Consider the following 123,901-nt stretch of genomic DNA (forward strand, 5'->3'; position numbering starts at 1 on the left):
TCAATAGTTCATTCTGTTTTATCACTGTTGTTTTTATTGCATTAATTATTAGCCTATTATCTTAGGCTCGATCACTGACGATTTTCTTCAGCATCTCAAACTCTAATGGATTTATCCTTATTTGGATACATATGTAGGCCAATGACCTGATGTCAATAAGTTATCAAATTGCTGTTGAGTGAAAGCTTAATGAACTCATCTGGAATAATTAATCTCTGATTGCTTCACATTAAAATGCATTAATGAATATGCTCATTAACTCTGTTACTGTACAAAGCCACTTCATTTGAGGACATCATGATATGAGCTAATATAAAGAACTGCAAATACTGATTGGCGACTGAGATGAAATGTAACTCACAAAAAAATATTTACAAATAAGTATTAAGTCTAGTTTATAATAATGACCTGCTGGTCATGAAAGACAATGTTGACCTACGCTTTTAGGGAAGATTCCAGACAGTATTTAGATATTTTATTTGACATCTTTTGTTTAGATTGAGGTAAAATAGGACAATAATATAGTACAAGCATATTTAAATCTGTAATGTTTTCATGTTAAACCGACGGAATTGAACTACAACACATGCCATACTCTGTATTATTTCTTAAAAACTGTTTTTATACATTTTAAGGGTTAGATTATACAAAAAACATCTTACTGTAACAACTGCACTATAAGTGATGTTACATTTGTCGGTTTTCTGTATTTATCTTTGCAATAGGAATTCAGGATTTAACCTGAAATTCAAGAAGTCAACATGGCCAGTGATTATGCATGCATGCCGTAGTAAGCAATTGAAAACAACGATCAGCCATAACCATTACACCTTTGCTGTACATTTTTATTGTAGATCAGTTTTTATTAGAAATATAATTCATCCATTTGCATATGACACATGCAACGTTGGCAAGGAGAAGAAAATCAGCTGAGCAGTTAAAGCAGACATAGGTGAGATAGACCTGGCTCTTCAAGCTTGCTTGTTCCCTGATCTGGGTAGAATTATGATCCATCATCGAGGTCCAGGTGTGCTGAACATGACGTCTATTTCTCAGGGGAGAAATGTTAGCATCTGCTGAGTGCCTGCTGATCTTGTGTTGCAGCTGCACTGTTCCAGGAACAGTGATGGTGTTGCAGCTGGCCACACGATCCTGGGTCAGTGCTACTCTTTTATCAGACACTTGTTGGAAGTGAGGTTAATTAGTTGAGGAATAACAGTCCCTTCCCATACAGCCCCTACCTGAGACGGCATGCCTGTTGGGTTTGTATGGTTCAGCAACGCCTATTTAGTGTATATTAATTCTTGTGAATGCACAAACCCAAGGAACATAAGCATTGTAATTTTAAGTATAATTTTTTTAAACACTGTTTTTCTAACTACAGCATTAATAAACAAACTCCTCAAATCTCAACGTTTATTTATTTCTCCCCACAAATCTTTGTAAATGGCACTTGGTAAGATATCATTTGACATTTAGTGGTGTGACTAATTTACCGATACTACGTGTTTCAGATAAAGAGCCCCATAGATGTGCTCTCAGTTGAACATGTACTACAAGAGATTACATACAAGACTATGTCACAAGCGGCTGCAGGTCGCAAAGAATGAATGCTGGCTTACATGTGCCTGAGGCCTTATCTCGTTCTCAACCATTTGGAGAGTCCTGATAAAGAGCACCTTGGGATCCCCTATTATGAATGTCCCAGCAGCCATCTCATTGGTTTTCACAGTGATGAGCGCACTGTGATGTGTTCAACGCAATGAACGCATGAAAGGTTTTGTTATTTTATCATCTTGTTTTTATTTTAATTCTATGCGTAATGATTATATGGAATGCAACATTTTTATTGTTCATGATAGTGCATTTTTATCTCCCATGTTTAACGTAATACACTAAAAAATGGCTAGTAAATTTAAGAGCAGTTTGTAAAGTTGCCTCGTTGATTATTTCAGATCTTAAACAATTTGTGAGTGTGTGTGTTTAAAATCATTAACTACTGTAATGTTAATGAAAATAACCTTATTGTGTTACTGAAATAAATGATGTTTACAGTCCGGTAAGCCCTCTTTCTTTGCCAACATAATTTAATATTCAGGTGCTACAGTCTATGGCCACTGCCTCATACACAATGCACCATTTATAATGTAGAGTTTACTTGGGGCCAGATTAATTTTTTTGTGTTGTGAGCACAGAAGCTGAATTAATCACATTAGTGGTTTTCAACCTAACTAAATAAGCAAATGAATCTTTTAGGTAATGATTGTTAAATGTTATCTTAGGTGAGATGTAGGTGATGGAGGTTTGGGTTTGAGGTTAGTGTGTGGTCTCCTGAATATACATAATGTTCTCCAGGAGCTGATGTTTTTGGGGCACCTTGTGTGGTATAACACACTCTGGTGTTTATAATCTTCTGTAATCTTGTCTAATGATGTTCTCATAATCTGTCAAAGCCTCTAGTTGCAGTGGCTTACAAACAAATGGGGATTCACAATCAGATGGTGGTAAACAAATAAGATAAGCGCATTTTAATCTGATGGTTATACAGTTTTTGGTGGAAAAAATAGGTTTCGTTGTGTTTGACTTAATATTATAAAATGACTTCATATTTTAGATTTTCTTATTTTTCAAATAAAAAAGACAACAGGTAGATTTATTAAACAAGATGATTTACATTTGCTATAAAAGGTGGACTGATGCCAGCATGTTTAACACTTGTGGTATATGTGTATTTGTCTGCTGGGAGTGTGTGTGTGGGGAAAGTAATGACAAAATGAGCACCTTCAATAGATGGCTCAGGCTATGAATAAACTGCCCTCATCGGCCAAGTCCTGAGATCTGCATTTTATTAGCCAAGCTAAAATAACCTGATAACACATAGCATAGTGCAGCAATAATAACCTCCTCAATCATATTTTAAAAGTCACGTCAAGCCAGGCCAGTAATTCATCTCTATGCAAATACATCAATGTCAGCCCATTAGTATATTGCTAAAGAGGTTTTTTATTAAAATGCATTCTTGCCTTGTCCTTTTTTTCCTTTTTTTATCTCACTCCCAATAAAACATGAGCCCTATTGCCCAAGAATTATAGCAACTATTAGAGTAACATATGGACAGCATGCACTCTGAAAATAAAAACCAACAGATAAAGTAGCAGGGTCATAGTAGGGTACAAACACTTAGGAAAATGGCAGTGGAGTAATAGATTTCTCCCTGGCTGGCTGAGGAGACCCGGAGTGCTAGTGAAATCAAAGCCTTATTATACATGCATTTGGGCTGTATTGTGTGGCAGGATGCGTAGCTCTCACTCACCGGAAAGAAAAGTTATGGCCGACACAAAGAGGAGCAGTGCGATGAATTAAAAAGACAATAAAAAGGTGATAAAGTGCACCCTGAATGTATTAAATCTTTTAATGAAATTAAAGTAGTGAAGAAGCTTTGTCACGTCTCTTATCGTTCGCTTTAGTGACATTGAACGGGAGAGAAAGGGAATTATGGGTATAGGATGCAGCTGATTGTGTGGCCTCTGCTATTGGAGGACTCAGAGTCAAGTGTTACCCAGCTCCAAAGATATGATCAACCACAGATATACATGAAACAATAATCAACATTTGAATCAAATAAATTCTGTATTTGGTATACCAATTATTTGAACCATCTGTGAATAAAGTAAAGACATTAGAAAATGATCAGTCTATGCACAAGTTTCCTATTTTAAAACAGGAAAATAAACATGAGTTATAGATTTGATAAAAAATAATACCCTTTTTGAATGCAAAAAATGCAATTTAAATGCATAACCAGATGCAATTATACCCAACAAGTGGAGAAATGATCGCTCTTAAGAAAACATAAAATAGTTATTATAGTTTAATTTTCATGTGATCTTTTATGAGGAATATGAACATTATAGATGGGACAATTCTGAAAGCATCGTCCCTGACTATGGAGATCAAGCACTAAAAATAAGAAATGCTTTAAAAATGTTAAAGAGATATCTTACATGGGTATTTAAACCACCAAATGTTGACATCTTTGCTATCAGTGAAAACCTTTGGTTAAAACTAAAAGCTCATTTATACATGGTAAGGTTGACATATATCCTTTAATTTTGTTAAACCTTTTTCTTTAATCTTTTTATTAAACTTTTTGATTGAAAAAAAACTATAATCTGTTGTTGAGATAATAAGAAGTCAGTATTCACAACTGCTTCTTTACATAACGATGATTTGCTGCAGTAAACTTTATAAAAAATATATGTATATACATATACATTGTATACATATACTGTATATATATATATATATATATATATATAATGATTTGTAATTTGAGCAGGAAATGCCAATTTGACTTTATGTAGTTAAAGGAAAAGTTCATTTCCAAATCTAAATTGTGTTATTTATTACTCACCCACATGAAGTTCAACATGTTCTATGACTCCTGGCATCTTCGGAACACAAATAAAGATATTTTAGGGGACAACTCCTGGCCTCCTCATAAACATCATCAGCCATTTATACTCCCAAAGGGTTGTTATAGTTGTTATTTGGGACAGGATTTTATAGTTCTGTATTTTTATAGGTTTTGTAGTTCTGTATTTCATATGTTGATATGCCACCCGAGCCTTATACAATAGATACCTATGTTTGTAATGCAACAGCTTCTGTATATTTATTTATTTGTATACACAATCCTTAATGTGCATATTATGTGTTCTTAATGTGCATGCAGTATATGTTTTCATTTAATATTACAGAAGATGTGTTGTTCAGCTTTATAGAGCCCAGAGACAACTAGATATAAATCTACAACAAAACATGACTTATTACCTTAAGTAAGGAAATGCACTGCTTTTGTCATGAATCTTCTCGATAGGCATGGCAGAGAACCCAAGTGCAGGCAGAGGCAAGGCGGATGAAGACTTGACAAATATATTTATTAACAATAAACACTAAACTAAACAAACAAGCAAAACAAAACCCACGATGGGGGAAAACAATACAGGGATAAATATACTTTGACAAAAACAAGGACACTGACTTACTAAACTAAAACTAAGAAAACAAGCACTTGGAACAGAACACTAAACTAACACTCACTTTGACACGGGAAACAGGAACAAGGTAAGATCAACGGTATACAGGAACAGAGCACAAGTACAAGCACAAGCAATGAACCGCACAAGACAATGAAACAAGAGGACTCTTAAAGGGAGACAATGACAGGATAATTAGTAGGGGACAGGTGAAACAGATGAAACACTAAGGGGAAGCTAATGACACGAAATGGCGGGAAACACAGACGAGACTCGGGGAGAGTATGGAAGCCCAAAAGGTCCAAAATCTCTCTCCCCACATGAAACAGGGAATTCTGTTTTGGTTCTGCCTCAAGACCAAGAATTAGCCAGACAAGATAGGCAGAACCGTGACAGCTTTAAAGGAGCCTGTCTTTTGCTGTTTTTGAGGCTTTGATTATGTCTTTTGGATTTTTAACAATGGATGTTCATGTTTCTAATAAAAAAACGCTTTATATTTCACATATTTCAAGTCTTTTGTTCACCGCTGTCCCGCTTATAACAAAACAGGGTTCTTCCGGTCTTTATAAAGTCCCTCCTTCCAAAACGCTCTAATTGGTGACGCTGATCAGGACAGTCGTGATTGGTTCCCCGCTTAGAGTGTGTGTGTGTGTGTGTTTGTGTGTAGATGTCCCACTCATACCATATCAGAGAGCTTCCGCTTCTCAGGCTGTTGATTGGTCGGCCCCCCTCTCAGTGCACGTGTATTCATAACTTTGGCTTTGAGCAATAACTAGTAACAATGGCGTCAACTTCACTTTATCAGTTAAACACATGCGGATCGATCGAAGTGTAACTGAGGTCTATTAGTGCATGTGCAAACGTCCATCTTTGTTAGAGATCGCACATTTGTTTCCTACTATGGCAATGGAAATGACACTGGACCGACAGGCGTCACACCGGTTATATTAATTAACACTAATAACAGAAGCTTTAGTTTTCCCTTTTCATATTGGACCCAAGTTGGATCAATGCGGGCTTTACCGAAGACTAGGAGGAGGTGAAAGATGCTAGAAAGACAAACGGGACACGCGACTTCCAGGTTGTCTGTCAGAATGCCGGCATCTGCCCCCACCGAATGCATATTCGTCGAAGTGCTCTCTTAAAGGCGGACCAGACTGACAAGACAGAGGAGAAAATGTCGATTAAAGTCGTTATTTTGGTTTGCTTTTCACAAAAAAATTATGTTGTCGCGTCAAAAAAAAATCAGTTGAGCCACCATGAGCAGATGTACCAATTTAACGATGTCTTTGGTACTTTTCTGGACCTTGACAACAACTATAACCATGATGTATAAGAGGAGGCCTGGAAATGCTCGGATGTCACGTGATAATATATTTATTTGTGTTCCAAAAACCCCTGGAGGTGTTAAAACAATTTGGAACTTTTAAAACAAAAGAGGAACTTTTCCTTCAAAGTACCCTGCAATTTCATGTTTCAATCTGAGATGGCGACATAGAGGCGGAAGTTGCAAATTTTAAGGTCATTTATTTTTTACTTTTTCATCTGAAATTTATTTTGACCATTTTTTATGCTCCAGGGATAAAACTTACCAATATTTATACAAAAAATGTTTTGTGAACCATGTAGAGCATAGTCAGTGCGGTACATTCACCTCCCCGTTGGCTGTGTTGTGTTTGGCTTGATTTTGTGTTTCAGGCCCTGATTACCCGCTTATAAGTTTAATGCTAGCGGGCCCAGTGGATCCTGTCATGCCTACATGAACAGTGGATTTTTCTCCTTTATGGTGTCATTAATTTAACGTGGATCATTAGCTCTCATACAAACCCATGTTTTGACAAATGTAAGCAGTGAATTATGTACATAATGTACCGCGCCCGCCCATGAATGTATCACATGATAAACAGGAACTGCCCTGGCATATTACCCAAATGTGTTTCAGGGGGTGTCTCTCTCCATTACAGAGACAGCTCACTCAATAGCCGTGTGTCTGACACATGCGACCATTCACAAGCTTTTCATTGTGACCGCTGATGCGTCCTGGCTTACAGCATTAAATATTGGGTCTGATGAAAAATGATGAAAAAGTGAACATGGAAATTATATTATCCTCAGCTCTGGGTGGTATTCTCCTGCGCTGTGCATGAGTTTGAAATATGGAATTTTAAACTAACTCGAATTTCAGCGCTGAGCTTGGGCTTATCTTTCTGTCATTTCCTTGGAGAATGTTTGTCATATATTTGCTAGCGACTCAAAATGAAATAAACTTCATCACATTATAATGCTTACAAACACGCAGAAAAGGTAGCACGGGGTTCCTTACAGTAATAAACAGACATCATATTGAGAAAATGTTCCGAGTCTACTGTATATTAAAAATAGATTGATGCGAAGAATCCAAACGTATATACCCCCAAGCAACAACACCTTTGGGCGTAATTCAAATTCTGAAGAACTGAACGATTGACAATTCCGAGTTAATTGAAATTGCAAGAAAACCTTCACAGACAAAGCAAATGAAACCTGTTTAGCCCAATTGTTTAACTGTGTATTTGCTGAAGGAGACTATCATCCAGACTTTGTCTTTCTCCCTCTGCCTATTGAATTCAGATGATTCATGTATATGTTTCTGAGTTTTATTGCTAGGGTGAGAGCTTAAGTGAGAGACCAGAGCATGAACTCTTCGCAGCCTCTCGCTGACCGGCGCTAATATCTAAAATGCTTCTTATGACCTACTTATGAAGTCAATCTTTGAGAATCTATTGATCTGAATGCCAAATTCAAGGATGCAAAGGGACGGAGGACCATGGGTAAAGAAGAACTTAAGTGCATTGCTCTGACCTCTTGGCTCTCATCTCTGATTCACCACAGAGCATCAGACGCTTCTCTCTGTCAAAAGTCGGAGGTCAAATGTTCCACGAGGGGTCATTTGCCATCAGCATGGTCAGAGCTTAATTTAATATTTGGACAATGGAGTATGTACATAAGAGAATAAAATCCTTTTCTACTGAAGATTTTTAGACAAGGGTCCTGCTAATGGTATAGAGTCGGGACTTTACTACCAAAGTTGTTTTGGTATATATTTAATCAATGTTTGCGGCTCATAACATCCTTAGGTCATAGCCAGATATATTTCCATAATGTCAATAATGACGAGACCTCAAGTTCAGCAGGCTATGAACCCATTTCTGCCTCTTTATTTTTCATAGACGTATTTATCACTATTGCTGTCACAATGAGGACATTAAAAGCAGTAGGTCAATGAAAATTAAATAAGATTAAATTCTATTCAGATTAGATCAATAGTAAATTTTATGGTGGCTTCGTGTTCTGTGTGGTCAGTAACATCCTCACAGAAGTGTTTAGGACCAGTGTTACCAGTGCACCTTGTCTGTTGTTTCCAACAAAGAACAAAATATCAAAACAGCGATGAAATCTATGAATTTTGTAGACAATGTAAAACATGCTTGACCATGTTAAAGCAATAAAACCAAACAGGCCATTGCTACCATTTAATCCCCAGAGGTTAATGGCTCAAATGTTTTACTTCCCATTAATTTTGAGGTGTTTCTCATCTCATTTTTATAAAACTTCATTTTGTTTGATTTTACAGGCATCTCTTTAGCACACATTGATGCCCCAAGCTGTTAAACTCTAAAGAGCTTCAATAAAACACCTCTGTCAGTGGCCTGCCAATAAAAAATGAAAACCCATTTAACTCTAAGGATGTACAACTCTGGTCTGTGGCCAGTCAATAAAATAAACACAAACCATGGGCTATTGTTGAAACAGATATTGTTGGTTTGCAATGGAAATTGTAAGGTCAAACAGACAATTCTAACAAAATGAAAATAATTATCATATATGCACACATATTGTTTGGACTGGGTTATATTTAGTGTTCTTTATATATAAAACCAAACTAGATAATCATGTTTGTTTTTATAGCTTTCCTATGGCTCAGTGGTTAGAGCATGGCGTTACACCAAAGTCATGGGTTCGATCCCAGGGATTGCACATACTTAGAAATAAATGTATAGTCTAATGCAATGTAAGTCGCTTTTAATAAAAGTGTCTGCCAAATGCATAAATGTAATGTAGATTACACAGTTACATTTTAAATATTTTAAATTGCATAAAGTTAAATAAACAGGTGCACCAAATGGTAAACATTTATATTCACCATGGGAAATAACCTGTATATAAGCAAATAACAAGAGGTTGGATATCTGTATACTGAATTGGTTATCTAAATGCGAGAATGACAAAATGTTGGTTAAAAGACTTCTATATCAAAGACAATAATAAGACGTTCTTTTCATGGAAGAGGGCAAAATGTCAAGTCTCCCAGGCTTTGGACATGATCATCACACCGGCTGCAATAATGAAGCCAGGATCTCCTACCTCTGAGTGTGTGAGGAGAATGTGGATGAGGCATCAGAGTCATTGTTTACACTTGGAACCATTCCATCTGAAATGAGGCCTATTACGTTGTTCTCAAACACCCATCAGCAGTAGCACGGTGACCAAGGGTCAAAAGTTTAGACTCAAAAGGCTGTGTTTGTGCTTCTGAGTAAGCACAAGATATATATTATATATGAAAGTCTGTTTCTGTTGTCCCCATCCACAAATGTACGGTACAAAGGCAGACATCTGGGGATATTTCACCCAAAAAACTAAATTCTCTCATCATTTATTCCCCCTCATGTGATTTAAAACCTGTACACTGTGTCTTTTGTGAAGTACACAACAAATGTCTTCAATGGGGGCCAGTGCTGTTTACTAACCAAACAGTTTTGGGGAACTATTCCTTTAACACATAATTCTATTTTGCCAATGCAAATTATATAAGGCTTCTGAGTTGTGTTATATCATAAGGATTTCTCATTCAACAACATAACTCAATACTAAACCATTATAGTAGGTTGTAGTGTTAATAAAACTAACAATGATGTTGCGATCTGTTTCCCAAAACAACTTTGCCGGAAATTAAATAGTTTTCTAAAGCTATAATCTTAAAATGCTGATTGTCCACATTTACATTTTTCATATGATGTGCCATAATTTACTCACTTATACATGTTAGGTCAAGAAGCTGTTTAAAATTATTGAATTTAATTATGGGTTAAAATTACATCTTGGAACCGATTTTTAAATCTTTTTTATAATTAGTTTTATTTTATTTGAATATATACAACTTATCTTGCACATAGTCCCAGGTTCCCACAGGTTGCCCGATACAGTGCACTTGCACAGACATAGATTAAAATAGAAATACAAATAGAAACTTGCATGGAATAAAAAATATTAAAAGCACTCCTCGTTCAGTTGCTTATTTTGCTCAAGAGAATATATTATTTAAATATGCTTGTCATACTAAAAGGAAACCATGTTTCTAACCACAGGTGAAAAGCTGTATTTCCAATCTTGTATTTCCAATCAACTTTATTTGATTTACTTGTGCCTTTGGGAAACACCAAATCTTTGAGCTATATTTTTGAAATGATGATTATGATTGCCAAATGCACTTTTAAGAAACGCACCCCTGATGTTTGCCACTCCGGGTACGGTAGATTCTTCCCATTCTCTGTATAAAGAACAGTGGATTCCTAGGCAGTTTCTTTATGACCTCACAGTAGCAGTGTCTCCCCAGTGAAACAGCACTATTGAGCGAGGCAAGGAAGGGGCGCCTCTTCTGCTTCTTGCCAGATAGGGGTGACATAACTAAAGAGGCATTAACAGCCAATTGTGACATCCCTAAACAAACGGTAGGGCCTTGGCGAGCATGGGAAAATAGCATTACAGCCCGTGAGCAAATCGACAGAAGGGGAAAAAACACAGTTTGAGCCTTGTTTTGCTCACCCTATCTGCAGCCAATTGACAACTTTCTATCATGTATACTAACTTTCCCAGGCAGGATTAGGTACATAAAAGAACATTTTCTGGTGAGCACGGCCATAAATCAAGCTCTCCTGGGCCCTGCCTCTCTCTCACCTCTCACTTGTAGACAACACAAGTTGTGTCTGTTCTCAAGCAAGGCCAGGTCTTGTAGGACAACTGTGAGAGTAAATATTAACATTCTCTGGACCGCAGCACAAACATATTTGAAAAACCAGACTTTGTTTGTCAGTCAGAGCTGGTTCATAAATCATGATTTGAGTTGGTTGGTAAGTTATTAATTTATTTACTCTTCTAGATTTAGACTTGGCTGAGAAACCACATGAAAGTCTGAAGTGCAACTGAGAGATTTGTTTTGAGTACCCCGTATCAAAACCTCTATTGAAATACAACTACTGTGTCAACACCAAAAAAAGATTAAAATGACATCAAGTTATGGGCTTTAATCCTATTTTTTCATTAAACAAAAAAAATCAGGCTCGAACAGTCTTCATTTAAAGGACAATAAAGTGACTCCCTTTTTTGAAAAACAGTTTAAATGATTAAAAACAGATTTACACAAACAGTGTTGCAAAGAAAGCTTAACTATGCTTTCTGAGGAGGATCAGTAACTTAAGAAAGAGTTTTTCCACAGATCCCATGCTCTAAAGGCGCTGTCACACAGATAATTCCCTCAGCTTCTTTGTTCATTACGCTTTGCTCTGGTTTCCTGCTGCTCTTGTGTGTGTGCTGTGGAGAGCGACTCAATGGGGCCTCTTTGTAATCCTCTAAAACGGAAAATTTACAATTTGTAGCAATTTGTCTCACAGCACCCCAGCAACCTTCATCCACTTCCCACCCAAGTAGCTATTAAACATGCCCATAGGGAAAAATAGATAATAATCACAATAACGGAAACAATTTATTTAATAAAATGGGAATTTTAAAATATTAAATTAAAATATTTTTTGATAAAAATAGTGATCAGAATGATAATTAAAAATGTCATGGTGATAAATAACACAGTCCTGAAAATCATCAGTTAGTCAAATGCGTGTTTCCAAAAGGCACATGCTTTATTTTCCGGGAAACAGGTGAAACTGCTTTTTTAATTTACTTCTTTCATGCCACTTAACTTTATCGCTTTCAAAGTCATTTTAGCAACTGAAATAATTTCAGCTTGGAGATCCGTACTGATGTGTTTAAAGATTGAAGGTCAGCAAAATGCCAATGCCTGCAGTATTAAGCAAACTTGTTCCTTTGGAGTCCCAAATTTGAGTTTCAAAATAAAATTGTAATCTGAAAATAATCATAATATTTTAGAATAAAAAACAAGTAGACACAAACCACAAAATGTAAAGTTAAGGTTTATTGTTCTTTTATTGCCTTATTAGACTATTTGTGACAATGATTTATCTATTGTTTGTTTTTTGTATAAATCTTATGCTTATTATTGTATTTGCATATTTGCATTTAAAATGTAAAATATAAAAAAGTATTTCACTAGTGTTATCATTTTACACCCACTATTTTTATACTATTACACCCACTATTTATATACTGTACATACGATTATGCATGCTTCGTAAGATGGTATAGCCTAACATGCCATGATTTCAATGTACTCATAATAAATCACCAGAATGATCTTTTACAACCCCATCCTTGCAGGTTCTTACTATTTGCCTCCCAAAATTATGCATTATCCAATAATATATATATCAACATCTTTAATTATATTTTTTTTACTGGACTGTGGACAAAGTTCTGTACAGTGCAGTCTCTCACCCTCAACAATGCAATTGCTTGTTGTCTGCAGTTTCCTTAAGAGGCAGAGTATAGCAGGTCTATAAAGTCTGGTGACCTCAAAGTCTCACCAATTTACAGCCAATGACTTAAAGTGTGTCCAATCTAATTCTTAGATATTTATGGAGTGGAAAGTGCAGCCCTGCTCTCAAAGTGAATTGACATTTTTCTTCTCCCCACATGCTGCTAACCTGAATCAAATCATACAAGCTAAAAACTATTAACAGTTTTTACAGGTAATTACAGAGAAAATAATACAGTCAATCTTTATATTGTATTGTGGCATACTTATTCTGTATTATCTTTGTGACTGTTTTAAGGCAGATTAATTACGAAATAGTTTGTTGAAAACAACCACCCATAAATCGCAAAAGTGAAACATGGAAATACTCCTGTGATGATTTCAAATCTTTGAAGCAAATGTTCGCACTTTTAAAAAATTAGCTTCGAAAACTATTCAACAGCAAAAGTCCAGCTGTTCAAATGGGAAAAAAGTGTATAATCAGTATGGGTTAAACTGTTCTTGGGCAAATAAGTAACTGATGTATTTCATAAGGTGTATTTTTTTTCAAGCTAAATCTACACCTCACCTCATTAGCAGCTCAGCTGAATGATGCCATCCACTCATTTCAGTAATGAAGCATTAAAAAAGGACTTTCAATGATTTTTGGTCAAGCTGCCTGGCAAAATGTACTGTTAAAGTGTGTTATAGTACTCTGAGATGAAACCATCTTGGAAAATCAATATAGACAATGGCTAAGAAAGGTGTCAGCATTTATTAATATGGATCTTTTTGACATAAACTTTAAATATCCTAATATGGAACTTCCAAGTAATGTTCCATCATTATAAAACCGTTTACTGATAAATGGAAAGTGTGATTAAATGTTTTGCATGATGCATTCAACATTTCAAAAACCTTTTATATTGTGTGCTTTTTTATTGCATATTAACACTCGTGTTTTTCATTTCAAGCCTCTGTTAAGGTGTGTAATGTAATTGGATTTATTTTTGAATCTGTGCATCAGTTCCTCAAAGCATTTATTTTGCAAGCCAGTAAAATCCTTGGCACCGTGTCAATTGTCTTTTTCAATTCACACACAGCCACTGGCAGACATTCTCACAAAATAATTTGTTTCACCACCAGTAATTTTGTTTTGATTATTTCTACTTGGCTGTGATAATGTTTGGCATTTTGATATTTAAATGTCTATGTAATTGTTCCAGCCATCGCATTTGGGATACGCCCCACCATCAAATCTCACTTTCTTGTTTTTTTCACAAACCACGCGAGCAAACAATCCAATCTCTTAACCGAATGAAAACCTTTTCCTCGGTTTGATTGCAACTGCACACACACACTCACAAAGAAGACAAAACACTTCTATCTCAATTTATTTATATATTCCCTCTAAAGTGAGGCGAGTTGTTAAAAAATGGTTTTATATTAATTTCATGGATTATTTGCTCATTAGGTATTAATCATAGTGCCCCATCTGGATGGGACTGCCGTGACTACAGGAGAAACAGCTATTCTGATCTCAATTAGATTATGCCTCTCTTCTTAGCCTGCCCATAAATCATTCTCCCAAAGTGAAATTAACAGTTACTCGAGCGCATTAATAATCTGCGTCAGGCATAGGAGAAATTCAGCAACTGGAACCACCCGTCCCAGCCAATGGTGAAAACATCATTTTGTTTATGAAATATAAACATTCCACGGTGGGGTTCCTCCGCAGATTCCTCCCCCCTCCGTGTGTGACAGGGAAAAATGATGGTGTGGTGTGTGCCAGATGAGCAGTCACCCAGACACAGTGTGTAAAGCCATACAGCTTGATCTTACTCCAGATGGGTTCGTGGTGGTTTTCTACTACGCTGGCTTTACTGCAAACATATACTCTACATATAATCTTAGATTGGTTTTTGATACGATAGAAGAAAATGCATGAAGAAGCATGTCGCTGTTAAATGGGGTTGATTATTTTTTAGGCCTTTTTGTTCATGCACAATATAGGGTTGCTTTTTCTTCTGCAGATGTGACTCACATGCAGTTAAAGTGCAAAATTATGTGAATGATCTTGTGTTTTTATGGCCAAACTTTTTATGATCATAGCGGTCAGAGTGTCATTATTATCAGGGTCAGTGTATAACATTTTACCAGGATATAGATCCATTAAAGAAATCCCAAATTAACATAATATTGATATGCAGCTAAATGGATGGGGATCACTTATGTTGCATGATACACGTGCTGGGTGCTGAAAGATGTCATACAAATTTTAGCCTCCTCCGAGGCTGTAAGCGATAGCCCAGCAGGACTGTTATGGCACCTCGGGCAGCAGATATTGAGATATGTCGAGCAATTGTGATGATTACCTGAGTGAAAGCACAGGCAATGAGTGATATATGAAGACCACTTAAAGCCTTTGTGTCTTGTACATTGCATCTTTGAGAGATTAGAAGTGTGACATTAAAATGGAAATCACTTCACTCGGGCATGACAAGGGACACTGCGTGACCCTCGACATCCCAGGGAGATGGGCAGCTCACAGAATGATCCTTCTGGGAGAGAGGAAGTCATGTAGCGCTCCACGGGGACAGGGCAAATGGAAGGGGATAGGGAGGTGAGAAGAAAAGATTTTCTTGAGGGGTATGATCGAACAAATCAGTAGTTCATCCTTCTGTTTCCTGAAAACAGAATGTAGATCATTTTATAATGATTTTAATATTTTATGTTCAGCGATATTGAGACTATTATGCCAACAGCATGCAATATTGTTTGTTAAAAATGTTATGCTTTTCACAGTATGGCTATAATTCAGTTTTTTTATTTATGTATTAATTTAAGAATTCATAATTTAGTCTGTATGCAATAAAATGCCAGAGATATCAAATGAGTATTGTTTGTCTGGTCATGTGACCTCAACATTGGCTTTTGTTAATAGTTTTGACCACGTCTTCACATTTTATTCAAGAGAGAACAAGATACACATAATACACAGATGTAGCCTAACTAATAACGTTGTAACTTTAAAAGTATTTAGTAATATCAGGTCCAGAAATTATTTCGTGAGTTGAGATGTGAAAAATCCTAAATCCGAGTTGTCTAGAAAGCATTATGCTGCCTTCACGTGCTCTCGGAAATTCGACAATCAGTTACGTCTGGATTTTGTATTTAGCAACATTAAAACACTAATGTTACTAATGATTTAATGGCATTAAAACATTGCAAATAGGCCTATCTGCTAACATGAAAAGAGCACCGTTTCATATATTATTTCCGGCTTGAGGTGGGAATTATCGAATTTCCGAGAGCAGATGAAGGCATCAAGTCAGGTGTTTCCGGAAGAGACGAAACATTAGCGGTTTAGCGCGAGAAGTTCGGGCTTTTGTTGCAAGGAGGTAAGTTTGCAAGTTTTTAACTTATATAATGTCAGTAGGCCTCTTTGTTGGTATTAGTGACCGGATATCTGAATCTGAGTACCATTAATGGCTTTTATTGGACTTCTGAATTACATACCAAACGTAAATATGGGAGGAGCTTATTCGTCAATCAAACTATATATTTTACACGTTTTGGGTTGGAACCGCAGGTGTTTGGCGTTTGTTTAATTTAACTTCATTGACATTTTCCGGCATGTCTCCGTCTAATATGAACCAATATATTATATTTTTTAAATTCTAAATAAACTCTCCTTCAAATAATGTTTTGAGGCACGAGCTTCGTAACGCACGCACGCACGCACGCACGCAAGCCACGCCAAAACCTTTTCCAGTTTATATTCCAGATATTGATCACTGCCATAATGTAATAATTAATTTCAGCAGCTGACAGGAATGAATCTCCTTTCATTTCACCAGAACCAGAAATATATGTATGTTTGCAATTTTAATAAATCAAATATCATGAGGAGACTTGGACAGCATGATATCACCAAGCTCATCTAGCTTCATATGAAAAACATTCATTTTAACTCTGCAGCAAATGAGATGGGTCCCTCTTGACACCATGCCGGTCTCTTTATCCCAAAGCCATGACTTCTTACACTGTTCTGGGAGCTAAACTGTGCCCAATACTAATTTCAGTTTGAAGAATGAATGAGGAACAAGTGTATTGTCAGAAGTATATCAGATGTCGTAGTGGCCATAAAAGAGACAGGCAGAGAGAGAGAGATGTGAAGCATATATACAGGGCGGAGGAAATACAGAAAATGAAGAAATAGGTCTGGGGCAAAGAAATTCCCTGAGCTGCTCTGATATCTCTTACATCTGTCAAAGTGAGCGGCACGTGGCGGCACGCCTGGTTCTCACCAACGACCCGACACCACTATCTATAATTAATTACATCATTTACATTAGACTATTGACTAAATAAATACATAAATCACGGGGCCCCGAGTCAATAGATGCAGACATATTTAATCATGTTCTAAATAATGATCACTGTTCCCATAATGCAATAATTATTTTCAGCAGCTGACTGGAATTAATCTTCTGTCACTATGCCATCCGAGAGACAGAAAGAGAGCGAGAGGCCATGAGCGATGATAAATACTGCCTCATTTGCGAGGCTGTTGTTTGAATGACAGCAATGACCAAGCGGAGGCTGAAAATCCTGGCTTGTCTCTTTATGTGGAGTGACAGGTGAAAAGCCCCTGTCTAAAAATGCACTGGATATTCGCTGTTTTGTTTATCAGCTGCCGAGTGCCGAATGAAAGAGGTGTAACATGTATTGCCTGTCCCTCCACCTTTTCATCTGCTGTTTAAATGGGCCAGGGGATTGGAGAGTGAAGTTTATTCCACCCATTCTCCCCGACAGTGGAACCATTTATAGCAGCGCATGGAGGAGACAGCGCTTTGAGTCACTGGAGACACTACTTCAAATCAGGTCTTGAGATGGCTGCCTGTTTAGGTCACATTTAGCAATTTTGTTGCTACTTGAAAGGCTGCACTTGTCTGTTGCCTCTTTATTTTAAAGACCCTTGAAAGTAAGAGTTTTGTGGAACTGAATTTGTGTAGGATAGTTTTGATATTAACTTTATTATAAATAATACACTTTTGGGACAATTTGCCAATTTTTCCCTCTTCAAGTAATGGAACTAAAATATTAGTGACTCATCCTGCACTGTTTGGATTTTTGTCCAATCGGATGACTAGGCTCTCACAAGACTTATTTATGATATTGGACCATTCATATTTTCACGTTTGATTAAAATATACATAACTGGTTATTTTTGGGGGTCTTTAAAAGATTTTGCGAGGCAAAACATTTATTGGTCTGGACGTTTGTGGTTTTACTGAACATTCGCTTTCCGTTTTATGTTTGTGAGGTCATGCTAGCAGAATATAAATTGCAGGAAATGGAGATTTATGTCGCTTCACAACTCTCTTTGTTGGAGTAAAAATAAAGCCTATTAAATGAGACATTTTTTTCTTGACAGGACCAAAGCTCCTGGGAATCCCATTTCCAAACAATCAGATGGTCAGGTGATGTTCTCCTGGCCTAAAATTCATTAGGGTCAAAGGTTAATGACTTTGTGTTTACCACCTAACCTGTTCTTTGATAAAGTGATCCTGTGTCCTCCAGGGTTTTTCCAACATTATAATGACATCCAGTGTAGCAACAGGATGCATGGAATGTGGTGTTGCACAAGGTTTTTTACAGACAGCGAGCAACCAAGTTGGATGGTGAGAACCACCAATATTTATTCATGATAAAGAGACGGCATTGGTGTGTTGGCACAGGCTACTTCATTTACATGCTGTTATAGACTGTTTGCCCCTGCCTGGGCACTCTGTCCATCACCAAATAGATGAACTTGTCTCTTTTGTTTCCTTCCCTTGTCATCTGGCTTTTGTTCAGCGGCAATGCCTTAGACTTTGTGTTGTACCTTATTTATTTAGCAGAAGCTAACATTTAATACCCTTATTTTTATGTATTCTACATTGTTTATATACAGTATAAGATATTATTTTATTTTATCAAACGATTAATGGTTATGATGATATCACACTTAACCAATTTAGATTCTTAGACCATGTAAGTAATACTTCTATATATTTAATTATAATAATAACAAGATTTGCCTTTCTTGAAGGAAATACCAGTGCAAATGTTTAAGGTAAGATTAGATTTAATGCCTTGGTTTTGTATATTGTGGGGTAATCTACACAAAGTTTGTTTCTAATTGTCGAGAGCAGATTTTTTCTTCTTTCATTTCTGTTCCTTGTGAGTTATGTGGGAACTGGCCATTCCTCGCCACCTGGGTAATATATGTGTGGTGTGTGTGTGATGTGTGTGTATATGTTGTGGCCTGAGGGTCTAATATCCAGCACTCAATCACTGGTGTTAAGAGGGAGGAGGGTTAGAGATAAGGCCAGCAGAGACTCATACCTCCACGCTCCAAACGTATCGACCAGGAGATTCTTAAACGACAGCAACTGCAGTGCCTCTCACAGCAAGATGTTTGGTATCAGCTCCTCGCCCACAATACTCATTCATCAAAAATCATCCATTAGCCAACTAAAGCGCTCAGACATTTTTGAGAGCAGTTTGTTTCTTCCTCATACTTTGGTTATTACATGGAGCCGTTTTTAAATTGATCATGGAGTTCTTTTACCTACCTAGGTAAATATGGTTAAAAACAACCTGATTGCGAGTAACACCTGCGACAGTTAACACAGGAAATAACATGGACACAAAGCATCTCAGTAAATCTTTTGATAATCTAAACATAAGCCTGCCCAGTTTTGCGACGCTTTAACATGCGCATCGGTGATGAAGTACGTTTTACTTACACCTCGAACACGTGGTTCGCGTTTTCGGCTTAAATTTATTGCCATTTAAACATGACAAAAAGGCCGTAAAGGTGGTCATTACAATAATCCATCATGCCTAGAACTGCTGCTATCCAGCCGTGCTAAATTCAATCTAGCAAGGGTCAACACATCGCTTTTTTTCTTTTCCACATGGCTGAGTGCTGGCTTTTCTAAACTGTCATCAGTTTACCTTTGTCAACAAAAGGGCACGAAGGCAAATTAAAAACAGAGAGTAGAGAAAACAACCTGGATTAAACATTAGCTGCTTTGAATACCTTTGGTTTTAGTCTCAACTGGGTGAAATTTGCTAAAAACCACGTTGAAAATTTGGGGTTTAAAATCTCTACGTTTCAGGATGTTGGAACATTGTAAAGAAACTATCCTATAAATAATTAATAAATATTTAAATGTACGCACATGCCAATTCAGATATTCAGAAATTCAATCTAACATTTAAAATTTTGCATTTTTATTCAATTTATGCCAATAATATAATTGAAAAAAAATTATATAAAAATGCAATTTCACACAAATATATTAATTAAAAGTTTATTTTTTAGCCGGGTAATTTTACAAACTGTACAAACAAACAAAAAAATCCTTCAGCCAGTGCATTGTCATTTAAGCACAAGCACTGAGCAAATTGCATCCAAATCTTTTCAGAGCTGATGTTGATATGGATTACGCATTCTGATATATAGTGATTTCTGCTTGCCTCAAATGTCCCCAAAGCCTAATCAACCCACAGGAGGAGTAAATCAGTAGATCTCAACCCTTTGCCTCATTGATCACCCTCCTTGTGAAGCCCACCCAGTTCTCCGTTTTGCTGTCAATGTAGATCCTCACGCTATGCCACGAGAGAAGGCAGCCCGTGAACAGGCTCTTATTTTGTATGTTTGTACTGAACAAGTATTGATCTTTGTGCAATGGCTTGACACAAGCAGGCCATGCTGCACAGTTGATCTCGAGCATAACCATGCTATATCTAATTCTGGTCTAGTCTTTCTACAGACTCTCTGTCTCTCTCTTTTTCACAAATTGCATGATTTTCCTTTACCTCTGGTTTCATGCAATCCGAATGGACTTTCTGCTTTATTCTGGTTTTTGTCATGGTCAACCTGTGCAGATCTGTTTGCAGTGGTGGTGGGGAAAATAGACAAATGATTTAAGAATCTATGACTGAGCTCAACACTGAGAGGTCACTGTTTGAAAATATGCAAAAATAATGAAGTTCTTATTTATTTGAACATTGTCATACAAGCAATGTTGACATATGTCTAATTATCTTGCCTATGTGTCAGCCAAATAATGATCAGTTCAATAAAGAATCCATAGAACAATCCAATGAAAACCATTGAAACCACTAACTTTAGATGTGCTAAAATAAATGAACAAGAAGTAAAAAGACTGTGTTCTGTTTGGCTTAAACAGAGATGTGTGGCTTGGCTGTGATCAAACATTGTATAGAAGAAAGAGCTCAAACCAGAGAGAAAGCACTGTTGACTCACAGCTGTTTAAATACATCAGTGTCGTTTCTCATTTAGTTACACTATGTCTAAACGTTCACCCAGTGCTGTCAAGAACTGAGATCATAATCGCAAGACTTTCTGTCATATTTAATGAGCAAATTCATATACAGTACATTTTATTTAAAAATGATTAGCAGTCATTACAGATAGAGATGCACCAATATATCGGCCAATAATCTATATATCCTGTCAATCAAAATAAATTTGTGCTCTGAAAACATCACTAGTTTGATGTTCAATTGTCATTAAATTAATTAATAACATTCAGAAAGTTAAGAAATATGAATTTAAATTCAGAATTGGTATCAGCAGATATCACCCTGAATTATTAGGCATCTGTAAAGAAATTTAGTTTTGGTGCATCTCTAATTGCTGCTGTCAGTGGAGGAGGCAAGTCATATCAAAGCCTCAACAGACCAAAATGAATGATAATTATTAATATTATGTTTCATTTATTTTATTATATAGATTTTTTTTTTATTAACATTACCAGCATTTACCATTACATTCAATATTTTGTCACAGTTTTTTTAAACCTTTTTTGAATGTGTGGACAAAATTGATTAGGTCATTATTCTTTATAGTCTCGCATTACTAATAGTTCTAACATGCTGAGGTAATGTTGTTGGTTTGAACGGGCACATATCCATCAGCATGGCAGCGGTGAGATCTTCCCCGATGTGCTTTGCATGTCAGACCAGATGCAGAGGTGCTGTGAGTAAACTCAATTTAATGTGCTCCCTAGTATTTGAAATACATAAATATGTCAAGTAAAGGGCCCTTAATAGACCTGTTTGGACCAGCGATTGCAGCAGTATTGTTTCCTACTGATTAGGACAAAAACATACCCCAAGGACCTCCCATTCCTCTGCCATTTAATCAGCATTAGCTTCCTTTTGCTTTCCGTTTAATCTGCTTTCAGCCCAGGTACTTTGAATAAATCAATAGGAATACATGATTGTCTAATGATTTTCGGAGGCCATCCCTTCGACCACTGCCGCATGATTTAGAATGACTAATTCCACTTTTTAACATTGATCCCGGCCCACGGAGGACATGTATCCTTGCTGAAGAGGGATCCGAGGGGGTTGGAGCTCTGTGATCACATTGAAATAAAGGAAGAAATGTAATTGTATAGTTAATCTGGACTAGATGGGCATGGAAAGAAATCTGTTACGTTACATTATTTATTGTTGCCCTCTTGAAACCATTTTTCAGAACAGCATTACAATTAAAGAGCCTTTTTACCTGCAGTGATTCAATCCTTTCAATGCTGAGAACGTCAATTGATGATTTCACTTAAGTGTGTAATTTTGCTCCTCTGCTTGTTAAAGCAAACAGAAGCGTGTCTCTTGTTGATGGACACCATAATCAGAAGGGAAGCTGATTAATTACAGAGAATCCTCATCCTAGAGGTGTCTCATTAGCTTTCTGCTGCCCTTTAAGAGCAGTCAGCCTCCAAAATCTTTTCTCCTAATGGAAGTGTTAAAATCTGCTCTTTGCATTTCTATAACAAATTTGTTTATTATCTTGACAATGGCAAGAAATACTTTGATAAACACTTACGCTTAAAATTGCTTTATGTTTGGGATGAAACAACATTTTAATTTTGGCTGATATCTGATCATTATTTACGATGGAAGGCAATATATGATATACTGGCTGATAAACAGTCTCTCGAAGGCAAAAAGTGGACAAGCTTTTATTTTAAAACAGTGACTACCAAAAACAACGTAACATTTAGTTATCTTTTTTTCTGAGCATCATCTACCACACTAGTTAAAGATTCTTTCACTTTTAAACTTTTCTGGTATAATGTTGATTTAATAACAAATCATAGATGTGCAGTAGGTGTTCCACTGCAACCCAGAAAATTGTTCTCAATAGACACAAGTGTATTGTCTCAAGTCAGAAATCATTCAACCAGAAATATATCGGCCTGATGTTTTATCATTAAAAATATGATAAAAATAAACACGAGTCACATGACTGTTTATTTGTGTTCATATAAACTTGATTAAGCTTACACTATCTGGCTATACGTATATACTGCACTGCTATCTTATAGATAAACTATAAAAATTCATGACCTGACTCTCTGGAGTGTGTCTGTGATTATTTGGATGATTGTCGCTTCCGCAACAAGAAGAATTTAGTTAGTAGGTTTTTATTCAGTTGTTCGTTATATGTATTCTAACGCTTTTCAAACACCAAATTTGTTATAATCCAGATGGGACTATTAAAAAAGGCATTTACTCAATTTGCGCAGCTGAGATTTATTATAAAAACTCAACAGTTAGAAATAGATTGTATGTGCTACTGCTATATTCAGATTTGTGCAAGAACAACACATTTCTGTGAATACACTCAAATACTAATTAAACAATTAAAGCATCAAATCAAATTAATGTAAGGAACAAATAAAACAGGAAAACCATTTCATTGTCTTTTGGCATATCTTCCACAACCCTTTCAACCCAGTAGATCCTTGTGTAATCCGTCTCTTTGCATTTCCTAAATGGCTAAAGAGCAAACTAGTTAAAAGTCACTTCCACTGACCCAGCCCCCATCACCCCAAGCATGGCTTCTCCCTTTTCAACAACACTACAGTTGTTTACCAAGAGGCTAAACAAAGTAAGTCACCGATGTCAGATTATGGGAAATAATTGTGGTCAAATTAAAGGCAGGAGTCAGTATACAAAGGGCAGCCCACTGCAAGCCAAATATGGCCAGCATCCAGTTTTTCTCTGAACCAGTGACAGTTTGTTTTTTTAAGTGTTAGTGGTTTTGTGCCGCTGTCTATACGTACAAACCATGAACTTCACGGTAGACATAATGCTTTAGCAGCTTTGGACAGGGATAGACTCGGATTGTCCTGAACAAAAACAGCTATGAATCTTAAATTGCAATGAAATGAAATGCCTTTCTTGGCCATTGGTTTTTAATCAAAATTACCTTGTAATTGGTGTGTTTGATGAGATTAGCTGGAATAAAATCAACCCTCATTCCCTTACTTAACAGGATTAAGCAGAATGAAAAGCATCTTGGGAAAAGGGTTGGTTCTAAAGACCCGGGATGAAATATGGACGAAAATGCAATTTTAAGTGAACAAGTAAATTATCAAAAAAAAGGAAACTTGTTGGGAATGCAAATCATCCTCTATCTCATTTCATGCTAATAAAATAATAGCAAAGCATTTCAATGTATTCTTGTCTTGTTACAGGCAGGCTAAGAGCTTCTAAATCCCGACCATTTACCAAATTAAACTAATTTTAAGTGCTTCCAAAAGGCACATCTGTAGGCTGACGTGGGTCCAAGCCTTTGAGAGCGGGCTTTCGCTCGGCATTCTACATCCCATTGATCCCTGAATAGTCATGCCTGTCAGGCATCCATATCAACCATTATCATTCTAATTTTACTGCCTTTCTTGGTCCCTAATCTAATTTGCAATGATGCCTGAGTATTTCGCAAGGCCACAGCACTTTCTTCAGAATTTCAACAAGGGCATTAAAGCCCCTCAATTTACATTAATGAAGTGCACATTTAATTAAGGAGGAAAAGAAGGGGAATGGAGGGTTCTTGAAGATCAGCAGTGACTTGAGTATGATCGGGTTTGCAGGAGAGGAGGACGAGTTTCCTCTTTGGTGGACCACCGAAAAACTTTTGTCAAACAGACATCGCTGTTAAAACACTGGTTTCACTATTGGAAGTCATGTGTTGCCATAAAAATAGTATTTGTGCAATATATTATTAAACCTTTGACATTTATTTTTATTTTTCATGTCTGATCATAACATTTTCAATTTTATCTCTAATAAGAAACTCGCAATACTTATTATTTACTTTGTATGTAGAAATACAGCAGACTAATACAAGTGTATTAGGGTCATTTTCAATATAGCAAATATGTTATTGTTAAACAAACTTCTTTATCAGTAATGTTTAGAATTGTCTTGTGATGATACGTCTCAAAAACTTTGTCTACTTGTATTGTCTTCTTTAGAAAGTTTGGAAGAGCATTAATGCAAAGGATGCCAACAACAACCTTTCCTCCGTCTCTTTCTCAAGCACAGATATATCTGACTGGGTCTCTGTCCTTTTCACTGTCTGTGTTTGGAGGTTTAGCAGGAATAGGGGAGGTTGGCCAACAGTGGTGACCCAGGCCAGTCCGAAAGGAGAAGGCCAGATTCTGTTTGGGTGGCACAGACAAAACATGTTTTCAGAGGGAGTCTCGGTCGCTGTGGAGTGACAGCAAGAGGGGGCGGAGTGGGTCCCAGTGAAACAATCCCTCTACTTTAATGTGAAAAGGCAAAGTTATAAATTCATCTATTTGCTCTTTTCTGACCCTGCCTTTCACCAAATCCCCTGCTGGGATGGCTGAGTCAGACACAATACATTAGCCTGTCACAATATTGAGAAAAATTGAATCCAGGAAGAAAGACCACCAGATGCTTCATTGTCTTTGCAGTTTCCACATAATTAGCTGGGAAGAAAAGTAAGCGGTCTGGTTGCAGTGCGGTCTGAATGAACTTGAGGACGGCTACACAGCCCGTTGTATGATCCATTCTGTCCGGCCGGGCAACAGAGCCTCCCATTTCACCCAGTTCCTTTTCCTTCCTCTCCTCCTCCTGTTCTGCAGGCTTGTCCCTTCCCTCAACATGGCAGCGCAAAGTTTAACTGTGCGTGACAGATGGCCGTGAAATTGGTTAACACACAGCACACCAGGCTGTCTTAAGACAATTCAGCTGGCCCACACTGACAAGCGGTGTAGCTGAACAGATTAGGAGAATCAATCCGTTAACACCTCATGGCATTAAGTTGGGCTCGCCACTCAAGGAACGCTCCTCGGGCAGTTTGTAAAAGTGCTTCATTTGTCATTATTTAAAATCCAATGCGGGGTACAATCAAAGAGGCATTAGACTGGGTTGATGGTGCATAAGTACCTTTTCATATGCCACAGAAAAGTCACTTAATTTTCACTATGAGCAGCGGAATATAGTGTAACTGTAAACGATACATAATTAACCAGTTGCAAATGTAAGGTTAATAACTAGAGATGTGGTGATGTACATCGTAGTTCACCCAAAAATATAATTTGCTCACCTTCATATTGTTTCAAACCTGTTTTTTAGATAATTTTACTATGCTAAACTCTTGTTAGAATGTTGTGGTCATCTTTACTCTCCTTTCTTTGAGTTTGGACAGTAATTTTACTTTTTACAAAGACATGGGTGGATACATGAGGACAGGATTTACATTTTGGGGCGAACTATTCCTAGTAGGATTAAATCTTGGAAGTAAATTACCCTTAAGCATGGCACTACACCCAGGTTAGCCCCTCCTAATAAGGGTATTAAATTGCTGCTGTCCCACTGAAAATATTTTGTATTATTTGTTTTTACTGTAAATCATTATTAGGAGGCTCCCTTCTTGGTGGTCACTGGGTTTTGCAAATAACTTACAAAAAAACTCATTTTTTTAAAGGGCTTGACAGCTTTGACAAAACATTTGATTTATATTATAAGTCAAAACGACAACAGAGGTTTCAAGGGTTAAAGGTTTTACCCACAATTATTCAAATACATCTAATGTGTTGCGTGTATAAGTTTCAGACCACATAACAAAATTTCTTTAGGTTTACTACAAAATAACTGCAGTAGTCATCTGAACTACTTTGCTATGCTTAGAACGCAAAACAAGAACATTTTCCACCACCATCCACATCCATTATTCCAAACTATCCTAATACCAACAAATCTCGCTCACTCAATCTTTGATGTACTGTGTGCTTCCTTTGTTGCTCTTTTGCAATTCATTTGAAATTAAACTCTTGTTTCCCCTATAAGCTTCAACAGCCCTAGATCCTTTACAAAAGCAAAAAGCAGGAAGGCCAAGGAAGTTAAGAGAAAAAGGGCCACCTTCAGTCTATGTGTGCACGAATCGTAGAGATCCATTAAATCTATTTCACCAGCTTTCCTGGTACTCCATACATAAGCACCCAGGCTAAATTCCCCCCATAGTGATTCAGTGAAAGGGAGCATGGATGAATAGCGCACTTTATTGGAGCATGCCATGAGTGGTCAAACAGCAGTGGCAGGCCCATTCTTCGGCCCTTCAGCCCATTATTAAAAAGGGCTTTATGGAGGCTTGTAAAAGTGTTCTCTCCTCAGGGGGCCTGCATAATAAAAGTTGAAGTCAAATTAAAGCACCGCGAAGCAAAGGACTGTGGGTGGGCTCCAAGAAGCGCGGCGATGGTCCATTCCCACCACTAGTGGCACGACCCCGGTCGGGCACTTTTATGCGGCTGACAGCTTCATGATAGACGCGAACACAGAATCGTACATGGCATGAAATTGGCCACAAAAGCTGACTGATCGGATGAACAATTCCCAAGCAGGATGTGATCACAGAATAGCCTGGAGCACAGTCTGCTTTACCTGGAGAAGGATGCATTTAGGAATCGTATGAGGTTGAGAGAGGGAGGAAAAGAAAGAAAGGCAAAAGGAGAAAGAGAATGGCAAATGAGATGGTGATGAGAGCGGCCAGAGGCGGGGCCTATCTGTCGGAGGGATGGTTTTTAAACAGGGTGCAAATGCCTGGTTTTGTAGCAAAGTCAATGAATAAATCAAGGCTTGGTAACAGTACAGCCATAATGGCTTGTGGAGGTTTTGAATATGTTAAAAAGGCCTTTCAGGGGAGAATGTAGGACTGGTCCTTTGCAGCTGTAACACTTTACAGACAATGACCACTCAACAGATGGGAGTCTTAGTGAAAAAAGAGCTCAGTGTTCCTTAGCTAAGGAGAATTCCGCCCCCAAATCCCCTCAACCATCCCACCGATTTGCCTGTCTGCCCCTGCAGGTGTCCTGTGGCACAATAACAATGCAGTAAAATGAGAAAGTTGGTTTTCTTGGTATGAAGAATTTTTTTTTATTTCTGCCAAAAAAGAAGACACGGTACAAAGGGAATAAAAATTTGTTGGGTCATTAACTTGTAAACAGGCTACATGATTGTTGTTGACGGTATTTAAAAATGTTTTTAAAGAAACATTTCTATCATAAATTTCTTGACCTCAAGTTGTTCCAAGCCTGTATAAGTTTCTTTGTTCTGTCAAACACAAAGTAATATATATCATTTTGTCTTCAACAGAACCACATAAAATTTCCTACAATGGTATGTCCCAGAAACCTCAGTTGCTAACATTCTATATTTATTTTGTGTTCATCCATACAAAGAAATTTATACTGTACATGCTGGGAACAACTTTAGGGTGGGATTGAACAACCTCAGATTTTATTTAAGTCGACTATTATAGTCGATGATGTTATTAGTAGATAAAGAGGTAGGGAATGTTTTGCAACAAGAGTTGATGGAAGTGGGCAGTAAGACACTTTGTGTGGAGGCTGCGGGAGAATGGCGGGACTCCCACAAAATTGTCTCTAAATATATAGTATCTAAAAACTAATAAACGGTTGTTCATCTTTTGCACAAGAGCAACAACAACTAACTAAAATAAAACCATTTTAAAGCGCTAGGCCGGTGGTGGCGGAGCTATGCAGTTAAAGAGCAGCAGGTGGATCTCTACAGCAGCCTAACCTTACTTCAGATCAGAAGCCTGTATATAGAGCAAATTAACAGATGTTGTGTAGCAAATGTGTAGAGTTTGTTTGTGAAGGCCTATGACTTTAGAACAACGTCAATACATTTATTAGCCTAATGCAGCAGGTTGCAAGGTTTTGCAGCGTCAGAACAAATTGTGAATGTTGCGGACGAAAACGGGTCACGTTGTGAATGATGCTTCCGGAAGCAGGACAAGATAACACATATTATTGCCGGGAGTGTGACAGAATCCCACTGAAGCGAGTGGGAATGACATTCGTCCAGTTAGCCTCTTCTTAAAGGTACAGTGTCATAATTACATGACCCGCGACTAGTCGACATCAAGCTTTAAATGTCGCGTCAGAGTATTAGTGTCGACTAGATTGTGCAACCCCTTATTCAAGACAGAATATTTATTTTTGGGTGAACTATCCCTTTAAGTATACAATCAGTGTAGTCATGTATAGCTCAGCTAGTAGAGCATAGATCTACAAATGAATAATTTTTTTGTAGATTGAATGCAAGTAATATGTGTAGCTGTAGGTTTCTGTAGATATATCAGTCAAATGCAAAATTGTAAATGTAAACACAAATGTCTAATCTACCACAAGATCAGAGTCGAAAAAACATGTGCATGCCATATTTTAAGTGATTTGGTTCAGAGGGATTCTGATAGAATTAAACCTCCTCACTTCCTGCCTATTGAGACTCCCAAAGTGCTTTTCTGACTTGCTTGATGCAGGGATTCTGTGCAGACTATTCATTTAGAAATGACTTTTTCATCTCTCAACATGGAATTATCATTCAGATATGCATAAAATGTGTAAATCTTATAGTCTTGATACCACGTAAAAGCTGATCTCAGGTGTTGAGGGCTTACACTTCAGTAATTTATTTATTGCTCTTCCTGAGGTTGATTTAATTCCCAAAGTTCTCACAAATGTTCCGATACTTTCCGCAATCCATGTTTTAACTGTTTTTTGTCTGAGGAATATTAATGTGTACGGGCACAATTTGCAGCCTTCAAATCCAAACGCCTTATGTATTTCACTTTTATAACTGAGAACCTAATTTGCAATATCATAATCATAACTAATGGATTTAGAACTTGGTCCATCAAGTGCAATTTATGCATCCATCTTGCGCACGTTCTTACCCTCTCTCTCTAGATTGATGAACCCAATCTATCAACCCACTATTCCTCTGCAATTACAGGCGCAGGGAATCTTATAGATTTGAAATTTCTATTTCTTCATAAAAATGGTAAATAACCCTTTCAGCCAGAGAAACCTGCTGTTAATGAATATTTATTTCATCAAAACCTACAGTGTTTTGGTCGGTTATAAAAAGGAAAATTAATATACTGAAATTTGCAAGGTTAAAATACTGTACATTTCTATGGAAAGGTTTTAGTCACACTGGTTGTGACATTTAATCATACATATTCACTAAATATTTTACATATGTGACCCTGGACGACAAAACCAGTCTTAAGGGTCAAAATATTGAGAAAATTGCATTTGAAGTTGTTAATCTGAGGCACTGTAGCAGGCCATCCACTCACAAAAAGAAAGTTTTTATGCATTTACAGTAGGAAATATCTTCATAGAACATGATCTTTAATTAATATCCTAATGATTTTTGTCAAAAAGAAATATCAGTAATTTTCCCCTCACAAAGTGTTTTTGGCGATTCCTAAAAATGTTCCCCTGCTATTTAAGACTGGTTTTGTTGTCCAGGGTCACATATATGATATCAAACAGACTGGTAATAATTTAAGTTTTATTGTAAGAATACATTTGACTAGATTTGACACTAACATTTCTTATAAGAGTGACTCATTTTAGCAAAGTGACTGTAGGTCTCGCCAAATTATTGGGGTGTAGAGGACGTTGAAGTTAATCACTTTGCATTTGGCTGGATGGCATTCTGCCTTAATAACACTGAAATAGGTAATCATATTTTCCACCCCACTTAAATAAGGGAACCACAGCCCAAGGCTGGCATTAGGGTCCTTGTTCTTAGAGGACAAACCTAGTTTAGTTCTGGGGTGTGATTGTCTTTTGGTCTGAATTATTTTTAACCAAATTAGTTTGCATACTTGGGCGCATGGCTTGATATGGAGGCCTTTTTGAATCCCATTAAAACCAACCTCATTACCCCCAAATTCTCGGTGATGACATGCAAAATGGTTGACAGCGTTGAAGGTTTGGTTATTATATGCATTAAACGTGGCTTTTTGATTGCGCTGGCGAATTGGATTAAAGGATCTTGATTCTTAAAGAAAGTGTGGAAATAAGTGGCTTAAGCATATGCAACACTTCCTCATGCTCTGCATGCTTGTGTGCAAGGACATTTGAAAGACAATGAAATGTTATCATTATTTTTGTTTTAAATCATACAATGCAAAGTATATGAAGTATTTTCTTTAAAGAATTTTCTTTTTAAATCCAAGATCCAAGTTGACTATTAGGGAAACGTTTCACTTTAAATCCTTTTTTAATTATCATTTAAAAAGCTAAAATAGTGGATAAAAAGTTGTGTTGATGGAATGAGATTTTTGCATTTAGTAAACAAACTGGTTTAATTGGTATTGCTCCAATAAAAAAAACTAAAATGTCATATGCTGTTAAGTGGTGTGACTGTAAAAACAAACAAAAAAAGTCTAAATAATAATAATAATTTGCATTCTTTAAACTCTCCCAAGTTATTTAGAAAGTTTGACATTCCTTTTTCTTATTAACATTGTCTCATTGCTAGAATTTACTCAATTTTAACCAAAGCATCTAATGCAATAAATGCGCTATTTATCGCCTTCATGAGCCTCACCTACCAAACCTGCGCTAGTTTAAACACCTCGTGTTTAGAAATCTCATCCCTTGCCCTCCTCCAATTTGGTTGAGATTTAGTTATTATCCAATCTCCATACACTTGATTAAAGAGCAGGCCTCCCTGACTGTCACCCTACCCGACGTGACATCTCCCTTCCGGGCCGCCGTGTGACTCGCCGCCCCTATTGCGTCCGTGCGGTGTTTGGATCATGTGACGAGGATTATTAATGACCACCGTCTTTCTGCCACTTGACACAGTGCTCCAGCTGTCAGTGGGCCCGTGGGCCGTATGATTCTGGCGCTGGTGCGGTGCCAGTCCTGGGTCTGACCCATCCGTCACTGTCAGCGGCAGTCGGGTGATGAATGGACCGAGGAGGCATGGCAAGGGAAGAGGCGCGAGATCCATACTCACCCACGTCTCGCTCGTACCTCTGTAAGACGTCCCTGTGCCAGCTGAGGCCTGCATGGCTCTTGCTAACTCAAGCCTGATTAGTTAAACCCGCTGGGTGTTGGGTTTATATTACTAAAACATCTGCATATGAATTTGTGCACATTATTTCTCCATCACAGCTTTTTTCTGTAGGTCACTTAACCAATCAAGAAAGTTTGTGGCGTTGAATATGTTAACTCTTGTCAAACTCTTAGGTTCCTTTTGCTTCTATTGTTTCAAAGAGCATCATGCGTGTTTCTCAAGTCTTGCTGAGGTAACACGAATCATGGGAAACCCAGCATTGATACATATTGTCAAAATAGACACATGGTATACCGTGGTTTAAAAGTCACGGTTTTAAAACCACTAATCTGTTCTGTTAAACCATTCTAAAGGTATGAGCTCTTTTATATGTCTCATCAAAGATGGAAATGCAGGAAGCCATCTGTGCTATTTTTATTTGTGCTTAAATTGTTATCATTTTTATTATTCTTATCTGCATTAAATGTGTTTTTATTTGCATGTTTGCATGTAAATTTAATTACTAGAAAGGGGTGTGCATGTTTACTACTGTTCCACAAAGAACCATTCAGCCAAAGGTTCTTTAAAGAACCATCGCTTTACTATTTTATAACCTTCAGATGTTAAAGATTCTTTATGGAACCAAAAACCATAGAAGAACCTTTCAATCACCTTTTTTAACAGTGTGCATTTAAATACATTTGTTTCAATGCTTTTCTTTGAAATGTGATGTTGATAATAATATTTGTAATATTTGTATACGTACATTTTTTTGAACCATTTAAAATATTTATTTTTTGTAATTTTATATTGAGATTTTGGACCCATACATAATTTTTATAAAGGGAAAACTAAAACCACTGACTCCAATGGCATCTCAAACTCAACCAGTTAACTCAGAACTCATTTCAGATTCATGCCCCCCATCTTTCACACGAAGGACCCCTGCAATTGTAATTGTATTACTAATTATTTGTTTAATTCAGTTATAAGGAGCTAACTGCTTCCTCCCTGACAGCTTTCCTTGCTAAAAGGCGATTCATTCCTGAGATGAAGAAATCGAATTAGGTCCAAACGCTTAAACGAGAAACGCTTTCTGGTGATAATCCTATTTGCCAGCATTAACATCCCAGCTGTGGCTGATGTTTGCCCATTATGACAAAATGTTTGTTCTTGCATTTGTAGTAATAGGAAGTGCACACACACTCCTCTCAAGCGTTTGATTGCATCACCTGCTAGATGACCGGGAAGGGGCAATCCACCCTTAAACATCTGTTCACCCTTGTGTTTCCTTTGCCCTTAAGGACCCCCAAATTCTACAGAATGTCCCTACTCTTCATTCTTCTATATTTCACAAAAGCTTGCTTATTTTAAACCACTAGGATTGTAAACAAAATGTCTTGTTATTCCTCACGGTTAATTGCTGACGATGTATTATTCAATTGGACGTTTTGTTTTGCTGTACTGTGTAAAAATGAATTGCAGGCTCACACATTATGCAGTTTTCATTCACTTATGCTTCACGCATATCAGCCATGAATTCCGGTGTTGGAAAAGCATGTGTTCTACATGTGAACAGCATCCACGTGATTAGCTCAGTGACACAGTATACGATCTTCACACGCTAGTAATAACAGCTTTTAAATGGAAGTCATCCATAAGAAACCAGGGGTCATTGGGGAGGGCCAAGAGAAGGCTCTGATTAATTCAAATTTGTCCGGCGTGGAGGGGCAGATCGGAAAGTTCCCCAGCGTGCCGAACGGGGGCGGGCCAATGTGGTCAGCCGGAACAGGCAGACGCAGCTTCCCCGGGACCCAGACTTCCTCTCCATCACTGTCAATAAGGCAAACGGCGGCCCCTTACATCATTTAATTTACTATTTTAATGATTACATACCTCATTGCCTTGCCATTGTTTCCCTGATTGATTATTAAATTAAGTTTGGATTAATCACAGCAGGTGATATTTAATGTTTTGGGAGAGGGCGGAGAGAAAGGCCCAGGATGGAGAAAATGGCTATACGACACTTCACTGAACAGGAGGTCACCAGAAGATTAATACGCCGTAAGGACAGGGGTTAAAAAATAAATTTCCCTCATGTTCTGGCTCTTTGGTTTTCTCTGCACTCTTCATTTTTCCCCATCTTGGGCCATTGGCCTCCCCACCCCATTCTTTACCTTTTGTTGATTAGTTCGTCCAAGACGTGAAGCGATGGTACGTCGAGGTCAGATGAATTATGACGGCAGCCTTTCAAAGGTGACCCCTAGTGCAGTTTTTGTGATCTACATGTGATGTAGTTTTCTCTCCATACAGCCTCCTGTTGGTGCTGATATGTCAACATCACACTGTATGGGTCAGATGTGATAATGTGACACAGTAGGAACCAATGCTGTTCTGGCTTCAGTGCCAAAAAAAATAATAATGTGTAAAGATACCGTTCACCCAAAAATGAAATTCTTCATTCATCATTTACTCAAATCTTTTAAACCTGTATTCTTCTTTCCTTCTTCTGCAGAACACAAAAGAGGATATTTGAAGAACGTTGGTAACCAAACAACATTTGACACCATTGGCATCCATTGATACAACACAACCACAAAGACATTAAAAAAAGGAGAATGTTGGTAACCGAACAACGACAGTACCTGTTGTTTTCTAATGTACAATCACAAAACCAATGAAAACCAATGGGTACCGCCGTTGTTTGGTTCCCAGCATTTGAAATGACAAGAGGGTGAGTAATTGATGACAGAATTTTCAGTTTTGGATGAACTGTTCCTTTGTTACATGTGAGTTTGATGGTGGTGTGTGTTCTGTTTTTCCACACATATTTTGCTATAGCTATATTATGCATGAATGGCAACAGCATCTTTTTCTCCCCAAATTTTTGCATGTGTGTTTTACAGAACGAACACCAGAATACAGGTTTAGAACAACATAAAGTTGAGTAAATAATGACAGAATATATCGTTTTTTGGATGAACCATTCTTTTAACTATACCTAGAATAAAGTCACCTCATGATGCGATGACATCAAATGCTATCTTCCAATTGTAATGATGCTTCCCATTTAGATGCCTCTACAATGCCATGCCTGATGTCAACAGAGCACCTGTTACCAGCCGAGCAAGGGAAGCCCATCCAAAACAGAACAATGGGAGGAGCGGCACCATCAGGGCCAGAGGTAAATTAAAAGGTTTGCAATGATCCTTTGATGAGACCACATGGCACCCAGCGAACGGCTAAATGGAGCAGTTTCTCCCTTATCAGTGCCTAAATCAGTCTCTTCATGAGGCACAGCGGCCCAGGGCGCACGCGGTAAGTGAGACAATGGCTCTCGAGGTGTTGCTGAGGGATTCCCCTGACTCGTGCCACATATGTCCCCAGCTGCGTCGCTTTCTCATCAACAAAGTCATTTTTGGCGTGCCGCTTATTGTCATTTTACAAGGGAAAGCTTTGAATGTAATTATTCGTCCAAGGTGCTGGTATCATTAACATCGAAATAGGGCATCTGTCAGTGTTATACCCCGCAGCTCTAGTTAAACTTGAGCCTTGCGCTTTTCAATCTACGCGTGGTTCAGTCCATTAATTAACCCGTGCCTCTGGTTGACCCGGGGCTCCCGTTACGCGACGTGACACGCCGCGCTTGTGACACGCACGCCACTCATTAAGTCCTAATTTAACATTCGTTATTGTCTTCCTTCCGTTGTTTACTACATACAAATGTAAACATGATTCTACTAACAGAGAAACTAATGTTTGTTAAAAGAATCACATGAAGCATGCAGATTGCGTGTGCGTGTGCGCAATTCAAATGACAGCACCTACTTGTCAATCAGCAGAATCGACATGAATTTGATTCTAAATGTTTATGTTATGTTTTCCATTACGAGTCTATTTCGTGAAATGGATATCATGAATATTGTATCAGCAGAACAGATGCATTTGTAAATATGGGAATAGAGCCAAAGTAAACAAAGCAACCGCCACAGTGGGAATGTTTGATTGGCTGGGATTGTTGTTGACGGATTGTCTTCGTGACTGACGTGGTTTGCGTTTGACATTCGTTGTTCGGCGGTGAAATATGCTTTTTCAGTTGATTATATGTCCATATAAATAATAGGTGAGGCCAGAATGATCATTAAATCATTACTAGGGTCCAAAATGTTCATTAAATCATTCCTCGGGTCTTTGTTTGTGTCCAGATGAACAATTTTCTGTAGGCCATCTGTTACATGCATCCTATCTATTTTCTCCTCAGACTGCTGAAACTGCTGAACCATGCACAGCTTGGCCCCATCTCCTCATCGCCGTAGAGTCATTACAAATTTAATGTTCTCTAGACCATGCTGCGTTGTTAATAGTTTACTAAACGTACAGTTGTGATTGGCGCAAGATGTGCAGTGTTATCACCGGAGGAAACAGATTCGTGGAGACTGTCTCATCAGTATAAAGAATAATGCAAAAGCAATGTAGAGATCTAAAAAATATCTCGGAAAATTTGTGTTAAAAATGAAATGATTAGGATTGTCCTCACCTGACCGAAGAATGAATGTGGCTCTGAAGTGAGAATGTAAGAAGTAAAATAGTGGATATTCATTTTTCTTTACGTGTGTATAGACCATTTTGGAAGACATAAGACAGCACTGGTCCACAAGCTAACTCCTTCAGTTTTTTAATACACAGATGTTAGAACAAAATACAACAGAGCATTTATATCCAAATCAAAATGTTACAAGAAACTCTTTAAGACTTAATTCTATGTCTACAATAAAAAAGTAAAAAAAAATTGAAACTGAAAGCGCTTCTGGTATATAAGTGGGACACATACAATTTGTATAGATGCTTTCATCGTAAGCATGCACCTGGCCAACTTCCGGTCTGAGTTTAGTTATAATAACAATTTATTTTGTATTTAATTTATATTAATATTTTATTGTATATGTTTTGCATTTAATTACACTAAAACTATTCAACAGTTATTGATTCTGTGGATGTTTACCGGAATTTTAGTTTGGGCCAAAAAACGTTTGTTTATGTTGTTGCCACTGAAACGATCTATTACATTTCTGGTCTATAATAACTTTTCATTGCAACCACATTTTTTTGCAGTATATAACAAGATCTATCGGAATACCTTGTTGGTAATGGTGTCTGTGGTATTACAGGCAGATTAAGGCAAGACTTATGTTACTTTGGCTCACTAGTGAAATGTGCTTACAAGCAAGTAAAAGGTCAAATAAGAAAATGCTATACAATGTTTTTTTCAACGCACCGCAAATAGAGAGACAAATTCCATCCCTGGTTTAATCTCAAAATAATTATTATGCACCTGTGTGTGCATACCTTTGAATGTGGAATAGAAGAGGAGGATATATTTCGGGATTAATTTAGCCGGGGCGGTTCTCCGTCGCACCAAGACAGCAAAAAAGCAGCGTTTACAGAACAGCTGCTTGAGCGATTAGAATATATGTGTGCATTTATATTGCCTCCTTTGGTGTCTCCTAAATTATTCATATCATCCAGATCAATTCAGTCAAAATGTGTTTTGTGACGGAGGTCGTGCATCTAACAGGGGTTTTTCTCTACCTTCATCTCACTGTAATACAGATCCGGCAGATCAGCGGCGAGCGAAGCTGTCTCCAAATGACCTGCGGCTGTGTTGACATATGCGGGTATGCTGCATACTTCTTTGTTTTGCAAACACACAAGGTGACGGCTGTGGAGTAAAGAGAGACCCTAAGTGTTTTCAATAACATTTGATAGACACGAATGAGAGCAGTCAGGCTGTGGATTTATTTGCACAGAGATGATGTCTAATGGGGTGAAACGTTTAAATGGGGTGTAATATGAGGTGACCAGTTTAAACCTGTGAGTGGGTTAAATGTAACGGAGCAAGAATCGTCCCGTTATGTCATTTGAATATACCTTGTAGCATAAATGACCAATTCAATTCAATAAGTGAGAAGAATGCTATAGCTCAGTGGTGAATCTTTCATAGCTTTTATTGAGATGTCAGTGTCAATTTCAATCAGACGTTTATCCTAAAATAAGCAGGCAGAGATGAAAATAGACATGAGACGATTTCATTCTCTAAGAATGTAGAGCTCTAACATCTCAGATATTTTATTGCCGAACAAATCGGAGATGTTAGCTAAAATCTTTTCTAAAACCCTAAACAAGACATGTGAGATTACTGCGGCCAGATTCGCCGAAGAAAAATCTGAGAAGCAGGACACTTAAGCCTCCAATTAAGTCTCCATTTGTTCTCCATGTAATCTCATTGCTGTCTAAACGAAACAAGTGAGATGCTAGAAGGATCTTATTTGTGATTTTTCTTTTCGTGCTTTTAACATTTTTTCAGGAGACGGGTAGTTTATTTGGCTTGAGTATATACTTCTTGCTTGCTTTCTCTAGGGGGAATATTCTCGCTCTCTGGTAGAATTGATTAGGACTTTTAAAAGCAAAGATAGCACACATAAATCCCAGGCAGTGAGCCATAATTCCTTATCTTCATTACAGCATAAATATAGCCGTTGACATTCCACGGTAGATCAAGATGTTTCTGAAGGGGAATAAACTTTGTAGCTGACACTTTGATTTTCACCGTGTGAGAAAATAACTGGGCACTATGAATTTCTGAAGAGGAAATAGATTACATCATTACACTGTTAACGGGTGGGAGGCAAATGTGTTTTCCGACTTGCCAGGTTGCCTTTCGATGTGCGTCATTCACAACGTCCAGCCCTGTGCCCCAGAGCTTAATAGATCTCCCTGAATCTACTCCGGGTGTCACAGTGAGCTTCTGTCATCTCTTTGTCCTCTGCGTTTCTGCTGAATTGATCTCCCTATGGACTGAACCGCTCTCCCCGGACGGCCCCCTCCCCGCTGGACGAATGTCCCTGAGATCTCCAGCAGCGTCTGTAGTCTTCATTACTCCTGACCCCAGTTTGGTCATCAGTCACTTAGTAAAACAAGCCCAGAATTGGTCCTGACTGTGCTCCTTCAGCTCTCTGTGTGATGTGTTTCACATCCAATTATCTGCCCCATGAGCATGACAGACACCTGAAGGGAGAAACTCAGAGTATCAGTCTCACCTGTCCACCGAGTGAGTAGCTCTGTCTCTTTCTCTTTCGTTCCTTCCTGTGGGACCAAAAGCCTTTTCTGGAACAAACACAGGTGGCGTGTTGTCCTTTAAAAGTGTGGGGTGAAATTTATTCAGTTGTGTTTGGTTGTAAGTTACTTTTAAAAATAAATCATTTCCCACTTTTAGTCTTTAAATGTCAACATTTAAAGACTAAAAGTGGAAAATTAATTATTTTTAAAAGCGTGAAAAACCCATTCTTAATGATGTATAATGTGCTGGAGAAAGTTTCATACACTGTGAAAAATAATTCTGTTAGCTTAGTAAATATTCCAAAAATAAACCGCTATATTGTATAATTTTTTTAAATAGTGGGACATAAAAATAAAACAAATCGAATTAACCCATTTAATTTCTCTATAATTCACATATACAATTGAAGTTTATTTAATGGGAAAAAAAAGTATTTAATTGACAAATAATATTTTTAATATACCCTTTATATTTTTGGTGAATTCTAATAGAAATGTTTGAGTTACTCAGATATACTTACTTTTTTTCTTACTTACATTTACTCAATTTAAACAGTACATTTCATTGATTTAACATTTTAATCAATTCAATTTAAGTGTAAATTGTTTTGAAAATCACATTCCATTTTTTATGTCAAGAAAAAGTGAATGACAAAGTTCATATCAGCAAAAAAGTACAGGTCTATTTCACATATTGTTAAAAATGTATTTCAAATTTTCAGTTTCAGATTCCCAGTTCATTAAGTCACCCCAAGACGATTGCCCTTTAAGAGAGGATTTTATCTCGCTCCAAAGAGATGATAAGGACCCCCGCAAGTGATGAATCCACAATTATCGATGGTTTCATATACGCAGTGAACTTCTCCAATCGCCCTACATGGTAATTGTAACAGAAGTCATATGCATAAAATTAATTATACCGAACCATAAGGGCTATAAATCAGTTCACTATCAATTCACTGAAAAATGTTTCAAGCACACATTCTTTACATAGTTCAAGGTAAAACAGGGCGGACTTTTACCCTCCATCAAATGATCTCTAGCAGAGTCCAATCTGTCCGTCCTTTACAAGAGAACTTACAGCTGTGTTTTAATATTTTTGTTCCACTTTCTTTTATGCTTTTTCATATAAAATATTTCATTCTATCCCAGCCTACATGTACGTTTTTGTTTGTTTGAACATCTTAAATTGTGCAACACATAGACGTTGGCACAGCTAATGGGATGAGATTGGGTGGGCCTCTTTGATCAACCAATGATAAACAACTAGGAAACCTGTACATTTGTGAAAAACAAGTCGTATTATATGGTTGATATGGAGGTCCAGATAGGTTATTGGGTTCATTGGGGATTGAAAAAAATCATTTAAGAGTTTCAAGAATGCACAACAAAAAAGTGTAGAATTTTAAATTAAATTAGTGCATCATCGCAATAACAGCATTATGTGTACCTCTCGTTCATTTTCCCTTTAATTTTTATTTGATGTATTTATTTTAATGAGACTTTGCAATACAGTTCATTTCAGGTGCTAGCTGTCTGCAAGTCCAATTACTGGAAAGTCATTTATTCTGCCAGACTAAAAGGAATCTAATTGCCCAAACTGAATGCCTAATGAGCACTTAGGCAATTAATTCCCCAGCTGCTGAAATCTGTATATTATAACCTAATTGAGTCATTTCACTTTAGCACATCCTTTTACAAATCATATCAAAGAGTGTAATTTCACGTGGAGAGGCAGTGGATCATGTTTGTCTGATTTAATGGGACCCAGTAAGAATAGCTCAGCAATTCTTACACTAATAAATATAACGTTGGCATTACATTTAAAATGTACAATTATGATATACAACTAAAGACATGCATATCATCTTTATAATGGTCACATTTTGTCTTAAATGGAGATAATCTTTATCTTTTAGCAAAAACATGTCACATTACAATAATATTTGTTTAAATATGTAAGAGGGGCTATTCTAACCTATTGTGTCGTATCAGCTAACACAAACTTGATAGTTTATAATTGTGAGAGTGTTTGGAATTTTAATGAGGTGCCAGAATGTAAAGCACTTCTATGTATTTCACTGGTTCCACCAAACAAAGTGGATCTCTGTTTTGAAAAGACAACGTATAGCAGAGGAACCCCATATTAAGACTGTTAGTTTCCATTATGAACATATGTATGACTATAGATTTTTCAGCTTTTAATTAAATAAAAAAATGAAATGCACGCGTAAATAATACTTAATAGACTAAAGGAAGATGAAAACCATTTAGAAAAAAAATAATTATGACTTAAAAATATAATGGATTCAATGTACTCCTTCGAATCAAGATTTTTTCGGTTCTTTTTAATGAAAATTTTAATAGGTCCTTAAGCATAATGCCCTGCCAATTTCCCTCTGCAAACAGCAAGGTCCTCTTCAGACATTTATTGCTGGATAAACTTCCAAAGGCTTCCATTATCTTAATGCAGCAATTTCACAGATTATTTAAAATGCTGTCATTTACTGTAGTTTTTCACAATGTTGGGTGGTGGGGTGTGCAGGTCAATAAAACAGCGTCTGATACTGAGTCATATTAGAAATACGTTCAGACATGACTCTTGCGTTAAACTCTATGGATCAGCTGTTTCTGTCTGTGGGTATCTAAGGACGCAGTCCTGGCAAGGAGAGTAATTGATTTCAATTCAAATGGGTTTCCTATGAGGATTTATACGCTGGCTGGTTTTATGAGGGTTCGAAGAAAAGTGAATAATGACCTCTTTTACTATTGCATTTAACATGTATGTTAAAACTGTGATTAATCAAATGTGGCAGCCGTGTAATTTATCATTTAATTTTGTCACATGCTGTGCTAGTTGTGTCAGTGCGAGGCCAGAGAGCAGTAGGGGTAGGTTGTAATTTGTTGTGTCTATTTTAAGGACACAAGGTTGACATGACTAACAATAATAATGTGGTTTCACTAGGATTGCCAGTCACAGTGTGCTCATTTTTACCACAAATATACAGCATCGTATGTTTCGTCCATGCTTGAGGTGTTATAACCCTCGTAAAAGCCTGGTTGGTATATGACCCCTTCACTAATACATAAACATGACCGGGACACGTGTTTGATATGGTCCGGCTACACCACGATACTTTACATTTTCATGGGCAATGAATCAAGAAGGTTTTAAACATTTAGTGACGGCCATTCAGCTCTGTCATGCTCATTAAACCTTATGGCCATAAACCCATCCACACTCATGTGAACACATCCTCTGAAAATATTCATATAAAACGAACTTAATTTAAGAAATAAGCATAATAAGATATTATTTAGACATACAACTAAATAAAGCGTTTTCTAACCAATCTCCAACGCTTGACAGTCATGTCTTCATGGGTGAGGTCTAAAGCGCATGACATCCTCGTATTCGAAAAACAAGAACAGGGCATTATATCACACAATTGAATCCATTATAGCACTCCGAGTTACAAATTATCATTGCTCTCTCTCTCTCTCTTCAGGAGAAATCATTTACAAGCCAATGGGCAAGCAGCGCACTCAATCCACAGCGCAACATTCCTAACTGCGAAAGCACAGAGATGTCACCAGGGAGAATAAAGAGAGAGAGAGTGACCATTGAGCTCAGCCAGGAGTGAGTGAAATGGCCAAAGGCTTACAGGAAACTATACGACGGCAATGAGAAAACAACAATTCGGTCCCATCAACCGAGAGTGAGTTTGTATGGCAAAGAGAGAAAGAAACGGTGCATCTCTTCAAATGTCTGCACTGTAAGGCTAATTTACTTAATGAATGCTCTCCTCTCTTTTGTCTAGGGGACAGCCCCCCGTGCGGCCTCCCTGCTCTCTCGCCTTGTTTGTGGACCACCCAAGAGAGCCACAGTGGCAGGTACAGTGGCATTGTCTGGGGTTCAGAAGTTCATGCTATCTCATAGCTGCTTGACTGGATTCTAGTGCGATCATTGTTGTCTATCTTAGAATAATAAGAGAGGCACTTGTGACCCACTATCAGAAGTATTAACATATTCCATTAAGTCAGCTCATCCTTCCTCCAGTTGAATCAAAATTGACTTCTGAACCTCTGCCAGGGTTTTGGCAAGAGGTGTTTAATTTGGAAGACCCTTACGGTTAAAAGCCATAGCGTGAGCTTCTTTTGAGAGCGGTTTTCTCTTTTCGGTCTGAGGGGAGTGAGTCTGAGTATATTGAAACGTTTGATTTTGCATTTTTCTTCTGTGGAATTGCGGCCACTTAGTCCTTGATGCAGTGTTCTAGTATGAATGTAGACCTTTAAAAGAATAAAAAATCAGTTTGATTAATTGAATGCAATTTGGTTGCACTTTATAATAAGGTTGTATTTGTTAACATTAGGAAATGCATTTGCCAATGTAATTTAATGCACATTTGTTTTATGGCATTTATGTATTTGCGTAAATGTTAGTTAATAAAAATACAAATAAAAAGTTGTTATTGTTTGTTTCTTGTGCATTCATTTTTGTTAATATGTACAACTTTAGATTTTGAAATTGTGTTGGTAAATGTTGAAATTAACATGAATTAAGATTGTTAGTTCATTTGCATTAACTAATCTTAACAAATACAACCTTATTGTAAAGTGTTACCTTTATTTCTTCCAAGAGATCAGAATCAGAAAAGTCTGTTCTTGATACTTTTACTCTTCACATGCAACAGATCGCCACACTGAGAAAATAAAATTGGCACATGCATGCGTCTAATATATAAAGCAGATTGAATGAGATATTAAAAATTCTTTTGGTCAAATTAAGCTTTGCCTGAGTGGACGTCCCTGCGCACCCTGGCTCTTTTCATGGCCACTGTTTAGATACTATAATTTCATGACTGGTTAACATTCATTACCGCAGGATTTCTTTTTCATTGATGGGTAAAGGGGAGGGGGAGGGCAGAGGGGCGGAGAGGAGGGAGAGCTGTTTAATGTGTCCTATTTATTGCACTTGCTTAATTCAGCCTAAGAAATAACACACAGCATCTATGGGCACCAGATGCCTGGATCATTTGTAAGATTGTATCAGTGGACCTGCTGCGCTTCCAGAGCACGAGGATGATGCATGTAGGTTTTCCACATCTGTTCATTGCTGCACGTGTGTGACGACGTATGCTTGGGTCGCTCTCTTTAATTTTATTATGAAATGGGAGAAAATGGATGGATGGAGGGTGTGTCTGTATGAGTGGGCGTGTCACAGTCGGAGGGGTGTAGAGGGGGCTCGGGGACATCTGCTGTTCCTTTGGCGTGGCAGTGAACACAAAGGCCATCAAAGTGACAGAGGTTAAGTCAACCCATGGCATGGCAGCTGCTTACCCTCCCCATACATAACTCCCTTTTGCCCATTCATACAAGCCCTCCCTCAGTAACTCCCTTCATGTCCTCCTGATGGATCGTCCCTAATATCATTAGCCTAAACATTCAACTAATTATACAGAGTCTCATTTTGGTCAGACACTTAAAATCTTATAAGTCACCTTGCGCTTTAATTAATTTATTTTACGGTTTCTGAAACAGGATTTACATACAGTGCCAGCACAGAGATACCAAGTGTGGGGCGAAATAGAAAAATCAATTAAGACTTAAATTGTTTGCCATTTATTTAACGGGGGACAAGCACTGCATGCATGGAAGTTAAATCAATTGAATGGAGCTTTTCAATGGGGAGGGCAAAAAGAATTTAAATGGAGGTTAATAGGCCCCCACAAAATGTGTGTAGAACCGTCTACAACTGCAGGTTGTTTAATGGGGGCCATCGAATGTGGTGTATGTAGTATTCAGAGAAAGTAAATATGAGCTAGTGAAATATTAAGTGCAGACATTCAGTTTTCTTTTCAAAACACCTTCTGTTATTTGTTAGATATTTAAAAAATGCCGTGACACACAATTTTTAGATTGACTGGGTGTCTCTATAGAAAGTGCAGTACATCTGTTATAAGGGTGAGAATATGATCATCCGTTCCTTAACTGTAGTCCAAATGTATTAAAGATAAATGCAGTTCCTAATGCAATATGGTATTTATCATAATAATAATAATAGCCTAATAATAATACAAATAGGACTACTACTTCTGATAATAGATCATTATTATTATACAATTTTATAGAATGGAATTAAGTTAAATGTTCAAAATGAAATATTTGATAAAATAATCTATTTTTTATTTTACTCCTTTATTGCTCTTTTTATTTAGTCAATATCCAATTTTCACAAAAATGAATTTATGTTGTTTTTCAATTTGAAAACTTTCATATTTTTACTGGACTGCCAGATTATTAGCCAACATAAAGGTCCATGTTTGTTTTTAGATAGTCAATAAATATAATTTGAGATGATTTGGCATAGTGGTTTTGTAATGGCATGCTGATTTTGAAAGCTATGCATTTATCTTGACATTAAAGAATATGGAACCAGTACAATCACATCAGTCTTGCTTGTGGCGCCATATATTTTCTGAATTTAAGTCACTTTCAGTTTCTTACACTGCCACCTATAGTTTACAAAAGAAACTACATGAACATGTCATTTAGATGTGCAATGCTTTCACACTTCGCTTCAAAGATATACCACTCTATATGACAGTCAGCACAAGTAAAATGCACTTCTCTGCTAGAATGAATATTCTTTGACGTGAAACTGTCCAAGAAAAAAAATGTGTATTGAAAGATCTGCTCTGAAGTAATTGTAATTAAAGGACTTACATGGTGAGTGAATCAAGCACAAAAATGATAACAATCACAAAATAATTTATCTTTTAAATTGATATGGTTGAATATTTACATTCTTTATAAAAAAAACATTAAAAAAGCATTTTTGTTAAATATTGCTACACTTTTAATTTAATTTCTCAACATAATAACGTTGAGGCTAATAAAACCAAACTCACACTTATATTCTGTTTGTCACATTTATAATTCACTTCTTTTCTGTTTGCCACTGTTGCCTCTTGTAGCAAGTCAAACAGTCTGTTTAAGTATTACATCTGTGTACTGCAGATGAAATGTCATTTCCCATCCTACTTCCATCGTGCTTTTCATTTAAAATGTCATAAGTTTACGTCACGAGACAGCGGACTAAATTGCATGATTTAAGGTTTGATCATGTAAATCAATTGCGCCTGGAAGGGCAGGTCAAGCGATTAGCCAGTGTTGTCTCTGAACAGAGCAATGCAGACTGTCAGACTGTTTCTGTGGGGAGAAGAAGAGTCACTCAAAGGAATTAACATATTGACTGTTTGTTGCATGACATTCTTGTGTTGTGTGGTGAATGTATTTTGAGAACTATAAAATTGGGAAATAATGGGATCTGGCACATCAGGGCTTTTAAAGTTATAATTATTATAGTAACAATAATAATAATAATAATGTATTCATTATTTTATGTTTTGCCAGACTACCTAAGACGCCAAATGTGCCATAAAGAATTAGCTGTGGTTCTGGATAGCACTTTCTCCAGACCTTACATAACAGGTGAGACAATTTCATCAACTCGGACCATTCACAGATATTTGCTGTTCCCACCTAGAAAAGAGATATAACACAAAGACATAGCAGTCATGTAATCTTAGCCAGCGGCTCCTATCCCACACTCCAGAAAAAATCATAAATTTGTTCCGTCTCTGTCTGGTTTTAGTCACACTTGTGGAGCAGTAAGAAATAAATAGTGAAGAATGTCCAATTAGGGCAACAAACACAGACACTTCCCTGTGAGTTTTAGTTCTGAGTGAGAAAATAGATGTCATACTGAGTTTTCAAATAGACTTCCCGAGCCCCTCCAATTGAATACTCACTTTAATGTTAATTTTTGGACTGATGCTCATCACTTAAAAACATAAACATAAAAGCCTCTTATATGTCCTCAGAGAGGTGCAAATGTCAAGAAAGGGTCATCTTTTAATCCCAAAACACAAAACTGAATTAAGGTATAAACATTAAGAATGCAACCTTTTGAACATTTTAAGGAGGATATTTACTGTATGTGACCCGGAGAGAACATTGCAACACAATAACTGTTCAGTGATGTTCATTTTGTATATTTGTTTGTTATTAGTTACATTTTGCTTATACGACCGACACATGATGAGCATGTAAGAGCGTGTTTACTCAGATTGCAGATCATGGACTTTGATGAGTTTGATAATAATTTCTCAGGGGGGGGGGTATTTCTCCGGGAATCATAAAAACACTCAATGGGAGCGTTTTCAAACAGAGGTCAGGCCTGCAACAATATTTTCCCTGCGTGATGATGGCTTTTTCCTGCACGGAGCGGCCATCTGCGAGATGTGATTCCAAAGCTGAGTAAACTTTTCGTAGGGGAGGCTGAAAAAAAACTGAAATCAAAACAAAAGGGCACAATCTCCGTCAGAGTGTGTGTGAATGTACATGTGTGTTTGAGAGAGAGAGCTTACTCTCTTGCCTGTGCTGCAGGAGTGACATGGCATGCTTATCTGCCGAGGCTCATCCGGGGGCTTATCACGGTTAGGCCCGGGCATTTGTTCTGCCGACACCGCCTCTCGTTCCCCCACGCCCTTTCTCATTATTTGCGCTCCTTGACTTTCTAGCCTTTGGTGGGATGAATCCCTATGTGGAGCTTAGCGCATCCCAGGAGGAGTACCGCTCCATGAGGAGACGTGAGAGAGGGACACGTTCTCTCTCCAAACCAGTCTCAGGAGATGGACCACATCTCACCGGCAGTGTCTGATGTGGGTTAAATGCAATTATGGTCACAATTAGTGGAGTGATAATTATTTCATAGAACACATTAGAGCGATGTCATTATCAATGAACCTATCAGTTTGATACTGTTTACAGGGATTTAAGGAATTATTCTTGTATGCAGATTTTCCTGTAAGAGCACAACATTCAGTTTTGATGACAGAATGATTCCTAGGGGAAAAATGTATTGCTCAGATTTTCTAAAATAATCTCAGTTGTGTTTACATAATAATTTATTGATATTTTAGAAGAGATAATAACAGACATGCTTGAAATTGTATTTACTGTATGGAAATTTACTAAATGAGCTATACAGTACTGTTACTGAGTATAAAAAGGATTGAGTTTGTATTGAAATATAAACAAAATAAACATTAACAACATCTCACATCTCAGATTAATTTAAACAGGTGCAGGATTAAAATGAAAGTATAACCATAAACCGAGGAGATATGCAAACTTTTCTATTCCATTTATTGATAGAAGATAAAATAGCAATGTTTCAATCAATGGATATCATCATTTATACAGATTTTTTATTAACCATACAGCTGCGGAAAGAATTAAGAGACCATTTTCGTGTTTTCAAAAGAAAACAAGTTCATATTTACTTTTAACCAATACAACATTTGTACTAATATTTGTACATGTATTGTACAATTGACAAGGTATTGTCATGTTGTCAGTCTTTCACATTGCTGAAGGATGACTTTGCCACTCCTGAGGTTTGATTTTGTTGAAATTCAACAGACACTGGACTGGAATGTCCACAATACATCTAGAAATGCTGATTAAACAAACATTTCGAACAACATTTTTCCTGTGGCTGTCAGTAAGGTCTTTATCATTCTCTGTCAGTATTTTTACATATTGAGACCTTGAAGGTTATTTTCTTCCCCTTTAATCTCATTGCTGTCTAGGATAAACAAGTTCTACCTTGTTTTTGTACACTGTAGAAACAGAAAGGCAAAATAAGAGTGAATATGCAAGTCTGTTATATACTATACGTTTATATACATTACACTGAGGCTACTTCATTGAAATTTTAAGGTCAGAAAATCCCTTCGCTTCCCGTGACATTTCAATTTCAAGTCCATGAAAACTCAACTTATTATCTTCTGTTTCACATGATAACTAAAGTATGCGGTGTGCAGAACCAGCCATGAACTTTCAGTTGTGTTGGTTGTAGACCAACATTCTCCATTATTATAAAAGAGGCCTAAATGACTTGAGGAGGGAGGGAGTTTCTCCAGAGAAATGTGATTTTTCCATAGCGATCCACTGAGATGGAAGATGTGGGTGGATGGCTTGCCAGCAGTTTGACTGTTTGATGTGGGAGGTCTTAACTTCACCCCGCTGGGCCGGACCCCGAGACTTCTCATTAACCGTGTCATCAAAGGCCCCCGGCCCAAGTAATCATAACATTAACGTTGACATTACCACACAGCTACAAGCTTCTTTTGAACGCTCCACAAACATGCCTGAGCCGGCTGAGTCATTCCTCCGCAGCAAGGGAGCTTGTGCTGAAGCAAACTACGCAAGGTTGTAACGCCGCTCTCTCCCTGCGCGCTTCATCACAAATACAAACACAAATCCGTGACTGCGGACGAGCACGTAGCGACGTTTTCAGAAGATCCCTGAAGCTCTCTTTGGACTGTCCTTAATTAAAGCAACAGTCGTTGTGAACGGGCCCTTGGAGAGATCAGCTGTCACGACTGCTGGGACAGCTCTGTGCTCCTCACCTACCCCATTCCCCATCCATTACTCGCTTCTCCTCCACACCTCCTCTGAGCCCCATCACATACGCTCCCATCTTCTGTCTAGAGGTCGATGGGGTTTCTGTGTTCGTACCTTGCTTTTAAGCCATCAGACACCCCCATGGGGCACGTGAGGAAGATATATCTCTGTCACCGTCCCCGGATTCCACCACAGTAATGCAGGGAAGGACTTGAGTGCACCTATCAGTTTAGACCCGCAAAGGCACAAGCGCATCTCACCGTCTCTTTTGGGGGGCTATTACAGGCGGGGCCGATCTTTTCCTGAAGTAGAGAAACCAATTAGAGAGTGTATTTCCCATTAAAGGACACATGCATGACAAAGCCGGCCACGAGGTCACAGGTTTATTATGTCATCACCCCACGCGGGGGCCATTATTATAAATAAGTGTGCGTATAGAGGTCACTCATGGAAATGGGATCTAGATTTTTGCGTGATGTCTGATTATGCCAATGGCCCTCTAAGTGCTTCATTATGATCATTCCTCATAGATTCATATTTAATCCCTGTCCTGGAGTTTGTCCATTTAATGGGAGGCATTAAACGTGACCTGTGAGAGACGAAGAACAAGACGAGGTTACGACAAGCACGGCTCGTGCTGCTCGGAAAGTCTTTACATGTGTTTTCCTCGGTCCCTTAAGACGTCGACTGGAGTTTGATGTGAAAGACAAACCCTTGCTCTCAACAGGCTCGTCATTGTTACTTTGGAAAACGAGGTCCCTACGTGCAACTATCAAACTGCTTTTTAAAAGGTAATTAAACAGCAGGTCTCCTCTGCCAAGGGGGCGATGAGTTTCGCTTCATTAGCATCACTGTGTATATTAACTCTTTGTGCCGTACAATTATGGAATTATGGCCGCTTCTCGAGGAAATGAAGATGTGAGGGGAAGAAAATGGTAATCTACTAACCTTCAACTGCAGCTCAGTTATTTGTTATTAATAGTCAGATTAATGGGTTTTATTTTGAAATAGAACAATAAACTGTGAGGGCCACGGAAAGTGAAGATATATTTGATGATATCATTAGCTGAACAGAGAAATTATCGTCACGATAATGGCTGGTTTAAACTCAAATATACTGTATATGTGACCCTGGATCACAAAACCGCTCTTAAGTAGCAAGGGAACATTTTTAGTAAAAGACAAAAATACATTGTATGGGTCAAAATTATAGATTTTTCTTTTATGCCAAAAATCATTATGAATTTAAGTAAAGATTGTGTTGCTTGATGATATTTTGTAAATTTCCTACCTAAAATATATCAAAACTTTATTTTTGTGAGTGTATGGCCTGCCACAGTGCCCATGATTGACAACATCAAAGGCAATTTTCTCAATATTTAGATTTTTTGCACTCTCAGATTCCTGAGTTTTAAACGGTTGTATCTCAGTCAGATATCGTCCTATTCTAACACCTCGTACATAAATAGAAAGCTTATTTATTCAGTTTTCAGATTATGTAAAAATCGCAATTTTGACTGGTTTGTTGTCCAGGGTCACATATAAGCACTAATCTGGTGATCTGGTGAAGTTATACCAATGTCTCTCATGAGATGCACATGTACAGCAGTTTAAAGTAACCCCAAGCGTGTTGTAATGCATACATATCTCAGCACTTTTTGTCAAAAAGACCAGCATAAATTTCCATACTGGAGAGCTGGTTTATACTGGTCAGATGCTGATATGATTGGTGGACCAGCATTAAAGGAGTAGTTCACCAAAAAATGAAAATTCTGTCATAATTTACTCTGCCTCAAGGTGTTTCAAGCCTGTATACATTTCTTTGTTTCTGTTGAAGACCAAAGAAGATATTTTAAAGAATGTGGGAAAGTACACAGTCGTGAGGCACCATTGACTACCATTTGTCCTTCTAGTCAATATAGTGCCCCAGAACTGTTTCTTTCAAATACATTTTTATTTTGTTCAGCAGAAAAACGAAATGTATACAGGGTTAAAAAACAGGGGGCGGAGTAAATGATGATTTCATTTTTCAAGTTTTCATTTACGGATGAACTATCCCTTTAAGCTTGGGTGACCATGATGGTGTTTTTGACAAAAATCGTTTAGAAACCTTGAATGTCTAAATGAAGTTTCCCAAAACCCCAGGCACAAACATAAAGGGTGACTAGTAATGATTTATGGCAAAAAAAATACAAAATATTGAGATGCAAGGTTTCAGAAGGACAGCATCGAAATGCTCGTCCGTTAGGTAGGTTAGGTAGGGCCCATATGTCTTGTGCTCCACGATGTTCCCTGTATTAGTATGTAGCAAGTGTTAAGGGGAGTGTATGGGCTGACTGACCCCAGCGCTGATCTACATACAGCCTGGAAAGCAAAGCAGCTCCTTCCATCAGCATGCAGTGACAGCCTCCTCTGCTTAATGCACTCCCTCAGTTTATAAATGCCCAAAGTGTGATAAACATTTCTGCTGAGCCAATGCACAGGTTTGGCCTGTACAGATAACCACTAGAAAGGAAGAGGCAGCCATGTTGTCTGTAGAGAGTCAAAGGGCCCAAACAGGACAAAGGCAATGCTTATAGCTGTATCAGCTTGCATGAAGCAAGAAAATTATAATTTTTTGTACAGGACTGCCTATGATAGTGTTTTGAAAAACTGTATTATTTTTACAAAGTGACTGTCTTGATTTTCCTTTAGATATTTTGATATCCAGCTCGGACATAAAATAACAACATTGCTATTTGGAGTGTTTTTGAGTCTGCAAATTTTAATTCATTTTTTATTCATTGTTTTATATCTGAGGCCTCTAACAATATTTTTGCATGAAGGTCATTTGAACCATGTTTTCACATAAAGATATTATTTACAACAATTTTTTTCAGCAATGACATCCCAAACACAACAACATGAGGGCCAGATGATCTTTTTTTCCTGGGGCGTTCTTGTTCAATACTTTGAATGATGGAAACACTTAGAAAGAATACTTAGAATGATGAGATGAGGCAATGGTAGTAAGAAATATGGAGGAATGATGCATTATGGGATATCTACATTGTAATTTCTTGACAGTTGACAGATGAGTCTTCATTTAGGTTAAACCAGTGATGTGGCAGCAGAGCGGCCAGGATGTAAGCTCCCTGGAAACTAAAAGACAGACCAGAGGCGGCTTCATGGCAACTGTGACCTACTTTCTTATTTTTAAACTCCGCTTGATTGATGTTGCTGATGATGTTTTGTGCTACATATGCCCATGTCTCTTGTTATGGGATATGTGGTACTATGTTCCTGCCAAACACATGCAGTGTGTGAGAATATTAGGTTGTGAACCACAAATATATATAAAAAATACAGGTGCGGAAAATGTTAAGAGAGAAATTTTCATTTAATCAGAGTTCCTAGATGTATAAAGGACTGCAAAAGCACTTGTGTTTAATATGTTTGACATTAGTGTGTGTAATAATGATTTTTATCACAGTTGAGGTTTTGTTTTTATGAATTTCAACATGCACTGCACTGGAATGGCCACTATAATTAAATATTTATTCTGCTGGTTAAAGTGTGAACAGATAATTTGAGATATATAATAGTATAAATCCTTGTCCACCACTAAGCATCATGAGATATTATCTTCTTGCAGGACTTGATTTCGAACAAATAAATTAAAAAGGCATAAACTTAGTGTTCTTATTGGACTTTGATATACTTTCTATACATCTTCGTACTTTGGCTGATAAAGTGTTGTGTGTTATGGACGGTTTTAATGTCTGTTTGCTTCCTTTCAAAAGAAACTCTGTCTTGTAAGACCAGAGGTGCTGTAAGATTAATTGAGTCCTGGATTTGTCTCCTTAGTCTGGCTTTCAAAGCCTGTCCTGCTGAGGAAGGATTCCAGATCATCCAAAGCAAAGGGACAATCTCATTAATATATGATAAATAGTAGCCTGTACTGTGATTAATTAGTGTTTGTGACAGCATACGTCTACCAGGCCTTTATGTTTTCTACCAGAATGTAAATTTTTCTCTTCTAAACTCGTGTCCCTTCCCAGCAGCACTTGTGAAAGAGCGCACAATTTTGCATATTCCAGTCTTGTTCCATTTCATTCTTTCCCTGCTTAGAACAGCAGCCCAGGAATTAAATGCCTGGGGCATGATTGATTACTTTTCTGTTTCATTTGCAAGCTGAAAAGTTGTTTTCTTTCTTTTTTGTTTCTTTATTTCTGTCCACCTCTTATTTTTCTTTCTCTTTGGTTTTGTACTTGTTCTTCCTGGCGTTCTTGGGTTCTGGGCTCATTGAAACAGGAATGTCTTGTAGCACTTGCCTTGCAGTAGGATTGATTTGAGTCACTGCAGGACGAAGTTTGTGTGTTTTTCCCACAGGGGCTCTTGTCCTGACTTTGCCCTAGACTCAAGTACAGGTTTGTGTGTGTGTGTTTGTGCTATAGTTTAGGGACAAATTTTCCTTAAGAAGAGAGCTAAATATGACACAACCTTCCTTTGAGCACACCTTGGAATATGTTTAATTGGAAAAAATATCTTTTAAATGATAATTACAATTGTTTTTTGGTATTTGAAGGTCAAGCGTATGAAATTTAGCGGCATCTAGTGGTGAGGTTGCGAATTGCAACCAATGGCTCACTCCATCCCTCCCTTTCAAAGCACAATGGCGTATGACACAGGACCGAGGTGTTGTCACATTTTCAGTTGTTTGCCGAAGGAGATAACGTATGTACGAAATGCACTTTGTAGAGCAATTTGTCCTTTTAGGGGTACGGTAGAAACAACATAGCGAATTCCATGCAAAGGGACCAGCGGTGTATGAGATAGAAATAGCTCGTTCTAAGGTAATAAAAACATTACGCTTCATTATGTAAGACACCTATGAAGACATAGTTATGTTTATTATAGTACATTTCTGTCAATAGAACCTCCCAAAAACATACACACGCAACCTTTAAATGGTTAGAATGTATTTATTATAATAAGCTTTTTATAAAATCACTACAACTGAATGGAACGTGTTTCTGTTGCAAAGTTGTTTAGCAATTGCGTTAGCAGCGCAAAGTTTGTCGAAATGTACAGTATATCTTGAGTGTATTGTTAGTCACTTTGGATAAAAGCATCTGCAGACAGTAATGTCCTAAGAGAATAGATTATGTCCTAGAAGTTAAAAGATATGCGTATTGTTTTGGATGCTACTAATTTGATTGATTCTTTGTGATAAAGCACAGCAACAAACAGGAGAACTACAAAATATTTCATCAGCTTAAAGCGGCCTAAGATCATTACAAAACACACATTTGATACTGCAACAGTAAACTATTTAATGCATTCACTTCAGTGAGCCATTTACCAATGCCATTAAACAGCTCTGTCATTCTGATATGGCACTCTCTCTTTGGACATATGGCCATGAATAGTTACGGTTTTGCATTGCGATCGCACACGCAGATGTGCACGCGGTTTCACAACGCTCGCCACTTTCTCCGATCCAGCATTCTTCATAAAATGACTCTGAACTGCAGTTCTCCGTTGAACAATAAAGACGACGGCATAAATTTGTTTGTTTATAGCTGTACATTGCAAATTAAGACTCGCCATTAATTGAGAACACTGCTTCAAAGTGGCATCTGTTCATTTTATCATGACAAAAGCCTCTCAGTGCAGATCGAAATGTTTTCGGATGAGTTCATGTAGCTATCTATCTGATTTTACTGAGAGTAAAGACACATACTGTCATTAGTTTCCCGTGATAGATCGAATTTATAGTGTCAATTTTGCAAACAGGTTTTTAAATAAATGTGTAATTGGCAAACCAACCATTAAGGTGAACTAGCCCTTTAAGTTCATTTTGATTCTACGTATGTCACTCTTAAATGTTATTCTGTGTTATGTCTTTATCTCTATTTGTTAGCCGGCATGGACAAAGCATCAATATCTATGACTGTAATTTTGCAGACCACTTTTCACTTTTTTCCTCCGCTTTTGTGTTACCTTGATGCACTCAGAGCCTTTGTTCTATCTAGGAACACGCACATCAACTATACGAAAAAGACATATTCATCAGAATATATGGCTTTTAATGTAAAAGCCAATCATCTTTCCTATCGCATTTATTGAGTTTGCAGATCGGGTCGACGCGGGCAGGGATCAGAGGCTAAGAGGATGGCCACCGGGCCGTTTGGCTCCTGCCCGCTTATACAATAAAAAGCCTTTTCTGGGAAATTGTTCAAAAAATGGCAAGACTTTTCATCGTAGCTGCGGCATAATGTATTTTATGGATTATTATTATTGTAGATAATCTCTTTACCTGTAGGGTTGAGGTGCTACACCTGAACCTCTTTATCCAGGGCTGCAGCAAAAACGCTATGGCATGGACACTAATCCCTTAATTCTTTAGGAGGACAGCACTGCTCCCCACATGCCTATGTATGTTTGAGAAAAGAAGATTGGGAAGAGCTCCATTATGTTTCAATGCCTCAGTAAACTCATAATTTGTTGCTTATAAATAGTTAGTAAACTTTCCTGTCGCTCAGGGTTTAATGTATTGCGCTAGCAAGGCCAATGTCATGGGTTCGAGCCCAGGAATTGCACATACTTTAAAAAAAATTGTATACAATGCAATATAAGTTGCTTTGGGAAAAAAGCATCTGCTAAATGCATAAATGTAGTAAGGTAGTTGTTAGGTTTAGGTATTGGGTATAGGGAAATGGAATATGGTCATGTTGAAAAAGTGCTTTATAAGAACTAATAAACAGCCAATATGCTAATAATAGGCATGCTAATAAGCAACTAGTTAATAGTGAGGATTGAGAAGTCTTACCGGTGGTTCTATAGAGCTTGTTAATCGGCATCACACCGCGTTGAATGTTGCGCAATCTTGGGAAGATGCCACCATAACTTTGGTGGGTCGGTCTTGCTGTGTTAAAAACTGCAATAGGATTAAACGGAGTCGTTCAGTAAAACCCAAGGTTCTTTAGCTTTCAAATTTCTCCATATATCAAACAAAACAATTAACGCTATATATCAACACAAAAATACCAGTGGAGAATTATCCTCCCAAGATAGCGGCGCCACTGCAACATGCAACATAGGAGGTGACAACTTCACATTCTCTATTGACAGAAATGCAATATAAAATACATAACTATGTCTTCAGAGGTGTTTATTACCTTACAATGAGCTATTTCTATCTATATACACTGCGTGCAGTGCCAATCCTAGATGACAAGTCCTGTGACAGCCACCGTATTGCTTTGAAAGGGAAGGAGGGAAAGAGCCATTGGTTGCACTTCGCAACCTCACCGCTAGATGCCGCTTAAATTCAACACAAGACCTTTTAATAGAAATGTATATCTCTGCATCAGTGCAACAATTGCACAACATTATGCAACATATTTATTTATATCTTGGTTTATCAACTTGTCAAGCTCTGACAAAGTTGTGTGATTCCTTATATTTTTTATTATAAGACATGAGAGACAGAAATTGTATTTTCTCATTATATCTCCCAAATAGAGCCAAGTAGAAATTATAACAATTTCTTAAAATGATGATATACGACAAACAATTAGTCAGATTTATATTTATGAATATGTCTAACATGCTGCCTAGCCTCTCCTTTTGTGTTTTACAGGAGAATGATTCATATGAATCTTAAACAACATAAAGACGAGTGACTAATGGCACAATTTCTTATATTCCAATTTATATTTTCATTCTTATCCCTGATCCGCAGTTAAATGCAGTCATTTTACTTGTTTTCCCCTCATACCCAAAATAACACTAAAAAACTTTTTTGATCTGTTTCTTTTGGAAACAAAATGAGCATGCAGTCTGGATTCTTAATAACATGCTTGACATCGAAGCTGCGTAAAACCAGCGAAAATTAAAACTCTTCCGTCACTTGCTCGCTTTTATTAGGAATCCAAAGATTGCTTTGTTCTCCGGCTGACATCATATTCAAGGCTTGGTTTATTTTTGCGTGGAATGGGGTTGTACACAACAGTCCATGCAAATCAAAAGCCTTGATTTATGCACCTTTCTAGTGGCGGCTGGAACATTAAATTTAATTTTGCTGTAGCAGTCGGGTTCCACCTTGCGCAGACTTGACACGGTGAACTGGGCTCGCTGGAGCACAGGAATTCATTACTTCTTCCACAATATGCGAAAGGCACATTTGAATGAAACATTTGTCTCTTGTCAGAACAGTGTAGGATCTACTCTCTCTATACAGATATATTAAAAATAGGAGGGGAGGAATGCGACGCACTCGACCGTTACAGAGCTAGAAGCTGCATGGCCTTGGCACATTAGAAAAGGGCCTGTAGGTTGCGGGCTGGGAAACAATCCATTTCTAACCCTGATATTCCATCACTGTTTTGGAAAAATAGCAGAAAAGAAAAGTAATGAGATTTGTTTTTCTCTCTTACTCATATAGTTTTGCATTTTACAGACGTAAAGCACCTTGCAATACAACTATCACAATTCAACTAGACACTGGGACGCAGTATTTTTTTTATGAACACCAAAGTACATATGACGGTTATTCTTTTTTTATTAAATATTTGCTACATTTTATCAACTTTGGGTCCTACTGGCAAGTTAATTAAATTTTGTATGATGAATTTGTTGTTTAGTCATATAGTAGAGTTGCCTATAAGCCATGCTCTCATTAACTGACTAGGTTGAAACGTAGCAAAGATTAAAGAAATCTGTACCCAGACGACCCACCGTTGATGTGAAACCAGTGATGTTGATTACATGACCAGTGTGGTATGGCAGGGTGCCACCCTTTGATAAAGTGAATCTTTCATGTATGCACAGTGATGGCTGTTGACTTCAAGGGCACGCTGAATATTTCAATTGACTGCCCACCCTCCACCAACCTTGCCGATTGTTTCTTTTGACCCTGAGCGGTAACAAAGACCCTTGAAAACCCAGAACTGTTGGTAATTTAGATTTTGTCCAGAGTTGACTGCTTTTGATTTTTTAAACAGCTGAAATATGCTTGTCTTGCTTAATCGTAGAATGTGTGAGACATTTTTTTATAAGTACTAAATTAGGTTTTAAGCATTTGTCATCTGCATTGATTGCTTACGATATTGACAACGATTGTCTGAACTTTTTTCAAATGATCTACTTTGGAAAAGTTGCAGACCTAATTGTCTTGTACTGGATGTTATGCCGAGATCAGCATTGAACGTTCCATGCGACGAAACTTCCCAAAAAGCAATATCGTCAGATTTTTGACATGGATAATCCTTTAGCATTTAGATTCATTCGGGATCATTGCAACAAGTCTATCTTCTCCTTCCTGCTTGCTGTGGCAATCCGATGATTCTGGATCCCCTGGGCCCTTTCAGAGCCAAAGTGAACAGCCAACGTAGGGATGCAAATGACTTTCCAAGGTCCTTGTGATTGCTCATTAACTTTCAGCAGGCATAAGTCCTTACTTTATTATTGACTGCACAGAATACACAATACACTGACCTCTGCCACGCGCAACTAAATCTCTGGCTGCCAATCCATTGCACTGATTTCTGCAACCTACCAGAAAACTGCAGCCAGCAGTTTAGTCACCTTTAGTGTTAACGTGGCTGCCTCCCAGGCTCTTCAAGAAAATCTCTGCACACTTTGATCGGTTTGGCAAAGTGTGACTTTCCTAATCTGATTGGATGACTTTACAGTTATAGAATTTTTACTGCTGTCCGTTGCATCAAATCAGTAATCAAATATAAGGCGAATTTAGATTTTCTGAAAGCTTATCGCAATGTGAAAGAGCATCTTTAAAATAATTGTTGTTATTTATTGTAAATAATATAAATGGAGCAATTTTTTTTAAACGAGTTGTAGTACTGGAACGAAATGAACCGTGCAAGAATGCAAAATAGGTGATGACGCCGCAGAGTGATGACGTACATCTGCGTAAATCTCAGCTGGCTAAGCCACTTCCGATCTCATAGGGCTGAGATAATCTGTCACCAAGCAATAAGAATATGTTTTATAAAAAAAGTTCACATTTCAAGGAACTGACAGCACTACTGCTGAGCATTGTTGACTGCTTCTGTGATCAAGCCTCAAGTAAGTGCAAAAGTTAATTTAGTTTAATTTTATTTTATTTGTGGATGTAGCTTGAAACCTTCCCTCTTTTTGGTTATTGATGTATAACATAGTTTTTTATAGTTTGACTCACACGTTGACCGTAATCCGAGGTGCATCTTGAGTGAAAAACGTCATTGTTACCTATGGACACTACCAGCGCCTATAACTGAGCTGGGTGAGACAAAACGTCAAATCCATCTTGCAGTCTATTTGGCGTGCTATTTTTTTCTTAGCTGTTTTGAGATCAGAGAATCATGGGAAATGTAGTCTGGTCGCAAGTCCAACCAGCTGAACGAGTTCTTTCAGACTTTTCTTAATTAACAGTACACAACATGCATACAAGCCACAATACATTGTCAGCCTTTAAAGTAATAGTTAGTATTATTAACAAGTTTCTTTTACCATGATTAAAATTTAAAACTTGTCTCTTTAAGTTCATGAGTTGGAATTTGGCCACACCAACAGGATCTTAAATTACAATTTTAATGGAATTGATAAGATGAAGTAACAAAATTGATATTGAACTGGAATAAAAAGTTATGATGACTCTTTACAATAAGGTTGTATTTGTTGACATTAGTTGATGCATTAGCTAATATGAACTAACGACGAACAATACTTCTTAATCTTCTTTTATGTTAATTTCAACATCAATTCAGTTTTTTAAATTTAAATGTTGAATATCGTCGCTGTCCGTCTGAAACAATGTCCAAATTTAATGTTTTTTAGGAAGTGGAAAAACGCAATACTTTTTTAATTATAACATACTGTGTTATCGAAGTAAATTTTGCAACACAAACTATGGATGAGTAATAATAATGATTTATAGAAAAAAACATGAAATGACATCAGCGATATATTAACAAGTTAATGCACAATGAACTAACAATGAATAATTGTGTTGATTTTAATATTTACAACGATTTATACAAGCGTTGACAAATACAACCTTTCCGTAAAGTGTTAGCAAACATATTTTTTTTTACATTAAAAGCCATTTCTCTTTCTTGAATTTCAATTAATTTTAATGCTGCTTGCTGTTTGATAATTCGGTTCAAGTTCAGTTTTAAAGGCATTCACTGATCCAGTCATAATTGGCTATTAGCCCTGATCATAATAAACCAAAGTAAACAGCATATCCTTCTAATCCTAAATGTGCTACCATTAGACCAACAGGATAAATTCTTAAAATTCTCACTCTGTTTGGCCACCTCTAGCTTCTACCTCAAATATTTACTGAAGCCAGAGGGAACTTCTGCAAGGCATTATAAATCTCCTGGCTCGGCAGGGTTGTGGATCTCTCCGAGCGCAGCGCTTATGCAGATTAGAGGTGGTGAATCAACATATTAAAAGCGCCTGACATTTGTCCTGATATATTGAATCGTTAGCACGACAGAATCACTTAAGCTGGATCTACTAACATCAAGTTTCCTCTGGTTATTGACCTCTGCACAGCAGCCCTGACAAGTGGAGCTGCAGCAAAGTTCATTAATAATGTGAAATAAATCAATTGTGCAGGATATAAAGGAATCCCTGTAGCAGGGTCATTTTGTCCCATCGTTTGAACATGTGTATCGGTGCGGTATAATATCTTACCGCTTGCTTTAAAGATTCAATGTGCACGGTATTCGCTATGACATTTATGGGGCATGGAGAGGGTTGGAACATGGGGTGCACATCACGTTTGGTGCTTCCAACTCAAAAATGTTTGTAGTCCTCTTATCCTATTTTTAAAGACAAGAGCGATTCTATTTGTAGTCAAAATTTGTATTTTCTTGAAAAATGAACCAAATGTGAGTTTTATTTACTAGAATTGATGTACAAACAGGACTGAGAACAGCTCCCGGTCCATCAGACAGGTCATTCTTTGAGTATTGCCGTACATTTAGAAATGGCCTAAAGTGAGTAACTTTTAAGGGAGTTAGTGGAAAACATCTGTGAAATGAATAGATTCTGAAGATAATGTTTTGTGTTTGCTCGGAATTACTGGCATTTGCCCACAGAAATGGCTTTCTCGGGGACGGGCTGTGATCAAACACTATGGCAAAATGAAGACGAATATGCCACGTCTGCCTGGCTAGCAGCCAGAAAGCAGCCAAAACCTCTGTTCATTCATCCGTCATTTTGCAAGTGCATCACAGGATAATTACGGTAATGATTGTTGAGGTGGACCATCAGAATGAATGGGCCTGTTATATGAATTGTAGCACCACTCAAATAATCTAGGAATCCAAACAGCGCAGTAAACATTAAAATGCCATTTTTACTACGCTAGTTGAGATGGATATGATATTATCCTGCATTACGCAAATGTAATATTTAATGAATAATGGCAAAATTGTTGTGCTTGAAAAAGTCTATTGTCCTTTTGCTAAAAGACTATTGAGAAAAAATTCTAATAGGCAGAATGAGACACTTTGTTACAAAGAAAGCAATACCATGATTTATTGTGTTGAATCATTTGTCCGTTTTCATTTTTTTATATTTTCTTGCAGGAGCAAAATGCATCCATTATTCAAAAACACTAAATGCACCGTAAACATTTATTTAGCATTTTAGTGCATTGCAAAATTGACTTTCTACTTTTTATGGTCTTGTCATTTTTATACATATTTATAATTCAAAAAAAGGCATTTAAAGAGACAGATCGCTTTGTAATCTATTACCGGTTTCCCTTTCGGTCCAATTAGCGTATTTTGACACAGCAAAAGTGGCACACTCGTTTTTGCAGCTTGTCTGTCTCCTAGTTTCATTTCTTCATCATTCTTCACTCCATCGATTCCTTTTCTTCATCAAGTGCCTGCAGGCAGTGTGAGCTCTCCTGGCAGCAGGCAGGCCGGCAGCAGACGGAAATGCAGTGTCAGCTAGTCGAGGCGTCCTTCACCACTCCCTGTCACTAAGGGAATGAAGGACGAAGCCGCTGACAGAAAAAGAACATGGGGGAAAAAAGGAAAGGAACACTTAATTTGTCATTCCAACTTGAAAACAGAGCAGGAACAGTAGCCGATCCCCCTTTAGTCAGAGAATGAGATTAGCACTTAGATGAGATTAGGATAAAATCAGATTTTACAGTGATTAAAAAAACACTTGTGATTATGTGGAAAACAGGAATAGATAATGTGTATAGCAGAACTAGATTTTACATTTTAAAGGTTTAAAAATTCTTGAAAATATTAGGTGTTAGTTTGAAGATTGACTGTACCTGTCGTTTTTATTTTGTTTTGCTAAACAGAACATCTTAGAATTCTTTAAATACTAAAGAGATTTTGCTGAAGTTTGTTGGACTATTTCTAAACCTGAAATAAATTGTAGTGCTAATTTACTTTTATATTTTCATGGAAAGAAAAACACCAATGACCAAAGGTAACTTTTTTATTGTTTCTTTAAATGATATCTGCCGCTGGTGATGTAGTTTATGTGTCTAAATTTACTACCTATATCTTTTTTTGTATTATTTCAGGATCTTTAAGCAAAGAGTTTTCACTACAATTTTAATAATGATTATTTTTTTCAGTGATTGTATTGTTCCAGAAAAGGAAGGCAGTATACCAGCTATCTCTGCACATCGCAGACTCAGCCGTTTGAGAAACTTCGTCCATTTTGTCCCGATTGACAAGAGATCAACATATTTTGTTGCATCTAAGGGAATTTATTTAATGATAGAGAACTCACTATCATTGTTTTCATGACTTTGGCAACTTCCTTATTTTAAAAGTGCAAACAATGGAGTTAAGATTGAACATCTCTATTTTACTGATGACCGACCTGTTCACCTTGAAATTATATTATCACCGTTGTTGTTTTATACATGGCTTTCTTTCTAACAATTGACAATAGTACATAATTCTGATTACACCTGAGTTAAAGCTGACGGAGTAAATTGTTGTTTTAAGGGTTCAGATGGCAAGCAATACTGCCAAGCTGGCAGCAGCGTGTCATCCCAACAACTCACAGAGACAAAGAGATTTTGATAGCTCTATTTTGGGGGCTAAAGGGCTCATGGTGTTCCTTCAAGAGAGATTTTGTATCATTCTGAACATTTTCACACACAAGAGACTTGATAAAGAAATCCTATTCATAGAAGACTAGTAAAATAGTAAAGTAGTAGAGATAAGAGAATTCTTGATTAAAACAAACAGGGAGTTAATTTCTAATATACTGACCAGGGGAGAAAATGTTATTATAACAGTATGTTTATAATTGATCTAATCCATTTAATGAATGCATTTGTAAACATAAGCAAATATCGCCCAGCTATTATCCCCTCTCCTCTGACAACACAATTTTTGTGTTGTTGTCTAGTCAAAGCTCTTGTGGTTTTCCCATTGCATCTGAGCACAGAAAAGCAGCATTAATTCATCCTGATTATTGCTGCAGGGGTGGTCATTGTGTTGGATTGAATGGTAGCATTTACGGTCAATTTAGCAGCGTCCTTATCAGTGGGCATGGGCCTCATTTGTAAAGGCCTAATTAGCTGTGAAATACATGACAAGTCAATTGTGGTAAAGGAGGACACAGAATAAAGCAGTGACCAGGCTCCATGTCTGCTTGGAGAGATACACTTTAAGTGCCGTTGCCAAACGTAGCTGATGTACCATCGACATCACAATGTAGTGAGATAAAATGTGATCGGTCGGAGTCACTTTGACCTGTAAACACATTTTTTTGTTTTATGAGAGGAAAGTCTTAGCTTTCTAATGATATTTTTATCTTTATACCACAAACCGTCACCAGGCTATAACCATTAAAACGCTTTTAGTGCATATACACAGAATGTGTTTTCATGCAGCACACAATGCAGGAATAGACTTAACTGTTTTTTTCCCCAAATCACCCTTAAACAAGAAATATTTTCTAAGCAAAAATTAGAGTACGTTAAACATCTTGTTTTGAGTTGTTTCAAAACAAATAAGCTAAATTCAATCTGAACACTTCGAAAACATGGCAAATAGTTTTTGCGTTTTCGTGTTTCTGGACACTTTTCTTTCCATAGACGCTGCAGCGAGCGATCTGCAGGCTTCAGAAGGCCTCTGTTTACTCAAGCAGGTGTTATGAAATGCTCTGTGCTCAGCCAGACATCTGTTTGCTATTTAAAACTCCAGGACTCTATCAACCATTTATGTACATAAATGACATGGAAATACAAACATTCAGATTTCACCTTGAACTGCAGCTATTTTGAGCATAACGACTCGATTGCTGTTTATAGCGGCTCGCAAAAGAATGCGGTTTCGGGGCCAGCAGAATAGAGCTGAAATATGAAAATACAGAAAACTAGTGTTAAATAAACAACACAGTCACATGGGAAATCGTAACATTGTCACGAAATGTAATTTATTGATTCGTAGACACAAATTTCCCCTTTTTTTCGTGTCAGTCAGCAAGACTTTCAATCTAACATATTTTAATACGCTGTACTTTCATATGAATCCTATGAGTGAGTTTTATTATGATTTAACTTTGCCCCGTGACGTTTTGGCCGGGTTAAGGTGGGCCAGCTCTTAAAATAGGGTACGGAAAGGTGTAGGTTAGACACCTCCTTAAATATGAACAACTTCCTTTAATATCAGGTTATGAATATATAAATGTATATACACATGTGTATTGGAAGCCGTGCCGGGGGATACGCAAAAAGGGAGAAATTCATGTGCATTAACACGAATCAGTAGATTCTAAATTTGGTACCTATGCCATGAACTGCCTTGGATTGTAAATTAAAAGGCAGCTTTTAACATTACATATTAGGTTTGTAGTTGAAGGATCAGCTGGGATAAACAGTATTCTTTTATGTCTGGAAAGCAGCATATGAATCTCACTCTGCTGAATCAGGAATAATTTTGATATCTTTAACTGTTGCTTTTGTAAGGCCCACACGGTGTCCTTGGCAATAAAGTGCGGATAGCTGTATCTCTCATCAGTTTTGGTGGCAAACTGAAATTTATGAGGCATCTGATCCATCTTTCTGGCTTGCCCATCTGCCCACTATAAGCTATTGGCAACAATTCCACAATGGCACAGATTGCAAATGTACCACAGAACAAGACTTTTTTGCCATTAATAAGTTTTTAGCATTTATCTGTCAACAGGCCTGTCTCACTGTTAAGGCACAGTTCGTTTTTGTGAAGTAAATCATTTTAAAACGATTTGTCAAAAATACTATTATTTCTTGTGTGTAAAGAAGAGAAAAAAGCTCTGGTCAATAACTTTTCTAACTTTCCCTTTTCAAAATAGCACCACCGACAATCCTCTTTAAAAGCTAAACTGTCTTCGAATGCAGAGTTCCATTCCTGAGAACTGAAAATCATTGTTGATTTGCTGCTATTTTGACAGAATCAAAGTGTCTGAGACAAAAAGACATTTACTCTCATCAAAGAGCAGCAAGGCAAACATGACTAACTCTTTGGACACTCTGAAGGAAAGAGAAACAGGGAGCGGGCTTGAATATCTAGCCGGCCGGGCCCCAAGCGGTGGACGTCCTGCCGGGTCCCCTGTTTTCTTTCTATACAACTGGCACTGCAGCGCATCCCTGAGCAAAGGCGGCCTGACCCCGGCTCACTGTGCGGGGTTTATTTGAGCTGCGTCGTGTGCGGCATGCAGGAATCTAACATGGCCACCCTTGCTCTCGCCTTGCCCTGAGACGTTCTGTTTGAAGCCCGATGTGGGCTTCTTGCGTTGTGTGCGAGTCTACTGAGTGTTTGTTTGACGTTTGACGTGTTTGTGCGCTTGTAATGTAAATGGAGGTCGTGAGGAGTTTGACTTTGCGAAACATAAAGGCGATTGTTTGGTTAATATAAGATAAGAGAGAACTTTGTGATAGTGTTTACAAAGGCGAACTTTCATTTTATGATTTGACAACAATACTTTTCCCACAAAGCTATGGCACATTATACTGTACCTTACTAGGCCTTACTGTTTATCTGTCTAAGATTTGTTGTGTACCAACTACACTATAAAAATATTTCATCTATTCTACCTAAAAAATATTTTTTATGTTAAATAAAATTGCCTTTACAAGGTCTTTTAATTTAAATGATATAAAACGGGAAAATCTGGTTGCATTTTCTAAAACAAAAAAATCTTAAATCAACTTAATTTTAAAATTATAAATTGTTTTAATTATAACATTTAAAATGATTAGTTAAATTAGTTAAATTTAAATATGTACTTATAAAATATTACTGTAGTTAATATGACTTTTAATTATGAGTAGTTCACTTTAAAATCTCTTTTGACTTTCCACAATTGTATAAAAATGACTGTGGAAAGTCAATGGGGACAAATTTTGAAGTGAACTACTCCTTTAAAACCATTAAAGTGACTTTAAAAGCCAATTTAAATTTAAATAAAAAAAATCTGCCTTAAATGTCGAAGCTAAATGTTTTTACAGTTAAATTTATCATTTCCATGACAAATGCTGGAAATGTCATGCGATGCCATACAATTACAAAATTTCATACACTAGGTAGCAATCCATTATTATATGAGTAGAAGATTTTATGCCGCTTAAGTGAATTTTGCATGGTTGAATGCATTATTAAATTGCATTATTAAAATAGTGATTTGCAAATAATAAGTGTTGTAAATAAAGTGCAATCTATAAGTACATTTCACTCTACACCTTACATCAGTACGTGCATTCCCTGATACTTTGAACCCATGACCTTGGTCTTGCAAACACCAATCCTAACCAGTTAAGATGCATCATACATTATGCCAGTGTCAAGTATGTTCCTTTACCACACGCTGGATTTCATAGGTCAGAGGGCTGTTATCATGGTCTACTTTGTGTAATTAAGCCTAAATGAAAAGTACGGCCCGTGGCAGCATCCTGAATCATCCTCCGAGGAATGTGGCAGCTGTTCAAAGTTGTGTTATGGAAATGCTCAATATTTAATACATCGATTAGCATTAACAGCTCAGGCAGAACTGTCTCAATAGTTCCATTATTATTTGATATCTCTCTGCAGAGCAATGAGAAGTGGCATAATGAAAGCTGGATCTCTATTTCAACCTTGAAGGGGTTGGGCGTCCTGCCAGTAATGAAGATGTATTAAACCTTAATGTAACTTAATGTAGCAGGTGTCTTATATATAATGTACAGTAGCTCTTTCTAAAGCATTATATTCGTCCCTACTACCTTAAAAGCCACTAAATCTTGTGGGCTAAGTTCGTCTGGCTATGATTCTCCTTCATTTAATCGATAGAAAAATTGTTAACACACGTTAACTGGGATCCATTAGTCTCCCCTTGGACAATAAATGTGCCAATGCAGCCCAGTGGGGAGTGCAAACTGCCCGGTGCACTCAGGTTAATGGCGAAAGTTGAACAAGTGACCACTTAATCTGCAAGGACGTCATATTCAGCAGCGGTGTTTTACGGCCTGATGACCAATCTTGAGAAATCGTGCCAGTCATTGCTTTCTAAAGAGACGCTGATGCTGTCATTCTTCTACTGCCAGGGCTCATCAGAGGGTCCAGCCAAGATTATAAAGTTACTGTAAAAAGTGAACAGTGTTTGTTGGAAAGCTTAAACTATTTGAGTCTATTTTTCTTCAGTCTTTTGCTTTCCGAAATGTAAATCTGAATTGTACACTTTTTCAACTCAACTGCATAGAAATTCCCGACTTACTCCGATTTCACACTTTGACCCAACATAAAATTTCTCTTTAAGGTCAAACGTTCTCTGACGTCACGACGCACGGTCTTATCCTGGGTGTGAATTTTTCTGATCAGCGGCCACCTTGTATTTCTCATCGGGCTAGGACGGAAGATTGGTTGGAAGTTGAAATGAAGTTACAAATTGAAGTTGAACCAAATGTTCATTTTTTACAGTGAAGGATTCGAAATTAGAATGTCCCAAGTGTGCTGAAATGAGCATCCTCAAAGTACCCGTTTCCGTGTACTATTTCTGTGCATGTTTTGAGCAACCATGTATAATAATTCATTTTAAAAGATAAAAAGAGTGGAGTGCACAAGGCTCTGTTGCTGAAATTGTGTTTTGAGCAGAACGTGTTCTCCAAAGTCTTAAACTGAAGAACTGTGTAAATGTACACATCACTTTTCACTGTCTGCGGCTTGACAGAGATGAGCGGCTGTGATACATTATTTCAATACTCTTCCTCATCTGAGGGTGACCTCCGGGCCACAAATAACACCTGTTTGTGACAACATCTTTCCAAGCTCTTCCTGTTGTTCTCTCAAGTATTTCATTTTTGCAATCCTTATCCCCGTAATATTTCAAATGGTTATCTTTGACACTCCATACATTTAAATGTATTAATATTCCCCCCCCCTACCTTTCTTAGCCAGTTCGGTTGAACTTTGTGTGAGGGTATTCACGTAATTGAATCTGGTGAACCTGTTTTGGTCTCTCACTTTCTGTTGAAGGCACTTAGCAGCCTAATTATTATCGGGATGAGTCAGCTCCAGCCAGCATTGCAGAAATCCATCGAGAATATTGTTTCATATCCAGAGAAGGGGTGCAAACGCCTTCCATTGGCATCCGGCTGTGTGAAAATTTGATCAATGAGTATTTATGTGACAAAGGGGTAATTAAGTGGTGTCGTACTGCCAAACCTGATGTGGAGTAAAAAATGCCTGAGGTAATTTCATTTTCTTCATCTTGGAATGTGCCCCATCATAACTGCTAATTCAATTCTACATTCATTCTGCCAACTCGTTGCCATTAAGCATGCATTTAATTACATTCATAAAGCTTTTAATATTCAGCGCGCAAAACAGAGACTCGACATCCATGCTGCAGAGCACAGCTGTGATGCTGTCACCACAATAACAGTCCAGGCGTTGGGGTGGGGGAGTTCAAATATATCTATGCTATACAAACATCTGAGGCCCATTTCACGCCTATAATTCATGCCGGACTGCAAGAGAGCTGCACACATTAATAAAGAAACTAACATTGTATATTAGCTATATAAATTAAATTATTATTATTGTTAGGCTATTATTATTAATAATAATAAGAATATCAATAAAATGTAATATACAGTATTATCAGTGTTATTATTATTTATTAATAAAATAAATTATATTAATACGTGTGTTCAAATTGAATAAGAACATAAAATATAACAATTGTATTATTGCTAATTTTTGACATTATCACATATTTCATTTCATTTATGTTATTATCATTCACTTTATTAATAAATGTTAATAATATTAATTATTAATATTAATACATGTTAATATTAAATGAAAAAATTATACTTTTTTTATTAGTTTTATGATGTACCCTTTTTATCACATATTTCATTATATTTATTTTATTATTAATAGTTCCGTGCAGCGTACTACATGTTATATATTAAATAAAAGCACATCAAATATTATACTTTTTTAGTTTTTTTATTTATCACATATTTCATTTTATTAAGAATTTTATTTTAATATTAATAGTTCTGTGTAGATCACTTTGCCGCCAAACAGACAAGTTAGAAACGAAATAATTTTGAAGATTTTGAAGATGTTTATTTATATCTCTAGCTTTATTGTATAAATATACATATACCAAAAGAAATGTAATTTAGGTTTCGCCGTTATTGCCTGGCCACCCTCATTTCCAGCAAAATGCTCCTTATCTTGTTGCTAGATGAGTGCTTATGTCGACCACAGTACACTCAGATAAGGGACAGCACAGTGTTCGACAAGGGGAATGGAGGAGAGATCAGACACAGAGGGGAGGGAAAGCAAGATAAAATCCGTGTTCAGGCATCGGGCCCGACTGACAAACGGGGCCACACATTAAAGCCGAACAAAGCCCCAAAGGCGACAGACCATCAATTCAATGATATGTACACAATCATTACAGAAAGGAAACAAAGGCTGGTGTCAATTGCGCCGGCGTTACACGCAGTCTCTCAAATTAAAACCTTGTTGCAAAGCTGCATCTGATGGCTGGAGCTATTTAGTGGCAATATTTTATGGGACAGCCAATGAAAAGCAATAACTGTTTTATTTAATGTATCTGCTCCTGGCAGCTGCTCGGGGAAGAACGCTTAATAGAAGCTGTCGATCAATGTCACGGCAGGGGCAATAAGAACCCTCACTGCAATAAACATGAAGAGAAGATAACAGCGGTGCTGGCTGAACAGAGCCTTGTTAACTTCCAGTCTAGCAGGACCGTTTGTCTTTTGATTTTGTAACACTCATAATTCGTCACGCTAGATGGTTATCGGAGGGCTTTTTTTCTTTCCTCCTTTAATTTGCCCTATGAAGAGAGGGGAGGTGAAAAATAGCACGGCCACTTGTAAATATAATGTACATCATCCTGACACAATGGATCTATGCTGAGATCAATGTGTGTATACATTGCACATTTGCCTATGTGAGTGTGTGTGTGAGTGATCAGAGGACGCGAAGGGCAGATGGAGACATCTGTTGATTTAGTAGATATGGGATGTTTACACCTAGGACAAAAGAAATCTCTCGTCTCTCAGTTAATATTGGGGAGACCTTATTGGCCATTCTTCAAAACAGATAAGTGAATATTTGTCCTGACATGCAGTGACTTTGTTCTTCTACAGTTTGTGTGGAGATGTTTTGGTTGGTCGACCTTACCATGGGTGGTGTCACACCATAGCTGAGACTGAGATGTTTGTCTATAACAGGATCTCAAACTCTTGAAGTTCAAACTTTATGCACTAATATTTTGAAAGAAATACAACCATGGTGAGCTGCTTTTTGGTAACTCTTCACAATAAAGTTGTAAAGTAGTTAATGATATTAGGTCATGCACTAGCAATTAGTAGTATTTTATCTTCCTGTATTATTTTAGGTTTATGGTTATACCTGTTATATAACATTATATAATACTGTATAATATAATATAATATAATATAATATAATATAATATAATATAATATAATATAATATAATATAATATAATATAATATAATATAATATAATATAATATAATATAATATAATATAATATAATATAATATAATATAATATTGTATAGCATAGCATCGGATCGCATAGCATAGCATTGCATAGCATTGCATAGCATAGCATAGCATAGCATAGTAATGTAATGTAATATTTACATTTACATTTATGCATTTGGCAGACACTTTTATCCAAAGTGACTGTATATTGCAACCTGATTTATTTTGCTATTTACATTTAGATTTTATTTGCCACTGTAAACTACTCATTATCACTTTACAATAAGGATCTGATTATTAACTGTAGTTTATATATTAGTTAATAGTAGTTGATGTACAATTTATGTAAAATTTATATCATGAACAAATAATGAACAATGGCATTTTTTGATCAGCCAAGATTACCACATATTAATATATTTTTCATTGTTAATTTGTTAGCTCATGCATTAACTATTCATAATGAGTAGGCCTACAAACTTAAAGAGTAAAGCTTTACCAATTGTTCTCATACTCAACGACATGCAGTATCGGTTGTTGTCAGGTGATGTCACACTTGCGTGAATTGAAGTGCATTATAGCCGCCTTTTGTAAGTTATCAACGCTGAGATATTCTATCGTCTTTCAATTTCACTTCATTTCAGAGATAAAATGGTACGTTCTTATTATGGACTATGTTAGAATACCTTGGTAAGGTTTATTGGTTACGTTAGAGACTCACACAATGTATATTGCTTACGATTGTGTGCAAGTCAGTGGTAGACAAAAACAGTACATATAATTAAGCTTAAATGCATGTTTTTATACCATAAAGTGAGGTTGGAGGCAACAAGGCCGGAGCGCTCAACTATTTGCGACCAGGCAGAATAGTTCTGTGTTGTTAATGAATGACAAACTATATAAATTACGTTTCCTGACATCTTTGATGAGATGATTTCGGTATGTGCTTGGTTTGCTTCGGATTCTCCAGTATTATGATTCAATTGGTCTTTTCTGTACCGCTCTGTATACTTTCAGTTCACTACTCAATGCGAAACTTCTTAAATGGCGCCTCAGTGACGTCACACACAATAAACCCACATGTCTAGGACTATATGCTCTTTATTTAGCCTTTATTTTCATAGTGTTCCCATCCTACACCCAACGTTGTCACTCTTAAAAACCAGTGATGCCATATAAGAACCATTCATTGGTTCCCCAAAGAACCATCGAGTCTCTCTTTTTTATACTCCACAGAACCTTTTTCAACTACAAATAACTTTTGAAAAACAGCTTTTTGGATGGTCGAGATTTTTTATGCGACCAAAAATAGTGCTTCTATGGCATCATTTAGCACCTTTTTTTGAAAGCGTGATCACAACGCAAAGTATGGGAACCGTAGACTGAGACTGCAGCTTTAATCTTCATAAAAACCTTCACCCAAACTTCTCTGTCCTGCAGGAGTGGGGTTCAAGGGGGAGATTAAAAGCTTCTTCACATTAGTAATGTCAGCACAAAATGATTATCTTCTCTGAATAATTTATCCCCTTTTACAGAGTAATTTCCTTATCTTTCCCTGTTTTGCCTCTTTTACTGCGGAGGAAACAGTAAATGGCTGTTAGTCTTCAGAAAACCAATGGATTGTCTTTTCCATCAATCAATTAAAAAACACTTACCTCACACTCAACATGATTTATATCTTGTTAATAGAATTGTCTCACCATATCCCTGTATTATTATACCTCTAAATTCCATTAGCTGTTTGCTTAATGCTCAATTTAGAGGCTGACCTCTAAGGGGAGAGAGATAGCAGTATTACTCTAATAATAGTCATTGTACACTGAACTTCTTTCTGGGAATGCTGTAGGTCGGGGCAGGGAGAGGTCTCTGGATACAGAGCTTCTCTTAGCTGAATAAAGCACCCATCACTGTGACCTCTCTATCAGAGCACACAAACTCTCTCTGCTTTAAAAGAGCATCGGGGCACGGCCATCACACAGAGAGATTGATTTCCCACCTATAGAATTTCAGATGCCTCACAGTAAACATAGATGCAGCGGCAGGCGTGATCTGAGGTGCTGGATGCCCAGCTGTAGGTTTATTGCTTTTCTTTCTTGAGGATGGTCATGACGATACATGTGTTTTTCTATTTCGTACATGCAGATTTTGAATTGCTGCTGTTCTTAATATGGCAAACTGTATTTGGCCTCTGTATTAATGTAAGATTTTTTTTATTTGTTAAGCATGTAAACTGAAAATATTGTTAAATAGAGCAAATAGCTCATTATTATATCAAAGTATTTTCCTCTAATGGTCCTATGAGTGACTTTAAACCGTATTCCACTGAGTGCCCTTCACACAGCAGCATGTTAGATAGATTTTAAATATTCATTACAACAGGCCCTAAAGACCCCCCGTCATGCGGTACCCAAGGGATGGGACAGTACTGCTTTCAAGGGATCAGTTAAAAACTACAGAATGGTGTCAGCCAATAATCAATCATACAGTTTGCCTATTGTGGTCATTTATTACTTAAACATTTAATACTTTTATTACTTAAACATTACTTAAACATTTAATACTTTTATTACTTAAACATTACTTAAACATTTAATACTTTTATTACTTAAACATTACTTAAACATTTAATACTTTTATTACTTAAACATTACTTAAACATTTAATACTTTTATTACTTAAACATTACTTAAACATTTAATACTTTTATTACTTAAACATTACTTAAACATTTAATACTTTTATTACTTAAACATTACTTAAACATTTAATACTTTTATTACTTAAACATTACTTAAACATTTAATACTTTTATTACTTAAACATTACTTAAACATTTAATACTTTTATTACTTAAACATTACTTAAACATTTAATACTTTTATTACTTAAACATTACTTAAACATTTAATACTTTTATTACTTAAACATTACTTAAACATTTAATACTTTTATTACCTAAACATTACTTAAACATTTAATACTTTTATTACCTAAACATTACTTAAACATTTAATACTTTTATTACCTAAACATTACTTAAACATTTCAATTAATAAAGAATACATAAAGGAATTAACAAAAGATCCTGATTCATTTGATTTTCGTCTCATAACTGAACAGAATTCTAATTTTATTATTTATTTAGTTTCTTTATACACGCCTATTGATATATGTATGTACATTAAGTAATTTACATTCAAACCAAAATTTATTTAGATACCTAGCTGTAGTAATTTAAGTACATGATTAGAAATAATACCAATTTAGGGCAACCAAATATCCTGTCTCTGGTGTAAAAAGGTCACATTAGCAATTAAATAAAAAAAACACTTAAGCAAAACATGGTCAGGGCAAAGTGTCTGAATAATTTGGTCTCAAACGTTTCTACTTTTACTGGCAGACCACTGTATGAAGAATTTTGGGGTATTACATTTCACAGTTAACTTTTATTTTGATATCCTTACATAAATTAACTACAGTGTCCTGCACCCACTAGTAAATACATTTCAAAAATGATATCTAGTGTCTGAATGATTTTTGGTTGGAGTATGGTCTCTAGTTGTGAATCATGATGTTAAATAGCATGCTAAATAGCAAAAAACTTTATTTTATTAACCTACCATATATGTTAAATAAAGTATTTTTTGTAATAATGTTGTGTACATTTCTAATGGTAGTGTATAGGACCTTAATTGTAAAGTGTTACTGTATTTTAAAGTACCTCTTATTTTGCTGTTATTATCATTTTGTCATGATTTTGTCCTTAAATTGTGAAAACATTGAAAAAAATGTAAATTCTTCTGGTGCTGCACACCTTCTGAATAACAATTTCCTTTATTTTACTTCCCATCTTATCCTGAATCACAGCCAGAAGAAATACTCGAATGTATATTTCTGTTGGGAGAGCGCTGTCAGAATCTCACTCTGAAGCCCATGGCAAAGAATCTTACATTTCTTTACCATTCCATCTGGTGCTTCCCCAAACAATGTGTTTAATTTAAAACACAAATCATTTATTTTCTCTTTCCGAAAAAAACATAGATACACTCAAGCTGGGTAAAATATAAAAATATGTACACACACACACACTCTCCTGGGCCCATTCAGCGGTCTCTGCTTTTCCCAGCACTGCTTAATGGAACATACTGACGGCAAATAAATATTCCACTGAGGCTGTTTCATGTAGAGAGGGGTTTTGAATATCAAATCTTGGTTTTGATCTGGTCAGATGATCCGTACAGTAATAACAGAGCAGAGACAACAATTCCCAATGGATGAAACGCAGAGCTTGTAGACTTAAGCCAAATACTGACCGCGCTTATTAGGTTAGCCTAAATCTTCATGGCATGATCAATAGCAACATGTTTATTTTCATGCACTGAGTTATTCATTAAAATTCAAACAGCCTTAAAGAGGCTCATTAGGATCTGATTTGCTGGGACTTCCAGAGACTTATTGCCCTATTGTGGTGTAGTAGAAAAGGCCAGGCGGAGCAGTGAGGGGCAGATCCTCATGATGGACAATTTGTTCACATGGCTCAGCTATAAAAATAGGCGGAACAAAGTCAAGACGGTGTCTACGGTATCGTGCCATTGTCTGTGATGTAATCCTCTCTTTCAGCTTTCAGCTTTTATTTGCAAGAAATTAAAATATACCAGAGAGCAAAATGATATTCTCGAAATGTGATTTAAAAAAACAGAGCTTTACCAACGCACGCTTTTGTAATTACTGATAAATGCAGCTCATTTTTAAAAGGCAGGTCTTAAAAGCTATTTTGTCATTATCACATTATTGCATTACCATTACTTGGTGTACAGTAGACAGTTCAGATAATTCAATTCAATTGCATTAGGGAGCTCCGATCCCATTTGACTGGGGAAATGGAACATTAATTGGCATTTGTTCAAGCCAAACAAAGGACACCAAGGGAATATTACCAAATTAAAAGACTTTCAAACGCAGCGAATAAATCTTGAAGGACTAACGCGGTTTCGAAAAATGACCGTACGCACTGGAAAATGTTTTTAAAACGAGTGCTTCATGAAAGTGCATACAGCGAGGATAACATCTATAATTCACAGACAAACAGAGCCCAGCCCCGGCTAAACCAACACGAGGAGAGATTGTGGAGTCGTGTAATGTTTTTTGTGCCAAATCCTGACAATTAAGCAATAATTAGAAGATTGTCTTTGTGGGAGGTCAGAGATGAGGGTAGATTGTTTTCCGAGCTCCTTCTTTGATACGTGGCTGTGCTTGAGGGAGGGGAAGGGTTTTTTCTCTCTTTTTTTCACTTTCCATCTCGGTGCTCCTCAGTGAATTGATGGAATGACCTGGACTTGATCTTTGAGGTCAACATGCTTGATGGTTCCTGCAGATTGATAAATTGATTCAAAACTATTACCATGGTAAAAAAGCAATAAGGTCATAAAACTTGCATCGGTCCAGCTAAGTAAATCCGCGGCATTTTGGCGAAGGGAGCAGCGCGGTGGAATGTCAGGACGAGCGGGTGTGCGTCGATCGGCACGAGAGAGGGAGAAATGACTTTGAAGAGCTCATCATCTCCAATCTATTTTCCCGCCTCTGCTTCATGCCTCCGCATAGAGGTACTTCATTACAGGGGATAACTGTATACAGGCCGGCTTGCCCGTCTGCCTCCCGGTCCACTCGGCTCCCCTGAGGGGCTTCAGGTGCTTAATACCTCATCACGGGCTTCATTGAACGCTTTAATCTGCACTCTTGTGATCAATAGAATCCCGCTGTAAATTAAAAGGGCCATTTCGTGTAATCAAACCTGTTAATGCTCATTCTGAAAACCATTATTTGTGGAAGGCATTTAGGGGAAATTGCCACGGTGACAAGCCCCCTTGCTCACGGAGATTATCAGAGGACAAGGATTTGGTCACAGACAGAAAGAAGGATGAGAAAAGGGGATCCAGTCTGTCCCCCGGAGGAATAACGTGCCCTGCAGACTGAGCGAGGGATTGTGGGAAGGTGAGCGAGAGGAAAACAGAGGCTGTGTTACTCAGTCTACTGAGAGACATAATGGAGGGATGGGCGAGAGAAGAGGGGAGATAAGTTTAGAGAGAGGGGCCGCTTGTCTGCTTGGGGCCACCCCAACAGTCATACACGAGCGACGGGAGGAGAAAATGAAATTTTCTAGCCTGCCATTTCTGCGGCAAATTCAATTACGCCAGCCGCTTGTACAAAGAGCTGTAGCTTCCTTGGGCCCGAAATTGAAAAAAGGCGAGCGCTGATGAGATGGTGAATAACTGGGTTGGCTTTGATAGCAGACAGGAGAGAGAGTCTCCAGCGATCGCATGAACCTGAACCGCGGGCCCGTCGTCCTCGGGAGACGAGGTTTCTTGAGAGAGAAATCCCCAAGCTTAAAGAATCGGACTGAATATTGCTTCTTTGAGGTCTTTTGAGGGTCTTTCAAGTTTTTGAATGTACCAAATGTTGACGCACACAAACCCACTTGGTTATAAAACCGTGCTCTAATGTGAGCTGGAGGAAAATATCGCTCTTTCGCCGGTTTCTGTCATAGCGTCTCTTTTTTGATTTTCCACCTGAGCACATCGCTTATACAGCGCTACCGTAGCGGAAACTAACAGATCCGCACACAGTCGTGTTTCACCAAGCCAGCGTAAAATTAGAGACCTTTCTTGTAATCCTAATTGCCACCGATGTTTGCGTAGCAGACGTGTGCTCCGTGACAGCCTCAGCCGAGAAGATGCGAAAATAAAACCTTTCTGATTCTAATTTGCGGCAACCCTGCTGGGACTTCATAAGAAAACTGGCATTTAAGACGACAAGGCGGAGGAGAAGAGAGCTGCTAGGGCTGTATCTTAAAAGGTCAATTACATTCTGTATAATGACTTTGACTGTTTAATCCAAATGTATGAGTCTGTTGCTAAGCCTTCTTCTGACATTGATAGACTTGAGTGGCAGTGAAGAATCTCTCCCTGTCAAGACATCAGCGACGGGGAGATAATGAGAAACAGCACTTGAAAAAATTTCCTCGCTTGACTTTGACTGAATTGGCTTTAATAAGGAACATGCTTTCATCCTAAACCCCCCAGCTTGGCGTGGTCGGGATCAAGAGGCGGAGTTTTGTTTGCCACGTGGCGAAAGCGCTCTGCGGCGTGACCCGAACAACACTTTTTTTTTGCCAGATATCATCTCACTCCTTCCTGGATATTGAATGTGATGTTTGCTCTTGTAATGACCTCTCATTCTAGCGTCAGTATCTCATCTGCAATGTAAGACAATTTCCGCACCTGAAAAGAAACTGTTACTAGTCAATAGACTATAAATTGCTCCTGGAAATGGCGTGATCTTAAATAAAGGCTGTTTGCTTTTCGCCCTCCACAAAGGTCTGATGCAGGCCCCCCGCCTTTTTTAATCATTTGTATGTTTAGCTGTTTGGTCAATTTACTTTGCCGCTCTGATGTTTCACGGTTAAAGGCCATCCATCACATTCGTGCTGAGAAAAATGTCCAGCTACAATATTACAGGTTATTAAAAGGATGATGAGAATGCAGCCGCATGGGCTGGCAAATACCCTTTTTCTCATCTTCAGAGAGCACGGCCCTCAGCGTAATCTAGTGATTTATCTTCACCCTGCCCATCAACAAGTGGCAGTCAGCTTCAGTCTCCAATAATGAGCTGCTCCGAGCATTTCACCTTCTAAACAGAAACATAACCCATGTGTGCTTATATGCATGCTTCTCAAATGTGAAAACAGTACTGTATTTTCATTAAAGAAAGAAAGTACATTAAAAGTGAAAAATGTGATGCTGTTAAAGTGATACTCTTGTCATCATTTACTCACCCTCTTCTCATTAAAAGCCTGAATGACTTTATTTCTTCCGCAGAACAAAAAAGAAGATATTTTGAAGAATGTTGTTAAACGGCACCCATTTACTTTCATTGGTTTTGTGTCCATACAATAGAAATAATTGGGAACATGCGCTGTTCGGTTACCAACTTTCCTCTAAATATCTTTTGTATTCAGAAATACTAAAAAAGTGATACATATTCGAAATGACAAGAGGGTTAGTAAATAATGACAACATTTTTATTTTTGGGTGAACTATCCCAACTTTTTTATGCTAAAAACACTTATTCGCAATGTGTGGTAACACTGTGAATAATTGAATTGAATTCTGCCAGTTATTTTTTGATGTGTGTACTTTGGATAAAAGTTTCTGCCAAGTGCATGAATTTAAATCCAGTACATCACACAAAGAACACACTGTATGGATCATAGGACAACACAACCATGCGTTCTTGAATTACCTACAGTACCAACAAATCAAGGAATTTTGGAAATAGCAAACATTATCAGGCAACGGGGATTGAGCATGTGGTCATTTAACAAACACTGATGCGTTTTAATAGATCTGTTTTTTATGAAGGTTATAATAGGTTGTGATAAAATCCAGTATGTGACTCGCCATTATCGCAAAAATTCTCCTTAAAAACAAAATCTGTCTTAACAAGCACTCTCTATCTTATGACATCCCCGCTTTTGTCAAATTGCACTTGACTATAGATGATATAAATCTTGGCCTGATCAAAGCTCTGATGTGAGTGTCAGTTTACAAGTTGTCCTTTTCTGCTAAAGTGACTCTTATCTGGACACAGTCGGATGAGAGGGAATTTTACAAGTCGAAATGCTGAAAAAAGGCGAGATTAACTATTAGACTAAGAACTAAGAGACACGAATATTAAATCGAAGTTTTCTTTAACTTTAGCTAATGAAGTTTAGGTTTTCTTCTGTGTGATGAATCTGAAATATGAGTCATACAAAGTTGATATCATTTTCAAATAGTGCCCTAGAACTCGTTCTAGAAGATTGATAACCATTTTGATTAAGATGAGTAAAAATACAGTCATTCAATACTTTTACAAGCAGAAAAATATATCCTTATATAAAACGTGTTATCATTTGATATTTAAATAGGGAAAGAGAGGAGTGACCACATGTCTTAGAAGTTCAGCCAAAAATTCCTTTTATATATATACAAGATATTAATGATAAAGGTAAAAGCTCTCATAAAGTCCATCATGAAATAATTTGATAGATAAATCAGTTCAGACAAAACAGATTAAAGCTGAATGTTTAATCAGGGTTCTATTAAATCTTTCAAAGCCTACACATGCGAGGTTGGAAAAACAATACAATGTCAAGAAGCAAACAAAAACATTTGATTTCTAAATGCTTCCTTTTAATAGCAGTAAATGTCTCCAATCCATTTTAATAGTTTTATTTAAAGCAGGTCTATTCTATCTGTAGATCCAAATAGTAGGAAAAGAAAAAGATAATCTAATGTTCTATTGTGGCACAGAGCAATTTGTCTCCAGAGGGTATAGGGATGTTCATAACACAATTTGTTATAACCCTAACAAAAATCCCCGGGCCTTGATAGATTTATAACAAAAGACCAAAAACGGATGGTGCCACCATCGCTCTGATGACCCCATAAATCACATCTTTAGTGACCACATATTAAGTGCTTTTCTCATTCCCCGCCCATTAAAAGTAAATAATCTGCAGAGAATGAGGCATTTGCTAGGAAGGCTTCCTATTTTTCATATGTGACAGTTATCTGCGTGCACGCCCCGGAGGAAAGGTGCGCAGGTGGGATGGGAGGCGGAACTGAATGATGATGTCAGATTTGGAAAGGCGGATGTGTATCATCGCATCCCTTTTGCCCGTGTTTTTATAGAGGAAGGACGAGGTGGGCTCCTGCATTCATCCGCATTTAAGATACTAAACTGGATCGTCGTATCAGCTCAACAGATATACAACTAAATATCTGATGTTATGGTCTACAGAGACAGCTAAAATGTTGCTGAATGAGTTCTGGCGCCCCTGCCATTCATCTTGGGTCGCCGTAAAAACTTAGTAAGTCACATGCATCAGAATTGAATAATTTTGCACGTGGTAAGAAAAATGAGATGCAGACTGCTTTGGTGGTGAGGCGAAGGGAATGTAATTAAGTTAATAAAGTGAATTATTTTTTCCTCCAGAGCAAAGAGGAGAAAGAAATAGCAAGCCGTAAATAAGTCCCCTCATCATCATATTGGGAAAAACGTTATACGGCTACATCCATTTCGTCTTGTTGCATATTCATAGCATTAAATTAATTGAATATCTCCCAAATAAATCATGCAAATTTATGAAGTGAAGGTTTCGTTTTATTACACCATATTTAGTCATGTTCGATGCACAAGGTGGCTGTGAAGTGAGACATTACTCAAGGTTAGTCCGTGTTATTTATGACATATCTGTCAGTTAATACTCAACTGGTTTTTATTGCACTTTAATGTTTGAGGAAGTCGTAATATGAAGCGCTGTGATGACGGTGATGGGGGCGCAGATGTGTTCGACAAGAGGGCCAATGATGTTTGAGGATGATCGGTCTTAAGCTGCCTTTATGTGCTCTTGAAATGGTCAGAAGTAGGAGTTTCCTACAGGTGAGAATTATACATGAATACCCTCTTCCAAGTGATCAACACAACATCAGAGGGCGTTCATGTTAGCTAGGAAACTTATATTTCCGATAATCCTGACAGGCTGTGAAGGCAGCATTAGAACACACCCATAATGCAACTGTAGTATGCAAAGAATAATTTATATTAGAAATTTTACAAAGTTTAAAGAGTAAGTAGCATACTATTTTTAAGGTCCTACTTTGGTCTATGGAGTGTCCAACAACAAGTTTATGTACATAGAAAGTGTAAAAACACTATTATGTTGTAATAATAGGTAATAATTCTTCTTGACTGACTCTCAAAGGATTCGTTCCACGATTAATCCGTCTGATCCCCTCCTATCCGCTAGCCTAGTGTCATGTGATTGGTGAGGTGGTGTAGTCTGCTGTGATTGGTCAAACGCATTTGTAACGAGCAAGGCTGGACTAGAGCAAGTTATGATAATGAGTGTCAGGTGCGCGTTGCACGAGTACCGCATCTCTTTGGAGGAGATCGGAAGCATAAAAGGACGAGCGACCGGAGAGTCTGGATTTTATGTTAAATTTATTATGTTTGTGCGGGCGGCAGTCGACTGTGCGGGAGATGCCGGTATTTTACATTCGTTTTGGGGTTTGTTTATTATGTGTCATTTGAAAATGAATTGAAACCATTGTTTCCTCAGACGTTCTTCCTTTGGTAGTTTAAATAAGACACACTTAGTTTCACAACGTACAACAGGTTTTAGAAGGCACACGCATCACGAACGAGCGACAGTGTTTTGGAGGAGGACAGAGTGAAGTTTTCGCGGCAGTCCCCGCAAAACGTAGGCAGTGAGACACGTCTCGTTTGGGTGTTTCAGAGTCCCTTTTTTACAAGCCATAACTTTATTATTTATTCACCGTAGGACTTACAACTTGGCAGACTGCTTACTTTCAAATCCGGGAACATAACCCACTGCATGAAATGTAATTTTCATGATCTCATGATCTCATGCTACTTACTCTTTAAGAGAGAAATGAGAAAAGGGGAAATATTGTATTTATTAATGATTGAGTTTTATGTTTACATATTCCATTAGAAAAAGTTCCAAGAAAAAAAAAATATGCGAATGATAAGTGTTAAATCAGTTTGCTTTGGCTTACATGTTATTTGGTTACAGAAAATAACATTCTAAAAAAAAATATTTTTTCCAGTTTTCATTATGTAAGGTGAAATAAAATCCCTGGAATCCTCATTGGCATCTGCCATGTTTCAAGGTGACACGTTTGCCAGACCACACCCATCACCACTGTTCTCTTTCACAGCCTCAGCAACCACAAAACCCCGACTGAGTAACTGGCTCCACACGAGGAACATTTGGCATATGACCAGGCCAAGCTCAGCGATTATTCGTCCTTGGAAAAACGTAGAACCAGTTTATAAGACCCCTGGTTTGGGTCGTAACACCACGATTGTTCTTAACTAGTGCAAGTGAGAGATTCCAGCTGGGTCATATCTCCCTCATTAATGAGTCATTCGGGGGCCGCTGTTACATTACTACGATCTGGATTGTGCACTTGCCGCAATTTGCAGCGATTAATGGAGGAGGGTCAACCCGGGTCACTTTCAATTTCCACCCAGAGGGGCGAGAAATGGAAACAACTCATTTGCACAGATTTGAATAATTTGCCCCCGCAAAAAAAAGAGAGAAGGAGAAAGAAAATATAGGGCGCGGGGAGAAAAAAGACGATAAAGGAATTGCGTGGAAGACTTGAGCGCCATTGCACTTTGCACAATAATAAGCCGCGCTCCCGTCGTCGGCTGGCACAAAGGCAATAATGAATATGATAGAGGATATGAATCCAGATGTGAGAATAAAGCTTGCCTTTCTCTGTGCAGTCTCACTTGGGAGCGTCTGCTGCGTCTAGTGAGCTTTTAAACTTATCATAAATGTATTAAGATTGCACCGGGCCATGAAACAGCTGTACACAATTAATCTTCCGCAAATCTTATCTGAAGAATTGGTTTCAGCAAAGTAACATCTGCTCCGAGAGGCGGTTATTCATGGGCAACGCGCGCCTGCCACACTTTTATGCATAGGGCACGATCATTGCCAATGAAGTAAAAATTCATCGTTTTCCCTGTTCGGTAAAAATAACATTCAGCAGCATTAAAACATCATCCATCAACATTGTCGTGGGGCTCCAAACCCATCGCGGCTCAAGAAATTAAAGAGAATATTCATTTCTGTGTGAACTTGAAGTGTGCAGCTTCACTGGGCTGATATTTTCTATCTCTGTTTTCTTTTTTCTCTCTTTGAAACAAATGAAATTGAAGCAGCGCATTTTAATATCACGTCTCTTTCTGTTGGGTCTGGTGCTGGAAGTACATAGTGTGACTGCCATCATTATTCCTCTGTGAGCTAACGGTACTCTTTTATAAAACTGTGATTTAGAAAAGCATATCACTGCATTGGTGTAATGCGAATACATTCTGTATACCTATATCCGATATTAATCTGCTTTTTGTGAGAGAACAGTTTTGAAATACCTAAAAAAAATTGATGGCTTTAATAAAAATTATCGAATTGCAGAATCCTCACAATTCAGTGATGTCTGACAGCAGACAAAGCAGATGATGCTCTTTAACTCAGTTTTAATGACAGTTGTTGTAAAACATATTGCGTAGTTGTTCAAAGTTTGAGAATCACATCTGACTGGTCATGATAGGCAGTTAATCATTAAAAAAAGAAGATGTACTTTTTTGCAGTCTCAACGTCTTTTTTCTTCTCAACATTAATTACAATCGTGTAATTTTTTGTCATCACCTCACAGATGGCAATATTATTTGCAATACACAATGGTGCTTGGAACTCGGCCAGATGCTGTCTTAATATGGATTTGATCATCTGGAACTTTGGCAGTTTGTCAATTAGTCAAATTTTCCAAGAAAAAATGGCCTGTTTAGTTTTTTTTTTTGTCACATTTGTATTGTAATCCAACACAAAGAAAAAACAAATGCTTAGTCAAAGCACAATGTTGAAGTTTGAAAACAAAGTTTTAATAAAATGATCAGTTATAAATGATAAAACATAATCTAAACATACTGTAGGATGCTCAAAAGTGAATAAGTGATCAATGCGGATATTTAAAGCTCAAAGTATAAAATAACATTGAATAAGATTTAATCCCATTTAATTAATTTGTGTGGAAGATAAATATTTGGGTGCCTAAACATGTATGAATGTTTTCTACAACAAAATATCCATATTGATCTCTTTTCAAGTGATGAAGTGGATTGGTTAAAAATTGTCTATATTGTTCGAAATTAACTTTAACAAAAATTTGTAAAAAAAATCAAAAAAAAAAAACCTGGGGACCAGATGGTTAAATGAAATTGTCTCCACATATTTTTTACATATACTTCATCATTTAAGTTAAATTTCTCTAAATTAACCCTGCCTTTTTTGCTTCAAATAGTCATTCTTTCAATGAACTGAAGAATGACATCAATATAAACATAAAATTAGAAAACATCACTCACTTTGCATGCTCTCCTGTATAATTTTGATTGAAAAAGTGCACGTGGTAGACGTACCTGCCATGGCCCGCGTCTGCTTTCAAATGGGGGATTATGTTTAAAGCTCACTGTGTATTGTTCAACGTGACACGGTCAATTCATCATTAGTTTTGAGAAGAAAACGGATGAGTACACTTTCAATTTAGTTCACAGCCTTTCTTCATTCATCATGCGTCTTCATCATCCATCATTTCCTCCCCTTGATTTGTACAAAAAAACACACTTTCATAAGTTTAATGCAATTAATCATGAGGCGAGATCATTTTCTATTAATGGACCACAACCATTATTTCATTATTCATTTGATGAACTTGCACAGTGTGTTTCTGGGAGCTGTGATAATAATCGTGGCTCATAAAGCATGAAAACGCGCCACTCCGGATCTGTTGCTTTGTTTCTGTATATACAATCCGCCTGAACCGCTTGCCTGCTCTGCCGTCTGACTGGAGCTTTCGTCTTCATATAACAAGTCCTGATAAATTGGAAAAGTTGCGAGGAAAGATGAGATCTGACCCGAAAAACAAAAGCAATCACAGTAAAGGGTAAAACGCCCAGAACGGTGAACCGAGACAGCTCTCCCATTCAAGGTGAAATTCTGCCCCCGTGTCCATAAAAAGAGAAACATGCGTACACACAAAAAGCAACAATTTATGATCTTGTTACTTGAATTGAATTATTTAAAACTGACCGGTTTCTTCGTAAACTATAAGTAATCTTACAATGCTCTGAAAGTTCTGACGTATAATTCAAATGAATCTTTGAATGGCCGTGTGCAATACAACACACTAGTATGTGTTTTTGTTTCGCTGGTCTTTGACTTTTTCAAACAACACAAAGATTGGTTATGTGTCTTAGTTAAAAACTAAGTACAAGTGAAACATCTGCTGTAGGATCCTGTAACAAAACTTCAGCAGATTATAAGAACACAATTATTGTCTTGAATCTCACGGCAGATCAATCAACACTCAACTCAAAGAAGTTCCCACTCCATTTAAGCTCAATCAAAAAGAGAAAAAAAATCAATGGCGTCTAACTATAGCCAGTTTCATTAAGGAATGTTAATCAGATAGAATTGCAAATGAGCCGGCCACATGATTTCTCTTTCGCACCCTGCCAATATACAGTAGATACTCTTGAGGAAACATTACATCATTTTGAAAACAAGCAGACTGATCTAATCTCACCTGTTGAAGAACACGTTACTTCATGCAAACGAACTCAAATTCAACCCTTTACGCAACTAAATATTTGACGAAAACACTTTTTTTGGGGGGTGTGAGACTCGGACATGTTTTGGACATAGTGTACCATGTTAAAGCATCATGCACATTCTTTGGTTTCAGTTATGGTCCGGTTGAAGACGTGTTTGACCACCATGACAAAAGCCGAGCATACTTCTTTGTATTATTTTTCCTCCCGTCAGACACTCGCCGGCCGTTTCATTTGGACCGTGTACATTCTTGCTAATCCATTTCTTTCAGTCATGGCCCTCTGTAAACAAGCACAGAGGCGTAAGTTGTGGAGCTGCTATATTTGGATGAAAGTGTGAACATCAATTTTAAAATTCATGAACATGAGCATTATTGACACTATGTAAACACTTCCTAGGCATTTGGTTGTTTCAATAAAATAAATCATTCAATTAAATATAATGATGAAAAGAGTGAGAAACCGTAGCAGGTGCTATTCAGCTCGGTCTTGTGAGTAACATTTAATTCATCAAGGCATTATCATAAAACCAGACTGCGTTTAATAGGGCGTTTGGGCATATTCAAGCACTAAAACTCCTCCCAAGGTGCCGAGCTTTTAGAGGAAAAGAGAGTCCAGTATTCCTCTATTGATTTTCCCCTAAGAGACATATTGTACCTCAAGATCGCATGCATTAGCTCGGGAGGTCTGCTGGAATCACAGAAAGGATTGTAGAACAATGTATTTAAAAAATATTTGGCTCTAACTAATGGCAGGGCCTCGGCGGAGCCCGGGGTCATTTACTCTTCTGATTAGGTAAACCACTCAGTTCCAGGCAAACTGTGATTTAAAATGATGTCCAGCTTGAACTACATTCTCCAGGAATATGATCTAATTTAGCGATTTATTCATATTTACTGAGTGTACTGGCATTACATTTGTATAGATCAGATGTGGGTAAAAAACAGAATTCGGGAAAATCAAATCAAAATAGCGAGACACGACCGCCTATCGTATGGGGTCTGCGTTCGAGGCTCTGCCGAGGTCACTTCTATGCTTTTTATGATGTCGCTTTGAAATCTATCCGAATCACATTAAATTGGATATAAAGATGTGCAGACACATACATCACAGTAAATGGTGTGCCAGAGCACTGCTCGTGGAGAATCCCACCTCAACAATCAGGTTATAAAATCGGCTTCAGATCCGATTAATAATTTACAATCCTGTTAGGGGAGAACAAACATTTCTGTTCAAGCAATTTAAGTTGCTGGACTGTTATTAAAGCCCAGTGTAGCCTTTCACAGGGGTTGGAGGATCGTCTGGAGATGCTGCACTCAGACAGAGAGAGAGAGAGAGAGAGAGAGATGTAAGCCTCCTCCAGCCCTCTGTGCCAGAGAATAACTATGTTCTATTTCACACTTGATGCTTTCTTTATTAAACTGCCATCACAGTAAGCACACATTGCTCACACTCTGCTGTTTGAAATCACCATGACTGCACGCTCTGCTTTCCTTTGCTAGGAAACTTTGAGTTTGTGCGGTAAAACGTTGGTGTCTAATGACTTTATAATGGCAGGCGTTCCAATGGAGCTCCAAGTAAAATGAGCTCGTGCTCCTGCAATCTAGAACTCAATGTGCTTTGTGCATCAGCCGTCACTAATTGACAGACCCGAGATAGATTTGCCTTTTCGCATCGGGCTGAGAAGTGATCACTTTATTTTAATTCAAAGAATTGTTTTGGTTGACACATTTTACATTGGGGGGTTACTGACACACTTCAAGGATTCTTGAATTATGGGGTTTATCAGTCACATTCATAAGCATTATTATTACTTTGAAATGAATACAAATAATGAATTGAAATCTTTTATTGAGAAAGATATTAGTGATTTGAGTTATTTGACCTGGCTCAACTTTCCATTGGTTTGGTAAGAGTGACCTCTAGTGTTCACAAGAGAGCAGTCCACATAAGGTCCTTAATACATTACAGCTCACATTTTAAAAACATTCCTCTATGTAGTCTTTAAGAAATCATGTAACAGGAATATAATCTAAGCGTGCAAAAAAGTGACCGTTATAACATGCAATGCCTTTCATTTCCACCAAACATTTAGGAACAAATGAAATGTTTCAAATGAGTGAATGCTGTAACTCTGCATCAGCACAATGATCATGTGCTTTCATGCTGCAATTACAGATTTAAGACGATCAAAATACACAAACACAGAAGAAAAAACATGCACCCGTGGATCATAATAAAACACATTTTCCAGTTTACAATAAAACATCACTGTATCAAACACCAATAGAACCTTACTGGTTAAAGGTGAAGGACGGACGTTTTTCCCACTTTCAAATGAAGTTCATGAATACTAAGAGTTGGTGTTTATGTGGGACCCACAGAGTTCTCGTGACAGTCTGTGCCCACAATCATACTGCTGTACATCTTCTGCTGTTCCTCCTTATATGACTCTTTTACCTTTGCTCTCTTCAGTCCTCCGTCCCTGCGGCACAACAGTATTTCAGTCCACATCAAACGTGATGAACTGATTTAACATGCCGATGATCTTGCTTTGTGTAGCGTAGCGTTTTACATCCATGTAATGTAGATTCTACACATCACAATTCAAACGTTTATTATATGCACTGTACATGTGACGTCTGTTCTCTTACCAGGACAGATCAACCAGTCCTCCCTGATTCGCTATGGCCGATTTGACCCTGTTTGCAAATTGAACAGCATCCTCCCCATTCTAATCAGAGACAATGCGGTCATTTAAAATAAATGTAATTCTGAAACTGTAAAGAAACTATTTCTATTCGTCAACGTTTAAGCAATTAGGAATAAACTAAAACATCCAAAGAAGGTTACTTCACACCTGTTGATTCATAGGAGGGAGATACCACACGTTGCATACGATGGCCCAGCTTGTCATCATTCGAAGGATGTAGCTCACCATGTTGTACTTGGCACTGTTCCAGAAGGCATCTCCAAACTGAGGGTCGTACTGACAGAGGAAAGTAAATAAGGTGTGTCACCTTTCACAGGGGTATCTTAATACCCCTAAAGGAAAGATATTCTTATATGTGATACCTTGATTGCTACTGGGTATATTGTTCCACCAATTTCAAAACTTCCCTTCTTAAACATCATTACTGATGTATTATTGATGCAAGTTCCTAAAATAGAAGAATAGATCATAAGAATATAACACGTGTCATATTGGCCATAAAGACATAATCACACTTAAAAAAACATACCCTCTGGGAAGATTAGTATTGGCAACTTAGTCTTATCAGCAATATGGTCTTTTAACCTGTAAAAGCAACAATCGATGCTTCCAGTTAGTACTCCACTGATCTGATCAAAACACTTATATTCACTCAAATTGTTTAAATATTTTCACCTATTTGCAACCGTGTTGCGATCTTTCATCTCTGATCTCTCAAACCACACGTGGGGACAAGATCGCACCATTGACCTCTGGATGACCCCCATCAGCCCTCCATGAACCTGTCCCACCTGAAAATGAAGTTAGGTTAAAGACACAAGACACCTGCTATAAGCCCACAACTTCCACATGTCTGATATAGTCAACATGACTCACCATAGCATAACATCCATCGTTTGCCAAAATTACTATGTCAATGGGGGAGGTGTGGTTGGCAACACAGATACCTCCTTTTTGGGGCCGATTCTCTCTGTTGAGCATACCATAAAATACGAGAAACTTTGGTCATATGACTTTATTAGGGAGTGTTGAAAAGAAAGAAAAAACAGCAAGTGTGTGGGCATAGAGGTCAAGTGAGTTTGTGCCTAGATATAGAAAATCAGATCCCCTTTTGTAAGGGTAAAGATTGAGCGACTAGAATAGAGTTTGGAATAGAAGTCGAATCAAAAGTAAAAAGGCTCATTAATTGTCAAATAAAACCAAACTTATGTGTGTGTCTGTGTGTGCTCACAGGTCAAACATGGGTGAAGAGAAACCGTGAGCACCAGATGGGAACTAAAAACAGTGAGGAAAAGAGGGGACAGGAAAGACTGGGATAAAAAAAAAAGCATTGGCTCACTTATTGTGATAGCGGATAGTGGCTGACAGGCCTCTGGCACATATTCTGTAGCACGTAATATGAACCAGATCACTAAGACTGTTCTTCACACTAAAAAGAGACACAGACCTGCTGTTAGGACATGGACTTAATATTCGATACAAATCTCATTATTTTGTTTTTGACTCTTAAATTTATTTGATGAAGCACATTTGATATTTACTTGCTGTTAGGAAGGAATCCAACAAGTGTCGTTCCTATCACCAACCAGCTCAATCCGATAGCAGCCAAAGTGATCCTGCAAAAACAATAAAATGATAGACTGGACTGGGCATTTGTAAGTCGCATTGGATAAAAGTGACTGCTAAATGACTAAATGCATATAAAAAGATACCGCAATATTTCCATAACAGTGAGATTTAGCCATAAATGAAGACTTTGGTCATATGATCATATGTTATAACAACAATAGGATTACATCAGTCTCACCTGAGAGGCAGCAAGATACAGTAGCGTATAAAAACTCCCAGGCCCCACATGATGGTCACCCGCACGCTGATGTAGCAGAAGTTGTTGTTGGTTCGCGTGAGAAGGTTCCAGGAAACCAGTTCCTCCGAAGTGAAGCGCTGAGTCACCTGATCCTCAACTATGTTCTCGATGCCTTTCTTCCAGAAATAGAAGACATCACACAGTGTAAAATCCACCCCTGCCAGAGATTTGGGATGGGACCGGCGCAGCTCCCCGATCTCCTCCTCCATAGAGCCATCATTCTTCTCGATGATCCCTGGGATAAAAATTTTAGATTTTCAAGTGAGTTATATACGTGAGAGAACGTCACATGGCAAACTGCGCAATCCGCGTGAAGTCTTTGGTTTAATGTGTTATGTAATTCTATGGTAAGATTTCCTTCCTCTTAACATGAGACAAGAACAGTTTTTCACATTTTTTTAACTAAGAAGATCTTAAAAAGCATTTGACAAGGCTGACATTTTTGATGGATGAGTTAGACAGGAAAGTGAAGGAAAAACCCAAGTGCTCATGGGAACTTCAGCACTTCGATACTGTTTACATGTCTTTTACCTCCTGTCCCCTACAGTCATGATATGATCACATACTTGTGATGTTCCTCATTTGTAAGTTGCTTTGAATAGATCTGTACCGAATAGCTAATGTAAATATTGAAAATCAACCCAGGTAGCACCTCGTGAGAGAATGCCTAGAGCTGTAATATAGCAAAGAGTTCAAAGCTAAAATATTTGAGTTTTGATTTGTGTGACGTTTTTGGTCTTTAAAAAACCCACATACCTTTGTTTGTATTGAATTAAACAATTCATGACTAAACTACTATTCTAAAATATGAACAAATAATAAAGAATGAGTAGATGTGTCCAAATGTTTGTCAAGGTAATTTTGGGGGGATTTGTTAGTGATCAGGGCTCTAATGAAATCCTCTGTCTTAAGCTGGGTAAAGTTCATTAATAGAATCAGCTGATGTTATGAAATCCGTCATTCGTTGCAATACCGTTTACAGTACATTTCAAAGACTGAAACAAGGCATGAAGCCAATAATAAAATAATTTAAACACAATTTACATAAACATGAGGCTTTGCTAATCCACTTTTCTTTTCATTTCATGTTCTGTATGAATGCTAGCAAGATGATTCAGACACAACCATATTAAATTAATTAAAGCACACTGAATTATAGTCTAATATCACAGAACATTTTCTTGGAACCAGTTGTCTATACTGTTGATATACTGTATGCAAAATATGTCTTGCTGCTCCATTTAGGAAGTAATCATGCATTGACAGATGCAATAATTTCACTCACCATTGGCTGACTGTGATGGCAATGTAGGCTGTTCGTTCTGCCCTCTTTGGATTCTGCGAGTGGCCCACTGCCCACAGAAAAAGTTTATTTTCAGGTCACCCTTGACATAAAGCTTTATGCATACAGAGCTAAACTATTACGATAAGGTGCTGCTCAAAAAACAATACGATATTTTACTTAACTTAAATGAAAGAACTTTTTCCAGAAACTGCACGTAATATGTATAATATCAGATATGTAAAGGAGCACCAACTTCAAAAAGAAGATCTGCTTAAGAGCATTTACCTCCAGCGTTTTAACCAGCACCTTGATGTAAAGATCTGTGAACCCCAGGGACACACCAAACATTGCAGGTAACATGATGAGACCCACCACAATGGACAGCCACACCTGGAAGAGCACAGATGCAATATCCCAAGCACCCTCCATGTCTGTGCACCTCTGTCAGTCTATGGGACTAGTCTCTGGGCTCGGGCCATCTGGTTAAGTAGGTTGAGGGGGAAGAAAACAAAACAGTGGTGGTGAATATTTAAAAACTCTATTTCGTAATCAACATGTAACATGTTAGTACTGTGTCTGGATTTTTATGCTGTTCCCCATCTGTACACATTTAGTCTAGTTAAACTGAAATGTAATTATTTAAATCAATTTAAATCTTCATAAATGCATTGAAAATTGTGAGAACCTTTAGATTTTTTTATAGTAACAAAGTAAAAAAGGGTAACATAGTTTATCTTTATTCTGGTAACACAGCTGTGCTACTGTAGCCGTGGTGTTTCAACGTAAAGGTCCCTTAAATGCAATGAACCCTTTAAATAGCGACACATGTGCTAGAATGTGGTCAAACCTGAATATGTTCTACTTAATATTGCACTTAATGATTTTTGACAAACTTGTGAAGGGACTTCAAAACAATAAGCACACACTTTTTACACCCGAGGTCTCCGTTTGATTTTCCGTTATAAGAAACCGCTGTGCCATAACAATGTAACAACAGTATCACATGAGTGCTAAATCAACGACAAATAAACTCAGCACACACAAACCTGTACAACACTTGAACAACATTCGTTTCTGGATTCCAATCGCTTGAAGCTGATGTTACAATGTGTACTTTATCCGCAAATTTTGTCCGAAAAACTTTGTGTGCCTGGTGACAAAGTTCGTCCACATATGGTTATAAATGATGCAAAAGCGCCTCCTTGTGGTCAACATAATGGTGTCTTATTTCAAAATAGATTTAGTACATTATTTGCACGTTTTTTGTAGAAATAAAATATAACATCTACTGCCATTATAAATGTTGTTTATACGATGACTTCAAGTCGTATTTAGACAAAACTCACAACTAATTTTATTTAAATCTATGACGAATGGACTACATTATACAATATAGCAAAACGTATCTAAGCTACAGATAATAAGATATTCTTTTGGGAAAACAAAACGGATACGTTTTTGTTACTTACGTGTGAACTGTAGGAAATAGATGTAACTGCTGCAGAAGTTCTCATTATTCCGCAACACAAGGTGGCAGCATAGGCAAGTGTTGCGCTGTTTTACTGCTGTCTCAAGAATAGCGAATAAATAAACGAAACGTTCAAGCGCAGAAAGTTTGTACATGTAGCTTAATAACTCCTCTAAATAGCTTTCACTTAAAATATGCAGTTGCGGTAACGTTAGTTAACACACCGTTTATCCCAAAAACATGGAGGGATACGACACAACTGTCCGAATATCGGGTTTCGTATTGAGTTCAATGATGTTTCATCATTTGAATAGTGATGCGGATGTGGTAAGTTGCCAAAGATTCTATTGTGACTAGATTAACCTGCTGACACTTGGCTGCGTTATATGTCAAACTAACATTAAATGGCATTAAAAATGTTTGATGAGCATATTTTATCTCTTAAGTTCTGTTATCATTTGTGATGTTTAAAGGAAGGTCTCGTCCTCGGAGAGAGTGTCGGAGAGGAGAACTGTAGAATCACAGACTCCCAGATTGATCAAATACAGGTTGAGCACACTATAAGTAAGTTTTATCGGTTTGATTTCTCCAGTCACTACAACCCAAAACACGCTAAATAGTCGATGTGACCATGACAACACCAGTGTCATAATGTTTAATGTCCATTCACGTTTTCAGACATTCAAAAACACATCCCTTGTCGTGAACTCCATAGGTAAGTGTTTTGTGTGTACGTTCGTTTTCCACACGTCTGTATAATCCAAGTATATATATAGGTTTTTAATTTATAATAGTGTTGTGTTATTCACTTATGCAACAATTCTCCTGGAAGTTTCTACAGTAATGTTGGCGTTGTGAGCGAGCAGAAAATTCGACAGATACTGTCCGATTACAAAGAGGTATTCACTTATTTTCAGTCAGAAATAAAATATGAATATCAAGATCTGGCTGCTCACTCCATTTATATGTGTCAAGGAGAATGTGATTGGCTGGTACAAACAACGACGGAACACGAGTCAGCAAATGACCTTCATGGAACAAGTGATTCATCAGAATATGAGAAAAAATCTGTCCAATCAGGAACTTGTTTTCTTATTGCTTACACCTTCTCAGGCAACAGTATCAGGCTCCACCCATCGCCTTGAGTTCTCAGCTTTCATATGGCACAGCAGGTGAGATTTACATTATGTCATTTAGCAGACGCTTTTATCCAAAGCGACTTACAGGATTTGACCATCATCCCTGGAATAGGTTCACGAAAACTCTTGAAATATGTTGTGTTCTTGTTTTTCAACAAATATTTATCGTCTCTGTATAGCCAGTATATAAATATACCGATCTTGGTAAGCAATCTGGGAAATCTTGAACAACAGGACTACTGGAGAGTATCCGCCATTTGTCCGTCTTTAGGACAGAGCCAAGCTGTTAATCAACACAGGTACATAAAAGCTGAACCATACTTTAATCATCATAAAATATGCATATATTAATATATAACCTGTAAACTGGTTATTTTCTGGGCTGCTAATTCATGTTTCTGTCTGTGTCAGGACCAATTTTTTCTGCTCAGGGGATGATTTAAAAGAGGTCAGAAATGTCAGTGACATGAATGATGCCTTATTGGCCGAAATGCAGGTGAGGATTTAAAAATAACTTGACTAATAAATAATGCAATTTAAATAACTCTAAATTGTATATATTCAACATTCATATCCTTTCCCACAGAACATGTGTAAGGAAGTTGAGAAGAGTGAAAGAGCAGTGGAGAAGCTTCAAGCAGACATCACTCAACTCAAAGAGGCTCTCAGAAACCAGAAGAAACACTCAAAGAAAAATGAGAGTAAGATCAATCACGCCCTTCACTATGCACTTTATTCTCACGTTTGTTGTAATGTAAAAGTAGAAAGTTGATCAATTACTCTAATCTTGTAACAGCCCAAGAATGTGCCTCTCCAGATGAACCCAAAGAAAACATTCTTCTGTGTTCAGCTCTGAGAACTCTTTTCCCCGACGCACCCTCATTACGGACACAAACCCTCACTGTTCAGGGCTTCCCTGTGTTAGAACTGTGCTGTAATACTGACCACCATGTTGACATTCCCACCAAACTGCCTCTGATTCTAGAGAATCAACACAACAAGAGGAATGTGGACCGAGCCCCAAGACTCAGGAAAAAATGCCTTGCCGCTGGTTTTTCTCAGAGACTTAAAAGGAAGAGGAAAACCAATGATGCCAATGAATCAACCTCGGAGAGCGGCTCAGATACAGAGATTGAGATGAATGGACAGAGCAGAAGTAATTCTCCTATCTTTTAAAACAATATTTTTATTGATCGAGTAAATCTACCTGGTTGGAAGGCATTACAGATTTTATACCTGAATGGTTGCCTTTATCTTCATGCCTACTGCACGTGGGTTGTGCTATTTTGTTAAACTATTTTAAAACTTAATTTTTATAAAACCTTCCCACAAAATTAAAAGTAATGTGAATTGACATGTGTTGTTTTATTTAACCAGTTATCGTGTAGTATATCACACTTCGATTGTTTGATTCCTTAATATTTCACAGTTTATTTTCATAACCATTTTTCATTTTTGAAAAACATTTACAGAAACAAGTGTCACTTGAAACTGAAACAATTTTACCAATCCAGTCTTGAAGTTAATCAGATTTAGTACGTCTAAAAGAAGCCATAGCCTTAACACAATTCTAACAAGATAATGTAACCCAATTCGTCTTAGTCAAAGTGCCGGATGCCACAAATGTCAGGGTCTTTGATAAACTGTGGATCCTTCAGCGTGACTGACATAAAACCTGTGGGTAAGACAGAGACCTTCATTACTACACTTATAGTCCTACCTGCAAAACTGAAACATACAACAGGCAAATAAATGGCATTTCTCTTTAGTAATGTTCTTTACGAATCCGTTTGGTTCTTACCCATTGACCGAGCTTTCTTTATTGCCTTTGTAACCTCCCTCTGCTTCTGGCCACACAGACCTGTAAATAAAGTTCGATTTTCCAAGTAATTCAGGGTAACACATTTTACAATACTACAAATTAATTTAATTAAACTCACCAGTTATATGCCTGCCATATATTCTGCCTGTATGTGGTGAAATGAACTGAGACAGCAGCTGCAGAAAAATAATAAAATATATAATTTTTTACTCAAGAACGATAATTATCTTACTCATATTCTAATAGATTTTACCAACCTGGACATTTTTAAAGTCTACGAGTGTTTTGCAAAGAATGCACGTTTTCGGTGGTTGCTTGTACGGGTTTTCAGTTTTGATGGGCTGTAAGGAAATGTTAATTTTACATGAATATATGAAAACATAAAAAAAAAACATTTAAGATAAAACATTTTAATCACTTGCCATATCATCTTTCGTCGGTTGCTGAGATGTTGTAAGACTCCTGGTACATTTTACTGCTGTAGAACGATGAAATGGAGAGAGAAGTCAATGCACTTACCCTGGCAGTGTTGTTTCACACCACGTAAATTTGTTATGTATTCGTTTTATAAGACAGATCCAGATTAGCATCCAATTATATTATACTTTTATACCCAGGTAATGTGATTTGCTAGAATATGTAACGTTATGTAAATGAATATCTCTGATGATAAACAATCTGGGTGCCGCACGTAAGCGTGCTTGCAAATACTTACAAGTTGTCTATGTAACTAGCTTTACGATAAAACGTATCGTACACATACAATTGAAAAGCAATATTATAAAAATGACCTCTGACCACTGGATTGACAGGTTGTCTGGAAACCCCCTGTAATAACAGACGGCAGTAAGAAAGGGCAAACATTTCTATCTTCACATAGAGGGCACCATGACAGTTCCTGACCGATTTCTTTGGCTGAATCTTTCAGGACGGTTTAGAACGCGTTCTTTGAAATTCACTGCCACCTACAGGATCGGAGAAAACAAATGTACGTACAATTTGAAACATTTTAGATATTTTTTACAAACTGGTGTAAATTTGTAGTTTTTTTTAATTATAGTGTTATGTGTTTTCTAATGTTATCTAATTTCTAAGAAGAGTTTCAATTATACAACTTGGTGACTTTTGTTGTTAGCGTCAGGCGTTTTCTCTTTAATGGTCACGTGGTACAAAAGCAAAGCTCTCATTGGTCGTCATAGCTAATATTCGTGTTTTCGAAAGCCCCGTTTACTTTCAAGGATGTCTTGTTCGGTGGACACGTAACTGTAGATCACCGTCCAAAATCTGCGTCTTATTTTGTGCAATAATACATATTTCTTTGATTGGTATACATTAGGATTTGTCTTTTCCTTTGCAGAATTAACCTGCCACGCTCTGTCAGCTCTTTGTTGTCGACTACTGACTAAGTAATATAATGTTATAATGCCATAGTCTCGGTGAGAAGTACCGTAGTTATGTATGCTGACAACCACATACAAGACATTGTGGTTAAGCGTAACACTTCGTCTTCAAGAAAAAGATCAAGAGATGTTGTGAGAAGTCACATTACTCCGGCCAAGAAACGGTCCAGTGTCACATCAGACATGACCGACAGTAAAGACACAGATCTGGTAAGCGGTTCCTGCATCCCATAATCGAATACTGTGGTGTATTCACTGTGATGGTGTTTCAATTCTCTGTTGTCTGCCTAGTGTTGCAGTGACAATGAGGATTTATTCGAAGGTTATGACAGCATTGTGGGTGACAGCTCTTTTCTGGCTAAACTTGAAGATGTGGAACTCCAGATGCGACACCATCACAAGGACCAGCAGACTCCACAGTCCTATGAGGATTACCTCACAGATTCCATTTTAGCAGAGGATCTTAGCAATTCACCACTAAGGGCTTTGCCAAGCTCTCAGCTTGCCTTTCAACAAGTTGTCTCGACACCAGAAAAATGCTCTTCCATGGGCACACATAACACCTCCACACCTAATCGCAGAGCAACTGTCAATCATGCAGATGTCAGTGTAAACAAGCCACCCCGAAAGACCAGAAGAAGTATGAAAGAACATTTAAAGCAGGTACTTATTGACAATGCAGCAACATCCAGCACAGTCTCCAAAACTGTGCAACAGAAGAGAGCTGTGATGACAGAGGAGATCAGCGTTGCCATGAAGACCATAGAATCAATATCCGACAAGGGGGACCGGGGTCCTTTCTTTGGTCTCCCATCCAAAGTTAAAGATCTAATCTTGAGATTAAAGGGAATTCAGGATTTGTATGGTAAATATTTCCCATCTCCTATTTCTATGCATCCTGGGAATCTTGAGTGTTGATTCATGGTCCATTTTCTTTGTATTTCAGAATGGCAGAAGACATGTTTAAGCTTGGAATCAGTGCAGCAAAGACGAAATCTCATTTATTCTCTACCAACAAGTGGAGGAAAGACACTAGTGGCTGAGATTCTTATATTAAAGGAGCTCTTGTGTAGAAGAAAGGATGCACTGCTTATTTTACCTTACGTATCTCTGGTTCAAGAAAAGGTAGTCTGACTATTGACTCAACTTATTATTGCAGTGTAACAGCATTTATAATGCAAGCAGTTTTAAAATCTTTTGCTGTGTTGTGATCCACTGAACATTGAATAATAGATATATTGATTTGGCCCTGAGGTGCGGGGGTTGTGTAGCTTTGGAATAGAGCTGGACTTCTTAGTTGAGGAGTATGCTGGCAGTAAGGGCAAGTTTCCTCCAGTGAAGAGAAGAAACAAGAACTCTCTATACATCACGACCATTGAGAAGGGACACAGTCTTGTGAACTCATTAATAGAGAACAACCGTCTAGACAATATCGGTCTGGTCGTTGTAGATGAGGTGTGTATTGATAATGGACTATAGTTTAATTGATCCTAATGTTATTTTTGTTTATTGTTTTAAACTGAATTGTTTTAAACTAAATTGTTTGTTTGTTTCTAGCTCCATATGCTCGGTGATGGAAGCAGAGGAGCGATTCTTGAAATGACTTTATCAAAGATTCTGTACATGAGCAGTGAGTAGTTAAAATATGGCACATGTGACTCTTGGTCTGTGATGGCTATTTTTTTTTAAGATGCATTTTGTAATTTTGTTATAGAATCAACACACATTATTGGAATGAGTGCAACCCTTGGCAATGTGGGAGACCTTCAAACTTTTCTGAGAGCTGAAAACTACACTAATGATTTCAGACCTGTAAGAATAATCTCTTTTTTAAATGAATGGTTGTTATTTACCAAATGTTGAAAACCTTTTACATTTTTTGTACCCAAATATATAAAATGCTGGATTATTTAGTTCAGTATAAGATTGCCATTGAGAATTTTGCCTTCAGTTTAATTATTGATATTTCTATAGGTTGAATTGAAAGAGTTTGTGAAAATTAAAGACAGCATATATGAAGTTGACCCCAGAGAAGAGGAATGCTTTAGATTTTCACGGCTGTTGAATTTTAAGGTATGGAACCTCACCCAGGACCAAAATCTCAAGAGTTAATACATTTTTACTCGATAAGATATCAAGCTGCTGAGATGCATCAATTCCACGTAGTTTAAATTTTGTGCACTGGACTTTTTCAGTACTCCAGTGGATTGCAAAAGATGGATCCTGACCACATTGTAGCTCTAGCTACAGAAGTGATTCCTCAGCAGTCCTGCCTGATATTCTGTGCAACCAAGAAGAACTGTGAGAACCTGGCTGGAATGATCTGCAAGTATTTAAATAAGTGCGTAAATGCTTATAAAAATTAAATGCATCAGTTTGCACAACTTTTATTTGACCAGGAAGTCCCACTGATTTTCTTGCATAAGAAATACAATTTCATGCATACAAATTATGCTCAAATTCTAAAAAAACAAAAATCTATATTAGTAGCAATGTGAATAAAGCTGAATGGGGTAGTTGCACAAGATGGCGCCAGTGAGCTTTTGAGAGGGCAGGGTCGGCAGACTTATTTTCGGTCATATTACACTATCAAATTGTTTTGGCTCAACGAAGTGCTCAAAAACGTTTAGGGGATCTGTCATATCGCTGATAAATTACTTTCTTATTTTTTATCTAAAAAAACTAAGTCCCTGCTTTTCCTTTTTCATTATACTATCGGAAATTAGTCGGTTGTCCCAAAAGCTCACCAGAGCCATCTTGTGCAATGACAGAAGAGTGCTGAAAATGGATTTACCATAAAATTGCTCCATTATTTCAGGCATTTTATAACCCACAAGGAGGCAGAGAAAGCCACGCTCCTGGGTGAGCTGAGGAACAGTGGTAACGGATCCCTATGTCCCGTCCTGCGGAAGACTGTCCCCTTCGGCCTGGCCTACCACCACAGCGGTCTGACCAGTGATGAGAGGAAGCTGGTGGAGGAGGCCTATTCGTCAGGGGTGCTTTGCCTCCTCACCTGCACCTCAACCCTTGCTGCAGGGATCAACCTCCCCGCACGCAGGTCTGGCCAAATTCCCCATATTTAATACTCTATGTATGCACTGTATTTAATGCGGAACGTTTTCTAGATCATCCTTGAGATTTGCAGTGAATGTATGAATGAATCCACTCTTGGACATACTACACCTGCTATAAAAATAATTAAAAAAGGAATTTGGCTCACAGTTCAGTTTTAATATGTTGAGAGCTTTTTTTGGTTTAGACACTCTCTCGTGTGACTTCTCAGGGTGATTTTGCGGTCTCCATACATAGCTGCAGACTTTTTAAAAAGAAGTCAATACAAACAGATGGTGGGACGAGCCGGAAGAGCAGGTATTGATGCCATGGGTGAGAGTATCCTCATCCTGCAGGACAAAGATACAGCCATGGTAAAGAATGGTTTTAAAGATTAACTTTGTGAGTTAATAGAAACTATTTATTTGTTTGGAATTCTTTATTTATAGATTTATAGCTTTTCGTTCCTCTCTAGGCTAAAAATCTAGTGTCAGCACCAATGGAGAAGTGTTACAGCAACCTGCTGCATGATGGGGGACGGGGCCTCCTCAGCCTTATTCTGTCTCTCATTGGACTTAAAGTAAGTTAAACTTTTTACTTTAATGATGGGTTCAAAATAATTACATTATACTTTATTTTAACAACTGATTCACTGTTTACACTGTAGTGCATTCCTTATAGTCAAGTGATCAAATTCATATTGTTATTTTTCCTTGTGTTGAAGGTAATGTAACTTGCTTTATGCCGTAATTTTTTTAATATTTTGTCTTCATGGTTCTTGCAGGCAAGGCGAATGTGCTTTGGATATAAACGTTTGTAAACTAAATGCTTTCCTTTGTATTTTAGATAGGTACAACGGTGGAACAAGTTAAGGATTTCATGAAAGGCACTCTCATTAATGTTCAGGAAGCTCAGGTGACTCCAGAGAAGAGTTTATGGGATCTTACAGTGGAGTCCATAGAGACACTGAAGCAGAAGGGTCTTATTGAAGCCTCTGCTGATGAACAGGGTGAAGCAACTCTGCAAATCACCAGGCTTGGGAGAGCAACTTTTAAAGGTACAGCAAAGGACGGAGATAGTAATTGGGAGATATACTGTATGTACTACTCATATACATATATTTTCCACATGGTTCTTCTGTAGAAATACCTCGTTTGGATTGTTTTCTGTTAAAATTGTTACTCGTCTTTGCAGGTTCAGTAGATCTGAGCTACTGTGATCTGCTCTATCGAGACCTATCTAAAGGGCTGGAGGGTTTACTGCTAAATAGTTTTCTTCATTTAGTCTATCTGGTTACTCCGTATGACATGGTGCATCAATGCAAGCCAGACTGGATGATCTACTTCAGGCAGGTGGGATGCTCTTGTTGTGATTATTGATGTATTACACATGTAAAGGTGATGCGTGTCATTTCTGTTAGTGTCAATGGGTCATATTGACTAAATATGTGCTCCTCTTAGAGAATATGTATTTGTTGTACTGAATATGAATTTTGCTTTCTAGTTTACAAATTTGTCAGCTGCTGAACAGAAGATGGCCACTGCTGTTGGAGTGCCTGAAAGTTTTGTGACCAGAAAAGCAGCAGGACAGAGCGTGAGAAAGGTGGACAGAAACACATTCCTCTCAAGCTTCACATCCCTTTTTCGTGTCATTAAACATGCTTGATTTAAGAAAATCCAAAGGACTATATAGAGTGATATCATTAGCATTAACAAGCTCTGAGAATATAAAAAATGTGAATATAGTATTACTTAAATCCTAACCCTATTAAGGGATTTAGTAATGCTAAACCTACACTCAACCCCAGGAGCAAATATGACTTGTGAAACTAGATTTGTTCTTTGTTTTTTTTTTCTCAGACTGTGGACACTGTGGTGGTGAATAGGTTGTACTTGGCATTGGTGTTGTACTCTCTACTAAAGGAGACAAACCTGTGGAATGTGTCTGAGAGATTCCAGCTAACCAGAGGCTTCGTACAGACTCTCCTGAGCTCTGCTTCTGCATTTGGCTGCTCCGTGCTGCACTTTACAGAGGTTCAAATCAGATCATGCTTTGACATATCAGTCTACAGTAAATATATACTCCCTTAGTTTCTATAGCCCTGTCAGAGCCTGAATGAGAACTATAAGATTTGCCTATAAATTTTAGGAGCTGGAGGAGTTTTGGGCCTACAAGGCTCTTCTTGCCGAGCTGACACGTAGACTGACCTACTGTGTACAAGCTGAGCTCATTCCATTGATGGAAGTGGCTGGAGTCATGGAGGTGTGTGTTCATTCATCTCACACTGAAACTATGTTTGCTGTCAGTCTCCACAAAGTACTTATGAATAGAACATTTTGAAGCGAAATTAGTGATTTGAATGAGATTTTGACTTTTACCTGTGTTTTTAATCCATTCTGTGACACCATACATAATCACTTCATAAAAAGGAGTCAAATAAGCTAAATTATTTTGCCTGTTATTGATAAAATGTTTTTTCCTATTCTTGTTTGATTCAGCATCGTGCTAAGCAACTCTATAATGCTGGTTACAAGACATTGGCACATCTCGCCAATTCTGACCCACAGATTCTGGTTCAAACCATTGAAAACCTCTTCAAAAGACAAGCCAACCAAATAATTGCATCTGCGAAAGTAAGCTGATTTATGTACTACAGACACATTTTTTTTTACTTTTTCGATAACCTTTGCATACAGGCAGACAGATTTTTGTTTCAATATTAATGTTTTAATGTTCATTTTTAGATGTTAATAAAAGAGAAAGCGGAGGCCTTGCAGGAGGAAGTGGACGATCTGCTCATGTTGCCATCTGATCTCCCATCTTTATAAATGTCTGTTTTACTGTATTTATTTTGTTTATATGTATATTATTTAGTTTTATTGACATTATGAAAAAAATATTTTTGCCTATTTGTTTGGCTAAAATAAAAGTGAAAGTAACCTCGTTTTGTTTTGCATTATCATGTTTGTTTTGTGTGAAAGGAATTTAAAAACAAACATTTCTAACAGCATCTTGAAATACAGGTCTTTCTGTGATGATCTGACCTTTTTAGCCAATTAAAAAGCATATGCAAATATAGGGTTTGTTCAACTTTAAGAGGCGCTGCGCAGACTGATCGATCTGTGACATAACAGTACCGCGAGAGCAAACTATTCCATATGCGGTCTCGCGGTAGTTTGATGTCAATGGCCGATCGGTCTGCGCAGCGCCTCACACACATACCGAATCACACTGAAGCTCCGCCCAGCTGCTACCGGCGTGACATGTTTCAAAATATTTGTCATGCACTGCGGATCCTTCCTATTGTACAAAATAACAAGAAATAGGAAGTAATTTAACGGAGTCTCATATTTATGATTTGGTTATATAAAGTATCGCGTCTGTGTTTAGGGAGAGTTTTCGTAACTGATGTAGTCAAATAGAAAAGGTTCGCAGTGAATTGAATAGATGAAGCATTTAGAGTCAGTTTCTGCTATTGTCGTCTTTGTTGTGTTGTTTTGTGTGTTTCGTGTCGGGGGAAAGACGGTGACATCGATCGATGATGATGATGGTGGTGGTCAGCCCATCCGTGTTGATCTGGATCTGTCCCGTGTGGTCCGTGTGGTCAGTGAGAGGTTTCTCTCCGTGGCTATCGATGCAAGTTTGATGTCCGAGGAGAAGTTCATGAATCTACTGAAGTGAGTAGGATAACCCTTATCTTAAAACAAACACCACATTAAATAACGAGCATCAATACGTCTAAAATTGGTGTTTTAAAGTTGCCATACATCAAAGAAACAATGTGATGTTTACACAGTTCGCCAAAGTTAAGGACTCTTGCCAAAGCGTTGATCCCAGCCTTCCTGCGATTTGGAGGAACCAGACAAGACTTCATGAAATTCAAACCAAAAGGAAGATATTTTCAAGCAAGAGATAACAGTTACGGGTTTCTTTATTTTCTTTGCACTATAAGGCTTCATTTTTTAAAGCAGTAAACCACATCCGTCTTTACAACAGCTGATAAAGCAGACTGTCATCTGATTTTACAGCATGACTCCTGTTTTGCTTAAATGAGAGAACAGTAATGTGATTCACACAAACAGACTTTACATACTAGACGGTGTGTACTATGTACCCTATAGACTAGCCTGCTGAATGCAGAAGCTACTGTCCAAACAAAATGATATAATGTAACAAATGTTGTTTCTGCAGATGTGTGTGAAAAACTTGAGTTACCACCATCTCTGGAATTTAAATTGAAGCATGAATGGGTCCTCCAGTCAAAGACTTTACTTCAAGAGGAAGTTGAGCGAAAATACAAAAAGACGAAGTTCTCGGGTGAGTTCATTCCCCTTCTGTCAAATAATGGAGATCTGGGAAATTTATCCTTTATTAGTACAACAATGCACAATTTTATAAGTACATTCATTTACGTTTCGCCATAAAATGAACATGTTTATGGACCTGAAAAAAAACGTCTTTCATGCAGAATATGCAGTTGATCTCCTCTATGCCTTTGCAAACTGCTCTGGTTTGGATCTCATCTTTGGTTTGAATGCTTTGCTTCGAACCCCTGAAAATTCATGGGACAGCACGAACGCAGAATTGCTATTGGAGTACTGTGGGTCCAGGCAGTATGTCATGTCCTGGGAGCTGGGGAATGGTAGGAATCAGATTTTTGCAGATGTTTGTACAGGAATTTGGTATCATTTTGGGGAGAGTGGTATCATTTTCAGAATCAGAATGAGCTTTTTTGGCCAAGCACACGGGGAATTTGTTGTGGTTATTTTTTACAAGCTCTTGGTAGATAAGAAAAACATAAACACATGACAAGTAAAAAATAGGTAGTACTAAAGAAAGAAAAAGAGATGTATAATTTACATATCACTTGAGAGAGATGTGGTGATTAGGGGCGAAGAGATGAATTGCAGAGAAAAATACATTATAAGTCATAAAAACAGGTAACAATTCTGTGTTAGCTGTTTAAGCTGGTGATGGCATTGGGGAAAAACTGTTTTATTCCTAGATGTTTTGATGGGCTGAGATCTGTAACATCTGGGAGAAGTGCAAACAGGTTGTGGCTGGGGTGAAGGAGGTCTGTGGGGATTGCACAACATTATAAATATGTTGTTTTAGAACCCAACAGCTATGAGAAAAAGGCCGGGATCAGAGTAGACGGGTACCAGCTCGGTCAGGACTTCTTCCATTTGCATCAGATCCTTCAGAAATCCAAACTCTACCACTCAACGGGACTGTATGGACCAGATGTAAGTCAACCACATGACCATCACAAAGATTTGCTACCTGGGTAAGATTTTAATGTAGAATTCAGTACATTTTGTGTTGCCATCTTGTCTTATCTATGACTCTTAAGGCTCTTTACAACAGGGACATGTGGCGTAAGTTTCCTCTTACTTGGTTAAACATTAATTTTATAGGTTTTTGGAGGCTGGAGCAGAGGCCATTACTGCTTGCACCTGGCACCAGTAAGTTGTGATTTACATCCATAGGGTACTGCAAGGTGTTGTGTCTCAGTGTTGCTCTTTCTTGGCAGGGGCAGACGCTTTATGGTCTTGAGATTTCTAATGTGTTTTCACCACAGCTGGCAAATTCACCAATCAATAAGTTAATCCTCTATGAGGTAGATTGTTAACATAAATCATGATAGCCCTTCTGTTAGAGATGTTCTGATACCCTTTTTCCCTTCCCGATACCGAGTACTGATCCGATACCTGGGTGTGTGTATCTTTATACAGCTGTAAATACTACTTGCCCTTTGTGAATTGATAGAATCATGGTGTGCTTCAGATGTATCCCTTAAACAAACAGTAAATAGAGTATTGGTGGACAGACATGGTGGTTAATGCCCCCAATACCAATTTTATGTGGTATTGGAGGCATTAATGATACTAGTATTGGTATCGGAACAACCCTACCTTCTGTGATATTTGTTTTCCATTTTTTAACAGCTATTACGTGAATGGTCGAGACACATCTTTGGAGGATTTCCTTAATCCAGTAGTGCTTGATACCCTGGAAACAAAAATTAATGAGGTCCTTGAGGTAGAGCAGTTTTGCATAATATATTTAAATAAGAACAGTGTCATGACTTTTAGAGACACAAGAACCCTTAAGGATTCAAAGTGTATCTTTATGGGCAGAAACGTAGAATGTTTAATTTATCACATCCAGCTGTAATGATGTTTAATACACGTGTAACTGATAAACTGTGTGTTTAGACAGTGAAGTCCGTTTCTCCAGGAAAGAAAGTTTGGTTGGGAGAAACCAGCTCTGCTTATGGGGGTGGTGCCGTTGGACTCTCTGACACATTTGCAGCTGGTTTCATGTAAGTCAGCAATGAGAATTTTTATCTTACACCAGGTTAAAAAGAAAAATTTTGTCAGTTGGTTGACAGAAGTTGTTGCATGAGTTCCCATTTTTTGGAATTGGAAGATGAAATGGTTTTGCTTTTTAAGTGAATTAGTTATATTTGTTGTTTATGTTGTGTTTTCTAAAGGTGGCTGGATAAACTTGGGCTCGGTGCCAAGCTTGGTCTAGATGTCGTTATCAGACAGGTTTTGATTGGCTCTGGAACGTACCATTTGGTTGATGATAACCTAGATCCGCTTCCAGTAAGTGTTGTTTTTGTGTCTAACTTCGTTAAATCTTGAATCTTGCTTTTCACATTATATTTTGATTTGATTGTTTTTTGTATTTTAAGCAGTTTATCTTTGTAATAGGATTACTGGCTGTCATTACTATACAAAAAGCTTGTTGGTCAAGAGGTCATGAAAGCAGCAGTTCATACGAATTTTGTAACAAAGAAGCAAGTACGGGTATACCTACACTGCACTAACAGAAAAAGGTACTTGTTTTCTATTGTTTACACACATATTATGAGAATCATGCATGTGCGTATTTGACACACGATGTCCTTTTTTCAGCACACAATACAAACAGGGTGCTGTGACGTTATTTGCCTTAAACTTAAATAAAGGTCAAGTCACCATTACCCTGCCTTCCCATATAGCCAACAGCACCATTGAAGCATTTGTTCTACAAGCACCTGAACCTGGTGAACAGAGCCTTCATTCCAGGTTGCGTGACCAGTCCTTATAACATCTTTCTAACATAATTCAGCTGTCTTCTGGAGGTGGCTTGTTTTCAATAACGCAGCTTTTTGCAAGTAACTGTCAACCATCTTCTTGAAACACTTGTATCATTCTATCTTCAGGTCTGTTAAATTGAATGGAGAAGTGCTAAAGATGGTTGATGATCGTACACTTCCTGCTCTGCAGGGATCTAAGCTACCTCCTGGCGAACCCCTCAAGCTGCCCGGGTTCTCGTTTGCATTTTATGTCGTAACTGATGCACAAGCTCCAGTGTGCAAATGAGCTCTCAAATGAAAACTACTGCTTCTACTCAATCAGGGACCAAAAATTTTTTTAAAGACATTATTTGAAGTTGAATTTAATTTATATTATCATATAATCAGAAATTGTATTTATGAAAGATTTATTTCCACTTTTATAATCTTTGTAATGAAGCAGAAACTTCTTGACCCATTTTAATAACACTTTCTAGGGTTCAAATAAAAAGATTTCAAGCAATATTTTACTTGTTGTGTCATAAGCATTTACATTAGACATGTTACATCGCAACAGGCTCCCCGTGACCCGAGGTAGTTCGGATAAGCGGTAGAGAATGGAATGGAATGTTACATCGCATTCACAGCTCAATGTAAATGTTTATCATATTAAAATAGTAGCTTGTTTATGAGTTGAAAAGAGATTAACAACATTAAGTAAAGCTGAAGTAATAGCGTACAGGCAACATCCTTTCATTTTCTTTGAGAGTGATAAAGCAATTAATGTTTATTTTGAATAGTTTCAAAGAACATACAGATCATTCTTCGTGTTTCTCTCCAAGAGATATTTGTTGTCGAGATTTCCAGCTTTGTCAATGTGATTGAAACATCTGGTGTACCTTGAGGACACAACTGGTCTACATAAATGTAAGAAGACTACTCTGATGTCATCGCACATCGCTCCTCTGTGCTAAACTTGTCTGCAAATTGTCATCAGAATGTGTTGTAATATTAGTTTGAAGATTTGAAAATCATGTTTAAAATGAATTAATAAGAACAACATTCATCCAATTTAGGAGAATTGGTTAAAGACAGTTTAAGGTAAGTTTTACATACTCATCTTTATGTATGAAGGCGGAATGGTATCTTCAGGGTCTGTGCCTGCAAGAAAACATGCAAATCATGCATCCTTCTTTTAAAACCTTATGAAAAACCTCTTGAATTAGCAAACAGTTCAAATTTATTAAAAAAGTTTTTACTGAAGTTCTCACCATTTAGTTTTTTTCCAAACCAGCTAAGAATCATGGTGACCTGCTCACCTCCTTCAACATGTCTTCAAGCTCTATCTTTAACTAACATTTTTTTATAGAATGATGAGAATTGTCATCTCAACATTGTGTATGATATTGGTCTCATTCATGTGACTGGTATGGTCCACAGAAGAAAGGTATGCAATATGCTTGATACACTAACAAAGCGTTGCATAGACGTCTTTTAGATCCTTCTCGTCAATAAAGTCATCTCTCTTTTGATCAATAAGTGTAAAGCTTATATACGAGAAAGCTTTGGTCATGAATTCACATATACTGTATTTGTTGGTAAGAGGCTTTCAATCGTAATGGCCTTGAAATGTTATCTAGACAGTTCTTCGTTCACCTCTTTGAGCTCCTGGATTTGGGTCTGTTCAAACATGGAGAACACGCTGGACAAGGCCCTCTGTGCAGTCTCACAGCCAGCCCCTTTCTTCTTGGTCTGGCTTGGAACTTTTAACATGTGACACACAATATATCTTTTGACGTTATCTTATTCAGAACACATGAATTTAAAAAGGTATATTCAAGCATGTTCCAGACCCAATGTTTTAATGGATCACCTTTAAACGCCTCTATATTTAAACCTAAAGAAATGAATCATAACCTCGTGTTCCTCTTGTGATGCTGAGATCCAAATGTGTCAGTCAGACTAATGTGGTTCAGAGCTTTTGTAGAGCAGCTGTCAAGCTCAAACATGAAGGCTAGAATCAAGTTTGTCTCAGCAGAGAACAGATCTGCTCTGGCGGGACTGACTGCTGTATAAATGGGCCAGTTTTAAGGCAAGACTACAGTTCTCCTGAGGCAGGGAACATCTTAAGTATTCTTTGTTTCTATTACTGAGTATTATGATAAGTCAAGATAGTAGCCATAAAGAGAGGTTTGAATTGTCAACATGTGGTGATATATGTATTTCATTTATAGGTCTTTTTTATAACAGACATCCATTTGACCTAGTATTTCAGAGTGTGGCAAGTGAGAGAAAAAGTGTTCAATAATACTTTTATATATTTTTTTCACAATTCTGAGTAACATTTGAAGCAATAGAAGAGTGGACAAGCATGACAGATACATTATACACCAACTTTAAATATACCAGAACAAGAACTGTCCTGTGATAAGTGATAAGCTATTTTTGAAAACTAATGTGTAATTCAAACCAGTGCTGGAAACCACCATGTTTGCAAAGAAGACTGTTAAACTGATTTTTACATGTCAAATTTGTAGTAATTTATTGTGAGTTTCATTTACTCAAAGCCTAAAAAGTGACTTCAATTTGACACCCCAGGACAAAATCCTGTAATAGGTCCGTTTCCACAGCAGGCGGAGATATTGAGCCCTTTAGTTTTATTAGAATTGGTATGACAATTTTTGCAATACTTTTAACAATTTTTCTAAACTCTGGCTGTGTTGGCCATACAATCAACTAAAACATTTCATGTTGCTTTGACACAAAATGCATACGTTTAACACAAATAATTTTTTTAACTTCTTTAAAGGGATACTTCACCAAAAATGAAAATTCTGTCATCATTTACATTTGAGTTGTTCCAAATCTACATAAATTTCTTTGTTCTGATGAACACAGAGAAAGATATTTGGAAGAATGCATATAACAAGACAGATCTCGCCCCCCATAGACTCCCATAGTAGTAAAAACGACTTTATCATCTTGTTTATCCTGTTGAACACAACAATATACATTTTGAAGAATGTAGGACAGCAAACAGTTCTGGGGCACTTTTGATACCATTTTATTTGTACCTACTATGGTAGCAATGGGGTTATTAGGATAGGCACCACGTTAAACAATCCCATGTGCACGCAGATTATTTTGAGGATTTAAATTTAGTATATTCCTTTTTGTCGAAATGAAACCTTGATTAAATCGACCAAAGACAACGCATGGAGGCAAGCGGAGGAGGGCGAGGGCGGAGATTCGAGGACCATCGTCCTCAGGTTAAAGATGCACATCCACCAGCACTCGAATCAGTTTGATCAAATTCGTCCGTAATACTTCATAGTTTATCTATAACAACAAGTAAAGTAATGAGTAAATAACTTTAAAATAAAATGATGTTAGTCTGTGTGCTCTTTTGGTTGTCATATGCGCGTTTCGGTAGAAAAGGTGAATGTACATGCGCATTTGCGCGCAACGTTTGTTTAGTTTAACCACATTCGAGCCCAGTGGGGGTCTCGATTCACTGGCGCTTTAATGTTTCGGGGTCGTGTGCTTAAAAGTTTGAAAAGTTAGTTTTTTACGTCTGCGATAACAACCGGATGCCTGCCTTCTTGATCCCTTACGCAGTAATTACTCTCTCTCTCTCTCTCTCTCTCTCTCTCTCTCAATCTCTCTCTCTCTCTCGCATTATTTTTTATTTTAAGGTACATTATTTACATAATTGTGTACGTAAAATATTGCTAAAGCATTACAGATAAAGTAGTCTACTGATGTAAATGCACAAGTAAATGTTAATTCACAGATAGAGGGCGGAGAATACTCACAGGCACCTCCCACTCTCGTAGTTCAATAATCGCTGGGATATCGCCTGTCCGTGAACTTGAAAAGCTAGAAGAGAACTTTGTGAAACGTCATCAGCGACTGAATTAATGTAATCGATAAAGGAAATAAACGTTTTTAAAATGATCTCCTTCGGTCGGGCAGGGCGTATGAATGTGAAGCGTTGACACTGGGAATGAATTCAACCATTTGACACGACACTCCGAATTACAAATGGACGGGATTTACAGGTTCATATTGGGAATCATCACAGGTAAGATTGACAATACCAGTCTTGTTTGCTTTAAAATCAATCATTATTTAGTGCTTTATGGGTGTTTTTGGAAGCTATTGTTGTTACTGTAACGCAGTGAAGTTGGCACCTGTTACCTCGTTTCATTTGACATTGTGTAGCTGCACATTGTGTGAAGCACCAGTTTGCCAGCTTTTCATTCTTGAAATAGCTGTTTATATACACAGTGTTTATGAGATCAATAGCCAATGGGTGGTTACATTAGTTCATCGTATGACTTCTTTTATTCCCTGTGAAAAGTGTCTATATTTAGCCCTGAAAGTTGGCTTGTTGAATTCCTTGTATTGGTTAATAATGGAGGGAGGGGTTTTAAAGGGTTACTAGAATCAAACGCATGACTGTGTCTGTTGGCCTGAATAACCTTTGGCTTAAATAGTAGAAAGCAATCTGGGGCCAGTGTTGTACATTTGTTTCAGTGTCATGCATCGTTCCACCTGTGATTTGTTTTTTCTTTATGCCCTCAGCTGTTGCCCTATGCAAATGTTCGCAGGCTGAATGGAATGTCACACAGGTAACCGCAAACAGCACTGTGCCCTGCATTCACCATGACAACAGCAGCAACTGCACAGGTATATAACATCAGGACCTCTTATGTATCCCAGTTCTGTTTGAATGAGCAAACTACAGACTTTGGGTTACTGTCACTTCTGTTGAAGACATGAGATGTTTTTATTAATTGGATGTTAAATTGTTTATTGGAGTTCAGTCACTTGCATTTGCTCGACATTATTATATTGAAATGTATTATTGTTTGTTTAACGATACGGTTGATTATTCAAGTACTACATCGTAATGGCTTTACTTTTGTGTTCTTTTACACACAAGCTCAAGTTTAGCATCTCTGTGTAACAGGTCCTCTTCTCTTACTGAGGTCATGTTACGTGTAGCCAGAGGTGGTAATAAGACCCTTTTCCATTTAACTTTTAGTTCATTCAGAGTCCCGACTCAGGTTTCAAGCGGGACTGCCTTTTAAGCCCGGCATTTTTTCCATATCAGTCCTTTGAACTGAGTTTGGCCTTCACTGTTTGTTTTTAAATAGCACAAGAGATTTTGTTAAAGATTAAATGGACAATAGCGGCAAAATCTGTGTTGTTGTTTCACCTTGGTTACGTTTGGTACACGGCTGTTTTAGTAGTTTTTAAGATTTTAGCATCATAAACTTGAGGTGATGTCTCATTTTAATGCTGGACAGATTCAAAAGATGACCACCAGTGGAGTGGGCACTTCTCAGAGTGTCCGAAGGAATTCAGGCATTACTGTATCAATGGTGACTGCCGTTTTGTAAAAGAGCAAAACACTCCTTCATGCAGGTGAGAGTTTGATCAACCCGCCCTTTCTCAACCAATGAGAGCTCGTGAAATCATGTATTGAAAGGAACAATCTAATTTTTCTTTTCCATTTTTGACCAGATGTGAATATGGATATATTGGCACTAGGTGTGAATATCACGATATAAGTCAACACGTAGGAGAACGAGAGAAAATCGTCATCGCGTGTGTAGTCGCAGTACTGGTGTTTCTGATTCTATTCATCATCTTTATATGCATCTGTACACAGTAAGTGGTGCACAAGGGCATTATTTTACATAATGTACTGTACCATTGTAGTCTCAAGATTTAATGTTTAACCCCTTTTCTTGCCTGTTTCATTTCACAGTAAACGATATAACCCGTGTATGAAAAAGAGGAGGAAAAATAAACCAGTAGATGAAGCCGAGAAGCTCAGCTCACTAAACTCAAACGAATCTGCTCCTGTCGACACCTCAGACACGGATGCTGTATGATGTGAGTTTTAAACATTCGTTTCTCAGTTGTAATTTCTTCTCTTGTCTTTAGTCAATGTACACAAGCATATGATGCATTAGGGCCACTTGTTGTTAGATCATGTACACCCATGCGTTGGAAAGCCAGTTATTTGGTTCTAATTTAACAAACTATCCAGGTCTTTCGTTCAAATTAAACATTAGCTTGAATCAGAAAGGGATCTCGTCTATAAAAACTATATGACTTTCCCCACCATACAAGGACATTGACCAATCATTCACTATTAGTTTAAAGTCCCCGTGAACTGGAAGTTGCGATCGTTTTAACTTCCGTATTTCTGACAGACTTCCGAATGAAAAGGAAATTCAAAGGAGAATTTTTGTGGGCGTGGCTTGCGTTTTTCAATACTAATTGATTGGATGTGTAAAAACAGCTGTTGCATTGATTTTTAAATGAAACTGGCAGAAGACTGAAAGTTGAGGGGGGAGGAGTTAACGGATTCTCCAGCCAAGCCGTCTAGTTTACGTCATTTGAGATGGAGAGTCATTTCAGGGCGGAAGTGCATTTTCAGATTATTAGGGTACATATATATATTTTTAATGACATGACCCACAGTGATAAGCTATTTACTGTAAACGCTGCAATATTTCATGGAAAATAAGAATTGTAATTTTTTATTTCACTGGGACTTTAAGCATTTAAAAAGGCACTGCAAGCCACTCAGCTCTAAAAGGGAAAGTAAGTAAACAGTAAGGGAGATGTTTGACACTGTGTCCTTTATTTGGACTCTGTTTAGAACTTGTTTATTTATTCGATAGAGCATGGCACCCAGGTCTTTAAACAGGCCTGTATATCACTACAAACTCTCTCAGAATAGATTTGCTTCTCCTTACAGTTGACTTTGTATGATCAATTGCTAAGTTATGAACATATGTCACAGTGATGATCTGTGTGTTTTAGGCATTCGGTGAAGTGCACCTGCCAGGGTTGGTGTTTTCCTATGATCTAAAAAAATCTGGTCTGGATACTGATGAAAGCTTTACAGTATATAGAGATTACTTTGGAGATACCTTATGGTGTGTCGGACAATATTTGCCGTTCTGTGTGGTGCTGTTTACCCCATTCACTGCGCAACAATTGCCATGGAAAGTAACCTATATTTAACTCAAAACCATATTCACAATATTGGAAATAGTTCTCTCGAAATGCAGTTACCTAAATTGATCATTGTTTGATAACTATGTGTTCTTGTTGAGAGATTTCATTTGTAATGATAAGGACCATGTCTAAAACCCCCTAACCAATTTTTGCTTTATTTATTGTTCCAACATGTACATAGAACATTTTCATTTTGTTTACTGTCTACTGACCATTTTAAATTTAAAGACTTATGTAACAATATTTTGTTGTGTTTATTAAAGATTTGTTCAGAGAGAAGTATTAGCTATTAAAAAATAAAACTTTTTGTTATCATTTGTCTTGTAATGACTATTTGAAAGGTAATAACACAAGATGTGCTGGTAACACTTTACATTAAGGTGATATTTATTAACAGTTAGTTAATGCATTAGCTAACATGAACTAACAATGAACAATGCTTAACATTTAATATTAATTCATGTTTATTTCAGCATTTAGGCTACTAATGGTCACTGTTTACATTAGTTAATGCATCATGATCTAACATAAATAACTGCACTGACATGACATAAACAAGGATTAGTAAATGCTGAAAAACTAAATAGTTCAATGTAGGACCTTATTCTAAAGCGTTACTGATATGAAAGTTCTGAGAAAAGTCTTTGTTGGTTACATCATACATTATGGAAATAATGTATTTGCTTGTCTAAGGCCCGATTCACATTTCTTATAAAAGAAATAGGCAAATAGGGAGTGCATAATTTTCAGGGTGCGTCAGCCCCGCATCGATACTTCAACCTTCCAGAGAGCCGTTTTCCGTGAATCAGGCCTAATGATACAGAAATTTGTAAAAAAAAAAAACGAAAAGTTAAATGTTGGTTTCACAAGATGTCCAGATTTTATCACTTTGTGACTTATTTTACTGAAGCAGTTATTTAGTATTTACTTCAAATCAGCATTTCGTTGCTTTCCTCTTGAGACATATGTACAAATTTGCTGTTTTTCATGAAATGGAAAAAACACTGAACTTTTTCAAGGATTGCACGTTGTCAAAGTTGACAAGCACGTTAAAAAAAAATTTGTTGGTTAGATTTTTGCAAAACCTAGCGACAAACATAAAGGGTGATTTATAGCCTAATTATAATTTATGTCAAAAAATGTAATAACGAAAAATGGAGATACAAGGTTTCAAAAAGACTGCAGCGATTTACCTTACAGAAAATGTACTCGCTCAAGTCAGTAGTTTTGAAATACTTTAATTTTAACCTTTTAAATGAATTTAAAGGGTCATGAGCATTGTTTAACAAATGCCTCTCGAGGTAAGTAAAATGCTTCCATTCTCTTCTGTAAATAAGGTGAAGGTTTCTTTTGTTCCATAAACCAATCTTTTTTCTTCCCTCAAAGGTGAGAAAACATTATTGGTATACAAAGGTGCATTGCTAGAATAAATTCTCCACTAATCCAACTTCAAAGACATCTGTCCACACCTTATTGTGTTTTTGTCCTGTTAAGTTACAGCTGCCCTCCAAAATCCATGTTGCGGGATCATTCATTCTTTATCATCAAGATAAAGCTTCGAAGAGCCGCTGTGTCTTAAGAACTTTTATTACTCGTAAATGTTTGAGGCCTCAATGTGTGCCGATGCCAATAGAAACTAGCTGGTGTGACCAGCAGGCCAGACCTCGTGTTTCATCACAGCCATAAATAGCCTTGGCCTGCTGTCAGTGACTGAAGGACAGGAATCCAGCACCTCAGTTTGTGGGATCTTGTGATATTTTTTCTGTGATATTTATCATGAACATGTCACCTAGATAGCTATGCCCTGATAGCAGTTATGTTGACCAATTTCGTAACAAATTTTTAAAGAAATGGTAAAGCCTTTTATGGCAGGATATGTAAAAGCAGAAATAGGCGTGAAGTCATCTTGAAGTCCTCTTAAACGTTTTTTAAATTCCGTTAGTGGTCTGCGGCACTTACAGTAGATCACATGAGGAGCATGAGGCCCTGTTGAGGTTGTGTCCTGCCTAGTGTTCCAACACCTAGTGAAGAAGGTCTCATTCAGCAGCTTTCTCTTGACCTACTGCGGCAAGAGATGAAAAACATTAGGTGTGTCTCAAGCATTAAATAGGTAACCAATTTAACACTTTCGACCATAGATAAAGCCTTCAAGGGTGTCGTTTGGACAGCAACTCTGATTTTATGTTCAGGTTAAAAAATAATTATGAAACTGATGCAACTAACAACAACATCTTTTTCAGAATAGTTTTTAGGAGGCTATACTGCCATCTAGTTCGACATGAGGTCCGAATATCAAGGGTCATTTTTATTCAGTCAAAACTGTAATAATGAATTTGACAACATAGATGTTAATATAATTGTATTGTTAGATTTTTTTCCTCTTCATGGCTAAGTGAAGTGCATAAAGGAGAGTATGGGTCAAGAGGGCAGTGGGATCTGGACATGGTTCGAGTTGGACTCAAGGTCCTTGTGATCCAACAGCTTTTATAGATCCAGTGTTTTTTGACCACTATAAATACATGTGCAACATTGTGAACGTTAAAGAATTTGAATGGATTTATTTTCTGTAACAAAAAGGTTCAGTGTTCATTAAAGGTTCTTGATGCATCCAGCCAGACATGTAACATTTGAAAATGATTTTTCAGGATCTGATACTGTGCCTTCACTTTGCACTGCACACCTCATTATGCCTACATTATCATAGCACCTGTAAATCCATCCTGATTTTTTTCGGTCCGTCAGAGATTTTGAGCAGTACTTACCTGCAGATTGCTGTTGTAGCAGGTGGCTTTGAGTAATTGATGATGTTTGACCCAGCGGGAAAAGCTCTGGTCTATATGGCAGCCTTGAAATCTTGTGTGTGTGTGTTTTTCTTTTCTGCTTTATATGATACTATAGCTCTTTTGAACTGGTCTTCATTCGTTTAATTGCTATCCACGATTCTAGTGTATAACAGTGAGAATGACAGCATGAATTGGTTTTGATCAATTCATCAATCAACGACATATTCCAGTTTCATTAAATGATGCAACAATACAATTTATAGCATATAAATATTCTCAACAATTACTGACATGTACTATGTACATCCATGTCAGAATGCTCAGTGTGCGCTCTAGGCTCTGTTGTTGTGCAACATCTCTGATGAAATCCCAAAACAAGAGTGACTAATCTCCTGTTAAATCTAAAACATTTTTACAAATGTAGTTTTAGAATACTGTAGATACATCAATTTGCAGTTTTTAAAAACTTTATTTTTTCTACAAACCAATCGACAGCACAGTCCACCGCCCCCCTCCCTTTGGAAGCACTACGGCGGCTGATACAGCTAAGATGTTGTCACGTGTCGCTTCTTAGCCGAACAAGTTTGCCGAAATTTTGTAATTTTTTGACGTAATTACATATTACGAAACGTGCTCATGAGCAGTTTGTCCGTTTAGGGCTACTAGAGAAACAACATGGCGAATTCCGTTCAAGGGGAAACATGACGATAGAATCTATGGCTGTGTCTCATTTTGTAAGGCTGCGTCCTCCAGAGGTCTCATTCGAAGACTTCTACGTCATCGAGGCCGTCTCGTATCATAAAATCAGGTAGGACCCTCTGGAGGCACCCTTCAATGTGACCTTTGACAGGAATTCGGAGGATACATGAGCTGTATAACCCACAATTCGTTGCGTGGGCAAACGTCTGTTATTTGAATTAACGGCAACAGCTGCAGATTCAATCAAATATGTGGTGTTTAAATGTTAACACTTAACAATCTAGTCACTTTTTTAATTTTAGGCATATGTAGTAAATAGATTTACAAGGGTTTAGAGATTTTTAAACGTTTTGAAACAGTTTAAGACAAATATTTGTTTATATTTGTTTAACTCTTTGGCATCGTTTCGGGTAGAAAGTAACCAACTTTTTTCCTCTTAAATAATGTAGAAATCGTTTTAATCAATTTGACAGTGGTGCTAGTGCAACGTGTTGTTATATCCTACGAAGTATGTCTCGTTTAATAACGGTGTATTTCAACTACACTGGAGCGTGCCGCTTACAACGCTGAAACGTTTTCGCTATGGGGGGTGTCAGTACACTACGGTGGGTTTACGCCTCCAAAAAAAATGTCCACCTTTTCTTCTTATGATGGCAGTTTTGGCGTCATCTACCACCGTTATAAAACAAAAGGCATCGCAATCATATAATACATTTGTTCAGGCTAATTTGATATTTAGTCTTCAAAAAAGGGGCTTTTAGGAATAAAACATGAATATTCATGAAATCTTGAGGATGATTAATTATTACTCTGCTGCAAATGTATACACAAAAACAAGAATTAGATGCAGTATATTTTTGGATAAAATAAAATTAAAATAATCCCTTTCAATAGCTTTTCATTAACAATCATACGCTGTGCCTACAGTAATAATAAATATCTGCATATCAAATGCTTTTATTCTAGAATGAGTTTTTTCTATGTGTAACCGGTTGGCATTATTCTCTGGCTAGGTTTGAATAACGACTAAGCAGAATATGCACAAAGTTTTTTATAACAGTCATTTTAAAACCTCACAAGATTTAAAATAGACATCCTCAAACATGTAAGAAGGTTACTTGGGGTCACTAGCACATGTGGAAAGCTAAATTGGACCATACACGAGGACAAGTTGTTTACTAGAAACTACAAGGCTAAAGCTCACCTCAGGGGTGGCAAACTAGCTGAAAAGAATCGTGCTCAACCACAAACAGGTGCACAACAAAAAACAAGAGTAAGAGGTGCTAACAACCTGGTGCTCCAAAATCACAACCGTGTGCTTCGTCCATTAGCCTCCCGCTCAGCACACTCAGTCTTGATTGTAACTAGGCAAAACCAGAATAAAGGGATTAATAAATCCAATGCAAATGTTTATCACTTAACGTTACTCAATACGTAAGACGAAAAAAAAACAATCATTCAATAAATGACCACGTCAGTTGATAATGTATTCAGCGTCCTACCTCATACCGACCCAAAATGAGGCGACAATGTAAGTTCAATGTCCCAGAGATACAGATGCCCTACCAACGGGACTCTCAAAACCGAAACAACAAAATGATATCACAATCATAATATTTGAATATCGAAAAATAATAAACAAAACGAGAAGAATAACAAAACAAAACAACAAAGATCACCCCACAGGCGAACTAACATGTAGAAGTTGGGATGCCTTCATAACTGTTCCACTAAGGGTTCATCAGGCGCTTGATGCAACTATCGAGATACTTGCCAGGAACGGCTGCACCACAGTCACTGAAGACTGGAAGAGGGTCGGGCATAACACCTACATTTGAATGATTCATGCTAATGAACGTCAATACAGAAGCCCTTATTACCTTGATTGCATATTCAAGCAGGGATCAATAATTAAGGGAAGCCCCACCCCATACTGCTACATGCAGAGGAGATCTGGCCCTCCCGGCTGAGCCTGGTTTCTCTCAAGGTGTTTTTTTCTCCATTATTCATCATTGGAGTTTGGGTTCCACGCCACACCAGGGCAGTGTTGGCTTGCTCACCGGGAGACTGCATCTATTTATTAGATATTATTTATTAAAATGATCGTGGTTGGCCTATAAACACCATGCACTATGTTGTGTTTTACCTTTTTGTGTTTTTCAGTTTTTCTCATTTGCTCCTCTAATGCTGCTTTGGAATAATCCACATTGTGAAAAGCGCTTTATAAATAAATTGAATTATGTTTCCATTAAAATAATTTTGAGCAGTGTTAAAGGAGTCCTGAGGTGTATTGTAGAAAATTGCCTTTTTTAAATATGACAAAATAATTTAAACAAAATAGTCCATCATTTATCTGAATCCTTCAAAGATTAGAAGTACACTCAAGACAATTGCTATAAAACCATTTTAGTGTCAGGCTGTTTCCGTTTGACTTGTCAAACAACAGTAATCAATAGAAGTTTTACATACTAAATATTGTTGAGCATATGGCACAAGGCACAATATGTTTTATTTGTTGTGGAACTGTCAGAAAGCATTTTCGGTCCCATCCGTCACACTGTCACTTAATTACAAGGCTGTCTGCTTCAGAAGTGACTGTGTCTGAGAAGCTGAGGATGTATTTAGTTAGCTTCTCATACAAACCTTGCCTTCATATTCAGAAATGAATTACACATTTTCTCCACACAGTGACATTCTGCACGCTTGTATGAACATGAGTCCCACATTTTTATTTCAGTCAGGGTAAATGTATTGCCTCTTTGATGTGCTAAATATGACTTTTGTTTTATAAGAAAACTGAGATGAAATTTCCCTTTATGCTGCATTCTTGGAAGCCTTCCGCAAATGGTCAAATGAAAAGGTAATGTTTTCTTCATTTCCATTAGATCTCTGTTTCAGATTAGACAGTTAGATAATTCTTGTTTTAGCACAGGCGTCCGATGGTATGAAGTGGGTTAGGTGATGCTCATTATTTCTAATTGGCGCAGATGTCATGCTGACACGGTGTGAAGAGGAGCAACTGATTTGCCCTCAGAGTGAAATTTCCTACGTAGCGCCTTTAGCTTGTTTGCATGTATGAACGGCATCACATTTTCCTAATCACAAGCAATCTTTAACAAATCCGTTGGTCTCTATTGGTAGTTAAATATATGTTATATTGATTTTTTTAAGCCTGAGGCACAAATCTGTAAAATGAGTGACTGGTAAATCTTTAAAATCAAGCTTTGGCATTTCCTATGAAGCTCATCCACCCACAGCAGTGTATTACCAAAAGTCTGGACAGTCAGGCCCAAATGATCAACTTAAAAATCCATAAAGTTCATAAAATATGCAGAAACAACAGCATCACATTTCTTATGTTGTGATATGATGCAATATGAAGATTAAGTTTTAAAGAGTACCTAGCATATGGTTTTAGTCCCTACTTTGGTTTATGGAGTGTCCAACAACAAGTTTATGTAAATGCAATGTGTTTAAACACAATAATGTCGTAATAATAATATGCAGTTATTCGTACCTTACTTCTTGACTGACTCTCAAATGATTCGTTCCGCGACTCATCCGTCTAGGCCCCGCCCACCCACTAACCTTGTGTCATGTGATTGGTCAGATGGTGTAGTATGTTGTTATTGGTCAAAAGAAGACGCTAATCCACAACAAACTCCACCATGACTGGAGCAGGATGTTTGTCAGTGGCAAGTGACAACTCTTGTCATAAAAACTCCCAGTGTGACAACATGCATGTTGTGCTTTTGCTCATCAATGAAATATTTATTTTTCTGAAAACATAGTTAATACGTTAGTAATACTATTATTTCGTCTAAACTGTGCGTTGTCATGGTACACAGAGCAGAAAGTTGACGTTATGAAAAATTATTGTAGTATCACCCAAATATATCTATATAGGTGCACGTGCGGCAAATATGCCAAAATGCAAAGTTAATAGCAAGATAAACAAACTGTAACACCCCAGAAATAACGGTACATGCGAATGTTAGCGTTATATGCATTAGCTAAACACAGATATAAGGTACAAAAATATTTCTTGAAGTTAAGACAAAAATGAATAGACACACTTACAGGTTGTGAGTCGGTGGAGCTAACAGGTCCAAATAGAGTTGGTGGTATTGCCCCCTTCTTTAAGGATAGTCATTTCACATATCCTGCAGTGAACGCGCCAAGATTATTATACCAATCTTCGGTGAAATGACGCGCGCACAGTTAAACCCTGGCGTTATACTCCTTTGGTATCGTTTGAAAAATGTATTGTAACCATTTCCCCCTCAGACGTTCTTAATAAGACGGACTTAGTTTCACAGCGTAGAAAACAGGTTCTAGACATGATACACACGCATCACGAACGAGCGACAGTGTTTGGGGGAGGAGAGATAAGTTTTCGCGCCAGTCTCAGCAAAACGTAGGCGGGGACTATGTATAGTGACGTAGATATGCGGGTGAACTATTCCACGTCTCGTTTGTGTGATTCAGAGTCGACTCCTACTTTTACAAGCAAATAACTTTGTTATTTATTCACCTTCGGACTGCATTCACATAACAGACTGCATGAAATGTCATTTTCATGATCTCATGCTACCTACTCTTTAAATAAAAGAGCATTTTTCAGTCTGAACCTGCAGAAGTTGCCTTGACGCCTTAAAAAGAGAAATTATAGAGCGGTGTGAAATTCTGCTATAATATTCCTAACTGTTGTCTTTGAATTGAACTAGCCCATGTTCAATTTTCCTTATCTCCACCTACCAGCTGAACCCAATCC

At 37.5% G+C, this 123,901-nt stretch overlaps 6 protein-coding genes and 1 long non-coding RNA gene across 12 annotated transcripts; 5 read left to right on the forward strand and 2 right to left on the reverse strand.

Annotated features, from left to right (window-relative positions):
* Positions 1–16,043: 16,043 nt before the first annotated feature.
* LOC130408489 (uncharacterized) lies at positions 16,044–91,626 on the forward strand. The gene is made up of 10 exons (XR_008904757.1): positions 16,044–16,124; positions 34,466–34,684; positions 34,857–34,892; positions 35,025–35,134; positions 37,561–37,625; positions 39,789–39,946; positions 42,576–42,785; positions 42,888–42,960; positions 46,483–46,560; positions 91,494–91,626. It is a non-coding gene; the product is annotated as an uncharacterized LOC130408489 (long non-coding RNA).
* On the reverse strand, positions 88,625–93,836 carry gpat3 (glycerol-3-phosphate acyltransferase 3). Its single transcript, XM_056732034.1, has 13 exons — positions 93,702–93,836; positions 92,941–93,134; positions 92,656–92,722; positions 91,311–91,605; positions 91,045–91,119; positions 90,843–90,932; positions 90,380–90,473; positions 90,179–90,294; positions 90,033–90,088; positions 89,866–89,951; positions 89,651–89,779; positions 89,445–89,524; positions 88,625–89,275 (listed from the first exon to the last, which is right to left on the reverse strand). Exons 2-13 carry the CDS (start codon positions 93,082–93,084, stop codon positions 89,158–89,160), a joined length of 1,350 nt encoding a protein of 449 aa, XP_056588012.1. The 5' UTR covers positions 93,085–93,134; positions 93,702–93,836; the 3' UTR covers positions 88,625–89,157.
* Positions 93,837–94,208: 372 nt separating this feature from the next.
* abraxas1 (abraxas 1, BRCA1 A complex subunit) lies at positions 94,209–96,616 on the forward strand. Of its 2 annotated transcripts, none has more exons than XM_056731232.1 (9): positions 94,209–94,450; positions 94,597–94,687; positions 94,802–94,838; positions 94,956–95,022; positions 95,099–95,295; positions 95,442–95,561; positions 95,674–95,758; positions 95,849–95,963; positions 96,248–96,616. In XM_056731232.1, the coding sequence occupies exons 1-9, from the start codon at positions 94,364–94,366 to the stop codon at positions 96,436–96,438; spliced, it is 990 nt and encodes a 329-aa protein (XP_056587210.1). In that variant the 5' UTR covers positions 94,209–94,363; the 3' UTR covers positions 96,439–96,616. The 2 variants fall into 2 exon arrangements, with proteins under 2 accessions (XP_056587210.1, XP_056587209.1); XM_056731231.1 differs by having other exon boundaries at positions 94,210–94,450; positions 96,059–96,616.
* A 52-nt stretch (positions 96,617–96,668) lies between these two features.
* On the reverse strand, positions 96,669–98,022 carry mrps18c (mitochondrial ribosomal protein S18C). The gene is made up of 6 exons (XM_056731233.1): positions 97,876–98,022; positions 97,507–97,562; positions 97,342–97,425; positions 97,203–97,260; positions 97,064–97,123; positions 96,669–96,937 (listed from the first exon to the last, which is right to left on the reverse strand). The coding sequence occupies exons 1-6, from the start codon at positions 97,946–97,948 to the stop codon at positions 96,861–96,863; spliced, it is 408 nt and encodes a 135-aa protein (XP_056587211.1). The 5' UTR covers positions 97,949–98,022; the 3' UTR covers positions 96,669–96,860.
* helq (helicase, POLQ like) lies at positions 97,942–104,478 on the forward strand. 4 transcript variants are annotated; one of them, XM_056731227.1, is made up of 19 exons: positions 97,942–98,072; positions 98,442–98,694; positions 98,776–99,349; positions 99,431–99,609; positions 99,739–99,939; positions 100,042–100,114; positions 100,199–100,296; positions 100,459–100,557; positions 100,680–100,825; positions 101,303–101,542; positions 101,768–101,909; positions 102,011–102,115; positions 102,382–102,592; positions 102,730–102,887; positions 103,039–103,137; positions 103,395–103,568; positions 103,684–103,797; positions 104,034–104,168; positions 104,280–104,478. In XM_056731227.1, exons 2-19 carry the CDS (start codon positions 98,539–98,541, stop codon positions 104,361–104,363), a joined length of 2,988 nt encoding a protein of 995 aa, XP_056587205.1. In that variant the 5' UTR covers positions 97,942–98,072; positions 98,442–98,538; the 3' UTR covers positions 104,364–104,478. The 4 variants fall into 4 exon arrangements, 3 of the variants coding, with proteins under 3 accessions (XP_056587205.1, XP_056587204.1, XP_056587206.1); XM_056731226.1 differs by lacking the exon at positions 97,942–98,072 and having other exon boundaries at positions 98,322–98,694; XR_008904700.1 differs by lacking the exons at positions 97,942–98,072; positions 104,280–104,478 and having other exon boundaries at positions 98,322–98,694; positions 103,395–103,605.
* A 251-nt stretch (positions 104,479–104,729) lies between these two features.
* On the forward strand, positions 104,730–109,114 carry hpse (heparanase). 2 transcript variants are annotated; one of them, XM_056731229.1, is made up of 12 exons: positions 104,745–105,212; positions 105,332–105,453; positions 105,727–105,852; positions 106,004–106,177; positions 106,651–106,822; positions 106,953–107,000; positions 107,484–107,577; positions 107,754–107,860; positions 108,032–108,146; positions 108,255–108,379; positions 108,459–108,611; positions 108,749–109,114. In XM_056731229.1, exons 1-12 carry the CDS (start codon positions 104,983–104,985, stop codon positions 108,906–108,908), a joined length of 1,626 nt encoding a protein of 541 aa, XP_056587207.1. In that variant the 5' UTR covers positions 104,745–104,982; the 3' UTR covers positions 108,909–109,114. The 2 variants fall into 2 exon arrangements, with proteins under 2 accessions (XP_056587208.1, XP_056587207.1); XM_056731230.1 differs by lacking the exon at positions 108,459–108,611 and having other exon boundaries at positions 104,730–105,212.
* A 3,303-nt stretch (positions 109,115–112,417) lies between these two features.
* Positions 112,418–115,962, forward strand: btc (betacellulin, epidermal growth factor family member). The gene is made up of 6 exons (XM_056731300.1): positions 112,418–112,685; positions 113,189–113,293; positions 113,917–114,034; positions 114,134–114,280; positions 114,381–114,508; positions 115,448–115,962. Exons 1-5 carry the CDS (start codon positions 112,646–112,648, stop codon positions 114,505–114,507), a joined length of 537 nt encoding a protein of 178 aa, XP_056587278.1. The 5' UTR covers positions 112,418–112,645; the 3' UTR covers position 114,508; positions 115,448–115,962.
* Positions 115,963–123,901: the final 7,939 nt, after the last annotated feature.

The sequence above is a fragment of the Triplophysa dalaica genome, chromosome 19 (assembly GCF_015846415.1).
Source record: "Triplophysa dalaica isolate WHDGS20190420 chromosome 19, ASM1584641v1, whole genome shotgun sequence".
In the NCBI taxonomy this organism is placed as follows: domain Eukaryota; kingdom Metazoa; phylum Chordata; class Actinopteri; order Cypriniformes; family Nemacheilidae; genus Triplophysa; species Triplophysa dalaica.

What these genes read in the sequence shown, in the direction of transcription:
- gpat3 (XM_056732034.1), bottom strand. Translation starts at nt 93,084, where the DNA reads ATGGAGGGTGCTTGGGATATTGCATCTGTGCTCTTCCAGGTGTGGCTG. An exon ending in TGCTGGTTAAAACGCTGGAG is followed by an intron (nt 92,723 to 92,940) that starts GTAAATGCTCTT and finishes TTCTGTGGGCAG; the next exon opens with TGGGCCACTCGCAGAATCCA. An exon ending in AATACTAATCTTCCCAGAGG is followed by an intron (nt 89,952 to 90,032) that starts GTATGTTTTTTT and finishes CTTCTATTTTAG; the next exon opens with GAACTTGCATCAATAATACA.
- abraxas1 (XM_056731231.1), top strand. Translation starts at nt 94,364, where the DNA reads ATGGAGGGATACGACACAACTGTCCGAATATCGGGTTTCGTATTGAGT. An exon ending in ACAGGTTGAGCACACTATAA is followed by an intron (nt 94,688 to 94,801) that starts GTAAGTTTTATC and finishes TCACGTTTTCAG; the next exon opens with ACATTCAAAAACACATCCCT. An exon ending in CCTTATTGGCCGAAATGCAG is followed by an intron (nt 95,759 to 95,848) that starts GTGAGGATTTAA and finishes CCTTTCCCACAG; the next exon opens with AACATGTGTAAGGAAGTTGA.
- mrps18c (XM_056731233.1), bottom strand. Translation starts at nt 97,948, where the DNA reads ATGTTTGCCCTTTCTTACTGCCGTCTGTTATTACAGGGGGTTTCCAGA. An exon ending in ATATGGCAGGCATATAACTG is followed by an intron (nt 97,124 to 97,202) that starts GTGAGTTTAATT and finishes CTTTATTTACAG; the next exon opens with GTCTGTGTGGCCAGAAGCAG. An exon ending in AAAGAAAGCTCGGTCAATGG is followed by an intron (nt 96,938 to 97,063) that starts GTAAGAACCAAA and finishes TCTTACCCACAG; the next exon opens with GTTTTATGTCAGTCACGCTG.
- helq (XM_056731227.1), top strand. Translation starts at nt 98,539, where the DNA reads ATGTATGCTGACAACCACATACAAGACATTGTGGTTAAGCGTAACACT. An exon ending in AGGACAAAGATACAGCCATG is followed by an intron (nt 101,910 to 102,010) that starts GTAAAGAATGGT and finishes GTTCCTCTCTAG; the next exon opens with GCTAAAAATCTAGTGTCAGC. An exon ending in AAGTGGCTGGAGTCATGGAG is followed by an intron (nt 103,798 to 104,033) that starts GTGTGTGTTCAT and finishes TGTTTGATTCAG; the next exon opens with CATCGTGCTAAGCAACTCTA.
- hpse (XM_056731229.1), top strand. Translation starts at nt 104,983, where the DNA reads ATGAAGCATTTAGAGTCAGTTTCTGCTATTGTCGTCTTTGTTGTGTTG. An exon ending in CAAAAAGACGAAGTTCTCGG is followed by an intron (nt 105,853 to 106,003) that starts GTGAGTTCATTC and finishes TCTTTCATGCAG; the next exon opens with AATATGCAGTTGATCTCCTC. An exon ending in GTCCTGGGAGCTGGGGAATG is followed by an intron (nt 106,178 to 106,650) that starts GTAGGAATCAGA and finishes ATGTTGTTTTAG; the next exon opens with AACCCAACAGCTATGAGAAA.
- btc (XM_056731300.1), top strand. Translation starts at nt 112,646, where the DNA reads ATGGACGGGATTTACAGGTTCATATTGGGAATCATCACAG. An exon ending in CAACAGCAGCAACTGCACAG is followed by an intron (nt 113,294 to 113,916) that starts GTATATAACATC and finishes AATGCTGGACAG; the next exon opens with ATTCAAAAGATGACCACCAG. An exon ending in TTTATATGCATCTGTACACA is followed by an intron (nt 114,281 to 114,380) that starts GTAAGTGGTGCA and finishes TTCATTTCACAG; the next exon opens with TAAACGATATAACCCGTGTA.